We start from the raw sequence: 144179 nt of genomic DNA on the forward strand, positions 1-144179 counted from the left end.
GCCGCAGGTTCTCCTTGTTCACCTGCGAGGAATGAATGGGGAGGCGGCATTCGCCTCATCCCTTCAGTGTTTCGTTTCCTTAAGCGGCTGCTCCCCATAGTGCGGGGCACTTACTCCCCGGTAACGCGGTTATTACTGTTGTTATTTGGGAGCTTGACTTGGAGGCCGGACTCTAATCCTGCTGCTACCCTCGAGTAGGCCCGTTGGAAGCCAAGGGACGTGAGGCGTTCGGGAGTCGAAGCTTCTTGCCCCGTCGGCTTCGGCGGGCCTAATCCCTTAAGCATGAGGGGCTAGATCCAGGCCATGCCTACTCAGAAGTAAGCCCCGCTAAATCCTGCGGGGCTTGCTCATAGGTAAATGGTCGTTGATCCAAAGCACCCCGCTCCACATTGGGCAACACAAAAGATTTTTCAAAAAATAAATTAAAGCGGTATAGAAATCACATCAAATCACAAATTATCCTCCGCGTTTCCTACAAGGATACACACGGGGAAAAACAAAAACAAAATGAATGCCGTTGCGTCCAATTGCAAAGGCAGGTTTTGCTTATTTCTGCACAATTATTTGCACATCTGTTCAGAAAATGAGATTAAAATCCCGGGATTGTACACCCTAATTTGCAAAAGTCTGGCTACATATACACTGTTTTTTTAAAAAAATCACATATTGTACCCTCCTCTGAACCATAACACATTTAAATACGACTTTTGTTTTGCTTAATTGCTTTAAGTATTAAAAAAAATGGGTTTCGTTTTGCTAGTTTGGGCTGGCCCTGAATCTCTGGGAATAAAGCCAAGAACAGATCAAACTCTTTAGAGAGTTTTGAAATATTAAGTGGTATACAGTATAAACGCTTCTAAATAAATATATGCATTACCATTTATATTTACATTTTGTTACTTTAAAATGTTAAACTTCTGGAAGAGGCAAGTGTTCCACATTGGGGAAATGTTCCTTAAACTAAATTCTTTTCTCTTAAGTATCTCCAAAAGAAATCACCTTTCCCCTCAGGTATTCCTAGCCTAACTTTACAGTTCTTGCAAAAATAAAAGAAAGGTTAATGAATATATAGAAAGCACAATTTCCTCTAAGGACTTCCATGTACAGTATTATAGAATATATTACTGACATAATGCTGTCGGCTGCATCAAATTCTTTTGCTGGCTAACTCACTGGGCTGTTTTGAAGATTTTTTTATCTTCTGGATTTTTGTGGCTTCTGCAAGTATGTGGATAGCTCCGCTGTTTCTCGGTGACTCCATTTGGGCGACAGTCCTCTCCATACTTTACCACCAAAGTTTGCTATAGCGATGTCTGGGTGGAAAGGTAAGTTCTAGCTAGCTGCAGTGTCGCAAGACCTAATACAGTACTTGACAATTTGCAGGTGAATATGTGAATTGCTACTATTAAAATGTATTTGCGATACTTTCAGCTGCTACAATGTCCTGGTGCATTCAAACTGTGATGGCTACCGGGCAGGAAATTTGCCACTCAATGCTTTAAAAAGGTAAAGGGTCCCCTGACCATTAGGTCCAGTCATGACCGACTCTAGGGTTGCGGTGCTCATCTCGCGTTATTGGCCGAGCGAGCCGGAGTACAGCTTCCAGGTCATGTGGCCAGCATGACTAAGCTGCTTCTGGTGAAACCAGAGCAGCGCGCGGAAATGCCATTTACCTTCCCGCTGTAGCGGTACCTATTTATCTACTTGCACTTTGACGTGCTTTCGAACTGCTAAGTTGGCAGGAGCTGGGACCGAGCAACAGGATCCATCGCAGGGATTTGAACAGCAAGCCCTAGGCTCCGTGGTTTAACCCACAGCGCCACCTGCATCCCAATGCTTTACTGAGTGATAAATAAATGTATGTGAAACAGCTCTGCTGCCTGTTTTAATCCTACATTCCCCTTCTACTAAATAAGAGTTAGCCAATTCCTGCAAGTCAGCTATGCTTCATTGCTCTTTTGTGCAAGAAAACAAAATGTTTGAAATCTGTCACAGAAGAACATGCATATCTTACAGGAGTGCCAGCTTGGCCCCGCAACCATGGGTGCAATGTGGTGTGCATGGACCTGGCACCAAAATTTCTGGGTGCTCGGGTACCCAGGAAGTTGGCACCTATGGCATGGGTAGGCAAACTAAGGCCTGGGGGCCGGCCCAATCGCCTTCTAAATCCAGCCCGCGGACAGTCCAGGAATCAGTGTGTTTTACATGAGTAGAATATGCCCTTTTATTTAAAATGCATCTCTGGGTTATTTGTGGGGCATAGGAATTTGTTAATTCCCCCCCTCCAAAATATAGTCCAACCTCCCACAAGGTCTGAAGGACAGAAGACTGGCCCCCTGCTGAAAGTTTGCTGACCCCTGATCTACGAGTATTCGACCATGCCATTTTTTTCCAGCCACTCCCATCTCCTTTTTCCTCCCACTTATTTTCAATTTTCCCCCCAACAGCCTATTGGCATTCTACATACTCTGCCACTTTGCACAGCTGTTGTTCTGGCTGCATAAATGGGGGTGCTCAGATTTGGAGTAAAAATACAGGATGAATTGTTTGAAGCGTTTAGCCTCCTTTATTACTGCAGCAGTTCTGAGCAGACTTTAGGGTCTCTTGAAACCCCTGAATTTTTTTAGTTTGCATTCTGTAATCAAAGTTCCATATCATATGCCAGTGTGTCCCACCTTTCCTCTAAAAACTAAGTATTATTGGCAGGCAGTGGTGCACCTCCTTCACTTCCCAGCTCAATTTAACCATGTGCTGAGATATTCAGAGCAATATTCCATAGGGTTTGGCTTACTCTGTGCTGGAATACTGGAATCTAGATTTTTGTGTGCCAAGATTTGACTCACAAAAGTAAACTCCCCATTTTCACACACACCCCAGTAATAAAGGAAGGGCACCCCTTTAGCTTCTGCACTGAACATGTACATTCAAGGGACAGGGTGAGTGGTATATTCCCATTCCCTTCAACATAAATTCAGCCTAAACTTGGAGCTCTGCATATAGCTCATGTGTGTACCAAATTTCAGTTACTGTTAATGTACAAGTACAATGGTCATGGGGGAGGGGTACATTTCATAGAATCATAGAGTTGGAAGAGACCACAAGGGCGATCCAGTCCAACCCCCTGCCAAGCAGGAAACACCATCAAAGCATTCCTGACATATGCCTGTCAAGCCTCTGCTTAAGAACCTCCAAAGGAGGAGACTCCACCACTCCTTGGCAGCAAATTCCACTGTCGAACAGCTCTTACTGTCAGGAGGTTCTTCCTAATGTTTAGGTGGAATCTTCTTTCTTGTAGCTTGAATCCACTGCTCCGTGTCCGCTTCTCTGGAGCAGCAGAAAACAACCTTTCTCCCTCCTCTATATGACATCCTTTTATATATTTGAACATGGCTATCATATCACCCCTTAACCTTCTCTTCTCCAGGCTAAACATACCCAGTTCCCTAAGCCATTCCTCATAAGGCATAGTTTCCAGGCCTTTTACCATTTTGGTTGCCCTCTTCTGGACACGTTCCAGCTTGTCAGTATCCTTCTTGAACTGTGGTGCCCAGAACTGGACACAGTACTCCAGGTGAGGTCTAACCAGAGCAGAATACAGTGGTACTATTACTTCCCTTGATCTAGATGCTATACTCCTATTGATGCAGCCCAGAATTGCATTGGCTTTTTTGGCTGCTGCATCACACACACACACACACACACACACACACACACACACACACACACACACACACACTTCACACACACCCTTTCAATAATAGGTTTACAAATGCCAGCCATCCCCCAGGTCAGGCTTTCCTAGTACAGTATCTGTTTTGTGAGTGTTTGAAGTACCTTGGTCAAATATTCTTTATGGCTACAGTTTTGTAGAGAAACAACATCTTTTCAATAAAGAGCACTGGGGGTTGTATCAATTGCTGCAGGAGTGCAAGGGAAGACCTGGGTTCAGTGTAGTACTGAGAGGCATGACTGCTATACTGACATGCAGATAGAGCACTGAGCATCTTATCACAGGACTGTTTGGCCAACAGCCAACCAAATGACCATACTTTTTTGTTGTTGTTAAACTATTTGAGTGACGTATTCCTCGTTTTATTAAGTGATCTCTGGCTGAAGAGCTCATCTAGTGGTTGCAAAGGCTACCCATTCCTCTTGCATCTTCTCAAAATAGAGATACCCTGTTCTGGAATCAACGATCCAAAGAAACTGAAACATTAGAGTAGTGTATTTGGATTAATGTGGCAGATTCTGCTATCAGTTCCTATGAAAATTTTGATACAATGGCTTTCTTTAGATGTTTATTTGACTTACAGTAACAAAAACCTATGAAGTTCCACATTTAATGTACAGTGATATATTCTGAAATATAAAATACAATTTACAGAAACCCCTGTCAAGTAAACCTAAACAAACACTTGATTTTGCATATTTTCATATATGTCTAAGTTAGAAACATTTTGAATAGAAAAATTACATCATAGTAGATATTTATGTTCTACAATACCTCTTACTTTTTAATATTTTTGCAAAAGAGTTTTGCATACAGGTCATTGTTTAAATCAGTTTGTCCTTGATGTTTAAAGTGTAAGATGTATCAATATAAAGTGTAAATCTGTAGTGATTTATTTATGGGAGTAGTGTACTTGAAATGCAGATCTGAACAATGTTACGAATCTATTTTTACATTTGCAAAATGTTTATAAAAATATCAAAGTAACTGCTCAACTGTAAGTGCATAATCCAGTTAAACTAGTAGGATTTCCTCCCCTATGCATTCTTTAGAATTATGAACTTGAAAGATACAGGAAAAATAATAGTTTACTGCATTATTTCACAGTGAAAAGCTCTCCTCTTTAAAGCAGATTTGTTAGTACCAGTTTTACTACTCCATTTTTTACACAAATATTTATTTCCAATGTTATCAAGATAGCCACGAATGTGGCAAGAACAGGACTGAGGATGTATTCTAGCCTAATTTAAGCACTTTTAAGCTCCACATATTTCAATGGGGCAATTATTATATACTAAAATGTCTCCCATTGTAATTAGTAAGACTCAAAGGTACTTAACACAACTTGTCCGGATATTTTACTTTGAGCACTGGGAAAGTCAAACTGCTTAAATTATCCATATTCATTTTGCACAAAGATCTGCAAACTACTCTCTCTTCAGTCATTTGAACCATTTATAAAATGTTTTCCATTAAGTATGTTTTAAAAGCTTAGTTGCTTTGTATAGAGGTGTCATTAATTTTTAATCAATTACACTTTTTGTACAAATTCAACATTAAAAACCTTTAACTAAATAGGAAATATGGTTACTTACTCAGGCATTCATTTTTTTTGTCTTAGTTGAAATCTGTAACTCAAAATGCCCTCATGTAAAAAGGAAGATAATGAACCTAGAAGCTTAATGTTTATTATTCAAATACTCTGCCAGCTGCTAGAAATACTGCTCCCCAGCAATCTTTCTTTAAATACACAAAACCCTGCCATAATTAATTAGCTCAGGACAGAAATGTTGGGCTCTCTTGAATGTAGGAACCACTGTACTGAAACACCAAAATACTATATATTAAAGATGTAATGGTATGGCTTGTAAGATATTGTTTAAATTTTCATAAAATTACATTTCAAGTTAGTGGAAAACATAACTTTATATCCATAAAAAGCAATGTGCTCATTGAAGAGAGTTCCCATTTTTGCTTCTGTAAATGGAAATTTAAAGACAAAATAAGTAGGAAAAAAGCAACATTTTAGAACTGTAATGCTACAGGCATTAGTTTTTCTGTGTGGATGGAACATTGGATCCCCTGGTCCCAGGCCCCTGGTCTAGCAGACAGTGCAATGGTCCAAGGCTGGGGGGGGGGGGGAGGCGAACAAAATGTAGCAAGTTCAGCATGTACCTGCTTAATATATGAATATATGCATTTACAATCCAAAATCTCATTTGTGAAACAGGTTTTACCAAACTATGCCTAACAATCAGAATATACAATATGTACAAGTAATAAAGAGTCATGTTTTTCTTCCTCATGTGGCTCATTATTGAAGAATAATTATGTTTCTATGTCTGCTTAGCGGAAGAAGCTTCTGCATGTGATGCCCTTTGGCCACCAGTTTGTTTTTCTTGCTTAGAGTCCTTATCACACTCCTTACTTTTACTCCGGTCCTTGCGATCTCTTGCTCTGTCTTTGTCACGGTCTCTGTCCCTTTCTCTATCCCTTTCTCTGTCTCTACTTCGAGCTCCTTCTCTGTCCCTGAATCTGTCATAATCACGGTCTCTGCTTCTTGATCTGTCTCGTCTTCGGTAAGTATCTCCATCTCTGGTTCTGGCTCTGTCTCTGGTTCTTTCCCAGTCTTTCCCCCGTTCTGAATCTCTATCCCTGTCTTTGTTATAGTTTCTCTCTCTGTTTTTATCCCAGTCTTTTTCTTTATGTCTCTCCCATTCCCTTTCTCTCCCCCTATTCCAGTTTCTGCCACGGTCCCTTTCCCAAGCCCAGTTGTGGTCACGATCTCGTCGTCTATCATCCGTTACTCTATTTGATCGATTATCTGACTGATCAGACTGCTCTATTTTTTCCTTATTACCTCCCTCAAATCTCTCTCTTTGTCTCCCTTCAAAAGTCTGAGCTCTATAGTCATTACTTCGGCCATCTCGAAAATCAGATGCTGACCACTGTGCTTCTGTCTCAGAACCCTGCCCTGAAGTATTAGGATGAGAGGCAGGTGGTCCAGTTTCATCCCACATCTCTTTCCTGTGCTGAGGTGGATGACTTGGAAGATCCAAGAGTGGTCTGGGGCTTGGTTTCATACCTTGCTGAGATTGTCCTGGAAAGTTATGTCTATTTGGGGGAGGTTCATTTTTTTCTGGAAATGGACCAGGTGCAGGTCCCCTTGGTCCTCCAAACTGATGTGGTGCTGGACCTCTCTGATTTGGAAATCTGGGTGGTGGGCTCCCTCTCCGTTCTTCAAATGGTGGTGGCAGAAGTCCTCTTGGTCCTGGCATGTGACTTGGAGCAGGTCCTCTTTGTCCTTCAAACTGATTTGGAGGAGGACCCCTTGAACCACCAAAATGATTAGGTGATGGACCTCTTGGCCCTCCAAACTGAGGTGACGGGCCTCCTCTTTGACCTTTAAATTGATTTGGAGGCGGCCTTCTTGGGTTCCCGAAAGGAAAGGGTGAAGGTCCTCTATTTCCCATATACTGCGGAGGCTCAGGTCCTTCAAATTGTCCAGGACCACCACTCATCTCATGATATTGGGGGTCTGCATGTTGGGAATCCCTGTGTTCCATGTGAGGTTCCCTATGATCTTCAAATTGAGAAGGTGCAATTTCTCTTGGCCCATCAGGAAATGGTGATGGACCCCTATTATCACCAAAATGTGGTGGTGGTGGTGGTCCATGCTGTGCAGAAAATAAGGAAGGGATGGGTGCTCTTGGGGCTCCAAACCTGTTGGGTGGAGGCCCTCTTTGTCCATCATTATTTGGTGGAGGATTATGCCCTTCAGTAAACTGTTGTGATAGACCCCTCTGTCCATGGAAATCTGGAGCACCACTCATTAATGGAGGACCGCTTTTGTGTCCAAGAGAAGAAAATGGGGGCCCACCTCTTTCTTCATCAGTTTTAATTTTGGGTGACTCCATTTGTTCATAAAAGTGGCAAGGTTGTGGATTTCTTTGGTCTTCATAATGTGATGGACCTCTTTCTGTTTCAAAATGACCAGGAGCTTTCTCCTGAGATGTGAACACTGGGCTTGGAAAAGTGTCCCTTGCTATCCCTGGAGCATTTTTCTCCTGCGATTCATTTGACCAAGCTACAGTCTGAACACTGTTAGGTGAAGAGAAAGTAGGGAGGAAACATGGATTGACAGGGGTGGGTAGCAGTACTTTACGAACAGGTGCAGTTGTAGATGTTTCAATAGAAGCTGGTTTATTTACAGTTTCCTGGTAAACCTGTGGGGTATTTTCAGGGTTGATAGTGGGCACATCTTGTTCAGACATAACAGAAACTTTTTCACTAGTAACCCATGTATCTTTATGACTAGGATGAGGGACAGAAATCAATGTTTTATCTGCTTTGTCAAGTGCAGTTTGCAATGGAGCTGCATAGCTGGGTGGAGGAATTTGTACTGTAGGCGATTCTATAACATGCTGCTTTACATTACAGTCAGTACTTTCATTAAACTCTGTTAGAATCCTTCTAGCTTGTCTGGGATCTCTACTTTGTCTAGGATCACTTCCCTGATTTAACAATTGAGTTTGACTTGTGGATGTAGGCAATTCAGATTTTTCAGTAGTTTGTTTTTCATGTTGGAATAGCTCATTTTTTGCTAGAGATGATTTCGGAGGTGGTGACATCAAAGCATCAGAAACTGAAAAATGAGCCATTGATACACCAACAGCTGCTCGTTGTTGCCTGAGGGCTTCTTCTTGTTCTTCCAGTTGTCTTTTCTGTTCTTCTATTTGTTTGTTTAATTCTTCTAACATTTTCTGTTGCTCTACCAAAGATGGTGGAGCAGATATATCGGGCACAAATGGAGTAGATGCTGTCAAGGAGTGGCTTTTAGATTCCGAAAACATTTTATTAGGCAAATCATCAACAGTAACTGTTGCCTCTTCTAAGATAGTTTCATCTTCTGGATCATAGGCTTCATCTTCTTGCTCTGAAGTTTCAAAACTTTTTTGAAGACCACTTTCACAACTTTGCATTTCAAAAGCTTTCTGTGGAGCATACTCTTCCTCAGGATCATAAGGCCTGTCATCTTCCTCTTCTTCTATAGCTTTATCTTTTGACATTTGCCCAAATTGCTGCACAATGGGATCAAGTATGGGAGCTGTTGGTAGTCCTTCCTCAACAACAGTTTGCATTTCAGTCTGAGCACCTTCAGAATCCTTGGAAACAGGATCAAAAGATTTCTTTTTCCCAAAAAGAGTTTGCAGGATGTGATCAAGTGGTGTGGCTGATTTTGAAGATAAGGAAGCAGTAGAAGATGCAGTAGCTGTGTTAATTCCCAACACAGAAGCACTTGATTGTGCAACAGTGGCTGAGCTTCCAGCTTTAATTGATGACAATATTTTTAACACAGAAGGTGGCTCTGGGGGTGGAGGTGGTGGAGATCCAGGTGGTGTTGTACTGACAATTGTTTCTCCAGTATAGAGAGAGAATTTTGAAGGTTTTTTCTCTTGCTGAGAAGCCATATTGCCTTTAGGGTACGCAGATACTTCAGTTTCTTCCTGCAACTGAATCCTGCTTTTCTTTTCTTCCATCTTTTCAGTTTCCAGTACAGCTGCAGGTCGCTTAGTTTTCTGACAAATTACTAATCCAAGAATTAAGTTTGGACGTGCTGATTCAAGGCCTGTAAGACAAAACAAGATTTCATGTAAGAAATGTTTTGTTTTGTTTTTAATTTAAATTTGAAGTCAGTCATTGCTAAGATTTGTAACAAACAATGCGAAAAATGTTACAGAACACTATGCATACTCTATTAATGAATGTAATAATCATAACTTAGTGGAAAACAGCACATTAAAGTAACTATCAGACTGTAACTAAGTCAAAAACTGTATTTTCTTATCAATATTACTGAGAAACCAATATATGCTTTTATGTTGTAAAACTGGTAATTGTCACTTGATGATGATGATGATGTTGTTATCACCATCCTAACTTTCCCCCAGCCAGATACTCAAGACTGCTTGCAGATAAGCACAACCCTAGCAGTACAATCCTATCCCTACCCACAAGTAAGTCCCATTAAGTCCAATGGTACTTACTCCCAGGTGAGCGTGCATTATTAATTTGTTTATCATCCATCCCACAAGGTCACATGGCAGGTTACAGCAATGTAATGCACAATATTAATATCAGTTTAAAACAAATACAATCAAAATAACAGGGACCCAAAAATATACTTCTAGTTACAGGTAGGTAGCCGTGTTGGTCTGAGTCGAAGCAAAATAAAAAAAGTAAAAATTTTTTTAAGGTGCTACTGAAGGAATTTTTTTATTTTGCCAAAAATATATATCTCAGGTGTCAAAGCCAGGGTTAAAGAGGTGTGTCTTCAGCATGCACCAGAAAATACGTTTTAAAAAGGTGCTCCATGCATCTCTGTGCAGAAGGAATTATGTAACTTAGCAGCTGCCGCATAGTGCCCTCTCCCAGGCCATCACCACCCAGGGTGGCGGAACTATCAAGAGGGCCCTCTCTGCTGATCTTAACACCCAAGAGGGTCTGTAGGAAATAAGGTGCTTTAGACACTGGGACTTGTGGTTGAGGGCTTTAAACACTAGCATGAGCACCCTGACTCAGGGTAACATGAGTTCTAAATGGAACCCCAGTAATTTGGCTGCTGTATTTTTTAACCAATTAACCTTTTGGAGACTGATTAGAGCCTTAATAAAGAGTGGCTCTTTATTATTATGTTACTTGTGGAATCCTCAAATTTAGGATTCCATAAGTAACTATATAAATTAACAGAGGGTAATAGAAAATTGTGCATTTTTATAATTTCCAAATAATTAACAAATCAACAGCTAGATGAGTAGGGTATTGTTGTTGTTGTTGTTGTTGTTGTTATTACCACCACCACCACCACCACCACCCATAGCTGCCAAGTTATCCCTTTTTTTAAGGGATTTTCCCTTATGCTGAATAGGCTTCCTCACGAGAAAAGGGAAAACTTGGCAGCTATGCCACCACCACTACTACCACCCGTTTTGCCAGTCCTACTTTCAGCAGACATACAAACATCTGATCTTTCTGTAAGTCATGTTGATGGTTAACAAAGCACTGCATAATGACTTTGGGGGAAAATACAGAATTACTCAAAGGAGAAATGGAACAGAGGTAATTATGGAATAGACTGCTGAGAGAGAAATTCAGCAATTTCCAGTTTAGTTAAATGTTTCAATAGAGATTTAACCTTACAAGGTTAGTATCACTAGGTCAATAGAATATACATACACCTAGGCTTTTACTATTCATACTATTATACAGTATATGGAAAATGAGTAAAATAAAGAATCCCCTGGAAACCACTGTGGTTCTGTTTCATAAGGTTGCACTAAAGTTTTACATTACTATACATACAACAGTGTCTGATAATGCACTGCTTTTTCTTAACTCCAATTTTACTGTTCATTCTGCCCACTTGTGCAAACGTTCAGGAATATAGTTAAGAGTATATGAATATTAAAGGCATAAGAATAGTTAAATGCCATGATAGTTCACACCCTAATGGGTTACAGTAAAACAGATCAAATATTAAGTAGTCTATTTCAATTTATTAGAAGAGTGCTAAGTAGTGAGGATGAAGGATCTCATCTTCTGAGAATAATTTTATTTCCAATTTGCAATAAATGTATTATCATTTGAAGGATAAGGGCAAGTGCAATATTCAACTGATGCATTGTTTCCAAATTTGTAGTCTTTTTATATCTTAGTTCTGCATTATATCCAATACTTTCATCTAGCAATCCCAGTGATGTAGCCCATCAGATGCCTACCACAGTAAATAAAGTACAGCTATAATTACTGGAGTGGCTACTACTGTACATTTTGACAGCCAATGCATTACTTTGATTTTCTTGTTTTAGTTGGTTGTGTTCAATTCTCCTTTGTGTGTGATCTTGAAGTAAAGCTGAAGTACTAATAATGATCTTAACACTGATATGTTTATTAACTTAAGTTGCCCTAAATATATTTAATACGAAAAAACTTCACTTTGTTTCTCTTAAAATGAAGTTGGCATTTCAGTTGAAAAGTATAAATTGTTTGGCTGCTTAAAATGTAGCATGTGCTCAGAAAGTGCTGAATAAGGATAAAAACCAACAACTTAACAAATGTATTGCATGAAATAGGAAATTACTTTTAGAAGACAAAATGTTTTAGAGCAGCAAAGAATAAATGTAGAATGATCATAACTAATAACTCCACATTAAAAAAAACCTGGTTGTGAAAAATGTTTATTCTGACCTTTAAAAAAATTAGTTTGTAATTCTGAAGGAAGCTGTCATTTGCATCCCTTTAATTTATCTTCCAGTCCTTTACGCCATTACCTGGGAGTAATTCCCATTGAACTCATTGGGCATACTTCTGAGTGACCATGCAGAGAATTGTGCCTAATCTCTTTCATGGACAATTTGATCAGCTTTTACCTATTAATCTTACAAAGATCTGTGGTACTCCACATAAACTTTGTTCTCAGAACAATCCACCTACATTTCCGTCAAGCCCTGTTTTCTCCTTCCATCACTTTTTTGATACTCTGAGCAGTTCTACTGTAATGCTGGCATTAAAAAGTGTTGTGTAGTGTTGAGCTAGGCTTACTGGGTTCAACTATATATACTTTTATTGCCCTCAAGGTGGCCAACCCAGTTTAAAACCAAGAGCACTAATGGGGACGTAGGTGAGAAGTTACATGGAAATAAAAATGATTTTGCATTAGTTAACTATAACTTCTTGTGCACAGCTAAGAAGTATTAAATAATGGGTTATAAGTAACTAACCTAGTTAATTTAGAAAGGGTGGGCAGAAATGTTTTATAAACCAGCATACAAACCCTATAAAACTTAAAACCACTACTTAAGAAAGCAGCTTCTGAGTGGCTGTTTAGACCCTGTGGATAATGGAAACATGAAGCAAGTCAGGTTACAAGCAATGACTATTGAGGATAATGTGGCAAAGAGACTATACTCTTTGTGGAGGCATAATGAGTAACCTTGTAAGTCCATTTATTTATTAAAGAATGGCTGCTACATGCCTCAATGGCTCTGTTCTACCTCCAGTCAAGAGGCATTATGGCTCTAAATACCAGTTCCTGGGGATCTAAGGTGGGCACAATGCTGTTGTGTTCATGGTCTAGTTTGCAAACACCCCACAGGCATTTGGTTGGCCCCATTGAGAACATGCTGGTCTAGATGGGCCAATGGCCTGATTCAGCAGGTGCATCTTAGGTTCTTATAAGAGCCTAGTTAAAAAAATGAGTGTACCAACATTTGTTTCTGGAGGAAGGTTAAAAATATTGAGTTTTTAAAAAGCTAGTCCTTTAAAAAAAACTACAGTGGTACCTCGGGTTACAAACGCTTCAGGTTAAAAACTCCGCTAACCCAGAAATAGTACCTCAGGTTAAGAACTTTGCTTCAGGATGAGAACAGAAATTGTGCTCTGGCGGCGCGGCAGCAGCAGAAGCCCCATTAGCTAAAGTGGTGCTTCAGGTTAAGAACAATTTCAGATTAAGAACAGACCTCCAGAACAAATTAAGTTCTTAACCAGAGGTACCACTGTAGTATTGTTTACTGTATATTATATTCCTAGATTGATCTGAATATGAGTATGAGGAAAAAATGTAAACTATATTAAAAATATGACCCCTAAAGGAAACTTAGCAATTCCTGTCTAGTTGCTGCTTCCCATAATATGAATTCAGGTAAGTATATGGAGGTTTACTGTTTCTAAGAAATTAAGACATTCATGTCATCACTCCCATAAACTTTTAAAAAGCCCTGAACGCTTATTTCTTGACATAAAACCAAGAATTTTTATGAAGTAAGATTTCATAAAAGATTTGTCACTGCTGTATGTGCAAACCAGTGCTGCTCATTAAGCAGCTGTAGGGCTACTTCAGTGATATTTTTTTACAGCCTTCTTTACCTGAACCTCAAAAATGTCCCTTATTCATAACTGGAATTGGCAGCAGTACTAAGACTGGTTTACACAATCCCTCAATGTTAGTTGTGCTCAGCCTGACCAACAAGTGCCAGCTATCTAGCAAGCAGTATAATTATTATAGTTGCCTTTGAGGAAAGCAGAAAATGAATTTCAGTTTAAAAAAATAAGGCTGTGGGAAGGGTGTGGTGCCCTGTAAATATTGCTCCTCTTCAGAGTCACCAATCATTTTGGGCCAGTGGGCAATGTGCATATTGGAAAAGTTGTGGGGAATACACACACACAAGAGAGAGAGAGAGAGAGAGAGAGGGAGAGAGAGAGAGCGAGCGCAGCCAAACACGCACAGGAACCTATTCTGTAGACCAGAATTGAATGCTTTCTTCAAGTCTTAATTCCAAAAGCAGGAAAGGCTCTTGTAGGCACATGTGCACCTGAGAGTCCCATGTTGATGATCCGGACTGTACAAAGTATTGTATTATAAATAATGTATCAAAGGTACAAGTGGTGCTTTTTCACAGATCCTCCTTCCAATTACTAAGATACTCAATATTCTTCTTTAAATATTCTTCTAGCTTTGGGCTAGGGAATACCTATTGATTAAAATATTAGAAGAGTTTGGATTTGATATCCCGCTTTATCACTACCCGGAGTCTCAAAGCAGCTAACATTCCTCCCCCACAACAGACACCCTGTGAGGTGGGTGGGGCTGAGAGACTTCAGAGAAGTGTGACTAGCCCAAGGTCACCCAGCAGCTGCATGTGGAGGAGCGGAGACGCGAACCCAGTTCCCCAGATTACGAGTCTACCGCTCTTAACCACTACACCACACTGGCTTTTGCTGAAAGAAACATCAAGCTTCAATAGTGTATGGAGATGAGTTCTGCAGATATCCACTCCCGATTCCACCACTCAATGATTTCATTTGTAGATTGGAGAACATGCTAACTTCCTTGGGGGGAAAGAGACACTGCCAGTGTTTGAAAATATGTAAGTCAAAATGGTCTGTGGAACAAAATAGAAAATCTTCATCAAGTTTCAGGATAGATGTCTGCAAGTGCTGAAAAGGTTTTTAGTGAATAGAACCTGATTCCAAGAAGGCATGCTTGTTGTAATTGTGGCAGCTGGCAAGGGGCCATATACTTGAAGGATCCACCTAGGTTATCCCACCTCCCCTGCCCTGCATTAGTCAGTGTATGAAAAGAATCAGTCAGATAAGAGACCAAGTGCTCCTTGGACATTCTACTGAATCACACACATGGGACTGATGATAGAGATGTGATCATTCATGTAGGTTGGATCAATATCACTGCAGATTTCCTTGCGGGGAGTGGGGGCTGGGACAGCCATTCTGATCCATTCCCCATATTTCCATTCCCCATTACTAATTGAGAAGAAAAAGCAGGTAGCAATGAAGCTTATTTCACCAAACATAGAATGATTTAACTAATTACAACTTTTAACTCCTAAAGTTTAGTGATATTAACATGTTTCCGTTCCAGTACAACTTATGTTTTCTTTTCCTTTCTTGGTTTTGACATCAGCTGAAGTGATTTCTTGTGGAACAGAAGTCTGCCATGCAGCACAGTCCAGGCACAGAAGAGGAATTCACATGATGTACTCCAGCTCTACTATTTATGATCACCACTAAGTATGTCACAACCATTTCACATACAACCTCTGTCTCATAAAATAAAAAGTAAACCAAACTTAGACCTAGGTAAGTCCTATGAAATTTAATAGGATTTACTTCTAAGTAGATATGTAGAGGATTATATTTTCAAGGATATTGTAGTCTCTATCTTAAACATATCAGAGCAAGCTCTACTGAATAACTGATACCAAATAATACCGAAATACTTTAGGATATTTGTTTTGTTAACATATTTTGTCCTAGCCTGGTAAAGCAACAGTCTGAAACCCAGAATTGATCCTGTGATACAGAATATATATGTCTCAACTATGTGTGTGAATAACATTTTTAGCAGCCTAGCAGGTGTCACTATAGAGACTTATTTTACTAACTAGACCGAGTCCAATACATAGTTACAGCCACTAAAACATCTGAATTGAAAGAGACAATGACCACTTTGCACAAAATACATTTTATTAAGATCATGTAATAAGAGCAGTAAATTTCATTAAAATATATGGATAGCAGATTTTATACCTCTCCCCGTACATGTCCGCATATACCGAGAACTGAGACAACTTATCCGAAAAGATTCTAATAGGCTTAATGTATATGACTCACCTCAAAACACACATAGGAAATTATGATTTGGACTGTATCCTCTATTTTTTAAAAATAATAATAATATGTGTATGCTGTCATCAAGGAGGATTATGATGGGGGTGCTTTCAAACAAATTTCACATGCCTTCTGAGTTGTCACAACCCTATTAAAAGACTTTTCTTCCCCTAAACATTTAACTAGGCCTTCAGAATTAAAAGCAAAGTGGAATCTGAAAAAAATGCTTCAGGCAGTCCATATTTTGAAATAGTGGTTCTTTTTTCAGCTTCAAGTTCGTTGTTTATAGGATTTTAGAGTGTGTCCTATGTTAGTAAGGTTTTCAAACTGCACTCTAGGGATGCTTAGGTTTAACAAAAGCTTATGAGGAGTTCCTTAAATGACTGGTACTCTTTCAAGGAAGTTAGTTTGCCATAACCAAGCTTACCCTGAAATGCACAGTTGTGGGAAAGTGCCAGATTTGTTACAATTTCTAAATTGTAATCTCAGTTCCGACAGGCTGACAGCTATGCCTAACAGGCCTGTAAACTGAGGATGTGCCCTAGACTTTTCCTGAGAATCCTCAGCAATATACACAAATGGAAAGGGTTACAGGTAGGTAGCCGTGTTGGTCTGAGTCGAAGCAAAATAAAAAAATTCCTTCAGTAGCACCTTAAAGACCAACTAAGTTTTTATTTTGGTATGAGCTTTCGTGTGCATGCACACAATGGAAAGGGGTTGAAGTTCAGGATTCAAAGTTACAAGAAATACTACTTTAGATAAAAAAGGAGAAAACCTCAATTTTCTCTCCCCTTCCCAGTTGTTTGCCACAAACTATAGAGACTGGATGAAAGTCTTTTTCCCCCCAGTCAAAATGGAAATTTCTTGCGATTTATCCTGGAGCTGAAGAGAATTTCCTTACAAGCATATGTGCAGTATTGTGTGGTTATTTATTCAGAAGGACAACATACATAAATAGCAGGATGACCTCTTAAGAGTGCAGAAGCTCAGGAATATAGTATTGAAATAAACTATACCTTATTTCTAATCAGTTCTGACTAATTAGTATGCAGTATTTGTTTGATTAAAATCTGTTTTAGATAAACAGCATTCCCTCAAGAAGGAGGGAAGACAGAGACTGGTTTTCTTCCCTGGAGCAATCAATCTATCACTGTCAAAACAGCTGATGGAATAGTGTGTAACTACTCCTTATTTATATGTGTGTCTCTTTCAGCTATGAAAGCTTGGGTTCCTTGGGACATTCCTCACACCACTGGGTGAGCTCAGTGCCGAAATCTTGAGATCTTGTGAGTTTTTGATTGCAGGAGTTCAAGCACACCTATAATATAGTCTGCAAATGACAATCTTACCTTTCAACGTCAGTGATGTTCTGTGGGCTTTCTGTGTTTGCTTCTGTTTGAAGATGCTGACCACTTCTGCTCATTTCAATGTCATGTTGCGTACCAATATTTTAAAACTTAACTAACCTCCCTGTGCCTTTTTAAAAGATCAAAGTTCTTGTAGTTATGTCTCCCCGTTTCCCAAACTATGATTTGTATATAGCAGGCACGTCCAACTTCCAATAGACTGCAATCTATTAAAAAATGGCAGTGATCTACCCATTGGAGTGACCAGAGTTGTTGACCTTTTGTTGAGAAAGCATCAAAGTTGTTGAGATTTTTGGGGGGTGGGTGGGTGGGAGGGCATGATCCCATGATCAACCAGGGACACCCCGCGATCGGCCGGTATATAGTACTTTTCCTTTCTACATTTATCCAACTGAAGTGTGTGTTATGAATGATGTCTGGTATGGTATTTATAGTTGTAACATAGAAGGGCAGAAGTAGTTGGGTTTCCTACAATTCATTGCTTACCTGGTCCCTCAAAGGGTAAAAGTTTGGATGGAATAGGATCCTTTGCACTGAGAGGAATCAAATAGAGGTCCTTGACATGTCTGTTGTTATTAGCAACAACACCAAATCGGCCACGACTGCTAAAATAGGAGTACAGAGAAATGTAGGAAGGCACCTCCTCTTCTGTTGCAGGATGGAAGCGGATCAAACATAGTTCCTATAATACAAAAATATAAAGGAAAAATACCAACCTATTGCTAAATACGTAAATAGCAAGTGAGGGCAACATGGCATCCATGCACTTCACTTTTGAAGTAATAATTTCAGAATTATTCTTATTCAATTTCTATACCGTCCTTCATCTAAGGATCACAAGGTAGTTTACAAAATTACATACCATAATAGCAAACGGAAACAATAACACCCCCCTCCCATGCCCCACATACAGTTTAAAAAGCCATAAATTGTATAATTAGCCAAAGGCCTGGGAAGAGTAATGTTTTTGCCTGGCGCTTAAAGATATGTAATGAAGGCACCAGGCTAGCCTTCCTGAGGATAGCATTCCACAAATAGGGAGCCACTGCAGAAAAGGGCCCGCTCTTGTGTGGCCACTATCTGGACCTCTCTTGGAGGAGCACATGAAGAAGGGCCTCAGACATTGATTGCAGGGTCTGTGGCAGTAAATATGGACTTAAGTTGGTGATCCGAAAGATGGTGCAGCTTTAAAAAACGCCTTATTTCACTGCCATCAAATAAGCAAAGATTATGTAAAATTAATTATCAATATAATTTTACTTTACATTATTTAAGGTGGCTGAATTTTTCATTATTAAAACACTTTTAGGGTTAGATCTAGTAAGGATTCTTACTATGATGGTTCATATATTAAGTCAATGATAATTTATGCTGTGCTGGAAATTGAAATGTCACTAATACAGAACCTGTTGGGGTGGGGAAGAAGTGGTGAGAATATATGGAAGGGAAGTAATAGCCAGCAAAAAAAGCCATTATAGTATTTTGCCTGTCTTAAAGAATTTCAGGTACAAATTACTGACAAGAATCCAAACTGCTGCTGGGGTGCAGGTGGGTAGGAGCAAGTTTAACTTTTTATTTTGACAAATAGGCCTGTATGCCATGTTTAAAAAAGAAGTCCCCTCCACATTTCAAAAGAGACGTGTGAAAACATTAGGAGTTGCTGCTGTATCATTAATTCAAGCCAGCAGTGTCCTCCTCCCTTAGGTAGAAGAACTTAGTTGTATAGTTCACTGGATCCCATCCAATATTATTATTTCAAATATAGTTCAATTATTTCACCATTACCACACAGGATTTTTAAAAAGTACCTTTGACACAGATGATTTCAGTTTGCCAATATAATCCCATACTGTCTTCGGCGAGATCCTCCCTCCAATATGAATTGTATCAGGTAAATCCTGGATAAGAAGCATTACATAATGTGAGAAGAGGGCAGTTTGAGGGCAAAATATATTGCCCTACATTTCCCAGTAAATAGAATTATACCAACAGAATGTAAATAGAAGCTATATTGTGATTTTACTATAGCTAGTGCCATTATGTTCACAATTCTGTTTATCCTTCCACTTCCATTTTCAAACTGCTAGCAGAAAACATAGTCCCTTTCTAATTTCACAAACCACAGCTCATTTTGAGGTTGTTCAAATGTTCCTTTCTGAATCTGGTATGAGAGGGAGCACATCTCACACTTGGGTACCCCTACTATAGTTTCTTATCTGGGAATGGAGAATAATGTCTGACACTGTAGTACGAAGTTGCTTTTATTTACTTGTTCTGCCACAAGATCTTGGGAACTGATGAATGCAGTATTTGTATGGTTCAAACATGACTTTTTGTACAAGGAAAATGAGCTGGAAAGGCTGGCTATTGGTGTGCTAAGACCCTGAGGCTCACTCACTCCCATATTAGGCTCAGACAGTAACATCTGAGCACTGTGAGAGATAGCTTTTACATAAAGAAGTAATACTTTTGCACATTAAAGCTACAAAAAGTTATTAAAAATATAATTATTTTGAAAATTGTGACAAAACATTCCTAGCCTATTTTCATAGAGTAAAAATTTAATTGTCACTAAAACATGCTGTTGAGACACAATGTGTTTATATTTATAAAGCTGTCTTATCTATAGATCTATAGGGGCAAACATATTTCTATTTATTTACATTAACCACAGTCTGTCTCAGAATTCAGCATTAAACATTGCTACAATATCATATTCATGGCCCACTGAGCCTAAGATCATAACGTACTAGTTTTCCAACTAGGAGGAAAAGGGTTATTCTTACACCCATAAGTTTAGGAGTCTTCCTATCCCTGCTTCAAAACACAGGAAGAAAGATAACACTAATTCCACTGACAGAATTTGTTGGTGCACAGGAATCAAAATTCCAAGCACCCTGTTCATATTGACCATAAAAGGCGAGGCTAAAAAAAAAGAGTTGAATACACTGAAGTATCTTCCTCCTCTAAGGCAGGAAAGATATACAGCTGCTTCAGCTACTGTTCTACTCCCCACCCTACCAACAGTTCTTACACAAACAATGCAGAGCAATACGTGAAGTCTCTTGGAATGTATGCAAGAACCAAGGTGGCTTTTCCTCAAATAATGGAATTTATGAACAGTTTGCAGTTATTGGTTTGACACTTGATAATCAACTACACTGAACTTCCTTCCTATGTTTCTTTTTTGGGTTTAATACAGGAAACTGGGAGCTCACTGACTATGGCAGTCATCCCATGACAGTGGCAATCATCACTTATCATTTATTACAGATCACTGCTTCTCACCATCAGACCAAAATGAAAATAAAGAGTGTGATTAACAGAAAATGATAAAGAGTTCTTTATCAGTTAGTGATATGAAGTGATAATACTAAAAATGGAATATCCAGCATGCCATTTCAGTGCTACTATTTTCCCCTTACAGTGGTACCTCTGGTTACGAACTTAATTCGTTCTGGAGCTCCGTTCGCAACTGGAAACTGCTCGTAACATGAGGCGCGCTTTCGCTAATGGCACCTCCCACTGCTGCCGCACCGCCGGAGTGTGACTTCCGCGCACATCCCGGGGGAAAGTTTGCAACAAGGGGCATCTAGTTCTGGGTTAGTGGAGCGGATAACCCAAAGCTTTCATAAGGGAGACGGTACGTGACACGAGGTACCACTGTCCTTACAGATCACCAGTACTATTTTATTATTTTTGGAATAAATTGCTGTTCTATACAATACAGCAGTGACCATTTTAGGTGCATCCAATTGATGCACGATCACTGATGCATGGTCTTTTGGGACCCAGAAGACAGAATGGGGACATAATGGGGCAGGGGGTGCTTATCTGCGTTCCACACACGTAGGAGCTGGGAACAGAAGCCCTGCATGAAATGGTTGCCACCTGTACTCAAGTAAATGTACACATTATCTATGTCCCATTTCTTATGCTACAGACACAGTCCACTGTCTCAACAGTGAGTTATTAAAACTCAGACCTAAATGAAATTTGAAAATGTTAATAAGTCAATTTGCTTAGCTTTCAAGCTATCACGTTGAGTAAACATGATAATATATTACGTGTATAGCTAACCTCTTACCACAAAGCAAATGTAGTTAGAAATATAATTTTAGATAGTTTATACAGAAAGCACAAGCACTTCAAAGTCGCACCTCACTGAGGTAGTCAAAGGATCCAGAGACAGGGTAAGCTTTGGTGACAAACTTGGCCACACTTTGCATGTTGATAAAGCCTTTCCATATGGTGTTAAGGCGAGAGAGAAAGACGGACGTATCTCCTTCTTGAGGGGACTGTATCTCTGACATACTGCAAAACAGAAAACCCAGGAGAATTGTGTCAAGTGTGGCTCTACAAATTGTATCTCTACAAATGCCCCTTCATCCCCAGCATATTTCAAATTCCACATCAAATGATCCTAAATCTTATGAAATATACTTTTACTGAATTAAATTAATGGGCTAGAATTCAATTTTTAAGACTTCCAGTGCATTCAGTGGAAGGCTAGTGATCACAAAATACGGACCATTAATTTGCTAACCCATGAATAGAATCCCTGTTATTATTAGGGATTGAGTTGATATTGTAAGACTTGTGACGGATTCTCTTTTGCATGAAAGAGTGGGTCAAGCATGGAGAGACACTGAAGTTCATGAGCCTGCCTTGAGTAAAGGCAATGTGTGTTCCCCAGTTCTTACAAACACTGGCTCCTCCTGTGCATCAATGCTACTAGAGGTTAAACAGTGTGCTACATGAGAAAATATGACTTGGCAAATCTTCAAAGTATATAGAAGTAGTAAAAAAATCCTCCTGTTCATGGGTTTGCTGTCCTTTCCTCCTAGTGGCTCCTGAGATATTAGCACAAGGTATCCCTCCTTCACATCTTGAGGAGAGGCAAAGAAAGGTCCCTCACTGTCAGTTAACATCAGAGTACTTGCAGAGCAATGGCAGCAAGGGTGTTTGGTCTGAACTGTTCTCCTCCTTGCACAATTGGGGGACAGCAAGGAGCCACCCGTGGGGGGGGCACCTATCTATGCCCATTAACTTGCCCACCCACCCTTTTACCCACTCTGAGAAGCTTCCTTCCTTAGAAGGAATTTGAAGGCTCCCCTTGCACCTACACACACACCATTGGGTTGCATGGTCCCCTTTGCACAATACCACACGCCTCTTGCAGACTGACACACACATACCTAACATTTAGGGACGATTGAGCTGCCAAGTATCTTGGGTCCGATGATGATGATGGCTTTGTTAATATTGATTTTGGAGCTGGTACAGTATTTCTTGATATTTCCGGTTTACTTTCCCCTACAGAACCTTTGTCAGATGCCGGGATGGGATGCAATGCAGAAGACACAGTAGAAGCAGAGGTTGACAAAGTGCTCATGGCTGTTCTGGGATCCTTCCCAGAGACTGTCACAGTAGTGATAACACCGCCAGCATAAGATGTGGGGTAGAGAGAGCTCTCATTGGGTAGAGAAGATTCTGGATTGCTTTGTCCTTGTGTTAAAGGAATGTAAGTTTTTTCTATGCTTGGCTGAGGAACTACTTCAGCTACAGATTCTACAGGTTCTGCAGCATTCTCCATTTCCTCTTCTTTTGCAGCCTCCACTTCATCTGCTGATGTCGAGCTTTCAAATTTTGACTTCATTTCTGACTTTGGTTCCGCCTTCTTAAAAGATGACGATTTTAGTTTCTTTGAAGCTGGTTCATCATCAGATGCTGACATCTGACCTAAATGGTAAAAAAAAAACCATAACATGTAACATTGTGAGTCTGTGTCTTTTCATGGACATGGTGCTATATTTCCCTTGGAGACAGGGAAATCACTTCTTGCTTGTTGCCGTTTTAATTTATAGAAACAAAAAGTTTATTTTACTGCAAGAAGGAAGTTTGGCCATTTATATAATTGAGGCTCCAGCCAGATTTGGGTTTACTCGGAACAAAATTGATACAGTAATTTAAATTTCTGCTTTGCATTTCTACCACGTGGGTGTTCACACAGCTTTGGTAATCCATGTGCATACCTGTACAGATTTTGCAGTTCAGGTCAAAAAGATGGGCTCGGTGTTGACTTGTTGTGTCCTGTAACATACTGCTGAAAACATCAAGAATTGGAGCACTGCTTTTCTCAGGAGCTGCTCGATCTGCCTCTTGCTGCTCCTAAAAAGGAATTGAGGCAATGGTATGATTTGCTGGTATCCGGCTCATTTCAACTATACACATGCAAATTCCTGTGGATATGCAGATTTGAAACCAAACATCCACAGCTCCAAAAAATAAAGCAATTGATACTACTAAAATCTAGACATAACTTGACCTTTCAACAAGTGCAAGCTCATATGCAGAAAGAGAGCCTTATAAGGTTTGTGTAGATTCATTACTGGCACCACAGGTTTCGGCAGCACCCCAAGAGGGGAAACAGAAAGTGTGCTGTTCCCCTGTTCTGGGCAAATTAATTAATGTGCGCGCAACAACCGATTGTCATTCACACACGTGTGCATCGTGGTGACCCAGAAGTGGCAGGAAAAGGGGGTGGGAACAAGCTTATGCGTGCTCTGCCCTCACACACAATGGCCCAAAACACAGCCACGCGCAAATCAGGGGTTGCCTGTTCATCATTGGTCTCTTTGCAATAGGAACCATGCCAAAGCAACAGTCCAGGTAATAGCCAATGTACTACAGTGTACAGTGGTGGGTGGGTTATTGGTTTTGTTTGTTCTTGTTTTCATCATATTCGTTGTAGTTTTATTCTGTATTTTATCCTGTGAATCACCCTGAGATCTTTGGATGAATGGCAGTACAGTGGTGCCTCGCTAGACGAAATTAATTCGTTCCACGGGTCTTTTCTTATAGCGAAAAATTTGTCTAGCGAATCCCATAGGAATGCACTGAATTTTTTTAAACTTTTTTTTGCCCATAGGAACGCATTAATTGAATTTCAATGCATTCCTATGGGAAACCGCGATTTGCTAGACGAATTTTTTGTAAAACGCATTCGTCTAGCGAGGCAAGCTCCGCTCGAAAAATCCTTTCGTTAAGCGGAAATTTCATTAAGCAGGGCATTCGTTAAGCGAGGCACCACTGTATACAAATTTAATAAATAAATAAGAATAAACAATAATACTGTGTACATGTACCCCAAAATAAGTACAGTGGTACCTCTACTTACGAATTTAATGCGTTCCGAACGCACATTCGTAAGTCGAAAAAATTTGTAAGTCGAATCCCATAGAAATGCATTGGAAGAAAAAATTCGTAAGTAGAAGCAACCCTATCTAAAAATTCATAAGTAGAAAAAAATCCTATCTAAACCGCATCCAAGATGGCGGACGGAGCTCCATTCGTAAGTGGAAACATTTGTAGAGGTACCACTGTACAGACTCCTGCGGGAATTGTGCAGTGCATGTATAAGCTGCTTCAGAGCATTACTGGATTGTGCCCTCTAAAATAAAAAAGCAAGCAAGCAGATAAACTAGAGATCATAAAACATGACATTTTAAATTATACAATATCTTCATGTAAAGAATTGAATTTTGGTGAATGGTCTATGTAATTAATTATAAATCAGTGCCTTAAGTGGTTTATACTTACATCTGAATCAGACACTGGTGGAGAATCTTCCATGTTAGCATCTGGGATGGGTTCTTGTTTTACAGCAGATTTCTTGTTTTCAAAAGTTTTACGTTTAGCTGCCATTACCTATGAAAACAATGTTATTTGTATACACACACAAAGTCAGTGAACTAGACTTTAATCATTACTCTGTAGTCAATTACCACATCAGCTGGAATTGCTCATCAACCATCCTTACATAATAAACACCACAAAATTTTATTGCTTACTGCTTTGGCTGGCCTTTCTTTCCATGTAGATAGCTCTTTGGATAAGAGTTCTTCTGGCTTCATTCTTACTAGCCTTGACAAAGGAAGGTCTTCCCTAAGAACACGATGGAAAAGTCCCTAAAGAGAGAGGAGCGATTCGAGGTGAGCAGTAACTACTTACACAACTAGCAAATGAGAATCTTCCAATAGGCAAGTAAATGCTGTCATCCAGTTCATTAATTCCTTCTAAAAGGTCTTAAGCAGGGGTAGGCAACCTAATGCCCAGGGGACGATCCAGGAATCAGGGTGTTTTTACACGAGTAGAATGTGTCCTTTTATTGAAAATGCATCTCTGGGTTATTTCTGGGGCATAGGAATTCATTCATATTTTATTTTTCCAAAATATAGTCCAGCCCACCACATGGTCTGAGGGACAGTGGACCGGCACACTGCTGAAAAAGGTTGCTGACCCCTGGTCTTAAGTGTAAATAGAATGAAAATTTTAAAATACATTTTAAAAAAAATTGCTAGGTTAGCAAAAAATTAAGAGTATATAACATAATTTGAAGCATGTCTGTATCAGGAATGGGATTGAGAGTTCCACAGGCATTTTCTCCACATGCATAATTTTATATCACATTCCCTTGCCTCTTTTCTAAACCAAAAAGCCCCAAGCTTGTTAGTTTTAGCCATTCATGCTTCCAAAGCTCCCAATAAAAGTTACAGTCCTCTTGATTGTAAAGAAAACTCAAAGCAGTTTACAAAAAGAGCTATAAAACAATAAATGATGCAGTCAGATCAAAGGCTGTCTGCTTTTTTTTTTTTAAAAAGGCTGTTGATTCACTTTAATACAAACCTGATTTTTAGGGTCCTTGAGATTGAACATAATGCTGCGATATTTACTCTTATACCGATTATCTGTAGCCTGGAATAAATTAAACATCTCCTTTTCAATGTTCAGTGCAATCTTTCCCACCTCACTCTCTGTCATAGCCAGATCATCACTATCATTTACTCTGCCAAAAGAAAAGAGTTAGGAAATAAAGAAAAGGGAGTCAAAAATGACAGTACTGCTAAGTAGCTTGATCTACCCATGTGCAGGAAGAATCTTCTATGACTTAAGTCTCAAAAATGGCCTACTTAATTCAAGGATGAATTTTCCTTCTTTGATTCCTACTATTCACTGCTTCAACATCCTCTGAATATCATGTACTCAGCAGTATTGTTGTGCTGCTTAAAGTACTGATGATAGTTTGGGAAAACTGGTGATAAGCACACGTATTTATATTGGACACGGCTTATCTGTTTTGCAAATACCACGTTTTTTAAAATCTAGTTTCCTTCTCAGTCAAAAAGTCACAAATACAGTGGAACCTCAGTTTATGAACACCTCGGTTTACGAATTTTCGGTTTACGAACGCCGCGGACCCATCTGGAACGGATTAATTCACTTTCCATTACTTTCAATGGGAAAGTTCGCTTCAGTTTATGAACGCTTCAGTTTATGAACAGACTTCTGGAACCAATTACACCCATGCTTCGGGTTAAGTACGCTTCAGGTTGAGTACTCCGTGGACCCGTCTGGAACGGATTAATCCACTTTCCATGACTTTCAATGGGAAAGTTCGCTTCAGTTTATGTACTCCGCGGACCGCCTGGAATAGATTAATCCACTTTCCATTACTTTCAATGGGAAAGTTCGCTTCAGTTAATGACAGATGTCCGGAACCAATTGTGTTCATAAACCGAGGTACCACTTGTATTTTAGCACTAAACTTATTTCAGATACATTATATCTAAAGTGCTGTGAAAGGTGAGAAGAGATGGATATCACTGTTCACTCAGCATTATAACTAATCATTATCCTAAACTATACAGTTTATTTGCACAGAGCAAGTATACTTAGTTCCTACCTTTTCCACAATATCTCCTTAAGGGATCTCCGTATATTTTGGCGAATTTGAGAGTTAGGCTGTGATTGACTAGCACTTGCAGATTTTGCTTGTGTAGCTGAGGAAGTTGTTGAAGAAGCAGAGGACACCATGGGCTTCCTGAGTCCTCCACCAAAGTTTGAAGAGGAAATTGTTTTTTTAGAAACTGAGGATGTACCATAGGACAAAGGTGAAGGCTTTGGTAATGACACATTGCTTGATGTAGGTGGACCAGTTGAAGACTTCTTAGGTATCACCCCTTTGAAACCTGCAGCAGAGTATTTAATTGGATGCTTAGAACTAGTAAATGTAGAGGGTTTCTTTAAGGGTAGATTTCTGCTTTGGGCAGACACTGCAGAAGCGGGTTGAGACGCTGCAGTAGTTGACACAACCATTTTCTTTGATGCTACTGAAGATTCAGCTGGCTTATCCTCATTCTTACGTTCCTCTTTCTGTGCTGTTAACAGGAACAAAACACAACAAATTATATTTTTTCAACAGGTGCTGCAAAGATTCAACAACAGACATGATTCAGCAAGCCAAACATGTGCTTAATTCTTTTAATGAAAATAAAGAGATGAAAGAAGATCAATTTAGGCTAGATTAAGGATAAACAACATTTCTTGTTTAAAGCTATCTTAGAGAAGTGATAGAAACTTATATTGGTTTTATGAAGAAGGTGCCTTATTTTTATACAAATTGATTTGACACAATAAACTTGCAAGACACAGGGAGAGATGGGCTGTGCCCATGATGCAAATGAATCATGCCCAAAGTTTACCAACAGGAAAGGGTACAATCTCATAAGGAGAGAAAACATATAAAAAAGAAAGCTACTTCAAATACTGTACGTGTTTTTCACACTTTTAAAACCAAAGTAGATCCATCTTCAAAGATTGCACACATGAGCTAACGTTAAGCTAACACATATACAAAACAGCAAGTATAAGGCTCAGGCATACAAGCTGGGTTTTTTAAAGAAAAGAAAGAATATGCACTTTCTAAACCATGCAAACAATTCTAACATTTATTATACATGTATCAGATATGCTGAATTATCAGTGGGAAGTAATGGCCACAACACCACAGTACATCAAACCAAATATTTAAGCTGAACGTTTCAGAAGAGCACTCATTAGAATAGCATCTGACTAAACAAAGATGATTTTATTGCATCTCTCCCCTAGCATTTCACCTGAAACACTTTAGAATTCTGCTTGTAACATCAGCTTTCATTCCTACCTGTATATGTGTGGCCACAACTTTCCTAGCATTTCAACACATGCTCATTAAGAAACTTGTAGGATTATAACGTATTATGATATTCACAAGTGTTTTCTGTAAACAAGTGCCTCCCTTGAAAACAAACACTTGCCTTAAAATGAAATTGCAAGGTTTAGTTCTATTTATACTATAGAAACTAAGGAATCTAGCTCTATAGATGCACGTGCAAAAACTCACATTCAAAAGAAAAATAACCTGTATTAACAATGGAATAGATCTGGACAATGGCTGGAATGAGGAACAGTATAACACTCGTTAACAAGAGGAATGTAGTGTGAACTGTTCGTTATTACGCAGTTTTCAGTAATCATTTTTAAAGTAGCATCTTAAAATATAGGCCATAATTTTGGTAGCTGAAACCCATACTTGCTAAAAATTTCTAAACAGACATCTAAAACCTATTCTCATTAGATGTATTTAAATATGATCTCTGAAGTAATATTTTGCATGAGAGATCTGCTCTTCTAGAAATTCATGAGGTATCATGTACTCACATTTAGTGTGTTCTTTCTGTAACGCAGCATACAGCAATGTGCTTTGGTTATTCCAAGATAAACAATCTTTGTGGCTTTTGTTGCTGCTGCCTCTGCAGGCAGCAAAGTGCTGCTATCTTGAGCAAATGAGTTCATTTAAACTACTACAGTAGGAGTTGCATTCATTAATGATTTGCATACTGGATGGGATTAGAGTCCAACCACATAAGATGATTCAAAATACCCATGGAGAGCTAATGTTCTGTCCACTTGATCTAGTTGGTGTGTCTATATGTATGATAGCACTGTGAATGGCATGGCACTTATTGCCAGATTGAGAAAAGACCTGGAAATGAAGAGCCTGGAAATGTTTGCATTCGCGATTAGGCTATTTCAAGTGGTTTAGTTGAAATAAGTGAATAAATACTCCTGTTGAAGAGAGTACTGTGCCCTTACTATAAATAGTTCTTTATAGAGGTTCAAGAGCAGTAGGAGATAAGCACAATAATCTTGATGTTTATACTATAATGTTTATACTTCTGGAAAATTATACAGAACTTGCTTTTCAGAAAGGAATATTTAACCACAGAAAAGTTTTGTAATCTAAGATTGTTACCTTGCCTTTCTTTAGCAGTAAAAGCTTTTGTGTAAGGACAGCAACTGGATACAACCCATAGAGTTACACACACAACTATGTGTGTTCCAAGGTTGACTTGTGGCAGCAGCACAGCACAAACCTTTAACACTGAGTTAGCACTCTGACCATGGCATCCCATACTAAATACCCACATGGCAGAACAGTGGTCCAATAAAACCAGATTGCTAGAAAGACAAATTCTAATGCCTGTGGTTCCATGTTAAAAGTCAAATCTTTAGCATTTAAATAATTTTAATTTAGAGTTTCAAAACTTGCAAGTTACGTTTCATATGGAGACAATAAAAATCTGTACTTCATTATACTATAATGGTGACTTTTTACACCTATTAAAGTTTAGTTTCGCACAATATTTTTGATTTAGCACACCAATAGATTCAGAAACAGATAACTTGTTCACTCTTTGCAATTAGGCTTCTTAAGATTGGAGATGCAACATCTGATGTGTTCATCCCAGTTACTCAAGTTTTCCTTTCCTTACTTGTGCATAATTTGCTCTTCCCAAATCCCTGTCCCCTCCATGCTTCAAAGCCAATTGTAGCTGCCACGTTCGAACTCCTAGTAGTCTCTTTTCCTAATCTACACAAATCACTTAAGTATTCACCTTATCCCCAGGGATACTCCTCCACGAGGATTCCTTTGAGGAATCTGATCACCCTGCTTTTTATCACTAGTTTTTGCAATAAATTAGAATCTGGCAATAGCATAGAGCAAACACAGGACTCTATGTACTTACAAATTCTGGAAAGCTCAGAATTTAACATTTGGCATAAACTGCAGCATTCTGAAAAGCCCAGCTCTTTTTATTTTTAAATCAAGTTTTATGTACCTTATTGTTGATACACCTTAAATCATGTGGACAATGCACTCCTGACAAAAAATGTCTTGCATTTTTATAATTGAGTAATACAGGGAGTCACTTTGGACAGCTTACTGTGGGAAAGTAGCATATAAACTAGACACCTCTGATGTCTGGTGTGGGAGAAGTAGATGTTTGGCATAGGGTCTCATTGAAACATAACTCTGCTCTTACGCAAACTGGTTTGAAGAATGGCACAATGGCTCAGTGTGTCTGACTGTTAACCAGAAGATTGGTGGTTTGAGCCAACTGAGGGACAGCTATGATCAGAATTACTGCATTGCAGGGGGTTGGACTAGATGACCCTTGAGGTCCCTTCCAACTCTGCAGCTCTGTGATTCCAAGTTATAAAACATATACAGAAAATGTTAGGTATACCATATACAGTATAGGAAAAATAGATCACCTTCAGGAACTGCTTTTGAGCTTGCCTTCTTATAAACAAAAGATCCTGAGATGCTCTTTTGTATATAACGGGTGTTCTCTATAGAAGAGGCACAGAGCCTCCCAAGGGCTGCAGTAAATTCTCTCTGGAAATGCAGGATTAAGACTTTATTTTTTTCAAATGGCTATGGTAATTTTTTGCTACTGAAACCTGCCTTTAGTTTAAGTGGTCGGTTTTACATCTGAAAAGTTAACAGGATCTAACCTCTTATTTTTTTTTTCCATTTTAGCAGTTGAACACTGACAGCTTGAAAAATACTGGCATATCTGCAATAGCTGCTATGCAAATGATTAGACACAACAGGAGGCATTTGCCGCACAGTAGCAAGCTTTCTGTTTGCTTCAGCTGTAACATTAACAAATCTACCAAAGCAATTGGGAGTTGAAGTAACTAAGAACTTAGTTTTTCATCATGGGATTCTCACTCATTCATTTTAACCTCCAGGTAACTGACCATGCCAGCAAGATCCCTTCTGGCTGTGAAGGGTGGAAGAGTTGTGAGGAATTTCACAGAGTGACAACACACTATGGGCTTCCCCGCTTATGCATACAAAGTGAGGTATTAATTCAATTTCTTGCCTGCCTTTCTTCATAAGGTCCCGAGGGTTATTTGGCATTAACAATTCTGAACCACATGTATTTCATCATAAAAAACCACCCACCCAGCCCATGGATACAAGGGCTCGTACTAGTTTACTGTGTTTTTATGTAGTATCAAACCCTTCTTCTCATGAAAGTAACTCAAATGTTACATTTTAAGAATGAGGGCTGCAGTGGGTGGTCTGGAATCACCTGATGCAGAATTGCTGAAGTGAAGATGATGTAGACCTTTTTAGTCTCTTGACTAGGAGACCACTGAAGACCCCATATAAGGGAAGTGCAAGAAAAACACTACTGGAGGCAGGGATCCAGCTTTAGGGAGATAAAATCGCCTAAGAACCCAAGAGCAACAGAGGAGCAAATACTGAGAAGAGAGACATGATTCTAGAGCAGCCTATAGACAGCCAAACATAAAATCCCAACATCCTGTGTACTTGGCTTGATTTTTCTGCCCTCTTTTCTCCTGTTACTGCCCATACTTGTACATTGTCACAGCAACGTACACATATTACGGGATAATAGCGGAACAGAGAAAAACAAACAAGCTGTATCCTCAGGCACCACACACGAGAAAAACACACCAGAACAGATGGGGTCTCAAATTGCCTGCAGGCTTGTTGTGCTCCCATTCGTGAAATGGGGGCTGGGGGCTTTGAAAACAAGTATAATTGCAGAGCTGCGGTCCAGGGCAGGTGCGCAGAGAGAGCGGCTGCAGCAGATGTCAGCCCTGATCTGTTATTTGTGGGCAGGAAGCTTTGAGGCCTTGAAGGTGAAGACGGAAAATCAACAGCGATAGCACCGTAGCTGCATGTCAATTGTATTGGTAGCTCCCCAAGTGCCCAACTAAGCAGCTACCTGGAGACACAGCTAGCTGCTACTGTTAAGGGGGACTCCATCCTATCCTAGCCAGTGTCCACATACCAACTAAACAGCTCCATCCAGACATTTTGGGGCAAAGTAGTTTACAGTGCCTGCAAATGTTCAAAGGCTGGCAATCACTGTATGCAGAATTATGGGAATTATATTCACAAATTCCAATAACTGTTAGTTGCAGCTGCTCTAGTAAAATCACTTACTTCTGCTGACATGAGATTTTAGTTGTCTTTGTAAGTTTAATACTAAGTGGTGACCATTCTGTTGGGCAGGTATGCCACAAATCAAGTCAAAAGTACGAAAAAATGTCATTCAGGTGCACATTACACCAAGCAGGGATCTGCTATGGAGTTTACTGAACTGGGCAGTAGGAAGGAGTGCAGGACTGTCCTTTTCCATAGCCACCAACCCAAATAAAATTGTCTTAGGTTCAAATTGTAGCAAATCTTAATATAGAAGGCTATTACACCAGACTAACACAAATCTAGACAATTACTTATATTAACTGTACAATTCACATTCCACTCCACAAGTCTGCAGAGATTACTCTGGTCCATAATCTGGGACAGAGTGTTCCAACCTTCCAAAGTGTGCGACAGGAGTACTTTGACACAGAAACCAGAGGCTGCACACTGAATTAATTTTTTATATTCTTAAGTATTTGCCATATAGCTAATATTATTTAATATACTCCATTAGTATATTTAAGGATAAGCATAATGGGACCTACGCCTGAGTTAGTATGTGCTGAATGAGGGTGCTAGGCTGTGATCTGCAAAATAGGATTGTAACTCCATGCGCGGTGAAAATGCACTGCAAGACTTATGTGTGTTTACTCATAAGCAAATCCTGTTAAGTTCACTGAGCCTTAAATATATATGTAGAGGTACCCAGTTGTTCATTATCAGTGTGGGGAAAATACCTCTCTCACATTAATATATTATCTTGTTGTCTCTTATATATACACAGAGCAATCCTGGGCAAGGTTAGAGGATGCAGCGGGGGAGAGCTGGCCCATTTGGCCTCGCAGGGGATGAGAGAAACAAGCGCCTTTGCCGTTTGTTTTCTTGTGCGCCTCATGTCAACAAGAAAAAAAAAGCCAGCTACTTGAGCCACTTTAAGAAGTCCTGAACACTGCCAAAGGCTGTCAAAAAATGGCCTTGAGGGCTGCATGTGACCCCCGGACTGCATGTTGGATCACCCTCATACAGGAAATCAAAATTGTTTGCGCATCTGTTAAACATCCATCTGAGGGGAAGTGGAGGTAACTGACAAATGGTATGACTTGGGAGTCAGGGAATTCTTCATGGGTCTAGCCTCAGCAACCTACACATGGCCATGATTGCATGAATACAGTCAAAAACTAGGCTCATATTGAGTAGACTATCTTTATACGTGTCATTTGTTGTAAAAAGCACTGATGCAGCTGAAGGCATAGCCTAGGGGGAAGTGACCAGTAACTTTAATTAGCTGATATCAAAGACAGAATTCAATTTCACCTAAAACTGAAAGCCATCCCATTGTGGCTGTAAATGCATAAAATCAAAGAGGAGAGTTTAAGCCGTCTTGGACACAGCACTCATTTGCAGTGCCATTTAGTGACCTGCATTTGTTCAGATCTGTGTGATGGTATTCCGACATAGCAGAATCCCTCATAAAAACAGCTCACTGTCTAGACCAGGTGTCAGAACCTTTGGCTCTCCAGATGTTGCTGAACTACAACTCCCATCATCTTTGGCCTTTGGCTGTGCTTGCTGGATTTGTAGTTCAGCAACGTCTGGAGGGTCAAAGGTTCCCCACACCTAGTCTAGAACATTTGAGCTTAAACTTTTTTTCCCCCTAGAAAGGCAGGAAGTACTTTCCTGTTTTGTTTTTTACTGTTTTGTTCTACTTTCTACTTTCCCCAAAGGCGGCAAATGTATATTACAGTTCAACCAGAAAGCCACTAACAGCTCATGCATGTATAGTGGTACCTCAGGTTACAAACGCTTCAGGTTACAGACTCCGCTAACCCAGAAATAGTACCTCGGGTTAAGAACTTTGCTTCAGGATGAGAACAGAAATCGTGCTCTGGCAGCACGGCGGCAGCAGGAGCCCCCATTAGCTAAAGTGGTGTCTCAGGTTAAGAACAGTTTCAGGTTAAGAACGGACCTCCGGAATGAATTAAGTTCTTAACCAGAGGTACCACTGTGTTATTCAGGAATGTGGTGGTGGTAGGAAATGCACAGAATTTCTAAAGTCAAATAGGAAAGGGAAGTGATTGCATTCTACTCATAGCTATTGCACCAGGCATGCACTCACCACCACCAGTTCTGTAGGCAGTAGCTAGCTTTTGGCTTAATACTGAAGACTGCAGCTGGATGGGAATCTTAAATGTCGCAGAAGTTTTATACAGCTTATCAAAATATATGACTTGATTATGCAGTAAAAACAATCTCTTAAAAGTAGTAGCACCTGTTATATACATAAAAGGCATAGGTAAGAGAGGTCTGCCTACTTGCTAGAGCATCGGGTGTTTATAGGGTTGAAGCTTACAGGAATGCCTATGCACAGGATTCTCACTATTTCAATTCAACAAATATTAAGATGCAGAAATCATAGCACATTAGATATAAAAATAACCAATTTAAATATGCCATTTAATATTTTTAGATCAGCTTTGTCATTCTTGCTGTTTTCTGAAAAAATCCCTGTATGTTGTTGACTTCAATTTGTTGACATGCACATGCTCACTGGAAAAATGGGACACCCAAGTTATGTTTAGATGTCCTGTAAATTAGGTAAGGCAACAAGAAGGAAGGCAAAGGAGGCTTTAAGAGAAACCTGTTCAGCCCATCCATTGTAGATTTACTGATGGGATATGAAGTTTAGACTTGCTGATCAAGTTGCATTTGGATAGGGAAATCTGCTCCTTCCCAATGAAATCTGGATTAGCATTAGAATTTGATGTGTGCAACTACAGGTTCTAACTTGCTTCCATCAGTTGCAAGAGGGAGTTCAATAGAAAATGACTTTCAATTCCTTACAGTGTGCAGGCAGACCCTAGATGGGGGCATATGCATACAGGTTTAACAAACTCCCCACCTAGCCATAATTGGTACTGCAGTTCTGATACCCCTATTGGTCGTTTGCAGTTCTCATTTGATGAAATCATAATATGTTGGAAAGTCCAGCCATAAAATTAGTCTACGTTGGTCATTCTGTTGAAAGGAGTAAACTGACAGTAGGCTCTCTGCCATCCTTCCTTGGAATCTTGTTTGTTCAGGGCCCATATTAGGATATTCATGTAATTTGGATTTAGGCGGCAGAGAAGAAAGTTCTCCCATAAGCTAACAATTCTACACTAAGCTCATGCTGACAATACCGAGACATTGGGAAGTGATTCAATACTCCCCAGGGGGATCTTCTTTCACTTTAGAAGGAGTGATGGAACTAATCACAAATGAATCTAAAGTCCTATGGTTAGCAACTGAACAGTGTATTCCATTAATGAATGCAACATTACATACTCCAATATTGGAACTGCCAGTTTTGGCTGCTCAGCAATTACCATCCAATTACCTAAAATATCAAAACATCCCTAGCAGTTTCATTGGTAGACTGGCAACTTCCATGAGGGAAAAAGAACACACCACCTTTCCTTAAATGTTGAGGGTGCCAAGCACATCTGTGTAGGCACATGTGGTACACGTTTAAGCCTTTGTTTGCAAGCCCATATACAGTCAGGTTCTGTATACCATCATCACAAAGCATATATATCTTTTGTATGTGAATACCACAAAAATATGAGCCAGTAAACAGAGATTTTAAAACATTATATGGAAGGCTGACCGGGAAGGGGGGGAGGGGCGCAGAAAGGTCATATAATTTAAATCCTCATCATATATGGCTTCAAAAAGTATTCACTTTAGATATGATAGTAACAATCACATTAAATGTGCTTTCTAGGTTTGCCCAGTGACACTAGTTCACTACAAGGATGAAAATCACAAAATCACACCCAGCTTATTTTTCAGATTTCTAGAAATTTCAGCTTAATCAAGTTTCTAGTCCTCATGAAATGTCTGCTGTAGTATGCATATGGAGCTGCTTCACATATATCACCTCAGAGCTCACCTACCAGTCCACACATGACTCCCCATCTTGTCTTCTACTGCACAATTCTCTAATGATGTCAGAAAAGCTAACCTTTTCCAAGTAGTAGTTTTGAGTGAACTACCACTGTTGCAGATTCAGATCAGAGTGCCTACATTTGGCTTAGAAATTTTACTTTGCTTACAAAGAAAATAACCAAATCTTTGAAATGGCTAATTTAATAATCTGCATCAGATGAAAGAAACCAGGAGCACTTTATTAAAAAAAACCTTATCTAAAACAAAGGCATGAATCTAATTTTCTCCTTGTGAAATGGCAATCATGTTCTTGCCAAACTGGGGGAAATTACTGTATGTGCGCTAAGAATACCCTACCTGATATACCAATTTGAAACCATTTCAGCAAAACACAGGCGGTTAGTAGTTCTGTTGAGATGATTATGCATCACACCTGCACATGACTGCTTCTCATTGCTGCCCATATGATTTGGATACCATGCAACAATGCAAAATTTCAGTAATAAAGCTATTTCAGTAATAAATTTCAGTAATAAATGCTTTGGTAACCACTGCAGCAGTAGCTTGTTATTTCACGGCTGCCTCAGTAACTGGTTGAAATAGGGCAAATCAACCCCATGATCCAGTTATACACTTAGTATCACACGAAATGTAAACTGCAGTAAAAGGGCTCAGGTGGCATCTTCTGGCAAGAAGCAAGATTTAGTATCATGTGTGGGATAGTTGGTAAGCATCTTGAGGATTGTAAATGCAAGCTCTGCTTAGGTTGATTTGAGAATTGAGTACATGGATTGTGCTAGTTTTGTTTGCTGTAGCTAAAATGTACAAAACACCCAAATACATTTTATTGCAGATTTCTGAGAAAGCAGTTTCTGCCAAGTCTGAGTGTGGCACAGTTTGCAATTTAATGATTCCCAGCGAGTGGGTTACGAGAATCTTGCGTGCTGTTCTTGGGTTGCTGATTTGTGCAAGGCTAAAACTAGATAGGAACTTCTGCAGGCCTTATTGGTCTCAAGAAACCAGATGGTCAGAATGCGGAAAAGTTTGCTCTCATTCCAACTCCCCTAAAGCCAAGGTGGCTTTTTACTGAATTTACTACGTTTCCCCTTTGCTGAACAGGGAAACTGAAATAGAAGGCTAAGCTAGTAATTCACAACTGCTGACACAGCTATTAGAGTGTGTTCAAGATCTTAGTAACTGTCTTATCAGTGGGCCAAACTTGAGGTAATTTTCATATGCTGCTAATCACATATGCCTAATCAATTCCAGTATTTATTGTATTTCCCTTTTTATTATACACTGACAATATTTAAATGCAGCCCTATTGCAGAATTGTGCTATGGAGTGTGTAATGTTCTCTTTAACAGAGAACATCCAGTCCTCTTAAGACAATGGAAGTGGAATGTTCTTGTAGGAATGACCAATCCCCAGGTAAATAAAGAACCACCCAAGCCCCCATTCACAGTGCAAAAGATGGGTGTGAAGGCTTGTAAGAGGGGTATTTTAAACCCCCCAAAAGCAAAACCCATTCCAAGCACTTCCATAATATTGAAGGATAGTATAAATGGCAAAGATAAGCAGGTGCTGCAGCCATTCCACAATATTACTTACCACAAACTGTAACTCAAGTGTTGCCTCTGCATGTTCACTGTTGGGAGATGAACACAACACTTCAGAGCATCAGCAGCTCGTAGAGCCATGCTTGAAAGACACTCAAGCATCCTAATGTAGCCCTGAATCTTTGGTTCCTAGATGTGTCACCAAAATCTGCCTCAAATCCTCCTGTCTGCGATTGGAGGAAGATAGTTCCTGTTATGCATTTAAATCTGTAAAGGTAAAGGGACCCCTGACCGTTAAGTCCAGTCACAAACGACTCTGGGGTTGCAGCGCTCATCTCGCCTTACTGGCTGAGGGAGCAGACGTTTGTCCGCAGTTTTTCCGGTCATGTGGCTAGCATGACTAAGCCGCTTCTGGTGAAACCAGAGCAGCATATGGAAACGCCGTTTACCTTCCCGCCAGAGTGGTACCTATTTATCTACTTGCACTTTGATGTGCTTTTGAACTGCTAAGTTGGCAGGAGCTGGGACTGAGCAACGGGAGCTCACCCTGTTGCGGGGATTCGAACCGCTGACCTTCCGATCGGCAAGCCCTAGGGCTCAGTGGTTTAGACCACAGTGCCACCCGCATTATGTATCAATTATTTTTTGTTCCTGGTTCTCCTTCTGGACCCACTAAGCACCTTCTAAAGTGCATCTAAAGGGACCCCTGACCATTAGGTCCAGTCATGACCGACTCTGGGCATGCGGCGCTCGTCTCGCGTTATTGGCCGAGGGAGCTGGCGTTCAGCTTCCACGTCATGTGGCCAGCATGACTAAGCCGCTTCTGGCGAACCAGAGCAGTGCTTGGAAACGCTGTTTACCTTCCCGCTTGTAGCGGTACCTATTTATCTACTTGCACTTTGACGTGCTTTCAAACTGCTAGGTTGGCAGGAGCTGGGACCGAGCAACGGGAGCTCACCCCATCGTGGGGATTCGAACCGCCGGCCTTCTGATCGGCAAGCCCTAGGCTCTGTGGTTTAATCCACAGCGCTGTTTACCTTCCCGCTGTAGCTGTACCCATTTATCTACTTGCACTTTGACATGCTTTCGAACTGCTAGGTTGGCAGGAGCTGGGACCGAGCAATGAGACCTCACCCCGTCGTGGGGATTCGAACCGCCGACCTTCTGAGCGGCAAGCCCTAGGCTCTGTGGTTGAACCCACAGCGCCACCCGCATCCCAAAGTGCATCTACCCCCCTCCCCCAATCTCAAAACACGCTGCATTGCCCACCCCTCTCAAGGGTCATCAAATCAGGCTTGAAAGCAATGCTTGCTTTAAACCCAGATTCTGGACTCCAAGTGTTAGAACAGGCTGTTCATCTGTGTCAGGATTTCCTCGTAATAGTTAGACAAGTCTATGAGCATTTCCCCAATTCAAGTCACCCATGACTGCTTGTTGGTTCAATCTATTTTCAGTTGTACTACTCCCCACTTGGAACAAATGTAAACTGCAACTGTTTGCTGCTGCCTACAATCAGCTTTCGAACTTGTAGAACTTGATTAAGGCAGCTTCTCTGCATTTCAACCATGATCATATTCTAGATATGGGTGAATTAGCTTTCTCCAGCCTTACAAAAGGGAAACTGAAGGAAAATGAATGCTGTCTATACACAGTGCTGTACAGAAAATAAATATAAGGCATTGCTTCATGTGTGTTTGATATAGCCTTTTAGAAATGATTAGTGATGAACCTGTTTTCAACTTAGCTGGGCAATTGTGACGTGCTGTGTGATGAACTTTAAACAGCCTTATCAGTAGTGATCTACTATAGGCAGGGAAGGATAGCCGCTTTTCAGGACGGTTTTCTTCCTCTGAATCATCCAAGGTGGCACCAATTGCAAATGGGACATTGAACTGGCAAGCCCTGGTGCTGAAGGTTTATGGAAACCTATCATGGCAAGGTCTAGCATGCCTTCCTTGGACATCTAGAGTCTCACCAGTTGGCCTGTGGGACAAGAAAAATCTCCACACACTCCCAAACCCAACTCAGGTAAGTGGATGTTTCTGCAGCTTATACACCTCCCCTGCAATATGTGGTGCAGCCCACCGCTTAAGTCTTCTTGCATAGATCTTGAAGATGTAGCTCCACGGAGGGCATCTTCAGCTCCCATTCACTGCTTTCAGGCACAGGCAGAAGCCACGCAGCAGTCCAGATCTGCTCCTTTGTCTGTAATACTGGAAGTATGAGACATCAGCACGGAGAACCCCTTTTATTTGGAGGGGAGGAGGAAGAGTTCCAATTAGTTACTCAGCCAGTTTAAGGTAATGATGATTAAAAACACAAAACATATATAGTAGGAAGGAGCCTTACATTCCCTTTATATTTGATTAACCAAGAAAGAATTGAAGAGGTAGACACATGACAGCCCCAAACTTGCCCCGATTCTGCACACTACCCTTACTTCTATATAATCATCTTTTTAATTCCAGGCTAGTATGTAGCGTCTTACACCTACCCAGGATGGAACATTTCGCAAATGCTCTAGGGCACAATATGGCACAATAGGGCACAAAATATGACTTGCTCTGATCAGAACAAATGCTCAAGTGATTAGAACACTCATATTTAAGCACTTGTCTGGCGCCTCTGGCGATCACGAATACCAGATAGGCAAGGGCACAAAATTCCCTCAAGACCAATTTGTTGCAATTTATTAGCTTCTACCCTGGCTGTGGGAAAAGGAAAGCCCCTTCCTCCTTTGCCAGCACAAACGTGCAGCAGAATACCCAGAGAGCAGGCCTTTTTATTGCTTACACAGGAGGCAGTCCCTTCTTGTGCACCTAGCATATAAATCAACCAGGCTGTCAGTGTTGGAAGGCTGTCAACAAATATCTCCTCTGTCAGCCTCCTACACTTTTACTAGCCTTTTTACTCATAAAAGGAAACCCTCTCATGAGTAAGTATTTTTTGCAGATCAGTCACTAATTAACAAGGCTGGATTTTTAGAGTACTCGTAGTCTTTCTATTCCCATAAATACTACCCTCTGGTTTTCAACAATTCTCATCTGAAAAAGCTCTACAATGAGAAAACATTGAACTTCAAGGTGTTCTGCTGTTCTTGAAGAAAAATTAGTGATATGCTTCCTCTACTGTTAAGTCGCGAGAGTTCTTAATGATTTCTCCACATACGTTTAGAATATCTTGGCTGCAATTTTGAGATGTTGCCAGCCCCTTCCTCTTCTCACCAGAATGCTAATTACTTCTATTTAAACACTTTTAATTGATTAATGGAGTTTACAACAGCACTCTGACACTACTCTTGACCTCAGTATAGATCAATGTGATGTTAAAGCATCCTAGCACTTTAAAACTAACTTAAATACTCCTCTCAGCCCTTCCTTTCCATTAAAGACTAGTCCTGACTTCTTATTAGAAAAAAGTAGCTTAAAGCAGGACCAGTAACTATATACTACTGTAATTTAACCCTTTCATTGCTAGAATTTCTTTTTGAATTCCTCTTTTGCTTATGGACCCAGCCACCCAGAGTGGCTGGTGCAACCCAGTCAGATAGGTGGTGTGTTAGTAATAAGTTATTTTTATAAGGGCTTGTCATATATACTTCCCCTAATTTCATTGTTGCTGCTTTTTCTTTCACAGCTTTCCACTGTCAAAACATTTTCATCCCCCAGTGACTCTCAATATTCTAGTTTTTACAGAGAGAAATAAAAGCTACAAGGAAATTTTTGAAGTCAGAAGTACATTAAAGCTTTCATTGTGGCCAGTAAATCTATCAATTTCGTTTTTCTCAACTGCAAAGGAAAAGCAGATGGTATGTTGAAATGAGATGTTAGTTTTAAATCCTATCATCAATGTTCTAATTCTAGACAGTTAGAATCAACTGAGGATAACAAAAATTAAGAAACTTTATCTCTCTCCTGCCCAGTAGGTGGCAGAAGGTTCATCCATCAGATTTCTGGATTGGTTTTGTAATAAGTTTCTTACCAGCACTTGAAATACTCTGTCCCATTATTTGGATTTTAATTCCACATTCTTTGTTTGTGACTACATTTGTCCTGCAGCCATCTCAAGACTGCATGACAATGTATGACACCATCATACTTTCAGAATGACAGAGTAAGTGAATTCCCTACTGACCTGCATTAAAATACATCAAAAATGCTATTGCAATAGACACATATACATAATTATGGCAAAACAGATTTGGTTTTATAGCTGTGTGTTTAATGTTGAAGTTGTGTACTGAAAAGCATGTTTAAGTAATCTGAAATTCTCCTTTCCATCCTACTCTCATAAAGCAGGGTATGATTGTATATTGTTTGCTGTTAAGAAACAAATAAATTCAAGCATAGTCAAATAGCAGAACTTTTTGAATCTAATGTGGGGAACTCAGGTTCAAAACCTTGTTCAATTAGAACATTCACCAGGAAGTCACTATCTCTCAGCCTGACTTGCCTTACAAGGCTGTTGTCAGGGTAAAATGGGGTAGCCCACAATAAATTTCTCTAATAAGACTGAAAGAAAACCCCACTCTTTTTCTGAGTAACAGAAATTTTTCTTCCAGTGGCTGAGTACCTGTAAACAGTGACAAAGGTGTGATAGGAATGTTAGGGTACAGAACATTGCTTCCTTTCCTCAGTACTAGAACAGTTTCATTGAATTCAAGATAGTGACTCAATAGCCATGGACTATAAGTCCAAATTGAGAACTTGATCTGCTAATTCCCAACCCTCTCCCTACGAGCATATTTGTTTTATTTTTTAAAATATAATCATGGGTAAGGGACATTTGATGTTATAGTAAGATACCCGTCACAGTAATAGGATATATAATACTGAAGCTACTCCCTCGCCTCCCCACAGTCCACTATCAGCCTACATGGTATACTGGCACATTAGGGAATCCTTTTCCTCCCTACAGTGTTATTGTTTTGCCCAGAGCAATATGCATGGAATCTCCTTCATTCTTTCCATCTGAAGTTCCTCAGAACAGCAGTATCATGTGTTTGCTTAATGTGTAGTAGGGTCCCACAAGGTGCTGGGTGCAGTATTGAGCAGAACTCTGAAAAGGACCTAACTGTACAAAATTACTCTAGAGCAGGCATGTCAAACCTGCGGCCCTCCAGATGTTTTGGCCTACAACTCCCATGATCCCTAGCTAGCAGGACCAGTGATTGGGGAAGATGGGAATTGTAGTCCAAAACATCTGGAGGGCCGCAGGTTTGACATGCCTGCTCTAGAGCAACATTTCCCCAAATTCCTCCCCCCCCCCCCACAGACACAAACCACCTGAAAATTACTGAGGGTCTTGGAGAACTACTTAATGATTTTTCTTGTTTGTTGTAGTGACTGTGATGCACTGTGCTAGACTGTATTGTTGGAGAAATGTCATGGACCACTTGAATGAAGCCTGCAGACTAGTTTGGGAACCTCTGCTCTAGAGTAACGTATGGCTATTATAAAAGAAAACAAGTGCAGTTAACTAAGAAGTTCCCTTTACTAACATCTTATTTAAGAGTGTGATGAGGTTTTTAGGGTCATTTTTCAGGAAAATGAACACTCACAACCAGGCACTACAGTGCAGCGAGCATCCAATCAGCATGGGGTCATAAGTACCCTCCTTAGGTACAGAGCAGAGAGGCGCCATGTTACTTTAGATACGTCTGAGGAGTGCAAAGACATGCAAGAGTAGATGGAGCACAGTAGGGTGCCATGTCTCTAATGCTGTAGAGCTTACTGCTCTCTGCCATATTAGTGTGTTTTTCAGAGATCAGAAAGGAGATGAATGAAGTTTCATGTAATGTACGTGAGATCCAGATCTACTCCATCAGGTGATGATCAATAAGACTTCTGTACATGCCCAACCCCACAGAGTGGCAGGACTAATCAGTCTACAGATAAAAATCTTGTATAACACTGCCTCCCAAGAAAGGGGGAGGAGTAACCACTCCTGGATAACCTCCACCACTGAAGGAGAAAGGAGTCGTTTCAATGAATGAATTTATATTTGGTAGTTTAGCAGTGATACAAATAACTCGAAGACATTCATAGAACTTACCTTGAAGTGGGAGCACCTTCTAGAGATGGTGAAAGCTCTTCACTAAATGCAAACTAAACGAATATGTCCATTTTCAAGCATAACAGCAACAAAAAAAGATAGTTCCAACTCTAAATTTCCCTGCGAGTTATGGGATTTCACAAAAATGCTCACATTTTGATAATGTACCAGTTAATTGATATAGACATTGCTAAGATTAGGCTTCTCAATAGTCACTTGCCTGGCAAAGTAGCCTTGGAGTGACTAGGTAAGGAAGCTTTAGTAAGCTGGAAGATAACTGGCTCCTTCAGACTGTTGTGCCAGAAGTGACTCATAGGGCTATGTTCAGGCAGGCGGACTGGAAAGCTTCGTAGATTTCGTTGAAAGGCTGGGCTGGGTTAATGAAAGTGAAAGGAGAAACAAACCTATGGGAGGTTTTAAATAAAGGTGTTTGGATCCTACATGCCTTAGATACAAAGTCCTCCTGCTCTTGGCTGCCACTGACAAGCAAAAGGCATTACTTTATGGGTCAAACCCCCCAAAATGAAAGCAGGCCAAAACGAAAGGTGGCTTCTCCTCAAGCCCTGGAACTCCACTCTTTCAGGGTTTCACCAAAGCCATCTTCCAGTGGTAATCAAGCAAACATTTAGAGACTGTTATCTTAGTAGCAGACCTAAGAGTTTTGTCTTTTTCTACTGTTACTGATGCAGAGCCTTATATCGGGGATTACAAATATGTCTGACACATTTGCGCATTAAGTCCTTTACCTTTTGCCATGCAATTAAAAAAAAACTGCAACACTGTTTAAATGAAGTAAAACAGGCCTAAGAGAACAATAATTTTTACATTGCAAAGTGCTAGCTTACTTACCTTTATAAGCTAAATGTTGCCAAAAATGTTTTTCAAATACTTTCAAGTTGTGACATTCAAGGTGAGAACTCTCTTCCTATTGTTCTACCTTGATGAAAGCCTCTGACACATAACTTTCATAGATAAAAATCCCTATGGTTTAAGATGGGCCTGGACATGATTTCACGTAAGTCACGTTCTTGGAAGGAGGATCAGCCCCTCCCAAAATTAATACCTAAAAGTTGTGTGGTTGTGTATGCATGTAAATTATCCATTTGAATCATTCAGAAACCATGTAGACCTGACATTCCCAAGTCATAATGCAAAGGCAGATAGGGACTTAAATGAAAGTGAACAAAACAGTTACTCTGTACATTATATAAACTTAGGAAACAAATAAATGTTTACCATTACCTACCTTCTATTAGAACATACCTATCATCTATGAAAAATAATAGGTTTGTTAACCTGCAAGTATACGCCATTTTATACAACCTGAGGGAAACCCCCAAGCTGTCGTTTCTATATATGAGCCTTGAAACTCTCCCTGAGAGGTATGTGTGCAAATCTTTGAAGATGGGGAAAGACCGTAATTAAAACCCCTTTCTAATTTAACAGGGTCAAAAGTTGAAAGGTACTCAAGGAAAGTGTAATGATTGCAGAGGTATATCCCTGTGAAATACATACATTTGAACAACAGTGATGATGAAATGGCAGGAGTCTTTTCTGGCTTTACTGCATTATAATTATGATCGCTTGCCCAGGATGGTGTGCTGCTTTCTGAAGCTGGCTCTTTAGTAACTGTCTGAGTATTTACTTCGGTCTTTACGGGTGCTGCCACAGTTTTCTTCATGATAATCTCTCTTTTTTCAGGAGCTGGTCTCTTCTGTGTGGAGAGAGGTTTGATACCGGCCTGTGTAACCAGCAGAACCTTAATCACTAAGTATTACAATAATACAGTCATAATAACACAGGAGTAGAGGTCAGTTCATTATGTATTAGAGAACTTACAAACATCTCATACAACAAAATTCCGTATTATATTTCTCTGCATGCCACCTCAAGAAACTATAACCATGGCTTGGGATCAATAGTATGCACAATACACAACTATAGCAAAGTGAATGCAGATCATATAGGGTGGCTGAGCACCTGTTTGTAGCTGATGTTCAGCCAACCCATGGATTAACATGGGTGCAAAGGATCTGAAACAAAGAACAACCTGCGCCTAACTGTGGATATAATTTGTTTGGGGAGCCTCCATGAGTACAGGAAGTTCCCCACTTCAGCGGTTTCCACTCCCTGAATTGGTGGATGACTGCAGGGGACAGGGAAGAGATTCAGTTTAATGCACTCATGATCAAGTGACTACACAGGGCAAATGTTTTCAAAATCATTCTCTATTCTGCAATAAATTGTTCTGCTATTCCTATGACCATTAAACATGTAGATCGTTGCCCTCCATGAGTTGGTGTGCAACAGTGAGGCACAGCTTAGTGTGCTGATCCCTGTTCTCAAGTATGTTTTTAGGCAGAAGGCCTTCTCGGTGGTGGCGCCTGCCCTGTGGAACGCCCTCCCAACAGATGTCAAAAAGGAAAACAACTACCAGACTTTTAGGAGACATCTGAAGGCAGCCCTGTTCAGGGAGGCTTTTAATGTTTAATAGATTATTGTGATTTATTTTTCTGTTGGAAGCCGCCCAGAGTGGCTGGGGAGACCCGGCCAGATGGGCGGGGTATAAATAATAAATTATTATTATTATTATTATTATTATTATTAATTATTATTATTATTATTATTATTTTACAAGCAAGAACCTCTGTATGAGGCTATTATGAGAACTGTATCAGCGTAATGAGATCAAATGGGGCACTAATCTTCAATTGTGAACCTGTGTGTGCCAGAAATGTATCAAATGTCTTTTTCAAGGAATGTTACTGGTTTGGAGTTTTGCTTTTTTTGATACCTTCTGGTCTTAATGTGGCTAACAATCTTTGTAGTTGCTTTGTAACTAGTGCTATAAAACAGCATATTCTTGGGAGAGACAGCAGTTCTTTTAATGATTCTGTAAAGCAGACATACAGTGGTACCTCGCTAGACGAATGCCTCGCGCAATGAAAAACTCACAAGACGAAAGAGTTTTGCGTTGCGCGAGGGACTCGCAAGATGGCGAGGTGTTCTATGGCCGCCGCTTTCTCTTGCGAAGTTTCAATGATTAAGTTTTAATGCATTCCTATGGGAAAACGCGACTCGCAAGACAAATCTTTCGTAGGACGAATTGAGTCCTGGAACGAATTAAATTCGTCTTGCGAGGCACCACTGTATATATAATGCTGTTCTCACATCAATGGTGGTGGTGGGATTTAGGATGGGAAATGCAATCCCCCACCCCTTCCTACAACACCAGAAGTTGTGATCATTCAAATTAGCTAAATGGATAGAAGATTCAGGACACACAAAAGGAAATACTTCTTCACACAGTATAAACTCATCAAAGTATGACAATAACCAACATAGACTGCTTTAAATGGGGATTAGTTAAATTCCTTGAGTACAGTGGTACCTCGCTAGACGAACGCCTCGCGCAATGAAAAACTCGCAAGACGAAAACATGTTGCTTTTTTTTTGCAGACTCACAAGACAAAGTTTTCTATGGCCGTGGTATAGAAAACTTTGCAAGACGAAGCAGGGCAGGGGTGCCACGAGGAGGAGAAAGTCCAGGGATGGCCCATCAAGGAGACCGAACCTCCTCCGGGGAGCCCGCCCGCCTCGCGCTTCCGCCGCCATCGCCCGGCTTCCACAGGGACATGGCGATTGGTGGCACCACACCGAAACAGCCGCTGGCAGCCGACCAGCAGCCGGATCCCCCCTCACTCTTGCCTTAAGCCGCCGTGCAGAACCCCGAGGGAGTGGAGCCCCTTCTTGGCTGGGTACACGAGAAAGCTGCACGCGAACGGGAGAGGCTGTCTGTCTGGTTGGGCACAAGAGTCCGACTGCTGGGGAAGGAGGGAAGGAGCCTCTCCCTGGCCCTCCTCCTGCTTCCCCCTCCCCATAGCCTTAAAACCTCCAGAGCGGTCGTGGTGCTTGGGGGCAATGTGGCTGCTGTGGCTGCTCCTGGGCTTGGCGGGTGAGTCAGGGTTTGTGAGCACTGGATTGCGCCTTAAGCTGCTTTGCTATGGAGTCATTTCATTGGAGATCTCTTTTTTTGCCCATAGGAACACATTAATTAAATTTCAATGCATTCCTATGGGAAACAGCGCTTCGCAAGACGAAATTTTCGCAATACTAAATGACTCGTGGAACGAATTAATTTCATCTTGCGAGGTACCACTGTATAAGGTTATCAATAGTTATATACAACAGGAAGAAAATTAGTTACCATACCACTAAGGTACACAACAGTGGAAATGCCCTGCTTGTGCATTTCTCATAAGCCACAGAGGGAACAGGATGGTGGACTAGATAGGCATTTGTTCTGATCCAGCAAAGATATTATGTTCTTAGTTAGATAGACTGATGAGATCTCATCAAGGGAGCACACAAAATAACTTCATGAAAAATCTGGATCTTTTACCATGCAAATGCATTTTTTTCTATTTTACAAAATGTCTGTCTCTCCAAGATCTCTCTGTGTGTGGTTTGGTAAGGGCTATTTGCTTCAAAAACAATTCAGACTTACCATAGGCTGAGGTTTTACGGCAACAGCTCGTTCAACTTTTGGTTTGGTCTTCTCTTTTGGCTTTTGCTCTTTACCTTCACTTAGAAACTTCATGGTGGCTGCAGCATGTTTGAGAATGCATTCATGTCCACAGTACACAGAACCTGACTGAGCGACATTAGAACACCCTGGGCCAATGCAACTGGCTGCTTCAGGCTCTTCAACTACCTGAACAACAGCACAAGAAATTAAAAGAGAAAAGAAAAAATATTTAACCACTTTATCACTGGCAAGATTTTGACACAACAATGCTAAAAACCAAGCTGTCTTACATGCACTTTGACAAAGTTCAGATATATTTTAAAGAATTGCTTTTCTTAATGGTGGTTTGCCCTTCCATTTTTCACCTGTTTCTATCTTTTTCATATGTGTTCATGTGCTAAAGACTGTCTGCATTTTGCGATCTATAGGTGTTTTTCTTACTTTTCTGCATGTATGTTTGGATGTACATTCTAAAAAGATTTGTAGAACTTGGGTTTTTGTTTTCTTAGAAATAGCCAAGTCTACTTGACTACTTAGTCTACTTGACTAAGAAGGGTAATGTTAAGTTCTAACACAGTGACAACTTCTATGAGCAAGGCCAGTGGGGATGCGGAATCTACTTTTGCCTTCTGGGAGGATTCCTCCCACATAAAGGTGAACTAATCAGTATGAATCCATAAGTGAATGAAAGGAGTTCACAGAAAGAATGTTTTCCACCCTTTCTCCCCCTGCCCCCTCCCCAAAGCCTCCCTGGAAGAATGGGGCCCTCTCCTGAACCACATCAGAATGAGTGTAGGGAAAGTAAATAAATCATCTGAAATGCAGACATCTCATTTGATTTGGGACATTTCCCCTTCCCTTTGCACCCCACCCCCCGGTACTCCATTCCTCACTTTCTAAACACTCTATGGGTGGTCTCCCATCTCTCAAATCTGTTCTGTTTCCTCCACCCCAATTACTGGTATGTTCCACACTTTGATAATCTATTCCAGAATAGATGTGTCTTAAATTATGCCTTTACTAGAAACTAGGGATTAGCAAATTCCTTATTAGTTCATGGTAAGTTTTACTCATGGAGTTATATATCACATATAGTATAAGATTAAGTGAAATTTGCATAATTTGTCTACTATAATAATGTGCCTCCAGAATCTGGTTTATCATCAAATGTGTGGAGGAAGGATCTGCTTTAATAATTCATCTCCCAACAGTTATGCTGATTATTTTTATAAATTTTATTTTATAAAGTGAAAGTAGATTTGGGACTTTTCAGGGAAGACCAATTGCAAAAGGATTTAGATTATGGCACATTCCAATAAAAATGCCAGGACTCTCTAGTAACATCTAATAAACTCTACACCAAAATTAACAACAGAAATTGAAATCACATATAGCCATGATAGGTGGGGAGCTTGATCCTCCAAATGTTCTTGGACTCCAACTTCCATCAAACCTAGCCAAAATGACCAATAGTTAGGGATGATGGGAATTGTAGACTAACATTTGCAGGGTCAAAGACTTCCTATCCCTGATATAGAAACCTAGGAAGCAATTAGCAACTTCTGAGATTCAGAAATGAACAGAGGCTTTCATAATAATCTGTTCCCTATTCTTAAAATAACTGAAGCACAATACAAAAAGAAATTATGGTTATGGATAGCTCATCCATATCTTAAATGGATATTTATGCAGCAGGGTGTGCCTACTATGACTATTCCATATGAATATGTTGCTCCCTCACCCCACCTTTCCTTTTTAGTATACACAGGATAAATAGGACAATTATGGAAGGAGATACTTAGGGGATAGGAAATAGAGCAAAAAGAGAAAGCATTTTGTTAATGTAATGTCTAAGAAACTTGGTAACATTTAAACAAACATCAAATTATAGCCCTATAGCAAGAGAGAACTAAGATAGGATGACAGAACAGCATGCAGATGCAACCAAGGTAGCTAAGAATGAGCAATACTTCGCCTATTTCCTCTTCTAAAATATATTAGTATTCTGATGCACTAAGTATAATGAATTACCTAAGTAGTGTATTTGCTTAATATGATAACTAACACACCGTACTAAAAATAAAAAATTAATTATACCTAGGGTGACTTTTTCTTTCACTTCAATTCTGAACCAGAACAGTTGCACTAGACACTTAGCCTCATGCCACTACAAATTAAATACTCACTGGTTGAAATATTTTGAGCTTTTTCTTTCCACTGGGATTTGCAGCCTTTTCAATCCGTCCCTTGATTCCTTGGTCTTCAATGGACTTTTGCTCAACAGTTCCTATGCTTGTAAGCTCTGTGCCATCACCTGTTACCTGTCCCAACATGGTTTGTTGTTGGTCTGCGTCCATAACTGTCTCATCATGCACCTGCAGAATGGTGCAATTTGGGCAGATATAGTCCTCCCCGTTCCTTTCCAAGAGTCGTCCACGAGCCTCTGAAATCCCTACGCAGTTCCCATGAAACCATTCCTCACATCTATCACAACAAATCATAAACCTAAAAAAGGAAAGGGTTGGCAAAAATGTGAAATACTTCAGTTTTACAAAATCTGTCTGATTACAATCAAATACAGCCAATAAGTTTAGTTATATCACCACCACAACAGTAAATAAAAAATATCCCACATCTACAGTGGTACCTCGACTTACGAAGACGATCCGTTCCGCTGCCGTCTTCGTAAGTCGAAGTCTTCGGATGTCGAAGCGCTGCTTCTGCACATGTGTGAAGCGCGATTTCGCGCTTCTGCTCATGCGCCGACCGTGCGCACCGCTTTGCGCAGGCGTCGACCGCGCGCACGGGGAAAATACTTCCGTGGTTGTCGACTTTGGAAGTCGAAACCTTCGGAAGTCAAATCGTTTGGTTGTCGAGGTACCACTGTATATGAAATCAGACAAAAGCTTATTTCATTATCCCATTTAACTCTTTTCTTTACATAATTAAATGCCCAAATATCTCAGTAAATGCTGCAATTTAACACCACCTTCACCCCTACATATGACTCCCACTGCTTTGCCAAACCCATATACAATTGTCTTTCTTTGTCACCTTTGCATTCCTACAGACTACTCAGGAACAACAATGGCTTCAAGTTACAAGAAAGGAGATTCTGACTAAACTTATGGAAAAGCTTTCTGATGTTAAGAGCTGTTCAGACTCCCTCGGGAGGTTGTGGACTCTCCTTCCTTGGAGATTTTTAAGCAGAGGTTGGATGGTTATCTGTAATGGTTGCTTTATCTGAGATTCCTGCACCGCAGGGGGTTGGACCACATGACTCCCGGGGTCCCTTCCAACTCTACAATTCCATGATCCTCTAACAAACCTTCCCAAAACTGCATTTTCCCTTCCTGAAAATTCAGAGTACTACTTCCCTCTTGACAGATTAAACCATATGAACGCTTCCACCCTAAATTAGAACTTCTGTACCTCAGACTACTGGGACTGAACAATAGTGGTAGATGTATGTGAAGGGCCATGTGGTAGCACAGCAGATGCATTTAAATTGTGCATTCATAGCAACACAAAATTAAATTGTTGTTTGAAAGTTCCATATGCATGCTCTCTCAACTGTATTCAACAACTACCCCTCTATCCCTCAAAACCAGGCATTCCCAAACTTTGGCCCTCCAGATGCTTTGGACTACAATTCCCATCATCCCTGACCATTGGTCCTCTTAGGTAGGGATCATGGGTGTTGTAGGCCAAAACATCTGGAGGGCCGCATTTTGGGGATGCCTGCTCAAAACTGTACAAAACTTTCAAACCTTTATAAAAAGTACTTGTACATAATAGACGGTCTCTTAGAGCAGAAATTTCAAAATTGTCTATTTTATGTTTAATCAATGAGTACACATCAACACTTCAACTCTCAAGCTTCTGTAAGAACCCAACTTCCTGAATAAAGATTTTATCCGACTACTATACAGTGGTACCTCGGGTTACAAACACCTCGGGCTACAAACACTTCGGGTTACAGACTCCGCTAACCCGGAAGTAGTATCTCGGGTTAAGAACTTTACCTCAGGATGAGAACAGAAATCACGTGCTGGCGGTGCAGCGGCAGCAGGAGGCCCCATTAGCTAAAGTGGTACCTTAGGTTAATAATGGTTTCAGGTTAAGAATGGAGCTCTGGAACGAATTAAGTTCATAACCAGAGGTACCACTGTAGCTATTTTAGAAGCTATTGTGGAAAAAAAAGTTTTTGAAAAACTATTTTAACTTCTGTATATGGCCATGAATTTTTCTTGATTTTACTAATTTATCTTTTGTAAACCGCTTTGAGGGTTTTTTTTACAATCAAGCGGTGTATAAATTTTATGAAATAAATAAGTAAATAGGTAATACCTGTTGTTGTGAGGCTGCTGACAGATACAGTACAGAGTACTAGGATCATAAACTTCAGACTCTGATTTGCTCTTTTTGGATTCTTCAGGTTCATCCCCAGTATGTGCAGGAGATCTTACTTCTTTCTTAACCTGAACTGCTTCAGTCATTTCTTTGGGAATTGTTCCTTGATCTCCAGCCTTGGTATTGCCTATACTTTCTGGTTCTTGCTTTACAGCAATTTCGGGCTTAATTTGGTTGCCTGCTTGAACATCAACTGTCTCTGTAGGATTTTGTTCTTGATGTTTTTTCCTGAGACGATTCTGTAACTCTTTCAGAGTTAGTTCTGTAGGTTTCTGCTCGACACATTTCTTTCTCAGACGGTTCTGTAGCTCTTTCAGTGTTAACCCATCACTATCACTGTCAGATGTATCATCCTCCCTTTCCTCATAGTCATGTTCTTTAGTGGTTCTCCCTTTCCCAGCTGGCTGGCCCTTAATGCCCTTTGAGTGACACTTCTGAGACATGCCTTTTACATCTGACATGCTTTCTACACTGCCTTCAGAAGCAGTTTCAATGTCTGTAACATGGCAGGATGCTGGCTCACTCAAGTCCTCAAGAGCTGTGGGAAGATTCTTTCTTCCTCTGCGCCTTACAGTTGTAAGAAATTCTTCTACCCGTTCAGTGCGTTTGGGCTGTCGCCCACTACGCCTAAGAGCCAGACTTTGCTGCTGTGGAGATGGCTGTTCGGTGATGTCCATTTCAGCATCCCCTAAACCTTCACGCTTTGCAATTGTCGTTCTCCGAAACCCCCAAGTTTTCTTGAACTCCTTACTTGTGGGTTTAATTGTTTTTTGTTCATCGTCATTGCTTTGCTCACTTTTGTCATCCAAAGCTGATGTTGAAGAGAAATGATACAAAGGATTGCATATTTTAAACATGGATTTTAAAATTTCCTTCCCATAAACAGTAACATGTTTTACACTTCTTCCTGTGTATGTTTCATTTTTGAACTTTTGAGCAAAAACATACTTCCTCTTGAAATTCCAACTAAACAGAATGCAAAGTTATAGTAGAAACAGGGCATAGTGTTAAGTTTCTCTGTCCATTACACCTTGTTTTTCCACACCTCTTCCCTTTCATGCTTAATCAACGAAGGACTGTCAGCTTACCAATATGGCAGCTACCTATCCTGGCAATGGGTAGGTGGAGACTATGACCAAGATGAATGGACATCGTATTACTCAGCCTATTATATAAAAGTCTGATCAGGGCTATGAATTCACAAGTGCAACTAGCCACTTGTCTATTGGCTTGGATCCATCTTCCCCAACCTGGTAACCTACAAATGCTTTAGGTTATAACTCCCACCAGCCCTGGATAGTATGATGAGAACTGCAGCCTAACACATTGGAATACATCAAGTTGGGGAATGCTGACCTATAACGAAAGACCAAGACGTGTCCTGTAGCAGCATATGAGAATGAAGTAACTGAAAAGTTTTACTTATTTATTTACAAAAATATCTATATACCGCTATTATTATAAAAATATCAAAGCAGTTTACATCTATCTTCTATCTATATATAATAAAGAATTAAGTCAGAGACCAATAACTATTAAAACTATTATCTTCCATTACAAATCAATGCAGACTCTGATCAGTATTATTACAGTGGTACCTTGGTACTCAAATGGCTTGGCTCCCAAACAAATTGGCTTTTGAATGCTGCAAAGTAGGTGTTCCAGTTTGTGAATGTTTTTTGGAAGCCGAACATCCAATGTGACTTCCACTTGAGTGCAGGAAGCTCCTGCAGCCAATCAGAAGCTGCACCTTGGTTTTTGAATGGTTTTGGGAGTCAAATGGACTCCCAGAACGGATTAAGCTTGAGAATCAAGGTGCCACTATATAGGCAATTGGAACCGTTAACAAAAGGTTTCAGTGTCAGGTGTTTGAGGTTCCAGCTATTTCATTTGCCTTTCCCCAGCAATCAGCATTCTGTGACCAGTGTTCATGCTAAGTCCTCACTGGGCTGTTCCCTGTTACTTATTTTGTTTAAAAATAGTTTTGTACTTCTGAGAAGCTTGGGGGTCACCACCAAACCTTCCAATATATATCTCTTGTGAATGGGTGGTGCAGTTTTGGCTACATAAGCAATAGCACTCACAGCCTAATAATCAGAATTGGAAGCAATTACAATTAGAAACCAAATAAAAAAATTCCTTCAGTAGCACCTTAAAGACCAACTAAGTTTTTATTTTGGTATGAGCTTTCGTGTGCATGCACACTTTGTCAGATAATTAGAAACCGTTATTCAGGTTAGACAAAATAATTTACCAAGAGAACGGGTTTCCATATTAGATTCAGAATCCAGTGCCAGAGATTCCAGATTCTCTTCTTCCATACCAGTGATAACACTATTCCCAAATGTCACCCCTGAAAAAGAACAGACACAAAAGGTTTTTAACACTGATTTACTTTCAAACTGATAAACATGGAAAAGCAAATTAGCTATTTCATTAAAATATTTAGATTGGGATGGGGCACCTTTTTCAGCCTGAAGCAACATTCCCTTCTGAGGATCACAGAGACAAATAGTGGGTACAGCAACTAATGTAGGTTTGTTTTTGGAGTAGACTACTTTCTATAGACACATACACACACCCTCTATTATCCATCCAGGCAAGCAGCTAGAGGACACATTGCAGCTAGGCATAAACACTCTGGGTGTGAAGCAGGGCCACTGAGGGGTGAGGCCTGGAAAGAGTCGCGAAGGGATTTAGACAGCTGATGACTTAAAAAAGCAGAACATCACTAGTTTTGTAATGGCCCTACAGTTATAGCATACAGTATTTTGAACATAGCACACATATTGTCTAAAGGGTCAATCTTCAAGGTAGAGCTGGGAAATGCTTCTGTCTGAAACTGTGGACAGCTCCTACCAGTCAATATCGACAATACCAAGCTAGATGCGCCAACAGCCTGACTCTGCATAAGGCCGCTTCCTACCCTATTGTGTTTATTTTAGCATGTGTGGAATCCAAAGTATGTTGTCTGTTACATTAATTATAGCTTGAAGGGAATAGGTTATACAATTAAAGCATGCACTTGCTGAAACATGTTCCCACACTTCCCTTCTTCCCAACTCCACAATCGCTGTCTGCCAGAAACAAATCTAGCAGTACTCTAGGTGTGCTGCAGCATAATACAAGGTACTTCCAGTTGCTCCCCTGCCCACCCCAGAGATTCTGGCTTAGTGCACATTGCCTGCACACAGACACCAAGCATATAGCTTCCAGTGTCCCTTTTACCTATAACTTCAGTTATGCTACTCTGAATAGAGCCACTGTTACCATACACATCAGCGGCACTATGGGCTCCCACTCCAGTGACTGCTCATAATCCAAGAATGGTGCCTGAATAAGAAGCATGTTCTGTAGATCACAAACTGGTCTATAAGTCTGCCTTCCTACATTTTCCATGCCCACTGGGACCTTGTCAATTTTCACCAGTCATCCCATACAATATTAGTACAATATTAGAGACAGCACATTCCATTAAAGGACTTCCTGAGATACTGAATCTAGGCAAGACTCGTTCACAAGATACTGGAAAAATCTTCTGGATTGGGGTCCATGCTTTTTGTCCTATGGAACAGCAGGGAAATGAGTCCAACACCCCTACACAATCTTTGTACTGGGTGTGCCATAGCACTCTTTCCATAATTTATTCTGTTTACAGCAAGCCTACTCAAGTTGGACTCCCATCTTTTCAGAACTGAATTTCTTCAGACAACTGTCCCCTGCCTAATTATCAACAAAGCCTCCAGCTTTGAGCCGCAAAACTCCACAAACATGTTATCTGACACAATGTCACACAGCAATGTGGACAGAGCTAGAAGGACTTGCTTTCACAATTATTGTATTTTTCCATGTATAAGATTTCCCCATGTATAAGATGACTCCTATTTTTTTTGAACCCAAAATTAAGAAATCAAATCAAACAGAACACTTTGATATTTTATTCAATATTCAAAGCACTGGCAATGGTGTAGCACCCCCACTGGCGTCTGGGGCAGCGCGGGGGGGGGGATGTGCGAGCAGCAGCAGGGCATGCCCCACCAACACCCAAGATCGCCCAAAGCTGAGCTTTTGGGGGAGATCGCCCAAGCCAGGCACCCAGGAGGGACAGTTTAATCCCTCTGTATTCTCCATCCATGTATAAGACTCTCCTTAATTTTTGTCTTTTTTTTAGCAAACAAAATTGTCTTCTACACAGAAAAATACACTACAATAGAATTCTGAAGAGACTGCAATACAACAGAACACAGTATATAATTAAGATCTTAATATATAAGTTTACTTTGAATAGTAAATAAAGGTTATGAAATAAGGTGGATCCCAATTTCCAGAAAAAGCAGATGAAATAGAATAGGCTCCAATATCCTCTAAATGCTTTTACCTGACATAGCATTAGAGGATGCCAGTTTTTTTTCTCCCTCTTGACTTAAACCAAAGGAAGAATCACTGGAGGGCAGAAGCAAGTCACTCAGCATAAGCCCTACAGTGCAGGCTGTTCTGGGGAAGTCAGAAGCACAAAGTTCATCTTGATGCCATCCTGTTGACTCCGAAACCAGCAATGCTGCACTTGGTTTGGCTGCCTGTTACAAAAAATGTATTTAGATCATTGTTCACTTGCATTACCACTTCTTACCCGTTTGAGATCCTGCTCACACTAACTAAATTATTAGAACTTGCACCAACTTATTTTTAAAGGGGATAATTTCATTACATTATATACAGGACAAAACCCATTTGTGAATGCTACACTTGACCACAACTTTCAAAGTTTTGCCTCTATCAGTATTTTACAGGAATGGAATTGGGCACAGGTATTTTTTATAAATCAAAGAGTACTAAGGTAATTTATAGCTTCAAATTATTGTGAAGTCATAGAATGAATACTTGCAAAAGAAAAATCTTCATCCTACTATAAAATATGGGTATTCCTGCTTAGGGGATGATTTGAAGAACAAGTTGCATGTTAAGGTTTTTGAAATGATCTTCAGTATTAAAACATCCCCTTGTTTCAATTTCTTACTTTTGAGTTTTTCTTTCTAGAGCTTCTGCTGCCAGTTCTCTCTCTCTCCATCACTAACCCATACAGGGATTTGCCCAACCGACAAATCCCAACCACCAGAAATCAAAAGCTTGAAAATTCTACCCCATCTCATTTAAAGGGGCAGCACTTTAAATACTTTGTCAATACCATTTGTTCAGCGCAGAAGAAAAAAAGAGAGATTGGGGGGGTTGAATTAAATATGGCCAAAGCTGTTAAAAGTACCACCTTCAGACAAAACTAGGATCCAACAACCACACAAAAAATGCTATAGAAAAATCTAATGCAATTTTATTCTCTCCATTTATTTATGTTCTCAGATATTTTGCCATACGCAAAAGGATAATTCTTCCCTAAAACTGCATTTTAAGACAGGGCTTATTATTTGGTTACCTCAGGGGAAATTATGTTAGCATAGCCCAGGCATCCCCAAACTTCAGCCCTCCAGATGTTTTGGACTACAATTCCCATCTTCCCCAACAACTGGTCCTGTTAGCTAGGGATCATGGGAGTTGTAGGCCAAAACATCTGGAGGGCCAGAGTTTGGGGATGCCTGGCATAGCCTTTTGAAATGTATCTTTCTCAAATAAACAGGGCATAAGTATTCCTCCTTGAACTGTGTCAACCTTTAAGCAACATTATAATTCAACACGATTTACAGATAATGCAGGCCAACATATATCCTGGATGGCTTTATAAATACTATGCAAATAAAGTCTACTATGACAGGACAAGTTATCATGTGAGCCCTGTAACAACAATAAGGTATTTGATACCTTTACTAAACTGCCTTGTGTTTCACTGCTTGAAGCAGTGGCTACATCCGAGGAATCAGAGCTTGACGGCTGAAGAGATTCTGAGTTTAAAGAGCTTCCTTCCACGATGCTGCTTTGTAATAACCTCCCAATCTCCCTGTTAAGAATCTCCAACTCATCACACATCATGCAATTTTAAAAGATCTGCCAGAAGGAAGAGGGGAAAAGTTGGCTAATCATTTCTTGTTCAATTTTTTTTAAAAAATAAAAGTATCTCTTTAATTCTAAAGCAAAACTAAAAGCCTAATCATCAGCTTATACTTTAATAATACTAAAAGTCATATCCCATCAGTTAGATGACAGAATAATTGGCCATTATGCAAAAAACACATATTATACACTAAACCCCTAATGTGTTTAATTTGGAAAAAAAGTAATTAGACATTACTTTAGCATAAAGAGCAGTTGGCATACAATTTGTTCACTTCCTTCTGCTGGAAATTGTCCACTGCATTGGAGAATACATTGCAATTTTACTCTACCCTGGAGCAAGGGGATAATATTATATGTTAAACACAATAAGCTCAAGCTGGCTGAGCAAGGGTCAGCTACCGCATGTAGATGACTCCCACAAGACTTCAGAGGACCCCTTTTCTCAAACTCCCCCAAACCAAGAGCATGGGCAGCATACAAAAAGCGCTGCAGGGAACAGGTCTATTTATAAACAGCTTTCAAAAGGTAATTAGACAAATTCATGGAGGATAAGGTACTTCCAGGATTAGAGGCAGCAGAAATCTGAATATCAGTTACTGAGAAACAAAAGCAGGAGAGCGCTACTGAGTTTATTGTCCTATTCTGGGCATCACAATTTAAGAAGCATATTGGCAAGCTGGAACGTGCACACCAAGATGATCAAGGGTCTGGAAACTAAGCCTTATGAGGAAGTTGGTATGGTTAGCCTGGAAAAGAAAAGGCTGAGAGGAGAGATGATAGCCGTCTTCAAATATGGAAGATGGAGCGAGCTTGTTTTTTCATGCTCTGGACAGTAGGACTCAGACAAATGGATTCAAGTTACAAGAACGGAGATTCCGACTAGACTAAACGCCAGAAAGAACTTTATGATGCTAAGAGCAATCTGACAGTGGAACGACTACCTCAGAAGGTGGTGGACTCTCCTTCCTTGCAGGTTTTTAAGTGGAGATTGGCTGGCCATCTGCCATGGATGCTTTGAGGGGGCTGGACTGGATAACCCTAGGGTCCCTTCCAATTCTACAATTATATGATAATAATGCGAATAAGAATACACACACACACACACACACACACCTCTACAATTCTATGATTTGTGTCCTGCCTATGGGCTTCCCATAGGCATCTAACAGAATGTGGAACTACATTCTTATGCTCTTATATAAATGTCAGCAGTATCCCAATCCAGCACTTTCTCCAGGTGCCATTAAGTTACTCACTCTAATAACATCTGTAACTCTCATGAGGAAGAGTCTAAAGACTGGATGCAAAGGGAGGACGGATATGCACAGGTTTTCTATCCCCTGCAATACCCCTTCACATTGCTTGCACCTGCATTGCTGGAAAAAATGGGTAAGAGGCCTGCAGAACCCATTTGCAATACTGTACATACAGGCACCCAATTTATTGTGTCAGTGAATCAAGCCCAGAAAATTTATTAAACGTAACATGCCAATTAGACAGGTTTTAGTTTTAAATATTGGTAACTTTAAAAAATAACTAAACTCACTTGTAGAGTTAATAATCCCATCTCTGAAACTGTAGACAAGAGACCGACAGTCAATTGTTCTGGATTGACAAAAACAATGATTTGCAATATGGGCAAAACTCTACCACCAAGTAGTTAACATATTACAAAGGAGAATATATATAGTATATTTGTACTACTGTACTGTCTAACCATATTTTGGGGCAGAGATCTATTTTGTGTACATAGCTACCAATTTGTAATAATCTAAACAATGAATGGGCAAAACTGTATCTAATATAGTGAATCTATGTTTCATTCAAAATGTATATAATCAAAGCAGCAATGCTTGAGTAGCATTTTGTTCTGAAATCATATCTGAGTTATGTGAACATAAACCTTGTATTCCTTGTTCTGATTGTGGGTGTTATTAATCAATGCAGGGTAGCTAAAAGTTCAGCCACTCATGGTACAATCTACAGAGGAGGGGGGAACTGTCTCTGTGAAATATAAACCTCACTGACTTATCAGCAGTAAGGTTTACTGATTTTGCAAGGGCACATACACACATACACACACACACACACACACACACACACACACACACGAGGGTGGACACAAGCACAAAGGTGTCATTAGAGTGAAAATAAGTGCTGTCACATGATCGGTGATTGGGCTGGATGATGTCTTTGTCAAGTTAATGGGGCTGACCAAGTCATCCATTTTTATGTCTAAAGAATAGTTAAAGTACAGATGTATTGTCATAGAAACAACTAGCTAGTGTTGTTTCCAGAAGGAGGAGGTAGGTCTTCATGCCTCATCAGGCTGGAGATCAAGGCACCATAGCAGTAGAAGAATAAGAGAATAAGAAGTCAGGGTCTAGCTTTTGCCTCGTGTCCACTGGAGCTGGGAAGACACAGAGCCCTGACTTGCTTTTTGTGATTAAACCAACGCTATGGCTTTCAGGACCCTCCCTAGAAATCCAATGGAAGAGCAAGATCTGATGGGACTCAATGCTGTAAGCCCTTCAAACTTATTGCTCTGGTTGTATATGTGTGTAAATTAAATTCACACAACATGGAGACACTACAGACTCCAGTGACTTTTATCCTAAGGAAATCAAACCCAGGATAACCACTTGAAGTCTCTCACCACTTGGAAATTGGGATGGGTGTTACAGTATTTATGCCACAGCAGAACTCTTAACAAAAGACAGGCTTCAATTCCAGCACTGCTAGGCCTGCCTACAGATGTTAACTTTTAAATGCCAAAGCAGGAGGATCCTATTCCAGGCTCCAATGATACACTGCATGCTTAAGGAAACCTACATATAATCAATCATTCAGGTTTCAGTCACATCTCCAGTCTGCTTCTAATCATCTGGTAGAAACTGTTCACTAACTTGAAAATATTTTCTATTTCTTTCTTCTAACATTATCAAGTAACAGTTAGCAACCTAAGTTTTGTGTAGATTTGTGCGCAATCCGTGCACACACTTGCATGTAAAGCCATTTGCCTTTTCTGAATGCAGCTTCTGAAAATCCCTAAAGTTCTGGTGGAGCCACAGTCAAAATGGAGCTACACTCTAAAGCAGGGGTAGGCAACCTAAGGCCCGTGGGCCGGATGTGGCCCAATCGTCTTCTCAATCCAGCCCACAGGCGGTCTGGGAATCGGCGTGTTTTTACATGAGTAGAATGTGTCCTTTTATTTAAAATGCATCTCTGGGTTATTTGTGGTGCCTGCCTGGCATTTTAACATGAGTAGAATGTGTCCTTTTATTTAAAATGCATCTCTGGGTTATTTGTGAGGCACAGGAATTCATTCACCTCCCCCCCCAAAAAAATATAGTCTGGCCCACCATATGGTCTGAGGGATGGTGGACTGGCCCCGGTTAAAAAAAGGTTGCTGACCCCTGCTCTAAAGAGATTCCCGAACTCTTGCTCTAACAAACGAGTAATTTCCCCATCTGGCATGTTGGATACTGACCTGCATATACATTGTCTATGGTGTTAGGATTTGCAAGCTTCAAGTAACTATTAACCAATTACATCAAATGGGGATGGGATTATTTTAAGTTTTAAAACCAGCACTGGAGATTGTAATGTCTGCAATACTAGATGTTATTAATCAGTAAATCCATAATGCGAAGGGGTCACTAAGAGCAAGCTGCGGCAGAAGAACCAGAAATGGAGTAGCAGCCCTGGCCAACTCACATTGCCCTTCCCAGCTCAGCCCCTCCACAGCAGCTGACAAACAAGGGTGATTTAAAATGACTGATCTAAATCATTTAGGGAGGCTTTTAATGTTTAATCGATTATTTTATTTTATTTTTCTGTTGGAAGCCGCCCAGAGTGGCTGGGGAAACCCAGCCAGATAGGCGGAGTATAAATAAATTCTTCTTCTTCTTAGGAATACCAATGTGACCTTACTGATTCTCGTGGCTTTCCATTTAAAACAGCCATTTTTCCTAAACATAAATACAATTTCCTTCCTTACTATGCTATCAGTATTCTGATAGATTCCAAGGTTTTTATAACACTAATGTGTTGGGTTGCAATATATTTCAGAACCTTTGATCACAGAAATATATCTACATTTGTACTGGAATAGTGTTTTTTTTATGTGAGAGGAAGGGTGGGATATAAATTCAATAAATGAAATATATGCATTGAGACTAGGGATGGCGAAATATGTGAATAATTATTTTTGTTTATCTCCGTACATATGCAACTACTTTAGGATCGCTTACTGGAAAACTTAATTGTTCAGAACTTTTCAAAAGCAAGAGTTTATGTTAGTTGGACCAAACGTGTTTTCCTAACATAAATTTGGGAAACAAGACACTGCTGTGAGCTCAGAGAGTGAGATAATATAGAGTACAAGATCACACAGTATGGCTTAGCAGTCACCCATCTGAGTACAGGATGAGACTCCCTGGATCCTAGCACATATGATGACTCACAATCCATGCCAGTAGGAATTATAATAAACATACTTATCAGCTGTAACATCTGCTTACTCTGCCAAAGCTCTTTTTTGGATTAAAAAATCAGGCAACACACACACACACAGTTTTATAAATGGCAATGGAATAGAATTAAAAAATACATTGTAGGGTTTAGAACATTTGTATTATATGTTGATTTTGTTTTAAGGTTATTTAAGAAATGAGTATTTCTTAGAAGAAATAGCTTAAAAGATTCCACATGTCTAACAGAATTTTATCTGTTAGCAGAATCCATCTCATATCCGCCAATCTGCATCTGAAGCATCCCTCAGTTTCAACAGTGCCACAACTATTAGCAATATGACCTGTTAACATCTGGTTGTTAACTTGAAAGTAATGTGACAGAAACACTAGACTGTGCATCATGACCATTAAATCAATCTATGTAGAAAGGAAGAAAGGAGAATCCTATCAATCAACCTAATAGTGTCTACAAACTAGATGTTGCCACCACCAAAACATCTCATTGTTATAGTACTGTATAATTATAATCATGCACAGTATTAACAAAATAAAATGACTCATTTACAGCACATAATTAGAAACCTACCAAATAGGATTCTGCTCTAGCTCAGCTTCACAACATAAAGACAAACACCCTAACATCTTCACAACCTTATTGCTTTTTGTGGTTTGCAACAAAAAAACACTCACAGAAGTAAACCAGGTATTTCAACATATTACAAGAGCCATCACAGCTATAAAACTATATTAAGCAATGAGATGTTAGTTTTCACTTAGTATGACTTGTGGGAATTACCAACACAGCATTTGTGTACTGTATAGATGTCTATTTCACAACCAAAATCACATGGAATACCAAGTACTGTATTTGATTTCTCTTTTCCATAGCCACTCAAAAGCGTTATTTCTTCATTGTCGCTATTATAATAACATAACCAGACTTTGTCATCCCAGTTAGCAGCTTATTTGAAATACATCAATCTTTTCATTCTAGCCAAGATCTTGGAACAGCACAGTTAAAAGAAAAAACATGAAAATAAACAGCCGAGTTACGCAGTCTTCATTCCTTTGCTGTTGCTGTATATTATTTTCACCAACAAAACTGAGCAGTGGATCTCTGAAGATAAAGACTCTTAAGTTGTCAACCTTTTCACAATTAGCTGAATGTGTCCACAGCCGATCTGATCTTTTACATTATATCTCTCTCCCCATTTCACCAACAGTGTAACCCAAAGATCAACAAACATTTCAAAATTTTCATTGTTAGGAAATAGCTAAAAATGCTTATGAGAATTTAAATAAATATAATGCATGGAGGTGGAAAGTAAAAGGTAGACCCTATGTAAACAAAGTAAAAATACATTCTAGCAAGACTGGTGGAAGAGAAAGTACAATAGTAGGAATAGCTGCAAAGAGGTGTTCATCACTTCTTAAAATCTTTTCACAGAGTACCATACATAGGAAAAACCATTGATCATCAAGAGCTATTCTATTTAACAAAAAAAGCCTAATTTAAGAGGGGGCAGAAATGAGCAATCAAAGCATTTTAATCCAATATTTCATTATGTAAGCTATTATAACATCCTCTCCTGGACATTACAATAGGACAGACATCACCAATGATCCACCATACTTCAAGGAGTTTCTCTAAGGATGTCACAAAAAATGTATCAGAAATGCCTGTAATGTTTTTATGTCTCATGAATAATGAATTTCCCTAGTGTATAAAACTCTATTACTACAATATATAAAACTATACACAAAGCCATATAAAAATATGTGTCGGTGTTCAGCAGGGCCTATACACACAGCAGAGAGCTCACCCTAAACAAGGCTTTCTGGAGCATGCAGCTTGCACAGAGCCAAGTCAACATGCCCACTCCAGCTCGAAGCTAGATGAGGCAAGAAGCAGTCTACATACCACCACTCCCTCCACTCTGTCCACATCAAAGATGGATGTGGGGGGCAGGGGGATACTACTCAGCCAACCTGCCATGCCTCCATCTTAGAAGTTGAAGGGGGAAAGAGAGTATGTGCTTCTGTAAGAAAGTATGGCAAGGGCTTGCCAATTTGGCCGTGCACAAGCAGGGTTTATCTCTCAGCTTAGTCAGATGCTGCTCTGACAAAGGATTGCTATTTTTTTGCACGCTGAAATGTGCATGAATGGTGAGTAGTCAGTCCACAAATTCCACATATAAGGTTATTTATTTTGTTCCTCCTATCAACAACCTATACAGACTTTAGCGGCGTTTACAATGACATTCTGCTTCTTGTAACATGCTAATAGAATAACGCTAGTGGAACCCTTCCAAAAGCAGCTGTCATGATTACAGTACAATGTACTCAAAAATCTAACGGAGAAAAAGCTGAGCTAAAAGCAAAAACCAAAACTTTCCACAAATGGTACTTGGTACAACGGTGGGTTCACATGATTAGCCTGTTAATGGGGTATATCACAGAACCCTGTTTCTGTATGTACTAATGCTTCAGAAGAAGGGAGGTGGTGAGCAAAATAAAGCAACGACAAATTCTGCAACTTGCTATGTCTTTTGTAATGCTCAAAGCTCCCAGTCAAGAGGGCTCTACCACCACAATCTATAGTCCTGGCCTCCAACATCACCCTCCCTCACACACACACACTTCCTTAACTCTTTGTTACTCTAGTGGAGTACTCCAGAGAAAACAGATGTTGCCAAAACAATAGAGATAGTTACACCCGGGTATGATGGAATGCTGCAGACTGCTGCCAAAGGCGGCTAAGAGCCAGAACTGTGCAAAGCTGCGGCAGATGTCTTTTGACCAAAGCTGCAGGCTATGGATAGAGTCAACTGCTGAAAACATCCTTAGTTCACAGTGACATTCAACAATTCCAGAAAGAAAATTTGGCCTAGATATTAATTTCCCAATAACCCTTATGAAACATGGAACTATCAGCATCCACCTCATACAGAGTGACATCAGTAAGCCAACTCAGTTCTGCTACATCTGACTGGCAGAAAACCACAATAAACTCTTGTCTCCAACATCTTAGACAGGGACTGACTCTAACATGAACATTCTCTAACTGAAGGCTGGCAGGGATTATATCTAGGATTTATACAATCAAATAAGTGGAAGATACAAAAAAAATAAGATGGCTCTTGTACACAATTTCGCACTATGCTGCAGTACCATTCTCATACTAACTACTGCCATCTGCCATCTACATCACAGCAATATATAAAGGCCAGTGACCTGTACACAGAATGTGTACACTTTACAAAGGGAAACCTAGGTTGTAAACAGAAAAACATAGCACAAAGCAAGTTGCTGTTCCTTCCTACAGTTCATTTGTGCATGAATCCTGCAGCTTATGCAATTCCTATAAATTTTGCAGCTGATCCTCCAATATCCTGTCAAAAAGCCAGTTCAATTATTTTGTTCATACACTTCCATACACTTTAGTTCAATATATGAAGGGTGCACCTAGTATACTGCTTTAATTGGGTTGTTGTTGTTGTTTGCAAAACTTTCAGTGCATATTTTGTTCAAGGTGTCACCTCCCTAGGACATTGCTGCTAAACTATGTAAGTACTTTTAATCACAACCAGCATGCTAGCAAGCATTTTGAGACGAAATTATACCACCCTATTGATTTAAATTAACTTATTTTTCCCTATATCCTCATGTATCATTTTGACAACAGCCAACATGCTAGTGGAAATGCAAAGGAACATACCGTACATATCATACTACACTTGCTATTTTATTCTAGTCCATTTCATTTGCAGTTTTTGGGTTGGTTGTTTTGCATACATGTAATTCCTCAAAGGCAACACAAATATCCTTTCAGTAAGCTAAAGAAATAATTGGCTAAATAGGCAAAATGAGACATTTTTGTGAATGTTCAAGATCAGAGAAAACATTGTCCACACTTAGCACAATCCATCTGGAAGGTCGCTTTCACCAAGCACTCTGAGCTGAACAAACCCATGTATAATTTGCAAGTATTTCATTAAAATGGCGGAGTAGGCCTTTGTACAACCAGCTACGCGAGTAAGCACTATCCTGCTTTTCGGGTTGTCTAACGTAACGGCATAATGCAAATATCAAATTCTATTTGTCTGACATTAACCTGGAAGTAACCTGCATGGGTGGCTTAGTTTTTATCAAAAGTATCTCTTACAGCGATGAATGGCAGGAAGAAACTCCAATGAAAATCCTCATTATTACATATTTTTACATGGCTGTTTATTTGTATATATTTTAAATTTATATACATGGATGTTTTATGATGGCCTATATTGGTAATGCCTAACACAGGTTTGGCAAAGTAAGTACAGTAGGCCTTTGCCAGTGAATTGTGACACTTCTTTGATTTCCTATAATAAAGTTATATTCAGATTCCACTCATATAAACAGGATAGCAAGTTTAAACACTAAATTAAAAATTAGTGTTTTAAGGTACTTTAATCTCTGGAATTATTTGAGGGGAAAGGAGTACTTTCAGTTTAAGTACTCCGCGGACCCGTCTGGAACGGATTAATCCACTTTCCATTACTTTCAATGGGAAAGTTCGCTTCAGGTTAAGTATGCTTCAAGTTAAGTACAGACTTCCAGAACCAATTGTATACTTAAACTGAGGTACCACTGTAGTTTGAATATTCCAGACACTCCCCCCCCCCTATTTTTCCAGGGGGGAAAACGCTTTGGGGGGGAATGGGGAGAAACTTGGTTTTCCCCAATTTTTCTGGGGTTTTTTCCAGGCCTTCCCATCTAACTATAATTTGTGGCAATGTTTAGCCTATTGATGAGAACAATGTGCATTCTTTACACATATCTTATTCCTGCTTTTGTTCTTCCATATCTACTGCCTTTGTGGTGGCTGCAGAAATCTGCTGTGGATTTTGAGAAATAATTATTTGCTTCGCCCCCAAAGTGTTGTTATTAATTACCCACCCTTCTCCCTAAGGTTGCAGGATGGGTTCTACCAGCACGAGGCCCAATCAGGTAACAGAAGCCTAAAATCTAGCACTTTGAGTAGTATTCAAGGTGTTAGGGCAAAATTCTGGGTGCGAGAATGCTCAGCCACCCAGCTCATCAGGCAAGGGCCTGTGGTCGTTGCGGAGTATAAAAGGAAGGAGTCCAGCCACGATCCGGAGCAAACAGCAAGGTTTATTACTGCGCAGCAGGTTCAATGCCAGACTGAACACCGTGAACAGGGCTGCAAGAACTTTTAAAACTTCCCACCACCATCCCATAATGCACATCGAAAGCATCATACATACATCACTTGTGACAGGGTAAAACGTCAGAAAAGGGGAAGGTGCAAGGGGCATTAGCATACAGGTAAACAGGAGGTAAGCAGGATTAGCATACGGTAACAATGCACGATGTCCCAGGACATTGTTAAGCAAGTACCAGTAAGTATCTGGGAGGGGATCCTTGAGTACCTGGTGGGGAAAAACAATGGGTCCAGGTGTGAGTATTGCCTCTGGCTTCGGAGGGTTGGGAATGGCAGGAGATGGTACCTGAATGGATTATGGATATGCAGAGGAGCACCACCCTGGCTACCTGACCTCTTGCTTAAGGGATTATGGCTGTTCCCTGCATCCCTGAGAGCCCTTGGCCATAGTAGAAAAAGGGGGTTTCATTTAGAAATAAAGATACACTGTATTCATTCATAAAGAAATATGGTTACATAGAGTCTCAGGCAACAGAGAAAGGGTAGGAAAGGGAGCCTTTATTACTCAGGGCTTGATCTTGAGGGGGTTCGTGTTGGTGCGATACTAGAGTGGTGTTGTAGGATCAAATGGGGTCCCCTTGAGGGCATTAGTGCCAATCTTGATTCCCAAATGAAGCCTCGTTTGGGTGCCCCCCCCTATAAAATTCCCTAACACAAGGGAAACATCCACTGACCAAAAAAAATCTGTCAGCAGAACAGGGAGGAAGGTTTTCAGTGATACCTCCCTCATTTTATCTTTTGTCTCCCAAGCTATTTCAGACTTGACAGTATGTACTATTAACTCAAACATTAACTCTCCTGTGATTTTATTGCTTTCCTCCAACATAATTCTACTTCCAATTGCTCCAGCCCAAACTTAAATCTCTTAGTGTGTACTTAAACGCTAAAACTAAGCTGACTACTCGTAGGTAAGTGTCACTGAATCAAATTTACTTAAAGTAAATTCTCTCATTATTGGGGTTCTAGTTTAGTTGTGCTGAGAAAACACAAAGCCCATAAAGTCTCTCTGGGTTCAATGATTACAGTGGTGTTTCTTTCTGTAATCACCTGATAAGCCCTTTACAGTAATACCTCGGGTTACGAACGCGATCCGTTACGGATCGCAGTTCGTAACCCGAATAGTTCGTAAACCGAACGCAATGGGCAGCGCCATTTTGCGCACGCGCGCGCCGCTTCTACCAAAATGGGGGCAGAGGACAGTTATTTTGGCTGAGGAAAGTTTTCTGGAGAGCAAGCAATGGCTTATTAGAAGTTGACTAATGTAGTTAAGTTTGGCACTGCAGGGATTATTCAAGCCAACCATGGGAGAGCTGGCAATTTGGAGACTGGAGGGGAGAGAAAGCAATAAACGAAAGAGTGGTACACTGGAATTGGGTACTTCGGATTTTTAAAAAAAATTCCCCAGGTTCTACCATTTTAAAATTTTATTTTGTGGCTCCATGGCATCTGCTGGCTGGATAATTTGGTCATCCAATGCATCTGAGATTGATGACTCTGTCAGAGATCCTATTTTCAAACCAGCTGCAAAAATCATCTCACCTTCTAGCTCTCAGAGCTACTTTTTACTGCTCACACACATTCCTTCATCTCTTTCTTCCTACAGTCCCACAAATCTGCTGCGGAGGATTAAGAAATCCTCCAAAGCAGATTTTTTGGGGGCATACAGCTACCGGTAACTCTTGGGTGAGAAGAGTTAACTAGACGTCCTGTTGCTCAAGTTGATTTCTTTAATGCAGGCCCTTCATGTGTTATTGGACTTCAACTCCCATTACCCCCAGGCAGAATGGCCAATAGTCAGGAATGATAGGAGATGTAATCCAGCAATCTGGGAGGCCACATGTTCCCCAGCCCTAATTTAGAGGCTTCAGCAGCCAATGCTTTTTGTGTGGTGGTTCAACTGTGAGAGCTGAACCAACAATTTACAATTAGCACACCCAATGCTTAAATTTTACATTACACAACTATTGGCCTAAACTGGAAAATATTTTAAATCCCTATACATCACTATAGAACTCTTCTAACCAAACCTCAAGGCAGCCAAAGGAGTATATTTATTCCAATGCCCCTAGAAAGATATGTAATACCAAGGATTAATTCCACCTGAAAACATATACTTGTAAGCTAGTTCAAAAAATACGAATACTTTTATTTAAAATAACTTATATACTGGTACTGCCTTTCACCAGAATTATTATGAGGCAGTTTACAAAAATAAGGGCAATACAATAAAACAATACAGCTAAAATATACAAAAAATATATCCAGAGGTTGTACTAAGAATTAACAGCTTGAGAATGCCAAGAAAACAGATGTAGCCTAACAACCTCTACATAGAACATTTTTCTCTTCACTTCGGCTGAATTGCAACCCTGAGCACAATCTGAGACCAAGACCCAAAGCCATCATGAGTAATCATATATCAATAAATAAAGTTAAGTAATGTGCACAAATATATATATAAATGTAAACTGGCCATGTGGATGTGTCTCCATTTTCTCCGAAACCGTTTGACCGATTGCATTCAAAGTTTGACACAACGTCCCAAGTGAATATGCAAGAGACCATATACAGTTTGCGTAGACAGATGTCGCATCTGGGCCACATAAAACGCCAAAAACCCTATTTTTCAGAACTTACAACTCAGACGAAAGTACATGCTGGGAAATAGAAGCCAGAAGCTCCGTCTCCAAGGCCAAGCTGAGATCGTGACATCACCAACCGACATGCTATAACCACCACAAAGGCCAGGCGCCGGGATCCTGCCCCTAGCCCCCCACGTCCAACCATCACAGACAGACCACGCCACGCCGACACTGTGCAGAAAAGCGGACCACGCCCCACCGTTCCCTCCCCAACAGCGAATACCTGACATACAGGCCTGGATACGCCGCCACCGCCACCAGGGGGGACACACAGGGAGGGGGGACTGGGAAGTCACAGAGATGAGCAGAGGGGTGGGGAGAGAAGGGGGAGTGCAGGGAGGGGGTGGGGCTGCTCACAGGGATGTGCCGGGAAATGGGGAGAGGGGGGAATAACTCATAGGTCGGGACAGGATGGGGACACTCACAGGGATGAACCGGGGGCTGGGGGAAGGAGGGGGGGAATATCTCAAACAAAATGAAGAGGGACTCTGAAGGTGAGTGGAGTCTGAAGGGGGACCCTGGGGTTCCATTTAACAGGCTGAGCCACAGCAACGCGTGGCATTCAAATGTCAAGGTACCACTGTATGAAACCTGCATTGTTATGAAGTTCATAATGACCTACTATGTCACCATGGTAGGGTTATCATATGATGCCAAGGACAGCAAGGTGGAAAAATATCTTCTGCTCCAGAAGGAACCATAAAGGACAAAGGAAATTACACACAAGGAAAATATGAACTTCTCAGAATAGGAGTTCTGTCAACAGGAATTAATGACCTGAACTGAATTCCACACTTTTCCAAATTCAAGGTTAGGCATCTTATTGGGAAAGTTTAAAGAAAGTAAACATTAGACTTTTACTATCCTTAAAAATAAGTAAGCACAAAACAAAAATTAAATTTAAGCTTTCCATTCCATTACCACAGCAGACTACACACAGTTTAGTATTACGAAGTATAGTAAAGTCAGCTTCAGAAGTTAAAAAGGTAACATATACTGTAAAAAGATTCTAAAGTCACTTGAGTAAAGCATGCAGTAGTAAAAACATGGGTGTAATTGGTTCCGGAAGTCTGCTCATAAACTGAAGCGTTCATAAACTGAAGCGAACTTTCCCATTGAAAGTAATGGAAAGTGAATTAATCCGTTCCAGATGGGTCCACGGCGTTCGTAAACCGAAAATTCGTAAACCGAGGTGTTCGTAAACCGAGGTTCCACTGTATATAAGCTAATTGTCAAATGGCACCTTACACCAAAATTGCAGTCACCACAATGGATTGTTTAGGCGCCACCCCCTGCCCCCGATGGGGGTTATTATTATTATTATTCATTTCATTTCTATAACACTTTATATTTTAAAAAAGGAAATCTCAAAGTGGTTTACAACCCATTAAAACATCAAGTAAAACAATCCAGAATAAAATTAATCAAGTTTCAAGGATCCTTCTCTAAGTGACATTTTGCTTTCCCCCAGTAATAACCTGGCACCCAAAGATCTCTGCATGGTCACAATTGGACCCGCACTAGACGCAAAACGCACATGGTTAATTTCTAACACTGCATGCAAACAATTGCATTTTTATAGCACAATCTTATACTTGACTACGATACAGTAGTTCGATGGAACTTATTCTCAGATAAACAAGTATATGATTGCATGGAACAGAAGATTAGACTCTTCAGTGGTTTTTTTTCTTTAAAAAATGTGAAGCGGTATTCTCGTTTTCCTACTCATATTGAAATACTGCCCCTCAATGAGGCCAAACTTAGATTCACAAAATGTTTAGGGGTATGTATACCCCTGTGTACCCCCAGAAAAATGGACTGCTTCAATCCTATTATTAGGTATTAATCAGTTATTTTTGTCCAGAAGCTTATGAAGGCCTGCCACAACAGACTCAACTGGAATCTAGCTACACACATGTATTAAAAGGTATCCAGTTCTCCCTTTAGAAAGTGTTATGCATAGAAATTGCCCTAACCATTGTTATAAGAATTTTAAGGTCATATATATATATAATAATTGTTCATAAAACATGCACATGAATGTACAGAAACATGTCTGGGGCAGCACAGGAGGACAGGCCTGACTGACACCATTTTGACTCTCTCTCTCTGACCAGGTGTTCCTCTGCAGGGAGGAAGGGGGGTGGGGGGAACCTTCTCATTGTCTCAGGAATTAAAGTGATTCTCCCTGGCATCCTGATACCTGGGTGCCAGACAAAAGGGTGTGATTAACTTGGCTGGGAAACAGGGAAATGTAAATATCTCTCTCTTTTGTTGATTAGGTTTTGGGGGCAGGGGGCAGGGTTCAGGATGCTCAGATTACTGCCACCAGACCTCCCCTTTCATGATGTACCTATGATGAATCTAGGGAGAGGGGTCTTGGGCTACACCCCTTCTGTGACTGAATTTCAAATTTCTTTTTAAGGGCAGGACACCTTTGTTTGGGGTTCTTTCCTTGTTCTCCTGCGTGAGAGGAAGGACCCTGTTGCAACAGCGAAAATAAAGGCTTTGCTTCTCAAACTTCTCTGGTTGGCCTCTGTTATATTCTCCAACCGATGGAGAACCCAATAAGGGAATAAGGGCAGATTTTTGCCTATATCACCATGCTATTATTGAAACACCTCATTTATATATTATTCAGTGTTTTACCCTTTGCCAACTTCTAAGGCTAAGCACACAAAACAGTAACACATGAAAATCATTTATACTGGACAGGAGAGACTGATTACACTTAAAAGAGGCAGCTTCACTGCTGGGCAGGAACAGCCTTCCAGACAAAAATAAAACCCACACTACCAAACAGGCAGGAGGTCATAAACCTCCACTTTGAACTATTAACTTTGCAATTCTATGCCTATTCAGTAGTAAACACCATTGAATTCAATGAGATTAACTCCCAGGTAAGTATGTACAGGATTCTAGTCCTAGGCTACAATTACTTACACACTTACCTATGAATTAAGTTCTGCTGAAGTCAACAGGGCTTACGTTTATGATGACATATATACACACATACATACATACACACATATATGGTGATCACGTTCAAGGTGTATGTGTGTACAGTATACACCTGGAACGTGATCACCGTGTGTGTGGGGGGGGGGGAGAGAGATACATAGATACACACCTGGAACGTGATCACCTTAACTAAAACATATGCAAGCGAAAGGAAAGGCGGCGACTGCCGGCGAAATAAAATGATGATAAAGATTGCGGCATAAGCAGCCAGAGGAAGAATCAGATATTCTTAATCCAAAACCAGAGGAAGGTGTGGCCAGACTCGCCACCGAAAAACAGGTCGGCAAGCTCAAATAAGGTCTCTCAGATTCTAAAGAGGGGAAGGGTGGGGAGAGATGATGCCCCCCCACAACGACGAATTGCAGGGTTTAGCACGGCGGGGGCCGGAGTCTACTTACTACTGCACTGCTAACACGCCAAGCGGATCCTGAAACAATTACTCGGAAGGCCTGTAATTAAAAAGGTGGGGGAAACACCGCAAACTCGCCTTCCTCCGTTTCTCTCTCTCTCTCTCTCTCTCTCTCTGGTGGCCACGTTATCACACCCCGGGCAAGGAGCGATTTCTTCCCCAAAACAACCCCCAAACCCTCCCACGTTCAAGGGGGGGCCTTTTACCGGGTGCCCCGGGGGCGTCACGAAGCCCTCCGACGTCACCCGATTGTGGTCTCACACCGCGGGGTTTGCACGAGCGACGGTTTTAAAGGCCCTGATCCCGACTTAACCCCGGGGGAGGGGGAAAAGAGAAAAGGCTAGATAGGGCGAGGTCGCTCCTCCCGCCGCCCCCCACCCTCCGCCCGCGCTGACTGCCGCCTTCTTCCTCCTCCTCCTCCTCCATTTTCCAGCCAGGCCCGAAGCGGCTGCCCCTCACTCACCGTAGAGGAGGGAAAATGGGGGCTCGAAGAAAAATAAGGGGGGCAGAGAGACTCGGGGGTGGGGGAGAAAGCGAGCGCGTTCCCGCCTCGGTGCCGGCGCCTCTCCTCCTCGCTGGGCCTCAGCCGAGACGGGCGGCGGCGGCGGCGGCCGCCATTTCCATTCCCTCCGCCTCCTTCTCTCCTTCCCTCACGGATCCCTTCAGACTTGTTGCTCCGCCCGCGCCGAGGCTGAGAGGAAGCCGTCGCCAAAATGGCCGCCCGAGGTGGCTGCGCGCGAAGCGGTGCGCGTTGGGCTGGGGGGCGGGGCGGAGGAGGACGCTCTGCCTCCTCGCGCGCAGTGGCGGTTGGGAAGGCGCCGAGAGGGAATCCGGGCGCGGAAAGAACCACAGAGAGAACGGGAACTTAGAGTGTCTCTCTCTCTCTCTCTGGTGGGGAGAGCGGCGCAGAGCGGCAAAGAAAGGTATCGGGCGCCTCCTCTGGACGGGAGGAAGAAGTGGCGCAGCGTTCTTAATCTTATGCTGGTCTGTGACCGAAATAAGTTTGATACAGTACTGTACTGTACTGATACTGATGAATATCAGTGTAATTAAAATAAACTTAAAATAAACCACCAATCAGTGGTGGAAGAACTTGTGAAACTAGTTTGGTGCACAGGGTGGAGACACAACCACAGATAAAAGCAATTTTGTTGCCAGAATTGCTAATAGGATTCTACTGGATTGCACTTCTAAACATTTTGGGATTCTTCTTAGGGACCTGCACTTCCTCATTGTGCAACCCAATAACATCTACTCAGTTTGCAGAGGACATTTCCAGCCCTACCTAGAGATCCTGGAACTGAATCTCCAACCTTCTGCATGCAAGTCACTAGTTCTAACACTGAGCTATGTCCTTCCCACAAGAAGGACGTCTTTTCACCCAAGCTTTAACTCTTCCATCAGATTCTATAATGCTGTTTTACTGTTTTTACTAAACAGTTTTGTCGTTTCGTTTTTGTATGTCGCTCAAGAATTTTTTTTAAAAAAAATATTAGAACTTAACAGCTTCATCCGGGAGCGCATTAGGCTCTCAATCACGGGGTCGTGGGTTCGAGTTCCACGCCTCCTAACGCTACGATTTTGTAGGCCTTTCTAGGATGCCCCTTCTTTATAGACCGTCCCTCCCTCTTCCCCCCCCCCGAGTGCCGATCCCCTCTCTCCGTCTCCCTCGTCTCTATGATCCACGCGACCTTTCTGAAGGGATTGGCTGAGGGCGGCTCGGCGGAGCTCTCGCGAGAGGCGCGGCCTGCGAGAGGCCGGCGGCGGGGGTGTGCGGGGGGGGGAGCGAGAGCGGCGCAGGGAGGCGGGGGGCGGAGCAGGTGACGGGGCCTGGCGTTGAAGGCCCGGCGGAGGCAGCGGCGAGCTCGGTCGGTGAGTAAAATGGCGGCGCCGGTGGAGAGAAGGATCACCTGTGGATGGGGGGAAAGGCGGCGGGGGCGGCAACCCGTGAGGGGCATGGGGGCCTCCTCCGTGGCGGGATGCGGCGGCGCCTGAGGGGGAAGCAGCCATTTTGGGGCGGCGTGAGGCCTGCCTGGTGGTGCCGAGGGGTCCGCCCCCGCCTGGGCCTGCTCTCGGCGGGAGAGAGGAAGGAAGCCCAGAGACGCGGCCGGGAGGAGCGGGGGCTTATGTCGCGGGAAACTCTGCCGCCGCCGCTTCTTCCTCTTCTTCCTTCCTGGGTTTTTTTTTCTTCTTTTCTTCCCCCCCCCCCAAATTGACACGACGCGGCCTCCCCGCCGCTTCGCGCCTGTCTCGGACCGGCCTGCGGGGACAGGGCCAATCTTCGGGGTTTCGCTTCTTTTACTGTTACTATTTATACACTGTTTCCCCCGACACGCTCGTTTTTATTTCAAGGAAATGCAAGTTATCTTGGAGCACTTTTTAAAAAAATATAAAATGGGGAGGGGAGGAAAGGGAGAAACTGGATCCGATTCCAACGTTGTGCGAAACAGATTGGAGCGCCTCTTCTTTTCCGCAAGCTTTAAAACGGCGCTTCTCGTTCTGAACGACCTTTTTGTTGTTTTGGTGGGGGGAGGAGGAGGGGAAAGGCTTTCTCTCTTTACGTTTATGTTTCGTTTTTACCCAGAAACACACACGTGGTTCATATTCGGCGTGACTTTTGTTTTTGTTTTATCGGAAACCGGAGCTTTCGGCACGCGGTACACATGGAAACCTATATACAGTACCGTGCAAGCAAAAAAAAAAAAAAAAAGGACCGACCTGTTCTCTACCCGTGAACTTCGTAGCCGTCCTCGCGTGTTACGTGTCTTAATTGGGGACGTCTTGATTTTTAACTGAGCTTTTGAAAGAGAAAAGCGGCTTCAGTTCTGGATGGAGCTGTGTCAAAGGGATGCTTCTATCCTAATAGATTCCGCAGCAGTTCCGTTTAGGTGCTTATTATGACACATTGCTTGAGCTTTATCTTTAAAGGGCTTCAGGTGAGCTCATCACTGGAGACTCCTACGAGGGGTATATTTCACAACACAGTCCTCAGCAGTTTTTTTCAATTCAGCCTGTGCTATTCTTGAAGGCCTAATGAGACTCTACAGAGGTGGTAGTGTTACCAGTGAGTGATAAATTGGCTAAACCTAAAATTTTGTCAAGGAATCATTCTAGACTGAGTAAGATACGTTTCATGGCAGCAAGACACCAGCTTTCAGTCTGGTGTTCAGCTTTCGTGCACCCAAAAAGGGTGGGATTTAAACATACAGCTTAATAGCAATTCCAAGATTATTTACCTGTCCTTCCAACAAATACAGTAAACATGGGACTTAGTTCTTTTATTTTACAAACAGGAAGCTTAGTGTTTGAGGGAGTGATTGCTCAGGGCCCCATTATTAACAGTGAGACTAATAGCATACCGGTATGTATGTTTAGTTGCTGCAAGGTCTCACTGAAACTTAATCCCAAGATTGCGTTCTGACTTGTTTTGAATGTGGTAGTCTGACTACAGTTGCTTTGTGTGCTACACCCAATTAAATATTTCACTTCTTTAATGCATCATTGGAACCCTAGTGCTTTGCATATTTTGTTCATTTTTAAGCTGCAGTTCAATGCAAACAAGTTGAAAGAAAGGCACTTCGAATAATTTTTGATATGTATTGAATATTATATTTCTGTGCTGACTGCCCATTATTAAGAGCAATTCTACGGTGACTTATCTATAAATAAGAATGTGCTACGTGTAAGAACTTACACTAGATCTTGTTAAGATGTGTAAGCAGTAAGCATTTTATTTGTAAATTCTTTCTATCATAATAAACTATAATTTGTGTAGCTGGATCAGACCATTGTCTTTCTAGCTTGGTGTTTCTAAAATTGACCCACTGGGCTGGTATGTGTAGGGGAAAACCTTCATCTGCAACCAGAGGCATGCTGACCAACTTCTTTTTTCTGTCATTTTTAAATGTGGAAGCACCTGTCCCCCATTAGAAAAGCTGTGAATAAGACCCTGCCACAAACATTGCATTGTGCAATGCTTCTGTTCGGGGTTCAAACCATTCCATTATTGTGCCTGCCCCCAGTTCTCCCCACCTCTGCAGTGTTTGATAGTTTGAAAAGTGCTTTTGGATCATGGCAAAGTTAAGAGAGAACAGCAAGAACAGCTAGGTGTGGAAGCAGATCTGAGATGCCTTCATATTTGTGCCATGGCCATTTGCTCTAATTAGTAATGTGTCATCAGAAGATGAGCTATGAACCAGAAAATCAAATCTCAGCTCTGTCAATGTGTGTCAATATGCAAGCCAACAATATGCAAGCCAACATTTCCTCAGCCTTTGTTCTGTAACACAGGGGTTTAAACACGCTTGTCTAGTTTGTAGGATTGTTGTGAGAATTACTGTGAGGATATATATATAAACTCCTTTGTGCACTCATGTATAAATGCTAATAATGATCAGGTGCTTGCCACTGCATGTCACGATAGCACTACTACTACTACTACCACTACTATTTATTTATTTATACCCTGCCTTTTTCACTTATGGGACTCAAGGTGGCTTACAGATAAAAACAAGCACAAAATATATAAACAATTATTAAAAACAACAAACACTGATAGAATTAAAACTGTACTTATCAAAATTGTTTATAACATACAAATAAGATGCAGTGCTGTTTTTATTGTAATTAACAGTGCATGTACTGTGATGAGCATTTGATAAGATGTATTGACCATTCTATAATGCTACATTTTAGGGTAGAACTGCTCATTAAATATGTGACCCCTGCATATAACAAGTGGGTTTGATTTCCCCCTTCTCCCTCTTTAATATCTGGGACAGTTCACCTATATCCTGACTTCATGATTTCTGCTTCCTAGTTCTTTTTACTCACTCTCTCTCTCTCTCTCTCTCTCTCTCTCACACACACACACACACACACACACCCTGCCAGCTGATCTATGCAGAGAAAGTTTGCTTATGCCAAGACTGATTACTGGACTATCTAGACCAGAATTGTCTCCTCTGATTGATAGTGACTGTTCTGTGTCCCACCCAGAACCCTTGTTTATCTGAGAAGGTTTTAACTGGCAGGGGAATAGAACCTGGGATGTTCTGCATACAGAACATTTGTGCTCTAAACTGAGCTGTTGTCCTGATGGAGTACAAGCTGTGAAATCAGGACGTGCATAAGTTTACTGTCTCTGGTTGCTGTTTTTTTTTTAACAGAGTGAACGGTAAAAGCTATCTCGGAAAAGTAGCGAGGTATTCTCTTGTATATGCTCACTCACAGTAATTTATCTTGCCTCTGGTTTTTTTCTCTCCCTTCCTAGTGAGGGACAAGAATGAGTTATGCCGAAAAACCCGATGAAATCACAAAAGACGAGTGGATGGAAAAACTTAATAATTTGCACATCCAGAGAGCTGACATGAACCGCTTGATCATGAACTACCTTGTTACAGGTAATCAGTCAGCTGGTTTAGAAAATAAAATTACCACCATAACCATGTATTCATTTGGGGCATCCTGGCAGTATTTGTGTATTGCTAGAACTTACCGGTACTAACCTTTCCCCTGCACACTGTTCTGGAGGTTCTCCTGACAGCACACCTGACCAATGGGGGTGCGTGTGGAGAGCAAGTAGAAGCCCTTCATCAATTCATTAGTTGAATCCTGTTTTAAGAAACTGGATTTATGGAAATATTGAGTGTACTACTGTTCCAATTAAGCCATTTATGTAGAAATTGTTCGATTTGGTTTTGCACTTTTTGATGTTTTATTTATTGTTTATGACTATTTTTGCTATGTTTCTAATTATGTGATTTGTAATGTTGTAAGCTGCCTTAACTTTGGAAAGGTGACATACAATATGATTGATTAAACCGATTTCCATTTTCTGCAAGCAGTTTCTTTTTGCATTTCAGAAGGCTTCAAAGAGGCAGCAGAAAAGTTTCGGATGGAGTCTGGAATTGAGCCCAGTGTTGATTTAGAGACCCTGGATGAAAGAATAAAAATTCGAGAGATGATCCTCAAAGGCCAGATTCAGGAAGCCATTGCACTAATCAACAGCCTTCACCCGGAATTGTTAGATACGAACCGGTACCTTTACTTCCACTTACAGGTAAGATTCGCATTGAAACTGACATTGATTACATTTTAAACTAATTGACAGTGGTGAGGGAAGGTTGCTATATTCAGAAAACCTTTTCTTCTTCTGTTTTGGTATCCTGCATGTATAGTGTGCATTCTTAACACACTTTGGCCTGGTGTAGATAGGAGTAGGCAGCATAATTGTATGCCCGCTTCCTTCTCCTGGGGGCTTTAACCGTTGTTTAGCATTATATCTGCAATGTTGTTAACCACTGTCTTAGTCAAGCAGTTTCCATCTTAACCTGAGGTTCAAATTAGGAATTGAAGAAAATTGTAGCGCCTGTTTTAAGAGGGAAACTAGTTACCATTAACCCTGTTAGTGCTGATTCAGGCATATTATTAAACCATAGTTAAAATGGGGAACCAAGGGGAAATTCATGCTAGCAAATATAACCTGATTTCTCTGACTGCTGCTTTTAACACACTTTTCAGTAGCTAGTTCCCAACTTCTAATTTAAAGGCTTCACTTGAATGCTCAGCTAACATATTTTTAGAAGAACATTGATCAAGTGAAAGAAACTGAATGAACTGTATTCTTTTTTTCTGTACGGTCTACCTATCTTTTTTCTTTTTTTGGTTGGCTGGTGCAGCAACAGCATTTAATTGAGTTGATTCGGCAGCGTGAAACAGAAGCTGCTCTGGAGTTTGCTCAGACGCAGCTAGCGGAACAAGGCGAGGAGAGCCGGGAATGCCTGACTGAGATGGAGCGCACTCTTGCCCTGCTTGCTTTCGATAACCCAGAAGAATCACCTTTTGGAGACTTGCTCAACATGATGCAGAGACAGAAGGTAATTGCGCTTAATCCCTTGTAACTAAAATTAGATGCTGCATGCCTCTTAAAAGGGCAATTTTAAGATTTGCCCTTTATTACATTATAAAGAAAAGCTGGCTGTACAGGTTTTCACTTTCCATCATCTTTTGTAATAAATCACGTGGCTTTTTTTCTGAAAGTTTGTGGGTGGCTTTCGGTTAGCTTATTTAGATTTTTAGTTCATCTTATGCCCCAAAGTTTGAGGATCAGTAGCATTTTTTAAATGTTCTGTGAAAAAGCAAGCTTGAACCAGTTTAATCTCTGGGTTGATCAAATGACATTTTACAGCACAATGTGTCTACGCAGAAGGAAGTCCTATTGAATTAAATGGGTCTGAGTCCCAGGTAAGGGGGGTTAGAATTGCAGCTTTAGCTGGTCAGTTGCTGGGAGCAACTTTTACTTGGTGAGCATTAGAACACCAAGTTACTTTTGTTCTGTTTTATTCTAACAGGATGAAAAAGGAAAATATTATAGACGACCTTTACCACTCCAGTAGGCTTTCTAAGTTACCACTTCCTTTATCTCAAAAAGACACACACTGATGTTTTGATAAGGAGCTTTATTTTTTATCAGAGGAGCACTCTTCAATCGGTTTACAAGCCTTCATGTGTAATTAAATACTGATGTTTTTGTGGAATTTGATACGAACGTCTGAGCTTTTGATTACGGACTTTGTTGAAAGGAAGTTACAGGGCTGGGAAATAGCCACTGAGAGCCTCTTGGCATGACCTCGTTCTTTAGAAATTGCAAAAGACGATTACTTTTTAAAATATTTCTATTTTGCAAAGTGCTCTGCAATATCCTGCAGCTCTATAGTTCCTATTTTACAGAGGGGGGCTTGAGACTGATATTTAGTCGCTTGCACAAGGCCATGGTACCTGCAGAGGAATTTAGTCCTTCAGGTCAAAAACTGTTGGTGGATCACGTTGACTCTGTGACATGCATATACTGTGCTAAACTGAGTTGCTCATCTCTCTCTAGGTTTGGAGCGAAGTTAACCAAGCTGTTCTAGACTATGAAAATCGTGAGTCGACACCCAAGCTGGCGAAATTACTGAAATTACTACTGTGGGCTCAGAACGAGCTGGACCAGAAGAAAGTAAAATATCCCAAAATGACAGACCTCAGCAAGGGGACAATTGAGGAGCCCAAGTAAAATGTGCAGGTGGACATTTAACACTCGGAACTGCACAGTTATATACATTTTTAATCAGTCTGTGACTGAAATATTTTTACTACAGTTCAGGACTTTGCAATTTGGTTGTGTGTGGGTTTTTTTGTTTTTCTTGGCAAGCATACTTAAAGGGAGATGGGTCCCTTTTTAAAATGCAGCAGATCAGCATTGAGAAGCATTGTATCACTTTGACCATCTGACTTAGGCTATGCACTGTCATACATTTTAAGCAAAAAACCAAGTCTTTCTTTTATATATATATATATATATACCGTGCTGAAGGTTTGTAATGTCTGGCTACTGAAACACATTTCGGTGGCCAGTGAATTAATGTTGAAGCTCCTGGCAACTCTCCAGTTAACCTGTCTCTCACTTGAATATTGACTATTTTCTGTGTTAATTTATAGCCAAATATGCATTCCCTATTTATAAACTAGCAACTGGTTGAAGTGATCATTTTGTAAACCTCATGGCAATGTTGTTTTTCTGCATAGAGTATAGCATAGGAAGCTTGTACGCTGTAATTGGACATAATTCCCTTGCTTTTAACACCTTGGTGACTTATTTATATGGGGCTGAATGTTATATTCATGATGGGCCTAGTTCTCTTCAAAGTATTGCTGACAATAAAAGCTTTTTATTTTATAGTTTTCAAGAATGACAAAAATATGCCTCTGAAACAAGATGAAATCACTTGGTAATTAGATTTTCTTTCATTGGGGCTTTATTTTTTCCTTTTTTTAAAAAAAAGCTGTAGTATTGGTGTGGGCGATAGCTACATCCTTAATGCCAACAGTGTGTCTCGGGGGGTGGGTATAAAATACTCAGCTTTGTTGTTAAGGCTGGGGCCATTTCCAGTTAGAATAAACGTCTGATGTAATGCTGATTCACTGAAATAGCATGGAAGTTCTTGGGCTGTAATTTATAATAATGGTGGTGGGGTTTTTATCAACAGTTTCCTGCCTTGGGTAAAGAGAACTGTGATTTTACAAATCTTCCATCTTGGAATTCCCATCTGGTATTGTGATCATGGTGATAGAGCTTATTTCTACACCAGCTAAAGGCCCTGTAATTCCACAAAGTCCCTCTTATTTGGTTGCTGCCTTGTAATTTTCGCTAAGGTGCGGGATGCTGCATCGCATGCATGACTGTATTAAAGGAATGTTCACTTGTTCCGCTGTTTAGTATTAAGCACTAACCCTTGCTATCTCAAAGATGGTGATACAAAACACCCATTCAGTTAAGTTGCCAGCAGGGCTGTTGAGGAAACGGCAGAATTCAGTAGAAAAGCTGTTAATAATGCTGCTTATAGTCCTGTGACTATTTGGCCACTGTAGATTCAATTCCGACACATGCACAAGCCTCCCATGCAAATCTTACATGAAAGTAGCTTCCTACCGGTTTGCGCAATCAACTCAGTAATGTTTTAGACGATTCATTGAAGACCTAAGCTTAGTGGGTAGACGATAAACCTAAAATGATTTGGCTTCTAGCATGCTTAGCTAGTCACTGGGACTCGCTAGAACAATAAATCACGTACTTTGAATCTCTTCCATGCAAACCTCATAGAAATATATGGAAAATGTTTGGGAGAGGTTCCTGGGGAAATGTTTCCCATAGTTGCTGATGGCTACTGTGAAAACTTGTTGGCATTTGTATGAAGCTTGGCTCTAGAGAAGGCAAGTCTAGTTGAATATAGTCCGTCTTCACCAACTGAAGCCACACAGTTTTAAGCTGTTGTGAAACCAACCACCTGATGTTGGATACCCGCGACTTTCAGTGTCATGGGGCTAGCTTTTTGTTCCTGACAGATGTTTCCTGTTAAATGACCTGTAGCTGAATTTAACCAACTGAAAACAGTTGTCTCAAAGTTTTGAGAGTTGCAATTTGTGTGGATAAAGATCTTTTGTTTTAAGGACAATGTGAAACAGTGAGAGTGAAATGGCTCTAAACCTTTCCTCAACTATGACTAGCTTTTCTTCCTGTTCTTGGCTGTTGGATGCAAAAGTGCAGGTTTGGAAAATATTTGGAGTTTCAGCTTTCAGCGCAAAGTTGAACAGGTCACTGCACCAGAAATACTGCACTGTAACCCTGCTTAAGAAGATTCCTGTGTGTTTAGAGCACAAGGTTTCTTCCAAGAGCGCACAGATAACTGGAACTTCCATTAGCTTGCTTAATTCATTTAATTTCAGAGCCAAATATGTGAATTTTCCCTAAGATGTTTAAATATGACAGTTGAGATTTATTTCCTTTGGGTTTTGTTAAAATATCACACACTGAAGCAGCTTTAATCTGTAAAGTTTTTTGGGTAACTTGAGAGAAAATATTTAAAATGGTATGAAAGAAAGCTATGCATTTTACAGAAAGTTCAAGGGTGTCATCCCAACGGTACTTTTAGGGATCTTTATATTCATGTGTATATAAAATAGTTTGCATATACAAAATATAATATAATCAGTTTGAATTATTCTCAAAAGGGGGAGGCTGTGAACCATAACTTATGAAATATTGTACACAGGAATCAGCCCTCACTACGTAAATGGATTTGTCATATGCATGAGAAATGTCTTATCCTGGTGGCTATGGATGAATGGTTGCAATTTTGTTAGCTCCATAATGTTAGATCGCCACTCTTAACTGCTTAGCATTAAATACCACTTTGAACAATACGTTTTACATTTGTGTTTTTGAAATGCTGTCATAAAAAGTATGTGTGGAAAATAAGTTTGAATGCCTCCCACTCCTTCACACTTAGTAACTACTAACAGCCACTGTAGAGGAGGCAGGTCTGTGTGTACCCTTGAAATAATATTCCTCAACCAGGTTCAGATTTCACATCAAGACAATTTTCGTTTCTGAGACCTTTATATATCAGGTTGTGGTGATTTGCATAATGATTTTGTGTGTGGCAATGTTTAGTTTAATCAAGTGATATTTTTAATGACCTAAAAAGTGGAGTAAATTTAATTTTTTTAAAAAGCAAAAACTAAAATGTCTGGTGAGCACTATCTTAAAAGGCAAACTTGTGCATAACTGGTTATGAGAACTTTTTTTACTAATACAAAAATTTAATTGATTGTACGAGTTTTATAGTCTTAAAGGTAAAGGGACCCCTGACCATTAGGTCCAGTCGTGACCGACTCTGGGGTTGCGCGCTCATCTCGCATTATTGGCCGAGGGAGCCGGCATACAGCTTCCAGGTCATGTGGTCAGCATGACAAAGCCGCTTCTGGCAAACCAGAGCAGCACATGGAAACGCCGTTTACCTTCCCGCTGGAGCGGTTCCTATTTATCTACTTGCATTTTGACGTGCTTTTGAACTGCTAGGTTGGCAGGAGCTGGGACCAAGCAATGTGAGCTCACCCCATCACAGGAATTCAAACCGCCGACCTTCTGATCAGCAAGCCCTAGGCTCAGTGGTTTAACCCACAGCGCCACCTGGGTCCCCTTTTTTATAGTCTTAAGACATATTTAATTGGATTATAGACCTACTTCTCCCCATTGCTCTGGAACAGAACTTGAGGGCAGTGCAGCATGCTGCAGTGGGAAGGAGGAAGAGGTGGAGTTGTGCTGCACAAACAAAAATACATTCTGCTTGCAATGCAGTGTTGGACGCAACCTGTGGCGTTTATGAGGAATAGGTTCCGTTGTTAAGAAGTTGCTGGCTTCCACCTGTTTCGAGAGACAACAAAGTGCACTTCTGGGGGCAAAGTCAAACCCCTGCGTTAGGAGCACCAAAGTGACCCTCCATGGTGTGCAAGCCTGAGCAGTGTGTATGGGGGTCCTCTGCTGCCCAGACGACAAGGCAGCCTTCTCAGCCTCTGACGCGTTCCAAAGGAAAGCCGAGTAATATGTTCGGCACCAGTTTGGCTGCAGGAGTTGCCGGAAGGAGGTGTACAAGACGCAATCCAACCATCTTAGGGACTCCACTCTTGATTTTTGTAGGGTTTACTCCTTAGCCCTTTCTTCTCCCAAAGATACCACACAAGGAAGCAGAGGTTTAGGATCAGAGTTTTCCTTCTTCCTTCCCAGGTTGATGAGTCCCATCTGCCCCTCACATCCCTCTACAGCACAGGCAGGCAGAAACAGTCTTTTTGACCACTGGACCCACTATTGGCCTCATCCGCTCAATCTGCTGGAGCCTATCTTCACATGCAGGGGAGTCCCAAACTCACCTAGGATTTGAGACCCATTGGCTATCCTCGCCTGGTTTAGCTGGCCAGTCGAAGCTGCTCCCGGGGTGTGGCTGCTGTTGCATGCTGACAACTTCTAGGAGCCACAAGTGAGAGCTGAGTGCAGGGTGGGGACCACAGGAGGTCAAACTACCCCAGAAGGTCCCCCCCCCAACTCCCCATACATTGCTCTAAACTGACAATCCCCTTAAATTCCCATAAAAAACAACATTCCTAGCATAGATTTCTTGGCTCAATGAAGACCACATTCATGGAATATTTTAAAAGACAGAAAAAGAATAAACCCATACCTAGCTTTGAGCTGAGGCTGCGGGTAAGTCCTCAATGTTCTTTCCTTTTAATGAAAGCCATACACTGTTTTTTTTAAAAAAAATCAGCATTTCCAAAGGCACACGGTTCCTATTTTCCTTCTCTCTAGTTATTGTGCTCTTCGATTTATGGTTTAAAAAATCCCCTAAGAAGGCCTTCAACGTGTGATAGAGCCATTTAAAAGAATATACCTGTATAATAAAAGAATGGAATCGAGCAGTAGAAAAGACATGAATGTGATCCGCACAGAATGCTAGAGCTTCCTGAAAGCCAAGGTATTGTGAGGAGGAGGAAGAATTAACACCCAAAGCATGCTGAATTGGAACCCAGGGGTGCCACAGTCCAGAAGCTGCATTTCTGATACTGGCTGAGACTAAACCGGATCTCTATTTCAAAATGTGATTGGGTGGGTGGGCTTCTCTGGGAATAGGTGTTTTAAAGAAGGTACAGATTTTATAGAACATGACAGCTATACATGCTGCATTCATTAAACCTGCGAGAGCTACAATATCCTGGTTCTGCCCTCATTATTTCTCAAGCAGATTAGAACTCTCTTCAACGAGGATGAGATGTTATTATGACAATGGAAGAGTGTGCATACGGAACACTATTATGTAAAACACTTCTTCAATAAGGGTGCAGCATGATCCTTAACTGTAGACTAGACAAATAATTTAATGTCAATGCACTCTTCAGTATGCAAAAGAACTTTGTCCTTTAGGATAACTAATTGAGCAACATTCCTGTGCTGGGACTACTACGTTTTCAAATGTGTAAGAGAATTTGAGTACAGTGGTGCCTCGCTAGACAAATTTAATTCGTTCCATGGGTCAATTCTTATAACGAAAAATTCGTCTAGCGAATCCCATAGGAATGCATTGAATTTTTTTAAAATATTATTTTTGCCCATAGGAACGCATTAATTGAATTTCAATGCATTCCTATGGGAAACCGCGATTCGCTAGACGAATTGTTCGTAAAACAAATTCGTCTAGCGAGGCAACCTCCACTCGAAAAATCCTTTCGTTAAGCGAAAAATTCGTCTTACAGGGCGTTCGTCTGGTGAGCCACCACTGTATAACCTACGTTTTTGTAAGCAGTATGTACATTCGATTTATTCTATTCCAGACTGACATTCCTAAAATCTTAAGAGCTACATGCTCAATAGTGGTTGTCAATTATAATTTTGTCACCTGAACCAAATTAGCAGTCTTAAATATGAAGATAACCTAACCGGTGAGAGTGCCTTGTTTGTTTTTTCTACATGTATTAAGAACGTATGGGCCACATACAGTATAATGCAAAGAAAGCAAAGCTATACCTCTGAGTAAGCCATGTGCACATGGTTCAAGCTGTGCCATAAGAGCTGCTTAAGTTCATGTGTTAAACCCTATAGTGTCCAAAATGACTGAATTACTCGCCTTCATTTCCTAAACACTGAGGATTTGGGATCCTTTGCAACAGTGTACATTTACACTAGACTAGAGAAAATCCAATTGGATTGCTCTCCCATACTATTTTAGACACCTGGTTCATATACAGTATTTAGATGTGTAGGCACTCAGCCAATGCAGATTTTCTGGATGGTAGACTTTGCCTATAAGCCTCCAACTGATGTTCACTCAACTGGGCCCAGAGCTGTCATGGGTTAAATGTGGCAAATTTATAGCCAATCCAATTCTTCATACCAATGGGCAAAACAAGTTTCTACTCGAGGGAATTAGGGCAGTGTCCAGTAACCATGTTTTCACCTGCTTACAATAAATACAGGCGTACTCTCCACTTGCCCAGGGGTTACGTTCCCGGGTACTGCATGAATATGTAAAATTGCATACAGCTTGGAAGACCATCTAAAAAGCTAAATTCCACCACAATCACTCCCTCCAAACCTTTATCAAACTCCCAACTCTCCCAACTCTCCCCAGGCTTCAAAGACTGATGCAAAAGCTCATGGGATTGCTATTTTCCTGCCGTTTTCACAACATTTTTGCAGTTTCCCCACTTTTCTGGTCATTTTTGCCTTTGTGACGCCTTTCTGCAGTTTATATTGATTTCTTTAATTATATTTGCCAGCACCACACATACGTACGGTTTGGAGTGAATTGAAGATGCGTAAGTGGAGAAACCTCTCAATGAGATCGGAAAACTGGAAAAACAACAACCTCTTACCTAAATTATTGCACGATTTTATTGAACTTGTTATGATGCACCATAACAAATGTTCCAGAGATTTCCTACAAAAGAAAAAACACGATAGTGTTGTAAACCACCTTGAAGCACCTTTACTGAATTGAGGAATAAATATATATGCAACACACAATTATAGTTCACTACTCCTGCCAACCTAGCAGTTCGAAAGCACGTCAAAATGCAAGTAGATAAATAGGAACCGCTACAGCGGGAACGTAAACGGTGTTTCCATGTGCTGCTCTGGTTTGCCAGAAGTGGCTTTGTCATGCTGGCCACATGACCTGGAAGCTATACGCCAGCTCCCTCGGCCAATAATGCGAGATGAGCGTGCAACCCCAGAGTCGGTCACGACTGGACCTAATGGTCAGGGGTCCCTTTACCTTTACCCTGCTCAGCAGCTCCTATTTCCAAAGTGGCAGATTTGGTAAACAAATTGCAACATGCTGTCATTTTTTAAAGAATAGAATAGAATAGTAATTTATTCGCCAAGTACTTACATCTTGTACTTGGAATTTGCTTTGGCTTATTTTACAATGTAAAAGGATTTTTATTTGATTAGCTTTGTGTCTTGCACCCATTCTGGTGGCAAGCGCGTATTTCATTTCCTTTTTTTCAAAAGGGACAGCACTGACTTGAAGCACTCACTAAGTTTGCTCTGGCTTCAGAGAGAACCAGCAAAAGCAGAGGCGCGCGCAGGCACCACCTCTCTTACGCATCTGCCTTCAGTTTTCTGTTTGCGAGTGGAAGACCTTGGCAATTTCCACCCTCCGTCGATCCCTCCAGCGGATTCCGTTTGTAAACATGGCGAACAGGATCAAAAGGTGCTGCTGGAGAGAGAACGGAGACGTCAATCTCAGAGCGCAAAGTTCTAGGGACGGAAAAGCAGACGCTGCTTCGCGCGCTCAGCAACAGATTTTGCAAAAGAACGAGAGAGCAAACCGCGCGTGCGATCTCCAAATCGCCCAGCAACAACGCATCTTGTTTCGTATCTTGGAAAGCATCATCCTGACCTGAGCAGAGCTGCTTCTTGAAATATCTCCGCCTCCGGCGAGACCGTGGCCTTTTCTGACTTCTGCATCCGTCTGCAAACGCGTCTCTCCCGGGCTCCTCCTTTTGCAAGCATCGCCCCCGAGCAGCCTCGACCTTCTGCGGCGAGACTTCCTGCAGAAATCCCCACACAGGAAGAGCAGACGCTGAAAAAGTGACACGTGGACTTGGTGCTCATTGCAGGAGGGCGAAATAAAAACTCCCCTCCGGATCCCAAACGCGCTGCGCGCAGGTTTTAGCTTCCTCTGCCAGCAAACTGTCAAGGCGAATGGATTCACTTGGCCGAGGGGCCGGTGGCTGGGTTTCCGCTCCCGCTTTTAAATTAAATCAGCATGCCCAATAAACGAGTCATTAAATCATAAAAAATAATAGCAAAAGCATCGCTGCTTTTCTTTTTGACCCCCCCATTCCCCAGGGGCGGGTGTCACCATCTGTTCGCTGGCATCTAGTTGCTTCGTAGATTTAGGCAGCAGCGACAAGCCGTTGTGCGAGAGGACTTCTGGCTTCTACTGATTATTTTTAAAATAATAATAAAAAAAAGTTGAATGGCCCTGAGTGTCAGTGAAAATGGAGCACAGGTGTGCGGGGCTGATCTCTCTCTCCATCACCTCAAGCAGCAGCTGAAGTCCACAGAGGAGGGCATGAAAAAGGATGGCGCTGATTCTTATTGGTCCAGGTAAGTTCCAGCCTCTAACTTTGGGGAGCCACCCTGTGCCAGACCTGGAGCAAACTGCAGAAGGAAAACTTTCAGAAATGGTGTTTTCCAGCGGCATCTTTCTCTCTCTCTCTTTTTCTCTCTCTGGCTACTTCCACATGGCAGTTTAGTGTGCATTTAGGCTTGTGCACATACCATACATTTAAAGCACACACACCCCTCCAAAAAAAAAAAGAGTATTGGGAACTGTAATTTATACTACAACTTCCGGCACCCTTAACAAAGATGCATTTCCCAGGATTCAGGGTGGGGGAAAATGTGCTTTGAATTAATGTAAGCTTTATATAGCACTCTTAATGCATGCAAGGTTTGTGCAAGGACTATCCGCCCCAAAATGCCATCCCGTTTCCTATTTAATCTGGATTTAACCTTTTCTGCAGAAAATCCTATAAATGAGGGGAGGGAGGAGGGCCCATGAAAATGCTAAATCTGGATGGTGATGATGATGATGATGATGATGATGATGATAATAATAATAATATATTTTAATACCCCACCCATCTGGCTGTGTTTCACCAGCCACTGTGGGTGGCTCCCATCAGAATAATAATAATAAGCAATCAAACATCAAACATTAAAAAGCTTCCCCATACAGGGCTGCCTTCAGATGTCTTCTAAAAGTCAGATAGTTGTTTTTCTCTTTGACATCTGATGGGCGGGTGCCACTACCGAGAAGGCCCTCTGCCTGGTTCCCTGTAACCTCACTTCTTGCAGGGAGGGAACCGCCAGAAGGCCCTCAGAGCTGGACCTCAGTGTCTGGGCTGAACGGTGGGGGTGGAGACGCTCCTTCAGGTATACTGGGCCAAGGCCGATTGGAGGGGGAAAGAACCAGGGTGTCATTTTGATGATGATGGGAACGTGGGTGCAGCGAAAAACTTGGCTTCCTGAGCCAACACTGAGTCCCGAGTCCCCATAATAAACTGTTGTGTGGAAGTCTTCTTATCTCCTTTCTGTTACAGTTCCTGTTTGTGGATTTATGAGCACTGTATTCCCCAAACTCACATTTTCCTCCCTGTGGTGTGTGGTTAGTTATTCCCTGTACTATGACAGAACATTCAGCTCTGGGACTAATTTGTACTGTGAAGAAGTACATAAATAACTCGCACATAAATTATGGAATGCTTTGATTCTGAAGCTGCCCACATATTCCCATTTCTTTATTGTCAGATGTGATTCAAAGCTATTTTGTTAGGATTTGCCCAAAGCTTATTATTCCACTCTCAATTCCCTTTTTTGCAATGGTCACGTGGAGTCATTGTATATTATTTACAAATGCCATGCAAAACAGCGGGTTCGATTCAAAAAAACAACTATTGGGGACGCTGAAGAAGTATTGTAGATAAGCACATTGGAGCTTCTTCTTTGGAGTTGGGTGGCTGTCGGTCAAGAATTCTTCAGCTGTTATCCCTGCATTGCAAAGGGTTGGGCGACATGACCTATTTTGGTGGAAGCCACCCAGAGTGGCTGGGGAAACCCAGCCAGATGGGCAGGGTATAAATAAATTATTATCATTATCATTATCATTATCATTATCATTATTAATTAGGCTACCCCCCAATGAACTGCATTGCTTCCATGCATTTATTTTGTAAACATGGCATTATTCACTTTTAGTTAATCATTTCCCATTTCTTACGCATCAAAGTTGCATTTGCTTCAGAGAAATGCAAATGTTAGTCTTTATTTTATTTTTTTATTTTTGTAAGCTTAGAATTAAAAAGAATTATGATTTGGCCCTCTTGAATGTACTAAGAGCTAAGGCTGAAATCCTGACCTTGCCTCTCTGTGTAAACAGCCCTGGGACTTGGGCTGCAAGAAGCTTAGCTTGTACCTGTGAAAAGTACAGCGCTTTCTTTCAAACCATTTTATCCACTTCTCATTTATTTGGGCCATTTCCACAGCGCTGGGTTTGTTTTGGCAAGGATTTGCTAGCCTGGCAAATGTCGGCCTCCGACTCAAGCCTAACCAGCTAAAGTGTTGTTGTTCTGGATTGTGACCTGTGTATAGAGAGAAAGGGTTCATTATGTAGGCTATGAACCACTCCTTCAAGTCATCATGGAATGCCTTCTAGTGAGATTAGGAAACAGCTTCCAAGACAATGGAAAATTAGACAATGGAAATTGGAACTGCAGAGCTTATGGCACTTGACAGATCAATTAAAAAGGTGTCCCTGATTAGCCAGCCTGAGATCCTTTAATTTTCTTTTTTAACCTATCTTTAATACAGTACAATCCTGGGAACTCTTAGTTTGTTAAGGGTGCCAGGGGTTATTCAGAGACCCCTATTCTGTTGGGGCATGTGCAGAGTGCCCAAAGAACAGAAAAACACTTGAACAGTTCTAGGAAGCTTCACTTTAGGTTTACCCAGTGCTTTTTTTCTGGGGGTACGCAGGGGTACGCACACCCCTAAACATTTTGTGAATCTTTGTAGTTTTGTCCATTTACTGTTGTTGTAAGAATTTAAGGTCTCAAATACATAAACTAGATGTTCATAAATTTACAAGGCAAACCCATACATAAGTATGTAAACCACGTGTCTGAAATAGTACAGGAAAACAATCCTGAAACCATTTTGACTCTCCCAAGTTGACTTCAAATGTTTCTCAGCAAGGAGGAAGGAAATGGGAAAGCCTCTCCATTGTCGTTTGCTTACCTGTCTTAAGGGCGTATTTGTGTATGAATCCTGTGACCTGGATTCAGGAACTGACGTATGAACCATCACAAAAGAATGGCCAGACTGCCCAGGTGGTAATGCAGCCAGTGACCATTATCAGGTATCCTGGCAGACAGGATTTCTGTTGTAGACTGCCTCCTTCTGTGATCCCTTTCCCTTATGGGGTATTCCTGAGCCCGTATCGAGTCCTTAAGTGGGTTCCCTATCGGTAGGAGAAAATAACAGAGGCAACCAGAGTATACTGAGAAGCAAAGCAGCTAGTAAGCCTGATCTTTATTCAAGGAAATGTTGCAACAGGGTCCCCACTCACCACACGCAGGAGGGAGGAAACTCTGAACAATGGTGCACAAGCCCTTATATAGACTTTTGAAATTGCCCACCCTGTAGCCCAATACCATCCCCCAAAACATCATACATACATCACAGAAGGAGGCGGTCACTGATTACATTACCTGGGCAGTCTGGCCATTCTTTTGGGATGGTTCATACTTTAGTTCCTGAATCCAGGTCACAGGCTCACCCTATTCATACACAAATGCGCCCTTAAGAGAGGATTTGCAAGCAAAAGGACAATTAGAAGGCTTTCCCCATTTGCCTCCCTTACTGCAGAGGAATATTTGAGGTCAATTGGCAAGTCTAAATGGCTTCAGGATTGCTTTCCCATACTACGTCAGACACATGGTTCATATATTTAGATATGTGTGCATATATGAATATTCTATATTTGAGAATTTAAAATTCTTATAACCAGTGCTATTTTTCCCTTGGGGACGCAGGGGTACGCATGCCCCAAAACATTTTGTGAATCTTTGTACTTATTTACTCTATTTATTTTTCCTGATTTGAGCTATACAGTGGTTCTCTTGAGTCAAAATGAGAGTACCCCTAAACATTTTTTTTAGGAAAAAAGCACTGCTTATAACACTAAATAAATAACACTAAATAACAAGCAGAACTAGTTGGCTCCTTTGCCTCTGTTGTAGCCGTGGACTGAGCCTGAATGAAAGCATGCGTGGCCAAGGCTTGGTTAATCATTCTCCAGAACATAAATATACGAGGCTGGTTAGTTAATTGTTGCATAATGGTGGGAAGAAGTTATGACAAACAGGGAAGGAGGCTGTTTGTCAAAGGCTTACAGCTCCAGAGTTCTCTGCACGCAGATGACTCTAGCTTCGTCTCCTGTCCCTTCCAGTCCCTGCCTCTCAAAATCATAGAGTCATACAGTTGGAAGAGACCACAAGGGCCATCCAGTCCAACCCCCTGCCAAGTAGGAAACACCATCAAAGCACTCTTGACATATGCCTGTCAAGCCTCTGCTTAAAGACTTCCAAAGGAGGAGACTCCACCACACTCCTTGGCAGCAAATTCCACTGCCGAAGAGCTCTTACTGTCAGGAACTTTTTCTTAATGTTTAGGTGGAATCTTCTTTCTTGTAGTTTGAATCCATTGCTCCGTGTCCGCTTCTCTGGAGCAGCAGAAAACAACCTTTCTCCCTCCTCTATATGACATCCTTTTATATATTTGAACATGGCTATCATATCACCCCTTAACCTTCTCTTCTCCAGGCTAAACATACCCAGCTTCCTAAGCCGTTCCTCATAAGGCATCGTTTCCAGGCCTTTGACCATTTTGGTTGCCCTCTTCTGGACACGTTCCAGCTTGTCTGTATCCTTCTTGAACTGTGGTGCCCAGAACTGGACACAGTACTCCAGGTGAGGTCTGACCAGAGTGGAATACAGTGGTACTATTACTTCCCTTGATCTAGATGCTATACTCCTATCGATGCAGCCCAGAATTGCATTGGCTTTTTTAGCTGCTGCATCACACTGCTGACTCATGTTATTTTCTGGAGGTTTGGGAGACCCTCCCAGAGCAGATTTGCAAGGGGGTCCTGGGGAGTAGAAGTGGAAAAGGAAGTCCTCTTGCACCAGCGGAATCCTTCATTCAACCCCAGCAGTGTTAGAAACCCAAGATATATGCTAGGCCCCAAATGGCTCCTTAAACCATTTTTACAGTCACTAAAACGGAATGTCTAGTTGCTATTTGCACCTGGCAAATTTTGAACTCTGAACCCAAGTGACTTGTAACCTGGAATTTGGGAGCAAAGGACTTTTATGAAATGACTTTCTTAATACACAACTGTATTGGTCCATGGGGAGGCGGGATCTAAAATGGACGGTAAAGCTGTACATTTACCCATGAAGTGTGCTCAGTGATCTTTTAGCCACAGCGGGTGGCAGTGTGGGTTAAACCACAGAGCCTAGGGCTTGCCAATCAGAAGGTCGGTGGTTCGAATCCCCTTGACGGGGTGAGCTTCCGTTGTTCAGTCCCTGCTCCTGCCAACCTAGCAGTTCAAAAGCACCTCAAAGTGCAAGTAGATAAATAGGTACTGCTCTGGCGGAAAGGTAAACGGCATTTCCGTGCGCTGCTCTGGTTTAGCAGAAGTGGCTTAGCCATGCTGGCCACATGACCTGGAAGCTGTACGCCGGGTCCCTTGGCCAGTAAAGCGAGATGAGCGCCGCAACCCCAGAGTCATCCACAACTGGACCTAATGGTCAGGGGTCCCTTTACCTTTACCTCTCTGCCCACCTTGCAGGGTTGGTTGTTAAGAGGATAAAATGGGGGTTGGCAAAAGGCCATGTTCGAAAGTTCTGAGCTACTCGGAGGAAAGGCAGGGTGCAAATGTATGACAGGAGGACCAACCAAAACGCCAGAGTTCTTTTGTGAGCAAACATTCGAGTTCTGCAAAGCCCTTCATCGCACTGGATGTTAAGCAAAAGCCACAATGTCCACAGACTGTCAACAGACCCAAGAGGCCTTGGTCTCCTAAGCCAGGAAGGCCAAGATCCTATTACACAAGCAAAGAGTTTGGAAAAACGAGATAGTGATCTAGAAAGCCTTTTGCATTTCCTCCTTTCCCTCCTGTAAAATGTGTGCAAGGGTTCAAGCTGGTGTTTGCAATTCGAACGGAGAGTTCTGTCGTAATTGCCCACTTTCACTGTGATCTTTCCGTCCTTCACCCAGCGCACAGGTCTTCCTCTGTCCCTCTTTCTCAAAATGCAGAACTGTACTGCTTCTCTTGCACATTCTGCCCTTTGGACCCCATCCTTGCAGGTGGGTGAGCTTATTCAGGGAACATCTAGAGCCAGAACAGGAAGGTTAAAGTTCTTTTGTCAAAAAAAAACCCCCAGACACCCATTCTGAGACATTTTGGGACAAGCCGCCATGATGGACGTGGTAATCAGATAGCAAACTCCCACTAATGCCTCCATGATGCCGTCAGGGGAATCTCATCACATGCCTGCATGGACCCTAAAAAATAAGGGTGGGGGGAAGAGAATTGTTTCTGCTGAGAGTGGAATTGACCCTTCTTTTCTTGTTGGAAAAATATTTGTCCTGTTTGTTCCTGGTTGTGAAACATTATAAATGGGCTTCGCTGCTCGCTTTCATGTTTATTTAACAGAATGTGTATACTGCTTATTGTAAAAACATTCCAACATCTAAGCAGTCTGCATAAAACTTAAAAACATACGTTAAAACGATCATTGCAAAGCCAGGAGCTAAAAGCAGGAAGTCCTGGGGGGGGGGGGGGAGAATCAAAATATAAATAAATCCAGCAATTTAAAAATGTACATTGCATAGAAGTAAAAATAAATGCACACCGTTTTTACATGGCTTAATGGTGATCATAATTGTCAATTGCACACGGTATTTTGCCTGTGATGTATGCTATATGCATTCAGTAATTCTTGATGATGATGATGATGATGATGATGAGAGTTAAATATTTTCATGAGAACTGGGACAAGTGACCTGGGTTAGTTGCATTCCCCATTTAGATGGGTCTTATTCAGCAGAGCAAAGCAAAGAAGCAGGTGTCCAGCTCTTAAATTCTGCCTTTCTCCCTCAATGGGAAACACAGGGTATTAAAGGAAATCTACAGTGCTTAAAAAATAAAAATAAAAAAAATCCGGATCTGTATTCCATTTGGAACTAACTGGCTAGCAGGTTTGCTAATGTATTATATATAAATTTTGTTCGGTCAAAACTGCTGTGGAGTTGGAGCAGCTTGCCAAGAACTGTGTTCGCGGAAGGGAGGAGCGAGCGCTTTCTCTTTTTGCCCTCCCGCAAAGGATTTGGGCGCCGTGCCAAGTTACCGTCAGGATTGCTAATCCACTGCTGGGGCCGCCGTGCCAGCTCAGTTCAGGATGACAGGTGAGTGGCAGGTCTTTTGAAGGCCTGTGACAACGTGAGGAGCCGCTACAGGAAGGGAGACCAGTCGGACTTGCCGAGGCCCCGAAGGGAACCTGCCTTGCCTGCGCTATGTGATCTGAATCAGATTGAGTGTAACAGGCATGGATGGTGATGGGGAAGTGACAGCCACAACAGGGTAAGGGCCAGGGTTGGAGGGGGGGGGCAAGCAACCAGGCTGAAAGTCAGGAAGTCCCCACTTCAAATCTTGCCTCTGCTGAGAAGCCAATCTCTCATCCTCGGCTGTGCAGGAAAATTATTAAATTGCCTTCCATGCACATGTCTCATAGGTGCCCCTGACCATTAGGTCCAATCACGGATGACTCTGGGGTTGCGCCACTCATCTTGCTTTACTAGCCGAGGGAGCCGGTGTACAGCTTCCAGGTCATGACTAAGCCACTTCTGGCAAACCAGAGCAGCACACGGAAACGCCGTTTACCTTCCCGCCGGAGCGGTACCTATTTATCTACTTGCACTTTGACGTGCTTTCGAACTGCTAGGTTGGCAGGAGCTGGGACCGAGCAACGGGAGCTCGCCCCGTCGCGGGGATTCGAACCGCCGACCTTCTGATCGGCAAGTCCTAGGCTCAGTGGTTTAGACCACAGTGCCACCCGCATCCCGCACATGTCTCATGGCGAGGCTCAAAATGCAGTAAAGACAGTTGCAAACAGCACAGAAGTAAAAGCCGACGCGTTTAAAAGCACTGCCAAGTCTTCTTTTCTTCTTCTTTGGCAATCACTGGTAGCCAAGTAAGATTGTGCTGCTCAGTCATGGATACAGCTGCCGAGCTGCTCAACTGCCTCGTTCCTTGAGTCCACCACCCATGTGCCACCACCCACCTCGTTCCACCACCCATGTGCCGGTTCATGACTAGGGGCTTCCAGGTTTCATGGTCCTGCGTCCGTTACCATTTGCCAGTCGCCATGGGATTTGGGGGGTTTGGATTTGGGATGGGTTTTTGGAAGATGCCTTGGATGTAATTTTTAATGTGTGTAGATCAGTGCACGCTGACCAACACACAGTCTTTGCAGTAAGGCTCTATTCCAACGGCATGAGTATCACGACGACCGGTAGATTCTTATCTGCTGCAGCCTTCATCCGCCTTCACAGCCGTTGTAACATACCGCTTGTTATCTCCCTCCTGTTCTGCCGTTGAGGACTCCTTGGATCATTCTTTGTCCAGTTCCTCTCCTTTGACCTTACCGCAGGTCTGTGCTTACAGGGGTAAGGTTACAGGGAAGCAGGCAGAGGGCCTTCTCGGTAGTGGCACCCGCCCTGTGGAATGCTCTTCCACCAGATGTCTTCTAAAAGTCAGATAGTTGGCTATTTCTTTGACATCTGGGCAGGCCTGCTTAGGGAAGCTTTTAATATTTGATGAATTGTTGTATTTTAATATTTTGCTGGAAGCCGCCCAGAGTGGCTGGGGAAACCCAGCCTGATGGGCGGGGTATAAGTAATAAATAATTATTATTATTCCAGAAGAGGATTACAGAAGAGGAGGGCAAGAGTTCGGCAAAAGTTGGACTGGGACAGACTAGGGGTGGGTTGAGGAAGTTTTGGATTGTCTGGTATTGTTTGATGTAATATGGTCTGACCTTGGAATGTATTAAGGATTGTATTAAGGAACTGGCTGATGCATCTGGAGACACCGACTTCAGGGAAAAGGGGGTGGGAACTTGCTGTGAGGGTGGGAATAAATGGGTAAAAGATTTGGATGTTAAGTTTAAATATTTTTGGGTAAGGGATAGAGATTAGTAGTTAGATACCGTGTTTCTCATATTATAAGACATGTCTTATATTTATTTTTTCCTCAAAAAAACACACTATGACTTATTTTCAAGGGATGTCTTATTTTTTTCCTCCTCCTCCTGCCGCGGCCGGCATTGCTGCTGTGCCTATCACTATGTCTTATTTTCGGGGTATGGCTTATATTCCTTGAATGCTTAAAATCTTGCTATGGCTTATTTTATGGGTATGTCTTAAAATATGAGAAACAGGGTAATAGCAATTTTGGAGAGAGGAGGTTAGTAATAAAGAAGTTAAAGTATAAAAAGAATGACTAATAGTAATGAAGAAGTTAAAATTTAGACAAAAGAATGTGATGTTAGATTTGGGAACTGCGAGACTTATTTTTAATAATTAGAACTCAAGAAGGGGAAATGGGGAAGTCAGAAAGGATTAGTTTAGAAGTTTGAGAATGATGTTATTGTATTTTTATTTTTCTTCTTATTGTTGTATTTTCTTTTTTTAGTCTTTTTTATTTTTAATTGTCTTTGAAATGTGAAGAATTTGGGGGAATAAGAATGGACAAATTGGTTTTGCATTCTTTTTCTTCTTTTTCTGTATTGTTAAAATCCAATAAAATATTTAAAAAATTATTATTATTATTATTATTAGCATTTTTTTTTAAAAAAGGAGCACTCCTTTCTCTTCATGTTTGCAGGCCTGAATCTCGAATATGGACCATAGCGTTGCTACTTGGGACCTGCCTGCTCTACTGCACGAGGGTCGCCCTGCCCATCTCTGTCGCTGCCATGAGCGCTCACTTCGACTGGGACAAGAGGCAGTCGGGCATTGTTCTGAGCAGCTTCTTCTGGGGCTACTGCCTGACCCAAATCGCCGGAGGCCACCTGAGTGATCGGTATGACTTGTCTCGCACTGCGCCCCTTCTAGAGCCAAAGGGAAGAACCACACTTTTTTTGACATCCGCTAGAACTTTTTATTTTGCCATTTGGATTCTGAGTGGCAGTTGTCTGTGGCTACTAACCCTGAAGGCGGGGTGGATTTGATTTAAATCAAATCGATCTAAATCACGATTTAAATCACTAGTCAGTAAGACTTGATTTAAATCATTTTTTTTTCACAGAAAGACTCATTCTTGCTGGTATCATCTTAATATTTACAACCAGATGAAGGTTTCATTTTTGGAATAATAAATTTTCAGAGTAGTTTTTTTTGCAGTTATATCAAAAATTACCGATTTGATTATACTATTAGAAATACATAGACAGATAATTATGAAATTACGGTGAGGTTTAATAAGTTAACTGTTTATATTTGGACAACTTTTCTGCTGTACTTTATTGGAAGGGGAAAAACAATAATTTCCTTAAAAACAATTTAAACAACTTATTCAACTAAAACAATAGCTTCATAGCATATATATACATGTTTGTTAACTGATGTGGTTAAACAATTTTTTTTAAAAAAACAAACAAACTGAGCCTGAGTTTTAGCACACATGGAAAAACTTAAAACAAATCCTTATTTACTGATGAATAGCCTTTGGACTATAATGTAACTTAAATAGAAAAGTATCTTTAGAAAGATTTTTCCTCCAAAAGCATTTTATTTATAAATCTGATTTAAATAAATAAATATATTGATTTAAATTTTTTTAAATCATACATATATATATATATATATATATATATATATATATATATATATATACAGTATATATATATATATATATACAGTATATATATATATATATATATATATATATATATATATATATATATATAATTGATTTTTATCCACCCTGCCTATCCTCCCTCCATTGTTGGAGGCAGCATGCTTCTGAATATCAGTTGTGGCACTTAGTTTCTGCTTGCAGGCTTTGAATAGGCGTAAGGTTGGGAACTTTGGACCTGAAGTGCAGAAAGCACCTTTGGGGCCGGTACCCTGACTCTTTCCTGCCTTCTAGGATAGGAGGAGAGAAAGTCATCCTTCTCTCTGCATCCGTCTGGGGCTCCATCACGGCCATCACCCCTCTGCTCACCTATGTCGGCTCCGCTCAGCTGGTTCTCATCGCTTTCTCCCGGTTCCTTATGGGTTTGCTGCAAGGTGAGATGACCTGCTTCCAAGACTGTCCCAAAATTCCCAAGAAACAGGGACCGGGTGAGCTCAGCCAATTCATGATCCAAAAGGAAGGAAGGAAATGAATGAATGAATTTGCTTAGGTGCACTCACAAAAAAGTGCAGCATAACTAAAATGTTTTTCCTGTTCTCTCCTTCACCTGGACAACTCGTACCTCGTTCCAGGCTTTTCCTGGTACCCCCAAAACCTTTGAGCAGTTGGGTTGTTGTGATCATCCCATGACCATTTGCCAAAAGGGCTTGCAGGCAGCATGCACACTGCAACGTGGGAATGTTCAGGGAGGCAGGAGAGGATATATTGTTTATTAATATCCTTCCTAACTTACGCTAGCAAGTTCCTTTACTTAGCAGTAGGGCAGTTCATTATTTTTTATTTTTTTAAAAAAATGCCTGCTTCAAAGGTCTTATCTTACTACACTAGGGATTACATAGCTATATCTGAAATTTCATGCATATCAGTTAATATCTTGACCCTGATATCTTGACCTTGAATTGAAATTTCAGCCTTCACGACATAGGAAGACGGCCAAGTAAAGAGCTATTTTCGTGGAGGAGGGTCAAGATATTAACTCATGTGTGTGAAATTTCAGATATAGCTATATAATCCCTAATGTAGTAAGATAAGACCTTTGGGGCAGGCTTTTTTTTTAAAAAAAAGCTTTTTATGAACCGCCCTACTTAGCAGAGCTTCACATTCCCCTTTTAAACGCACAGTGGGTAGCTGGTTGCAGGCTTGTATACGCCTCTCACGATTAGGTTCCTGGTAAGTTTCCTTATATCCCTCTTAAAAGAATAAACATGCCACAATCTTGTGTAAAGTAAGTAAAAGTAGTTTACTCACATTCAGTTCACAGCTGGATTCCTGAATGCAGACTTAGTTACAAAGTACAGTATATACATGTGGAGCTATCCTAGTGTTGGCTGGAAGCCAACAGAGCATCTCTAGCTAAAAAGCTGCTCCAACAACGGAGGAAATAAAAAAGAGAGAGATGTGCTGCGTGCCTTGTCCTTTTGTTATCTGGACAGGTAAGGTCACACCCACCTTTAGTAGTCACATGCAAAGGAAGTATGCCCCAGCCAGGAGGAAACAGGAAGTTTTGACTGGCTGGACCAAACATTCCCCTGCATGTCCACTCTAGGAATACAAGGAATGTTGTACTTGACTGCTACTTATGTATCACATCCCACACAGCATGTGTCAACCTTTATCCGGAGACTCATGTGGTAAAAAAGGCCCTGCATAACCCTCCTGGCAAACGTTTGGATATGCAGTGCCCACAATATCCAAGGTTTGGGAGGGAAAGGTGCCAGCAAAATAATGTTGACAAACAGCGCCATTACCCTGTTGGGTGTGGAATTAAAAAAAGAGAGAGGAATTTCTTAGACAATCGGTGGCAAAGAGGAGCTGTGTAGCGTTCGCAGGACCTACATCAAACCTGTTGCTGATTATAATGGAATTTCCTCCCCCTCAACCTTTTTTTTAGGGGTTTACTTTCCTGCCTTGGCAAGCCTGTTTTCCCGGAAAGTGCGGGAGAACGAAAGGGCATTCACATACAGCACGGTTGGGACAGGATCTCAGTTTGGGTAAGTTACAAGATAAATTCTACTGGTAGAGTCGTAGAGTGGGAAAGGGGCCCCTGAGGGTCATCTAGTCCAACCCCCTGCTGTGCATGAATCTTTTGCCCAATGTGGGTCTTGAACCTACGACCCCGAGACTGAGAGTCTCATACTCTACTGACTGAGCGCAGCCGCAACAAAAGTCATATTATAATAAATAATAATAATAAGAATATGTTATTTATACCCCGCCTATCTGGTTGGGTTTCCCCAGCCACTCTGGGTGGCTCCCAACAGAATATTAAAAACACAATAAAACTGGCAAAGCATTCCAGCACTCATGATCCACGAAACAATATTATTAACAACATTAATGAACAAACAGCCCAAAACAAACAGCATTGCTGAATTTGCAAAATTCACTCTCCCCACCTCCATGACTCTCGCAGAAGAAACAGCTTCCTTTTGAAGGCCGGAGGGTGGGGTCAGGCAGGTGGGAAAAGACCTTGCCTGGTTAGCAGAAACTCCCATTGCCCCTCCTGTCATCCTAATTCTCCCTTCCCCCTCCAGGACGCTGGTGATGGGGGCTGCTGGGTCCCTGCTCCTCGACTGGTATGGCTGGAAGAGCGTCTTCTACTTCTCGGGGGCCCTGACGTTGCTGTGGGTTTACTGCATGTGCAAATACCTAATGAATGGAAAGGGTAAAGGACAATTTCCCCTCTCATTGCAAGCCCGCCCTCCCTCCCAGCTGATCATCGGAAACCTGAAGTGTGCTTTTGTGGACCCCCTTGCGGGCTAAAGTGGTATTTGGCGCAGGGATTGTGAATAAGGGATTGAGCAAAATACAAAAGGAAGCTTTGCACTTGCCAGAAAATGTTTTGAAAGAAGCCAGCACTATGACAGCGCAGGTTTGAAATAGGTTCTTGTTAAAAGATAGTTCTCTGTTAATGCTAATAAGATAGGGAGAACGTTTAGATATTATATACGGTACAGTACCTCAGTTTCAGCCCCTGCATGCATTGATTCTGGATATTATTAATCCCTGGGTTTAAATATGTCTTCTTTGCTTGACGTAGAACTCATCATCCCTTTGGAAGGCTTAGCAAAGGGCCTCTCCTTACGCAAACAGACCAAAGTGCCTTGGAAACAGATATTCAAAAAGGCCCCTGTATGGTAAGTCGCTGTCCTGTATTCATCCGTCCAGTTCTTTGTCAGCCTGGGACCCACAAATGTTTTGCACCATGGCTGCTATCAGCCCCAGCCATAAAGACCAACCTCTCCTGATACAGCTATATGTGCAGGGGGCCTTCATGTAAGTAGGGTTCCTGACCGCGCGAAGAGTTCTCCAGATATGCTAGCACAGATGCAGAACTCAAGTGGAGTAGAGCAGGCACCCCCCAACCTTTGGCCCACCAGATGTTTTGGACTACAATTCCCACCATCCCTGACCACTGGTCCTGTTAGCTAGGGATCATGGGAGTTGTAGGCCAAAACATCTGGAGGGCCGCAGGTTGGGGATGCCTGGAGCAGAGTCAGCTGGTGCCTCCATGCTTTGAGATATGTGAACAGGGCTTATATTTGCACTGCTTCCACCTACAAATCATTTTTACTTCTTTTTCCATTCTGGCCGTGACTGGTGGTCAGCTGGCTCTGCTTTCAATTTCTTTAAAAGTAAGTTTCTAGCCCTCATGGTAGCTTGCTGTTTGTCCGTCTCCCTCTGCTTTCCCCAATAAACCCCACATCCACCCCATAGTTCACAATACAGCAGCAGCTGCCTTATACCGAGGGATGTAAAAAGATGTTGTTACCCTTTCCATCCTGCATTTGTCGCATGTGGCACCCTTTCCCTTCCACTTCAGTTCATCTCCTGCCAAATACCGTTATTTGTCTCGCTTTCCGCTATGATGAAATTACATACTTAATTACAGTGGAACCTTGGTTCTCAAACGACTTTGTTGACAAACAAATCAGCTCCCGAACACCGAAAGTGTTCCGGTTTTCGAACGTTTTTCAGAAGCCGAATATCCAATGCGGCTGTCAGCTATTGTTTCTGGGGCGATGGTGCCAGTTGGAAGCCGCACCTTGGTTTTCCAACGTTTCGGGAGTCAGACGGACTTCCAGAACGGATTAAGTTCGAGAATCAAGATTCCCCTGTACTCAAATTACACTGTCATTATGTTACTCCACCCCATTGATTCCAGTGCAAATGAAACGTAATTCAAACGGTTGGGGAGGGGAACAATCAATTGCATATTGTTTGTGGACCGAAGGCACCAACAGCAGTGAATATCAATCATGTTTGCCAATTTGATTTCCTTTCTGGACACAGAACAAAGAAGCGGACATCTTATTCCTGCCCTTGTTTTCGTCAGACTTCTCCAACATCCCTGCTTATATCCCATCTCGCTGTTTGTCCTAGCAAATCCCATGTAATCTACTTTGGCTGGCAGTAAATCTCCAGGGTCTCAGGGAGAGGTCTTCCCCTGTACCTGAGTCTTCTTCAAGTGGAGATACCAGGGACTAAACCCGGGACCTTCTAAATCAGGGCTGGAGAGCCTTGGACCTTCCAGGTATTGTTGGACTCCACCTCCCAAGAGCCTCAGCCCCACGTGGCCAGTGGTCAGGGGTGTTGGAAGTTGTCCAGCAACAGCCAGAGGGCCAAAATTTCCCCATTACTGTTCTGCACATGCTCTGTGCCTGAGCTGCCAGTTATAGTACTTGCTCAGTTTCCTTGAAAACATGTGTGTGTGTGTGTGTGTGTGTGTGTGTGTGTGTGTGTTTTGTGCGTACCCTAATGACCCACCATATCTAACGACGACGTCTCCTGTATATCTCCCCCCAGGGCAGTGATCACAGCTCAGCTGTGTGCGGCTGGCTCCTTTTTCACCCTCCTCTCCTGGCTGCCGACTTTCTTCAAGGAGACTTTTCCCGATTCCAAAGTAAGCTGGCGTTGTGGATAAGAAGGAAAGAGAATGACATTCGAGGGGGTTGCGAATGGCTCCCAGAAGTATAAACGGAGCTTCCAGCTCTCAGTAGGATTCCCAAGTTGGCAACTCTTGCCTGCCCCTTTAAAAGCAGGATTGGAAAAATCTTGTGGCCCTCCAGATATGGTTGAACTCAACTCCCACCAATCCCAGCTGATGCCCAGAGGTCGGGGATGATGGGAGTTGTAGTCCAGAAAGGTCTGGAAGAGCACAGTTTCCCCATCACTGTTGCATTAAGGCAACCTTTGTCTCAAGGCCTTGATTTTTCATTTAGTAATTACATCAGAGAAATGTTGGTGATTGGCAGGGGTGGCTACTCCCCCGCCCCCACATTGAGGGGGCCTGGCCATGTGGCATGTCATATGATGCCGTCCAGAGTGTGCTGGGCAGGGGGGGGGGGAATCACAGAGGTTGATCTTTGCCCTCGCTTGTCCCAGTCGCTGCCCAGCTCCTGGGCTCCAGGGGAACAGCTGGTCCAAACATAAAAGCAAATTTCAAGGGACACACATGACCTTTCGGGCCAAGAGATTTGTCCTTAGTAGCAATTGAAAGAGTTTCCCCTACGCTAACTGTAGGTCGCTTCGAGACACTTTATGTGGGAAGCAACCAATTCTCTGAATTAATAATAATTCCTATTTTCTGCAAAATCTCTGAGGTGTTGTTCTTTTTGCTTATGCGTCTTACTTATTTATCCATTTATTTATTTAAAAAAAACCCTGCATACACCCATGGGAAAAAAAATCAAAGCCATTTATAACAGTAGAAACTACTTATTTTTTTTCCTTTCTTGCTCTCTTTTTGTGCTTTTGTTTTTATATGGATTTGCTGTCAGGCCTGGCTCGCCCATTGACTCTAGTGGCGTGTTGCGCCTGGGCGATCAGGGGGCGCTGAGGGGCGCCCCAGCAAGTGGGGGAGCTGCCCGGCGGCCTCCCTTTTCCCAGGCGCGGCGGGAGAGCAGGGAGGTAAGCGAGTGAAACAGGGGCACTAGGATCCTGTTCCGCTCTGCAGCGCCAGGGTCATCCCTCAGCCGGGCGCTGCGTTTCATTGGTAGAGGCGACGCCACATGGCAGCACCTCTACCAATGAAACACAGCGCCCTGTTGGCGGGAAGGAAACAGCCGTGGACCCAGCGAGCGCTGGAGTTGCGGGAGACGGCCAGGAAGGGCGCGGCGCGGCCTGCCCAGGCACCCCGGCCCGCTGTGAGAAGGGAGGAAGGCAGCGCGGAGCAGTGGCGCCCCTCCCCCACTCAATCCGGCATCGGGCAGGCGGGCGGCCTCTGGCACAGCGCGGCCCCGCTGTGAGGTGCAGGGGCCGCTGTGAGGCTCCCCCCACCGCCTAGCACGCCAGGTAAGAGCTTTCCTTTTTTTAAAAGAGGGGGGGAGGCCCGAGGGATCCCTGCACCAGGGCGCCCGATGACCTTAAGACGGCCCTGTTTGCTATCTTCTTGTATCATTTTTAAAAAAGCTTTAATTAAAAAATTAGGCCAAAAAAGTAAAACAGATCAACTATTACAGGACGTGTTTAAGCAGAATTGTCTGTGTATTTGGTGGCACGGAAAAGTTTTCAGCAAATGTCTAAAGCTCCGTGTAGAGACGTTCCCTGCTGAATCTATTGGAAAGCTCTTGTCATATGAGCCTTACCAACTAAGGGTTCAGGTGGTCTCTAAAGCTGCGCTGCAAGAAGAGGAGGTTTGCATCTTTTAAAATAACTGCAAACCACATGTTCTTACGGTTGCGCTAGTGCACACATGGCGCTTTCAAAGAAGCGTCCAAAATTGGATAAGTGCACATCACACTAGGCTCATGCTCACAAAGCACTCTGGCAAGCATTAGTTCCAAATGTTCTGTTGTCTGCACTCTGCTGTGACTTAATAGTTGCGTAATTAGGGCTGCCGTGTGTCCAGAATTTCCTGGACATAGCCGGAATATGGCAGTCAGAAACGGCATTGCTTCAATGTCCATGAAAATCGGGACATACGTCCAGATTTTGGTGATTTTCCCCCAAAAAAGATTTTGCAAAAAACCCCCAAAAAAACCACCTCAACAACCTTTTTGTCCTGATTTTCACTTTTTGAAATACGGCAACCCTATTGTCTTAATACAGGGGCTGTAATCCTCTGTAGGAAGACTCAGTGTGGTAAAATTGCACCACCTTCTGTTCAAATGTGCACACAACAAATGAATTCTTCCTATAAACAAGTGCATAATCAATCAGCAATGATTTTAAAAAAAACAGGGTTGGCTGAAGATATTTTTCTGCCTGAGATGAAGGTCCAGGAACTCTTTGGCGGCTGAGCTGAGAGTCTGTTTGGACCCTGGCTCAGAACCTGGAGACTGAGAGGGAGGGTGTGTCAGAAAGGAAAGTGAATTGACCCTGGTTTTTATATATTGCTCCCTTCGTAGTAATGTGACAAATTTATATGTAGCTGTGTATTCATATAATACTTTCGTTTATGCTTTTTGTTGTTGCTTCCGCTTTTCTGTACACGCATATTTTTAAAAATACATTAAGCGGTATAGAAGCTAAATTAATTTTTATAAAAGATGGGACATTCTTCAACCTCGGGTCCCCTGATATTGTTGGGCTTCAACTCCCATCATCCCTGACCAACGGCTAAACTGGGGAAGATGGGAGTTGTAGTCCACCACCCTATGGGAGCCCAAGGTTGAAGGACATGAGACAGTGCTGAACCAAATAGTCAAAGAAATTGACTTGGTCTGAGGCTGTTTGCTTGTTTGCCAGCACCACACCACCCCAAGAGGCTTCTGATACAGTGGCCATTCAGGATCCTAACTACAAGAAAGAAGATTCCACCTAAACATTAGGAAGAACTTCCTGACAGTAAGAGCTGTTCGGCAGTGGAATTTGCTACCAAGGAGTGTGGTGGAGTCTCCTTCTTTGGAGGTCTTTAAGCAGAGGCTTGACAGGCATATGTCAAGAATGCTTTGATGGTATTTCCTGCTCAGCAGGGGGTTGGACTGGATGGCCCTTGTGGTCTCTTCCAACTCTATGATTCTATGATCAGGCCATGTTCTTGTAAACATTCAAAGATGCCTGATTCAGGGCCAGATCTTGCTCCATATTCTCTTGCACTGTCAAGGCCTCTGTTGGTGGACTGGCCCTTTTTGTGTGTGTGCTCACTTTTCCCTTATCTCTCCTTTCAGGGGTGGGTATTTAACGTTGTGCCGTGGCTGGTGGCAATTCCGACTAGCTTGTTCAGCGGATTCCTTTCCGACCAGTTTATCAATCAAGGTGACTTAATCCCTTGGGGTGTTTTCCCTCTTCCATCTCTCCACACTGGCGGTTGGGCAGGGGCTTGGGTGAACATCCAAATGGTGTAGCTTTTAATTCCAAAGCATCACCTGCAGAACTTCTGCATGTCATGGGCTTGCGTGCCTCTTAAAAAGCATAGGACTCTTGCCAGGAAGAATATAACTCATCTCCAGAGATGGGGTGTCATAGGAAAGGCAAGTAGGAACCTATAATCACTTTTTCATTGTCTGTCACAATTGTATTGCTCTTTTAGGGTGTTTTGGTTTTATAATAAGCGAAGGCAAGTCTTGAAACTTCTACTCCAGTTTTCACCACGGGCATGTGCCCCCCCCCCAAAATTGCTAATAATAATAATAATAATAATAGTAATAATAATTTTCTTATTTATACCACGTCCATCAGGCTGGGTTTCCCCAGCCACTCTGAATGGCTCCCAACAGAACACTAAAAACAGAATAAAACTTCAAACATTAAAAACTTCCCTAAACAGGGCTGCCTTCAGATGTCTTCTAAAAGTCAGGTAGATGTTTATTTCCTTGACATCTGGTGAGAGGGCGTTCCACAGGGCGGGCGCCACCACCGAGAAGGCCCTCTGCCTGGTTCCCTGTAACCTCCCTTCTCGCACTGAGGGAACCGCCAGAAGGCCCTCGCCACTGGACCTCAGTGTCCGGGCTGAACGATACAATGCGGCCCCCAGACTGCAGAAACTGTTCTGTGTAACAGCCCTTTGGATATTTAAGGACAGCTGCCGTGCTCGACTCTTTAAGCTGCTCCAGACTTTCTGACACTCTTTTTCTCTCCCTTCTAGGATATAAAGCAATCACTGTCCGTAAGTTCATGCAGGTGAGAGAAAAAGCCCTGAATCTGCAAGCAGGTTGGCATGACAGGAACACATTTCCTTGTGTGAGCAGATCTGCGAGATCTGTTCTTTGCGTTAGAGTCAAGGTGGTACAGAAGACAGAGGAATTCAGCATTGCACTGGTACAAACGTTCCTGCTTGCCTAGCGGGATGATCTCCCCTCTCCTCCCCCTGTTGTCTGGCTCTTCTGGGCGGTTCTCTCCTGACCCCTACCTCCCCAAGAGCCAATTGAGGGGGCACAGGAGGAAGCAGAAGGCCCTTGTGTTGGTGGAAGTCATTGTGTGGGCTTCTGCTAGCAGGGAATAGGCCCTAAACGGCCACAGTCCAGTATACCTGAAGGAGTGTCTCCACCTCCATCGCTCTGCCTGGACACTGAAGTCTAGTGCCGAGGGTCTTCTGGCGGTTCCCTCACTGCGAGAAGCCAAGTTACAGGGAACTAGGCAGAGGGCCTTCTCGGTAGTGGCACCCGCCCTGTGGAACGCCATCCCACCAGATGTCAAAAAGAAAAACAACTACAGTACCAGACTTTTAGAGGACATCTGAAGGCAGCCCTGTTTAGGGAAGCTTTTAATCTTTAAGAAATTAGTGTAGTTTAATATTTCTGTTGGAAGCCGCCCAGAGTGGCGGAGGAAACCCAGCCAGATGGGCAGGGTATAAATAATATATTATTATTATTATTATTATTATTATTATTATTATTATTATTATTATAGTTGACTTTGACCAGGGAGACACAGGATTGAAGCCCACAAAACTGTTCCTGCGGAACAACTTCTGCTCCAGAAATGAAACTTCCGCTTCCTTTCCTGCCTTCCCCAAGTGCTCCTTGCACCCTCCGCAAATGCTTGGTGGAACCCTCCCAGAGCAGATTTTTGGGTGTAGAAATTGTAGAGTTGGAAGGGGGACCACGGGGGCCAACTAGTCCAACCCCCTGCAATGCAGGAATCGTTCGCCCAGTGTGGGGCTCGAACCCACAACCCTGAGATTAAGAGTCTCGGGCTCAGCCGGCTGAGCTATCCCTTGGTGTGGGTGTGCAGAGAAGGAGAGATAAAGTTCTGATGGCCGAGTGGAAGATAGGCTTGCGCAGTGATGTCATTGGGTAGAAATCCCTGCCCAGCCATGTAACTTACTGTGTTACCTGGGGCTGATCATTTATCTCTTCGTCTGGCCTCCCTTAGAGGGTGTTTCTTGTGCTGTCAAAAGCAAGGACGTAGGAGAGAATAGTTTATAGTGCCCTGAACTTCTTGCTTGCCGTTCTCAGGACACATGAGGTCTAAGTACGCCACTTCCAATCGTGATTTTTAAAGAAGTAATTACAGGAATGCAGAAGGGAGTTGATTTTGGCACGTTAATTGCTCCCACCAGCCCATAACTGCAGCATGGGGAGGGGGATTTTTGCTGCAATGGGTCAGGGAGGGGAGGATTATATCTCCCTGCCCCATGTACTGCTTTCGCAGTTAAAATCACAATTCCCATTTTAATTAAATGGTTGGAAGCGATACAATGAGCTACATATGGAATTGGGCCTTTACTGGGTAGTAAGTTAAATGTGTGGGGGGGGGGGGGAGCTGCTGCCAGTCAGAGTAGGCAACATTGGCCTAGGTTGACAAACTTCCTATGTCCCATTGAACCCCGTGGAACTTTGTTCCGAGTAAACCTTCGCAGGAGTAGCCAGCTGGCTTCCCCCATCGTTCAGAATTTGTCTTGAATGATACAGATAGTGGCTTGTTGGCCCCGATGGTGGTTGGGAAACACTGGTCAGGTAACGATAGCTGAAGCTGCTGTCGCCCCCATCTGCTAAATTCAGCACCAGCTAAATTTGGTATTTTGACTTTCTTCTTCTTTGAGGTCATTGGCTCAGGGGTTTCCAGCATTTTTGCCGTGTGCATTGGTCACACCAACAGTTTCGGTCGCGCGGTTGTGTTTGCGTCGGCCTGCGTGGGACTACAGACCTTCAACCACAGGTAATAGTAGAAGACCTTCTCAGCCCAGAACCGGTCTTGGGGACCCCAAAGGGTAGCCATTGTGGTGGGATTGGGTTGGGGAGACCTGGCTGGACCTCAGCCTGGCCTGCTTCGCAAGGCAGTTGTGAGGTTCTGTTGCCGTATTTATGATCGAGGTGCTATAAAGTTCGTTAGTGGGTCGTAAAACACGGACCCACGCTGCCAACCTTTAATGGCGCCCAGCACGCTCCCAGCTGTGCCTGTTAAAATTCTTCTTCTTCTCGGACCCAGCAGAGTTACTGCTCAACTGGAAATCGGATAGCAGTCGTCTTCAAGAAATCAAGCACACCGTAACTTCTAAACTAACTTAAACTTTATTTACAGACTAGTCTCATTCAGCCCGTTAAGAAAGGCCGCGGGCTTCCCTCCCTTTCTGCGCTCGGCCGCGGGGCGCGCCAGGACCGCAATTAAACAAAGCGCTCTCCCGTCGTGTCCCACGGCCGAGCACAGAGAGGGAGGGAAGGCCATGGCCCTGCCGCTCCTCCCACGGGCCAGGTAGGGTTGTCAGGAGGAGGCGGCGGCGGACCAAGATGGCGGTATCGGGCTCCGGGGCCGTCGCGGCCCCGGAGCCCGATGCCACCATCTTGGTCCACCACCGCAGGGGAACGGGAGGCAGAGGGTTGAGGGGGGGAGAGAGAGAGCGCATGTGTACGTCCCGCCTCTTCGTCCAGTCCCTGTGTCCGTGGGGCACATGCGCATTAGCGCGGACACAGGGACACAGGGACTGGACGCAGAGACACACGGACTTTATTATATAGGATACTTAACATAATACAGTGGTGCCTCGCTTAACGAATGCCCTGTAAGACGAATTTTTCGCTAGATGAATGGATTTTGCGATCGGAGGTTGCCTCATAAGACGACGAGGTTTTCTATGTCTGCCGCTTCGTCTTACGAAGCCGGGTCATAGAAAAAATGAACCTCCGACTGCAAAGTCTACTGTGTAGCGAGAAATTGCCAGGGCTTTTTGCTGCCTGCCTTCCCCTTGGCAAAACGCCCCCACACTGCCGCACTTTGGCTCCGGGACGGTCATAGCTTCTGTTACCCAGCCTTGGTCTCAATTCCTATTCTTTCCTCTTCTTTCCCTCCCCCTGAACAGTGGCATCTCAGTCAATATACAAGACCTGGCTCCTTCGTGTGCTGGCCTGCTGTTTGGTGAGGATAGATTATAAATTTTATATCCGACAAGGAAAACAAAATGCATATCACATTTTAATATTGCAAAGGTATCAGAGGCCAGGGGAAGTGAACCAGTTTCTGTGGTATTTCTTGGCATTCCTGTATTAGATAGGGATGGATAGGAATTTTGGTGTCTATCAGCTTCTCCACATTTCTGCACAAGACGAAAAATTGGTCAGCTGCGGAGTGCTCCTGTTCCACTCATGAAAAACGGGACTTTAAAAATTGTTTTTACAGTGGTATCTCAGGTTAAGAACTTACAGTAATTTGTTCCAGAGGTCAGTTCTTAACCTGAGGCACACTTTCGCTATGGGGCCTCCTGCGGTGCGTGATTTCCGTTCTTATCCTTTTTAACCTGGAGCAACCAATTCCTGGTTAGCGGAGTTTGTAACCCGAAGCATCTGTAACCCGAGCTCTCACCGTATTTTAAGATTTTCTTGGGTTGCCATAAACGAAACGAAACAAAAAATGACCCAGACGTTTGGCCAAGTCTTTAAAATCTGCCTTGACAGAAAGTTTGATCCTGAAAAAGAGGGCATATCCAGGGGAAAGAGGACATGTGGCAACCTGGCCTGAAAGAGAGGACATGTCCTGGAAAAAGAGGACCTATGGCAACCCTAATTTTTGCAAACAAGCATTTAGATGCCAAATTGTGAGCACCACCAGTTTTGTGGATCATGGAGTGGCCGCGGAGGTTCTGGCAGAGGGGAGCCAAAGTAAGTTAGGGAAGGCTTTGTTAGAGCTGCTTGAAAAGTGACATGGGGGAGATGTAGCCTGAGAGATCAAGAGGGAAAGGGGGACGTAGGGATAGGGGGATGAGCTTGTACAGATCACTTGTCAGCAATATGAGCTGCATGAACCAGTGGAAATGGGTCAGTGGGGCACAGGATTCAACCACAGTTGGGGGGACCTGTGCCCCCCCCCAGTTAAGAAAACTTAAAAGGTTCAGCCTTAACTACTGTTAGTATTCCAGTAATTGATAAGCAAAGACAATCCATTAATAAACCTCAGGTCTTCATTTCTTAAGTGACTTCCTGAGACCTGGGGTGTCCTGGGGCTGCAGATTTTGATATACAGTCTTCGTAAGTCGAGGTTTTCGGATGTTGAAGCGCCGCTTGTGCGCATGCACGGAGCGTGATTTTGCGCTTCTGCGCATGCGCAGACCGTCGGGCGTGTGCGGCAAAAAGACTTCCGTGGTTGTCGGCTTCGGATGTTGAGGTTTGACTGTATATATGTGTGTGTGTGTGTGTATTATATATATATATATATATATATATATATATATATATATATATATATACTGTATATATATATAGTTTTTTACACTGAGTGGCAGTGGGTCTCCAGAGCTTCAGATGTGCTCTACCTCTTCCCATGGAAAGCTGCCTTTGGTCCATATATATATATGTGTGTGTGTGTGTGTGTGTGTGTGTGTGTGTACACACACACACACACACGTAAGCAATTCAACAGCATTTCAAGTTTAGCAATCAATCACTCCATCTGCATCTTCCCCTCCCTCCATGGTTCCCCCAATATTTCAATTCAGATTTTGTGTAAAACATTCAAAAATTGATGGGATTTGTGACGTTTTTCCACGCCCAGCAGTGCAGACTGATGCGCTTGCAAGTAAAAGGACACCCCTTGTTTTAAGTGAAATGACAACCCAGACAAAGGGGTTAGAGAAAGGAACCGCACACCCTTTCCCAACCTGGTGCTCTCCAGGTAATTGGACTACAACTCCCATCATCCCTGATCATTGGCCATGCTTGCTGGGGTAGTTGGAGTTTGAGAGTCTACAACATCTAGAAAGCTTCAGGGTTCTCCAACGCTGGATTAAATACATTGTGCATTTTTTCAAAGCCATGCCTCAGTTTCCTTTCTTTCTCTCCACAGGGGTGGCAAATACTGGTGGGGCTTTATTAGGTAAGTGATTGCTCAGGAATTTGCTCCATTAAGTCTTACATCAAGTCTGTCCACACGAAGGACTGGTTTGTTAAGCACAATGAACCCTGGGGATTTTGGCCCTCTGAGGATGGCCAGGGAGCCCTGACAAATAATTCATGTACAGTGGTACCTTGGTTCTCAAAGTTAATCCGTTCCGGAAGTCCATTCCAAAACCAAAGCATTCCAACCCAAGGCACGCTTTCCCATAGAAAGTAATGCAAAATGGATTAATCTGTTCAGACTTTTAAAAACAACCCCTAAAACAGCAATTTAACATGAATTTTACTATCTAACGAGACCATTGATCCATAAAATGAAAGCAATAAACAATGTACAGCAGTCACACAATCAATCAATCAATCAATCAGTAACTGAACTGGGTCACACACAAAAAGCTACAAAAATGCAAAATTAATAGCAAAAACAGACAGACCTCAGTGTAACACTCAAAACGGAAGCGTGGCACTCAAAACGGTGCACGTTTGGCTTCCAGAGAAAGTTCACAAACTGGAACACTTACTTCTGGGTTTACAGTGTTTGAGTTCCAAGTTGTTTGACTACCAAGGCGTTTGAGAACCAAGGTACCACTGTAATTGAATTAAAGGGAGCCCCAGACTCCTTAGTTTTACATACCACTCGATTCGCAAAAACCTTCCAAGCGGTTTGCAAGAAACAGTATATTGATTAAAAACGCTGATAAAAATGAACATTAAAAACAAAACAAAATGTAAATATACATCACATCAGCGGTTTTCAAACAAATCTTCATAATAACGTTACATATGAAAATTGCAGTCCTTGTTCTGCAGGTCAAAGCAGTTGAGTGGGTTCAGGAGATCTTTCAAGGAAACTGATGTAATCAAATAAAAAAAACACCAAGAGAGTAATTGTATGGAATTTTTTTAAATTGCCAATCTGTTCCCTTTCTTTCTGCACGTAGGTGTTGTTTGTGTGTACCTAGCTGGACATCTGATCGAAATCACCGGTTCATGGGTATCTGTTTTCAATCTCGTGGCAGCAGTAAACGCCTTTGGACTTTGTACTTTCCTCATCTTTGGGAAAGCCCACAGAGTGGACACAGACTCTGCCTTTGTAGAACTGTAGGGACCAAGATTTAGACAGGACGCGAAGTCTGGGATGGGAGGACACAGAATTGAAACTGGACACTGAGATAGTTTTTATGAATGAAGAAATGGATGAAGAAATTGACAAATGGATATCCAGTGGCTTACTGATATCCTTAGTTCCATTGATGTGCATTGGCCCCTTTTGCAGCTGTCTGGAGTGATCGTGATACTGACAAGCTTGCTTGTTGCTACCGTACTGCAAGCTGCTTCTCTTTCTACTGGAAACGTTGTTCAAATTGCAAACAAGCACCCACAAAAGTTCATCGCAATAGAGTTGTGGCTACTTAACATTGTCCCAGGAGGAGCAGAGTCCAGGCGCGTAGCAAGGGAGGGGCGATGAGGGAGGGGTGTCCCGGGCTCCACTCTGGCAGGGGGCAGCACCCCGGCCCCTCCCCACCCTCCACCGACGACGGCCGACGATGTTGCGCTCCGTAGCATGCTCTGCTTCTTCCTTCTCGGGCAGAAGCGAGGGGTGGGTGGCCGCTGACGCTCCTCCTTGGCCCGCCCCTCGCCTCCTCTGGGGCTCTCTGAGGCTTGCGGGTTGTCTGCGGGTTCAACCTCGTGGTCTCGCTGGGACCGCGGGGACTCTTTCCCCCCGTCTCCCTCTCTCGCACTTGGCGCTTGTGCGGTCCCAGGAGGAGCCTCTGCGCTCTTCCTAGAGCTGCCACCGGGACTGCTGCACACTCGCCCGGGCAGTGGCGCGGTGGAGCTGGAGCCAACGAGGCACACGGAGATCGCGGCGGCTGATCCGCAGAGATCGTGCCTGCTTTGCCATGAGTTTCCCTCGGCCCTTGCGCCGATCCGTCAGCCTGAGCTCTGCATGGACCCTGAGGCTCATGGTGCTGGGACAGGGCCCCGTGGGTAAAACAGGTATACCATCCCGTCCACTCCCGTGGATGCGGGTGTCCTTAAGCACATGGGGCACCGGGGACATTTCGCCACTCGAGCACCGATCCTTCCCTCTCCACGTGGAGGGCCAGCTAGCAGCGCTCCCTTTCCAATCCGTCGAAATCGTCCCCTGCCTGGACGGACTGCACATGCACCGTTCGTCCTGGCGCGTGCGTTGTGACGTCAGGAACTTATCTGCCCGTTAAAAAGAGAACTTGTTTTCTGCAGCCTTAACCTTGGTCCTCCAGGTCTCAGCTGATGTGTGTGTGAAACCTGCAGTTTTTCTGTACCATTTTGATGTTCTGTTCCAGAGACCCTCGTTGGTGGGTCTCCTATCAAAAACGACCCAACGCAGTTTGAGTTTTCTCAGCCATTAATCACGAGACTTTCCAGATAATGGCTTTGTGTGAGAGCGTGGATGTGAGCAATAATGGCTTAGTTGTTTTTCTTTCTTCTCAGATGACATCCTGACAGCTTTCTCCAGAGAGAAGTTGCTGTTGTTGGGAGGCAGGGATATATTTCCTGCACACACCAGTTTGTTTGTTTTTAATCTCAGTCGGCATTATAACTGGTTTGACTAGTAAAACCGTGTCCTCTCAGAAAACAAGGACTGGGCTCTGAAAAGTCAGTAAACTCTGGCTTGTGTCAGACTCGGCCCATAAACCTGCCAGATTCCATCTCCTCCCACTGGTATTTTTGTCTAGGTCAGGGTTTCCCAAACTTGGGTCTCCAGCTGTTTTTGGACTACAGTTCCCATCATTCTTAGCTAGTAGGACCAGTGGTCAGGGATGATGGGAATTGTAGTCCAAAACCAGCTAGAGACCCAAGTTTGGGAAATCCTGGTCTAGGTTGAAGTGCTCTGGTGGAATTGGCTAGTACCTGTAACATCACTAGAGATAGGCATCAATTTCCCCCCTTTGTTCCAGAACCATTCCATTTTGCTTATTATTATTATTATTATTATTATTATTATTATTATTATGTGGGGGGAGGTATTTGTATTTTAATAGGATGTGGGGATTTTGGTGCGTTGTAGGTTGTGTGCTGTATTACATAAGCAAAGAAATGAGGACATAGCCCCTAGTGGAGAGCTTGCTAGTGGTTCGCACAAAGGATAAAATGCAGTTGCAAGATTGTTTTATAGATAATGCACAGTGAGGCCATTTAGATTTCCTGCTAGCTCTCACTTTCTTCCAAGGTCTGTGGGGCAGTAGCCTCAGGAATTTGAAAGAGGAATGTGGATCCATAGAGTGTCTTATTAGAGTCCCTTTAACCAGAGGAGCATGAAAGCTCTGAGCCTTCAGCATAAAATAGTGTCCTGGGCTTCTTGGGAGGGAGCCGTTTGACACTTCTCCCCCAGTCCAGATCAAGGTTCAGTTGGAAAACGTGTTGGGGTAGGATTTTGTAAAATCCTGAGTTCTCTACCTTTTCTCTCTACAGGATTGCCTGTTTATATATTTCACTGGTGTTTACATGAACTGAGAATGTTGAAAGAACTGAATGTTAGTCCTTAACTCACCTCTTTGTGCCTTAAGTCTGCAATTGTTGGAAGGAGCAAAAATCTGGGCATCCTGGAGGTCAGCCTCAGGGATGGCTTCGGCCCATGTTTCTGACACCAGCGGTGGCAAGAATTCTGCAGGCAGCGCTCCGTCTGAAAAACTTAATATGGGGGTGCCCTTCTGCAGCCTGGGTGGCATTTGCTCAGAGTGAACCCCCTGAAATAACTAAGCTAGGCCCATTAATTTTATTAGGCCTTCTCTGAGTAAAACTTGGTGGAATACTACCCTGTGAGGCTGATCCCAAGACTCCTCTTTGAATGTTGCAGGAGCTAGCAGGCAAGCAAAGTTTGAATTTCTCAGAGATCTCTGTGTAGCTGTTAAATGCCAAAGTTAATGTTATGGTTAATGCCGCCCATTTCTTAGTAACATCTGGTGCAGGTGTGGGGAGCCTTTGGTCCTTGAGATGTTGATTAACTACAAGTCCCATCATCCCCAATGGCCAGAGGTGTCAGGAGTTGTAGTTCAGCAACATCTAATACATCTTACTGTGTCCTGAAACCCTGACATCTCATATCTTCTATTCCTTACCACCAGCAGACAACGGTGTGGGAAAATTCAGCATGCCCATGCATCAGGACTTGTGGCTAGGACAGGTTGTACTATAGGCATAGAGGGTGAGAAGCAGCTGTTTGTTCCTTGCAATCTCCTGTGTATTTTCACGTTGCAATACTTGAAAGGTTCCCCCTTCCCGTTACACTCAATGGCAGCTACCAGTTGTGTTCAAGTGACCTCATTTGTTTTCCTTTTGTAAATGTAGCATTTATTTACATGGATGCGATCTATGCAGGTGTTTCTTCATACGCTCTGCACCTTTCGAGAGAGCGCTCCTTTGGTCCCTGGGTGGTTTTTGAAAGAGAACCACCACCAGGCTTGGGGTGTTGTTGTTTTTTTGCTGAATCTCACCAGTCCAAAATAAAGGAGACGAAACCAGGCCATCCGCCGTCTTATTGAAATGAGCAAGGTCTGTGTTGCTCTGCCAATAATAAAGCAGAAATCCAATTAAGCGGTATTTGAATCACATACGAAATCCGGACGCCCATAATGAGCCGCTTTTGTTTCTTTGATACTTCATTATAACTGTGGCTCAGGAGTGCGGGATCTTTTTCAGGGCCACATAACCCTGCTAAGCAGCCTCCCAGGGGCCACTTGGCAGTGATGGGCGGGGCCAGAAGCAAAAGTGGGAGTAGCAATGAATGCACATTTTACCTTGGCTGGCTTCTGTCCAGACTCGCACAGCTCCTTCTGTCCTCAACTCAGGAAGGAAGCGTCACTGTCAGAGCTCTGCCCATTACACAGTGAACCGTAATGCCAAGGAGTGAGAGACCAGACAAATTAGACCCTTCGGGGCTCATTGCCGCTACACATACTTAGGGGGAATGTTCTTAAGAACAAGGACAACTGTGTTGCAACTTGAACTGGCATGGCACCGTGTCTATCCCAGGGTTGAGGAACAGGTGGCTGTCCTGAGGAGGATGGACTACAAATCCCATCTTTGAACATCATGCTGCCTGAGGCTGACGGGATCAGTGTTTGGAGGGCTGCCGTTTCCCCATCCCTCACCTGTACTTTTGAATAAAAGTAGACACAAAAAAACATGCCTTTCTCAAGCTGTGTGCCGCCGATGCCTCCTGGTGAGTAAATTTACCTGTGTGCAAAGCGCAGCAGAAGGCTGGTTTGAAGGACTGGGAAACTGCCGGAATAGCTACAATGCGAACCGTTATTGGTTTTAAAGCAGTGTAAGGGCCATTGGTTCACTCCCCCCCCCCAAAAAAAAGCTTTGTGGCACTGATCTTTTTCATTTGGAGATCTCCCGAGAAAGTTGCAATGCCCAGGGTTCCCTGTGGAAATGGAATTATTAAAGCAGTTTTAAGTGTGTGGCTATGCAAATGTGCCTCACAATGAAAATCTTTTGTACAACTCTCACTGCAATTAAATGGGAGTTCCGCCTCTTTAGATTCAGGCTGGCATTTCCTAGTTGGCTCTGTGTCTGATACTGTATTTTGGCTTCAATCTCTCTCTGTGTGTGGGATATGAAGCCTGTTTTTCCCCTTCCACTTCTTGAGGTTTTGAATGCTATTATTTTCTTCATTTCTACTGTAACTGTAACGACACAGACATATATAGGATGCACACAGGGGGATTACTTTTCCATGCATTTCGGAGAAACAGCTACATGCAGAGTCCAACAGAGGGAGCTGCAAGAACTGGGATCTGGATCAAGCCAAGTCTAGATTTCAAGACTCCTGTTGAATTCCCTTCTGAAAGGCTGTAAAAAGCAGCAACATCACAGAGTCAAACTGGCTGCTTAAGGCCAAGTCTGCATTGCAGATGATCTCCATTGAGCTGGTGACTTGAGCTGATAATTGCTTAGAACGGCCTTTGCTAGCTGGATTACTTTCATACGTTTTGGACTATAATTCCCATCAGCCCCAGCAAGCCCAACCTGCCTGGGGCTGATGGGAGTTGTAGTTGACAACCTCTGGAGGGAACCAGATTGGCATAGGACACTGTGACCAAACATCTCATAGTTCCTTCTTTGGTCCTGTTTTCCTCCCTGTGGAGTAACAAAAGCTCATTTTCTATGGGCTTGGAGTAGACAACAGAAATTCCCAGAATGCTTTTCAGAAGGTTTGGAGGGGGGCGGGGGACAAAGCTAACTTTTTAAGCCATGCTATAATTTATTGCTATTTATTTATTGCATTTATATCCCACTTTTCCTCCATGAAGCTCAAGGTGGTGTACCTAGTTCTCCCCACTTTATCCTCACAACAACCTAGTGAATCAATCACAACACCTTTATTGGCATTTAACAACCTAGTGAAGTAGGTTAGGCTGAGAGTGAGCGATTGGCCCAAGGTCGATGAGTGGGGATTTGAACCCTGGTCTCCCAGGTCCTGGTCTGACACTCTAACCACAGAGCCAGTGTGGTGTAGTGGTTAAGAGCGGTATACTAGTAATCTGGGGAACTGGGTTTGCGTCTCCGCTCCTCCCCTTGCAGCTGCTGGGTGACCTTGGGCTAGTCACACTTCTCTGAAGTCTCTCAGCCCCACTCACCTCACAGAATGTTTGTTGTGGGGGAGGAAGGGAAAGGAGAATGTTAGCCGCTTTGAGACTCCTTAGGGTAGTGATAAAGTGGGATATCAAATCCAAACTCTTCTTCTTCTACACCAAACTGGCTCTTAGTTTTTAATTTGTTGCAGAAAGGCTGGTGGGATGCCAACTGCTGGGTGGTAAAAAGAAGCTACTTGGGCATATTTGCATAAAGGGAATTTTCCTGCACCAATGGCATTCCTTTTCGTTTCCTTCTGTGTGGGATGACGGTGCTTGTAAAATGTGTCCATACATCCTTGGACTATCTAATGCAACAGTTCTCAAACTTTTACCCCTGTGGAGCACCTGAAAAGAGCATGGGGGTGGGAATCTCTGCAGATGTGATTTCTGGTTACACAAGGTATATAACTCCTATTTTTAAGAACTGTAGTCTTACAGTTTTATTTATTTAATCAGCTTATAGACTGCTCAATACGAAATGTCTCTTAAGTGGTTTGCGCAAAGTGAAAACCATCAAGGCTCAAGCACAAATAAAATGGAAAGATATACCACCAATAAGATTCAGAAAACAATTATCAGTACAATCAAAACTACCAGGAAACTAAATATTGACATGCAGTTGTAATTATTTTTACTAGAACCCATGGAAGGGATGGGGGAAAGTCAGGAGATTCTAAGTAATCTCAGTTTTTGGATTTTGAAATGATGTTTGTTGTGTGTTCATATTTTTTTAAATCAAAAAATTTTTTTTATCAAAACAAGAAACTACCAGGAAATGCCTGAAGCAAACTTATTATTAATAGTTGTCTAAAGCACACCACAGTGTATTCCTCGTCTAGGATTTCACCCATGCAATCTCCAAATCTACCACAATGCAATGTGGTAGCAAAACCCTGAGATTACCAAAGCATGAACAGCTAGGGCCAGGTTAGTTTGTGAAAGGGTCTATGTACCACTTTTAGCATCCTTGGGAAGCCAAATCAATCAAATCAAAGTTCACCCCCCTCCAAACTGCAAGCTTACTATATAGGTATATTCCTGTTAATTTGATTTTTATAATGCTCTTCCACCCAACTGGAAGCCCAGAATGGTGCAATGACTATGATCATCATAAACTATATTTGTAATAATAATAATAACAACAACAACAACAACAACAATTTTATTTGCATCCCGTCCTCCCTGGCCGAGGCTGGGCTCAGAGCAGCTAACATAAAAACAACACAATAGGCATCAGTTATTTAAAATACATCTTAAAATTAATTCAGACAAGTTAAAATCTGGGCAGGTGGCAATTATCAGGTTGGGGTTGAGAGTGGTCAATACTTGCCAGGACCAACTGTTTCCACTGATCATACCAAGGACCAGTGAGCGGGTTGGGGGCCTCCTTTGGGCTTGTTTTGTACAAAGGGAATTAGGTCAAACTGCATCCTACAGCACCATTTCAGACCACACTTCAAAGGGAACGCAACTCCGCCTACAGCAGGTTGCGCACTACCTCCCTATGCAGCCATACAACCCACCAACTGCACCCCCATTGCGCTGAGATTGAATCTGGGTTTATTGCCCCTCACCCAATTCATTCGTGAAGCCAGACATCAATTCAGCACTTTCAGCAAATGAGAACTTACACGTAGGTTGGGGGAAGTGAAAAGGATCATTGTGTTAACTACCCAGCCACAGCTAGGCATGTTCAAGTCCCACGGTTCAAGCTGGAGAAGGAAATAAATGCTTGTTTTCTGTCTGAAGTCTGCAGCCATGGGAGAAACGAGACCCTCTTGGGGTGCCAATGCTGTTGGCCCCTCCGTTGTAGGCTCAGGTTATCTACTTGTGTGAAGAATCCACATATCATAAAGACACCACAGTCTCCACCTTACCTCATTTCCAAAGGAAACACAAAACTTGGATGAGTGCCTGGACCCATTAGGAGATCGGGGTGGTGTGCCACAGCATCCTATATAATAAAGTCCCTGTGTCTCTGCGTCCAGATTCCGTGTGTCCCTGGGTTACTGCACATGTGCCCCAGGGACACAGGGATTGGAGGCAGAGCCAACCGCCGCTCCGCCAACCACCGCTCTGAAGCCCCGTCTCATGCTGGAGGTGCGCTGCGAGGCGGCGGGGGAGAGAAGCGCTCCCCCCCGCCGCCTTGCCATGCACCGCCGGCATGGGACAGCGCTTCCTCGGCGAAGGCAAGCAGGCAAACTGTCTGCCTGCTTGCCGTAGCCGAGGAAGTCGAAGCGGCAGCGGGCAATTCGGCTGGGGGACTGGCTTGGAGGTGGCGGGGAAAAGGGGAGGAATTCATCCCCTTCTTCCCGCCACCGCCAAGCCAGTCCCGGAGCTGAAGTATGGCGCGGCGGGGGTTTTCGCCGTTTGCCTCCCCCTGGGGGGAAGGCAAACGGCGAAAAGCCCCTGCTGCGGGGTTGCCGGCTCTGTCGGGTGGGGGGGAGGGAGAAGCAGAAGATCCGATCAGTCTTCGGCTTCTCCCTCCCCCCACCCGACAGAGCCGGCAACCCCGGGATCTGTGCTTTCTGTCGGCGGTGGGGGGGGGGAGGAACGAACGGAGAGAAAGGGCTGCTTTCTCTCCGTTCGTTCCTCTCCCCTCACCGCCGACAGAAAGGGCTGTCGGCGGCGGGGGGAGAGGAAGGAAGGAGGAGAAAGGGCTGCTTTCTCCTGCTTTGTTCCTGTCCCCCTGCCACCGACAGCAAGGACAGTTCCCAGGGTTCGGAGAAGCGCTGCGCAAGCGCTTCTCCGAACCCCGGGATGTTCTAGCGCCTGTTATTGAACGGGCTGAAATACACTAGTTATTAATAATTGGACAAACAGCGCATTATAATTTGTGCTAAATGCTAAAGCTTTGCAACACTGCATACATTTTGCAAGAGCGTTGAGCACATCTGCAGTGGTTTCCTATGCCTTCTAGTGTCATAACGACATAAGAAATACCTGCTGGATCAGGCCAGTGGCCCATCTAGTCCCAACATCCTGTTCTCACAGGGGCTAACCAGGTGCCTGTGGCAAACCCGCCCCCCCAGCAGGATTCGAACACAAGAGCCCTCTCCCCTCCTGTGCCTTCCAGCAACTGGTATTCAGAACCATCGCTGCCTCTGACCGTGGGTTTAATTTTAGAGAAGACCCTGATGCAAGTCTTACGGCACCTTAAAGACTGTCGAGGGCATTTTGTTACAAGGACGCATCTCCTAAGTCAATAAAACCGAGGAAGCCTAAAGCATTTTGCACACTCCGAAGTCATATGGAGGTTACGAATGGTGATCACAGCACAAATTTACCAGGACTTGCACAGTCAACTCAAGATCTTGAGTAGCACATTACTGCATTGTCGTTAACCATTCCCCAACAAATTGCTGTTAATTCGAGGTCTGATGGAAAGGGGGGGGGGGGAGAGAATTAAAATCACAGGAGACGTCGGCAAGGTACATGTGTAGCAATTATCTGTGTTATGACTTTCTATACAAAGAATTATAAAGCTACCAGGAACCTGTCCTGAATCCTCATTAATGGAAAAGAGGCTGCCATTGACAGGGGACTTTCCATTGTTGCCTTTCAGGCTCATTGCAGCTGTTCACTTCCTTTCATGTTGTTTCCCCGCGCCCCCACCTCCCCATCACTTCTCCTATAAAAACGTTAATTTATCACCTTTCCAGTCCATGGCTGTGATCAGAGGGAGGGGGAAGCGCTGTCCATGAAAGGATCTTCAGGTCTTTTTGAAGTCTCAGTTGTGGCCCTCCTCTTGGGGCAGCCTTCCAAGCAAGCAAAGCGCACCTGGGGGGCAGGCAGGAGTGGCACGTTTCCCCCGAGAACGTCCCAGCGCAGACGCTTCACAGCAATCAAGCGCCGGCAACTTGGCTCTGCCCAGTGAATGGCTGGCATACAACAGATGCTACAGCAGGGGTGGCCAACACAGTGCCCTCGAAAGGATGCTGGGCTCCACCTGCCATCCTCCGACCCTAGCCAGCACGGCCCAAGGGTTATGTGGATGGGTTATGTAGTCTAGGGACGCCTGGAGGCTGCAATGCCAGCGCCCCCCTGTGTTCTATTGTGGAACGGATCCATTGTTGAATGGATTGAGGTTGAATCCCAACAAGACAAAAGTACTGTTTCTGGGGGACAGGGGGCAGGTGTGGGAGACTCCCTGGTCCTGAATGGGGTAACTGTTCCACTAAATTTTGGACTCCCATCTGTCCATGGAGGCGCAGGTCAATTCTGTATCCAGGGCAGCTGTCTACCAGCTCCATCTGGTATGATAATGTTTATGATTTTATTATTTATACCCCACGCATCTGGCTGGGTTTCCCCAGCCACTCTAGGCTGAGACTCTAGTTCTGGTTATCTCAAACTTTGACTACTGCAATGTGTGGGGCTACCTTTGAAGGTGACTTGGAAACTGCAACTAATCCAGATTGTGGCAGCTAGACTGCTGACTGGGAGCAGCCACTGGGCAGGGCCAGTGCTAGGGTTTTTTGCGCCCTAGGCGAGATCACCTTCTGGCGCCCCCCCCCCCAATTTCCCAGAGTTGTTGACCTTTTTTTAGAAAAAATAAAAGTGGAATAAAAAATAAAAAAATAAATAAAAATAGAAAATAGAAAAAATAAAAATAGAAAATAGAAAAATAGAAAAAATAAAAAATAAAAATAGAAAATAGAAAAAATAAAAATAGAAAATAGAAAAAATAAAAAATAAAAAGAGAGATCCTTGGTTGTTGGTGAGGGGAAGGGGTAAAAAGCAGTCTCTTTACCTTGTCAGCTAGCGGCCTTCCCTGTTTCTGGTGCGGCCTTCCCCTGCTTCCTCTGGAGCCCGATCTCGGCGTGCTAGCTGCTGGAGGGGTAGGCCCAGCTTGAGCGAGCGAGCGGAGAGGGTGCCTCCAGGGCCGTTCCTAGGCCCGGGCTCGGTGGCGCAAGGCGCCAGGGCGCCTGGCCATCAGGGGTGCGGAAGGGGCGTGGAACTCAGCGATTTCAGGCAGCTCTCTGGAGGTGCGCAAGGAGCGCAGGCCTGGGGCCACCTCCGCTGAACAGCTGAGAGGCGTAGCGCGGCGGTCCCAGTCCCAGGGTCTCCAGAGCTTCAGATGTGGATGTGCTCTATCTCTTCCCATGGAAAGCTGCCTTTGGTCCATCTAGCTCCGTCTTGTTGACACTGGCTGGCAGTAGCTTTCCAGGTTTCAAACAGAAGGCTTCCCCCCCACACCCCAGTATTACCTGGAGGTGCACCTGGAGCAGACACTAACATGAGCAGGGATGAGGACCCCCTCACCTGTCACTTCTACTCTCTCATAGATCCAAGTCTGGTTTCAAATGTCTGGTTTGGCCTTTAGATTAATGTACACACTATCCTGTGGCACAGAAGGGCATTTACAGCAGAATCCGCTATAAATATTGCACTAAACTATGACCCACACCAACAAAGAAATTAGATTGTTTCCACGCATAAGATTAAGGTTTTTTCCTCCTTGTTGTTTTTAAAAACAACCAACCAGTCAGACATATTAGATTAACTGCAAATCATTTTGCATTGCACAATTGCTTTCCTTCATAGCCCATTTAATAACAGTGAAATGTTCCAATTGAAAGCTACCTTTAATACCAGATTTGCCAAGCCGACCCTCTCCTGCCCCCTCTCAATAATACCCAAGCACAGACAACTCAAGGCAGTGAAAATACATTTAAGGATCAGAAGAGATGATAAGGCTATGGGAAACCAAGACGGACATTAGCTACTTACACTGTAAGTCTTGCAGGCAGTTGATTGATTGCTTTTCTGCACTCTCGATATGCATTTTTGTATCTTTTGATTAAGGTGCAAGTTTGGCTTTAAAAGGGATGACTGTCTTGCAGGTTTATCTTTTGTTTATGAGGCTTACTGATGTCTTCGGATCAAACCTTTGTATAAGCAACCCAGGGAGGCTCGCCTGGCACCTTCGTTACATATTTTTAGGTGCCAGGCAAATACAATCCTCTTCTCCCAGGCTAATTCAACAATCTATGACTTTTTAAACTGTGTGTGTGTGTGTGTTATTATTTTTATTTGTTACTATATCGTGTATTTTTGAGAGCCAGTGTGGTGTATTGGTTAAGAGCGGTAGACTCATAATCTGGTGAATCGGGTTCGCGTCTCCACTCCTCCAGATGCAGCTGCTGGGTGACCTTGGGCTAGTCACACTTCTCTGAAATCTCTCAGCCCCACTCACGTCACAGAGTGTTTGTTGTGGGGGAGGAAGGGAAAGGAGAATGTTAGCCGCTTTGAGACTCCTTAGGGTAGTGATAAAGCAGGATATCAAATCCAAACTCCCCCTCTTCTTCTTCTTCTTCTTCTTCTTCTTCTTCTTCTTCTTCTTCTTCTTCTTCTTCTTCTTCTTCTTCTTCCTCTTCCTCTTCCTCTTCCTCTTCCTCTTCCTCTTCCTCTTCTTTATAAAGTGGTACCTTGGTTTGGGATGCGGGTGGCGCTGTGGTGTAAGCCACTGAGATGAGTGCTGCAACCCCAGAGTCGTCCGCGACTGGACCTAACGGTCAGGGGTACCTATACCCAGCGCCATCTTAAGCATATCCGGCGCCGTGGTGCAAAGATCCCTCCGGCGCCCCCCCCCTTTCTCAGAGTCTGTTCCAGGTTTCCATTCTTAAACCAAAGCGTTCTTCAAACAAGGTGTGCTTTCCCATAGCAGTGGGGGACTCAATTTACAAATGGAACACACTCAACAGGAAGTGGAACATGTTCTAATTCCAACGCAAATTTCACAAACCAAAACACCAAGTTCTGGGTTTGCAGCGTTCTTAATCAAAGTTGTTCATAAACTAAGCTGTTCTTAAACCAAGGTACCACTGTATTGTGAACCACCCTCTGATCCTTGGATGAAAGGTGGTATAGAAATCTAATAATAATAATAATAATAATAACAATAATAATAATGGAATTGACTATTCTTTCTGTCTTTTCCCCCACTTTTTTAAAAAAAATTTTTACATTTGGATCCTACCTTCCCTTCACGATAACAGATCTAATCTGCACTTCCAAAAACAACACATGAACCGAAATATACCCAAAATGTTGCAGTGCGGTCCTCCAGTCAGGTAATGAGTACAAAAATTGCATGTATTACAGTAAAGTGTGCATAAAAATGCGTATATTAGTGGAAGATAACATACAAAAATTCATTAGGTGTGTGCGGGGAAGATGTGTGTATTAGGCAAAATGGCATACAACATGAGGAGAAGGTTGCACTTAAATCCTGATGAATTTCCAGGAGAACTTTAAAAACATGCGCCCACACCCACAAGTTGACTTGGAAATGTGGAGAACTGAACTTATGAGACACTGAGAGAAATGGAAATTGATATAGTCACCCTTTCTTAAGTGGTGACATACCCAAATGACGGTAAGTGACCATAATGAAACAGGCTCTGATAATTTGACTGTTGAGTGTTCTATCTTTTGGAGAACTAGGAACTATAAGAACGGCTTAACTCAGGCTCAGAATTCCTTATATGAGCTTCTCCACTGGAGTTAGGATGTTCAGTGATGTGCAGCTGGTATAGAGTTAAGGAGGGAAGGTTGTCTGAATTCGTCCACATCAACAAGGGGAAACTGGGGAGTTTGCATCGTGGAATGGGTTCATTTTGGAGAGGAGAAAACATTTCCCATACTGTATTTTTTTCCCTGGGTTGCAATAAACCCAAGGGTTGGGGAGAGGGTCTGGTTTAAAATGAAAACCGGGAACTGGAAAGATAATTTGCCTGATCAATCAGGGCGCTATAAGGGCTCATTGCATCACAAGAGCAATGTGGGAAACCTTTGACTCTGAAAGAAGCACCTGAGGTTAACGGCAAGGTGTAACTAAATCTGCTTTCCCCTGAGCTTTTATTTTGCGCATGATAAAATTGCCCCCTATAATTGATCGGAACAGGCAAAATATATCCCAGGAGAGATTAAGCCAAAGCCTCACCTAATTGAGACCTTGGAGACCAACAGGGCAGGGGAAGAGGAACAGAATTAGCTTAATCTTCGCTTAGACTTGGCCACATTTGAGGCCAAGGCTTCTCCGAGATTGGATAACCCACAGCAGAAAAAACAGATGCTACTTTAAGTCTGCTAGGCCAGGGACAGAGAGGAAACTAGAAGACCACATTGCTCCTGAGTGTGTGTGTCTGAGCCACTGGTATGGTAACCAGTATATGTGGGGCATTCAGCTGAGCAGACAAAGGCACATATTTATTTCATAAAAAATATACAGTCATACCTTGGTTGTCGAACGCCTTGGTATTCGTACGTTTTGGCTCCCGAGCGATCAAAATCTGGAAGTGAGTGTTCTGGTTTTCAAACGTTTTTTTCTTAGAATCCAAACGTCCAATGCGGCTTCTGCTATTGTTTCCGGTGCGCCTGTGCAATCGGAAGCCAATTGGTTTCTGAAAGTTTTGGAAGTTGAACAGACTTCCGGAACGCATCCTGTTCGAAAACCAAGGTACGACTGTATACTGCTTAATTGGAATAATAAAACAGAACCTCAAAATTGGTTTACAAAAAAAGAAGAAAGCAATAAATTTATTGCTAAAATTTTTACAACCATAACTTAAATCATACAGAAAATTCAAAAACCAGTGTTTCTCAAACTTGGGTCTCCAGCTGTTGTTGGACTACAACTACCACCATCCCTGACCACCGGTCCTGCTAGCTAGGGACGATGGGAGTTGTAGTCCAACAACAGCTGGAGACCCACGTTTGAGGAAAAAAATCACAGCGGACAAGTCTATAAAAGGCCATGGTGGCTATGTTCTGCCTACACAACTGGAGGAAGTAGTACTTCTGAAAAACAGTTTCTGGAAGCCGCTGAGAGGAGAGGGTTGTTGTGCTCGAATCCTGCTTGCGAGTTTTCCACAGGTGTTTGGTTGGCCACTGTGAGAACAGGATGCTGGTCTACATGGGCCATTGGTCTGGCCCAGCAAGCTTTTCAGATGTTCTGATGAAGCCTGGCATAAGGTAAAAGAAAAACAAGGCGACTTGGTGTTGTTGTTGTTTTTAAGTGCATCTCCATACAAACCAAACACAATCTCTGTGTGGCAGCTCAGTGTGTTTGCCACTCCGCCTGAGGTGCCAAAGGGGGTGAAGAAATAGCCCCCCTTCTTTTCTTCTAGTTATTTTTGAAAAGCCGGGGGAAAGCCGTCGAAAGAGAAGTCAGAGTGGTGTTGCAGGAGGGGCGGGGAGCTGACACATGTTTGATATACACTTTTGACGGAGATTTTACTTTATCATGTTTAATTGAAAACTGTTAAAGCCCTCTGACATGAATATTCAACAGAGGCCTTTTGGTGATGTTCCAGGAGTTATGATTGTCTGTGATTCTGCCACGGCTTCGCAGCACGGAGGCCTGTCAAAGCGAGAGTGACAGTGGGGAAGCTATTAATTGAAATAGCTTCATTAATTAGTAATTAACAGCGGGGTAATGACTATGTCACCCATCGTATTTCAATGAATGCCCTTCATGTGTTATGGGGCCTTTAATTACGGAATATGCATTTTAATTAAAAGGCAAACTTCGGCCCTTTGGCCTTTCGGAATACAAAAGATGTTTCCAACTTTCGAGAAGCAAAAGGAAGACGAGGAGGAGGAAAGGTTAGGGTCTTTAAAGAGAGAGAGCAGGGAGGGAGGGGGGTTTCGAAGTGAGGCTCTGCCAGCCGCGATTGCTGGGATGATCTACCGCCGCTCGGTGTGGAGGCAGCGATTTGGAAAGCGTTCGTCACAACCCATCATTCTGCTTCTCATCCCGTGCAAAGCCAAAGAACTATCTCAACTCTCATTCCTTTGGTTGGTAAGACAGCTACTACAGTGGTTCCTGGAGAGAGATAGCTTGGCCACAGTTGTCCATGTACATGGCTAGACTACTGCAATGTGCTTTATGTGGGGCTGCCCTTGGGATTGGTCCAGAAGCTGCAACTGATAAGAATGCCCAGCACCCAGTGCAACAAAACCGGTCGCGCTGACCTAAATCTGCCTCTGCGATAGTGGAGGTAGAACATAGCCAACAGGCCTAAGCCATTGACAGTGTCCAGATCAAGGGAATTAATAGTCCCTGCTCTATTCTGCCTTGGTCAGACCACATCTGGAATACTGTGTCCGGTTCTGGGCACCACATTTTAGGAAGGATGTTGAAAAGCTGGAACATGTGCAGAGGAGGGCAACCAAGATGATCAAGGGTCTGGAAATGAAGCCTTATGAGGAACGGTGGAAGGAGCTGGGTATGTTTAGCCTGGAAAAGAAGAGACTGAGAGGAGACATGATAGCCATCTTCAAATATCCCAAGGGTTGTCCGATAGAAGAGGGAACAAGCTTGTTTTCTCCTGCTCTGGAGGAGAGGACTCGAACCAATGGGTTCAAGTTTCAAGAAAGGAGATTCCGACTAAACATCAGGAAGAACTTACTGACAGTAAGAGCTGTTCAACAGTGGAACGGACTTCCTTGGGAGGTGGTGGACTCTCCTTCCTTGGAGGTTTTTAAGCAGAGGTTGGATGGCCATCTGCCATGGATGCTTTAGTTGAGATTCCTGCATTGCAAGGTGTTGGACTAGATGACCCTTGGGGTCCCTTCCACCTCTATGATTCTAGTCTTACCCTTCATGAATTTGTCTAATCTGATAGCCATCACTGACTGTTGTAGGAGTGAAATCAATAGTTTCACTATTGGTTGTACAAAACAGTATTTTCCTTCAGCCGTTCTGAATCTCCGAACATTCATTAGGTGCCCTTGAGCTTTAGTGGGTTCTAGGATTTCTAGGGGGGAAAAATTTTCTACCCACTTTCTCCATATCATTTCTACTTAGAGACTGCGTGGGAGGGGGGAGGGAGGGAGGGAGAGAGGTGCAATTTTATGTCCCTCCCCAAAGCATCAACACATCACCACCTGAGTTTGCTATTAGAGGGAATGAGTGCCACATTTGTTGGTAGCAACATTCAAATAATATCCTGCGTTCCATCTCACATGCATATTGACCACATATATATTTAAAACAAAACAGAAATTCAAAATAGTATAGAGTATGCAAAATCCTAAAGGGGAGCATTGGTTTTTTTTGCAAGCAATCAACAAACCATCTAATTGTTTTGAAATTGTACTCTATTCTCTCTCTCTCTCTCTCTCTCTCTCTCTCTCTCTCTCTCTCTCTCTCTCTCTCTCTCTCTCTCTCAGATCTTATTTGTTTGTTTAAACAAACGAACTGCTTCAAGCCCACCATGCCCTCTTTCTGTTTTGATTTTAAGCCTTACTCCCCTGGCGTCCTTGATGGGAGGGCATGAAAAAGGAAGCTGCATTCCAAATGGGAGTTGGACTAAATGAATGAAGTGCTTCATCTGAAAGGGAAAACAGCAGATCAAGTGAGAGACAAGCGCGGCAAGCTGAAATCTTTGCCCAGGGGACTTCTGACTTTGGAGCAACGGGAGCTGGACAAGGTGGAGGCAGCAGCTGCTGCTGTTTTCTGTGGCAGGGGATGCAAATAAGAGAGCTGCCTTATACCAGGCCAGAGTATTCGTCCATCTGGCCTTGTATTGTCAACTCTGACTGGCAGCAGGTATCCAGCATCTCATGTCAAGAATCCTTCATCTCACCTGCTACCTAACCCTTTTAACTGGAAATGTCAGGGATTGAAACGGGGACTTTTTGCATGCAAAGAGATACAATAGGCAAGATTACACAAAAAGACCTCCAATCTTTCCCAGTGACGCACAGGCAGAGCAGAACATGGGGTGCGTTCTTGCTTGTGCTCCCTGTTTTTGTAACACGATGGAGAGAGCCAAAGATGCCTGGCAATGCTCAGATGTTAGCCCAGTGTGAGCAACCCAGAAGTGGGCTGGCTTCAGTCATTTCCTGCCACATTTTAAAACTTCCCTCCCCCACAAGCAATGCTGTGGTCCATCAACGTCTCTTAAATTTGCAAAGCAACTGTGCAGGGCCAACTGTGGGTTAAAAGACACCCCCCCTCAAGGTTCCTCCCCCCCCCATGGGCTTACTTGCTGGTGACAACAGATGCCAGTCAATGTTGTCTGTTACTGTCTAAGACAACAAGGCAAGGAAAAAAGAAGGAAAGAGCTCTTCATTTAAAGCTTAAACTTTGCTGCAGAAGTTGAGGGGGGAGGTGTGTGTGTGTGTGCGCGCGCACGCACACACAGAGGCATGAATCACTCACAGTATCCATCAATGGCAATCAGCGTTAATAACACTAAATAATTTTAGTCGACAGGCAATATTTTAAGTTGTAATTCCTTGGCATTTTTACTGGTGTTGCAATGGGTTTCTCCTTGTGTAAAAAAAGGCCATTTCAGATGCTACCGGCGGCATTTAACATGAAGGATAACGTCGGGTGGTTGGGAGCGAAGAATTGGGAAGAGCACAAGATAATAGTATTTAAGTCCTCCTGATTCCAATGGGTGAAAGCTGAGGTGCTGTGGACCTGTGAGTTGTGGTTCACAACACCCGTAGGGCCCCATGTTTGCTATGTCTGTCTTGCATAACATCTCTCCACACTTAGCCAAAAGGCCGAGAAGCAATTGCTTGCATAGCATCTCTCAACCCACCAGACATTTCCTGCTGGTGGGCTCTGTGCATGGATAGCACCGCAAGCTGTTTGGGAGAGTGCCATAGCTGAGGGATTCTGCAGCAGGGTGCAGATGGCCTCTCAAAATTCATCACTTTATTTGGAGCCCAAGAAACTTGAGGAGACCCTGTCACCAGAATCGTCCAGAGGGAGAAGAAATTCTCAGGTAGTTTATTGGGGTGAGGCTATCTTTTACCAGAGGCAAAAGCAAAGCTTCTTTATTCCCTCCCCCACCCCAAAGATCGTTTCATTGCTGCTGCACGCTGCCCAACATTTCCTGCCCCAGCTGTGAATCCTGCATTGCCAGGGGTTGGACTAAATGACCCTTGGGAACACTCCCAACTCTACAGAACAGTGATTCTATACACAAAGCACCAGATCTAGTATCACACAACCTTTGCAACTTGCTCTTATTTTTCTAGAGGGTGAGAAAAAGAGAAATATGAGGAACCCTTCCCCCCCCCTATATATACATACTATGCAACTGTCCCAGAAAACCCAGGACATCCTGTTTTTCCTCATGAGAGAACAACGGCCATTTGGGATGCTGTGACCTTCACAATTTTGTGATTTCCCCCAGAAAAGTGCTTTTTTCAGGGGGGGAATCGCAGTGTGAAATCGTGTGATATCACAGTGTTCAAAATGGTCGCCGGTCTCTCAAGAGAAAAAAAACAAGAAGATGAAATCCGGGAAGGCAGTGTCCCAGATTTTGCCGCGAGGCATTGGAGGGTATGAAAATATCTTTTGGGAAATTTCAGCTCAGCTCTTAAGTAGAACATCCCCTGATTTGCACATGGAAGCTCCCGGGTATTATCGCCATCTTCAATCCTGCAGTTGGAGGAGACAACGCTTTCGGGTGCTCTGATAGTTTGGTTCAGCAGAATGCAGCTTCCTCCTTCTGTATTGGGAAGGGTCTTTGCTCAGCAGTAGAGCGCACCTCCTTTGCATGGAGAAGGTCTCAGGTTTAATCCCTGGCATCTCCAGGTACGACTGGGAATGTCCCCTGCCTGAAACCCTTGGAGGCACCACGGCCAGTCAGTGTAGACCTTCTGAGCTAGATGGACCCATGCTCTGGCTCAGGAGAAAGTAGCTTCCTGTGTTCAGTTGACCATAGAGACTGAGGTGCGCCAGAGAGAAGAAGGGGAACCATAGAGATCTGAAGGGTCATTTTTTAAAACGTATTTTTAATTAAAGATTTTTTGATATACAAAAGTATGTGCAATGTCTCTTTTTCAAGTTACATTTTCTACAGATCAGTTTCATTTGTTGACACATTAGGAAGAAAAGGGGGATAGAGGTGGAGGGGGGCATCTTGAGTGGGGGTGGAGTCGGGCAGCAATGTTTCTATTTTACTTAATGCATGTGTGGGGTTTTGTGTCAGCGTCGCTTGTGCATGTTCTCGTTGCTATTCGCTTGTGTTCCTTTGGTGGTGAGAGAGGTTGGGGTTGGCCTAGGGCAGGGGTAGGCAACCTAAGGCCCGTGGGACGGATGCGGCCAAATCGCTTTCTCAATCCGGCCCACGGACGGTCCGGGAATCAGCGTGTTTTTACATGAGTAGAATGTGTCCTTTTATGTAAAATACATATCTGAGTTATTTGTGGGGCCTGCCTGGTGTTTCTACATGAGTAGAATGTGTGCTTTTATTTAAAATGCATCTCTGGGTTATTTGTGGGGCATAGGAATTTGTTCATTCCCCCCCCCCCCAATATAGTCTGGCCCACCACATGGTCTGAGGGACGGTGGACTGGCCCACAGCTGAAAAAGGTTGCTGACCCCTGGCCTAGGGTGTTGTTTGTTTGTGGTGAACTTTGTTCTCATGTGTGAGTGGTGTGGGTGGGCATTTTTGAATCAGGTTATCCAGATTGATTCATATCCTGTTGGCGGATTCTTGTCGTTGTCTTGTTGGGCTATGTATGTGATAAAGGGGAGCCATACTGGGGTGAAGGCGTCTTCTTCCATTTGTGCCCGTGTCAGTTTCAGTTTACAGTCATACCTCAGTTTAAGTATGCCTCAGTTTGAGTATTTTCAGTTTAAGTACTCCGCGGACCTGTCTGGAACAGATTAATCCACTTTCCATGACTTTCAATGGGAAAGTTCGCTTCAGGTTAAGTATGCTTCAGGTTAAATACTCCACAGACCCATCTGGAACGGATTAATCAACTTCCCATTACTTTCAATGGGAAAGTTTGCTTCAGGTTAAGTACGCTTCAGGTTAAGTACTCCGTAGACCTGTCTGGAACGGATTAATCCACTTTCCATTACTTTCAATGGGAAAGTTTGCTTCAGGTTAAGTATGCTTCAGGTTAAATACTCCGCGGACCCGTCTGGAACGGATTAATCAACTTCCCATTACTTTCAATGGGAAAGTTCGCTTCAGGTTAAGTACGCTTCAAGTTAAATACTCCGCGGACCCGTCTGGAACAGATTAATCCACTTTCCATTATTGTTGATGTGAAAGTTTGCTTCAGGTTAAGTACGCTTCAGGTTAAGTACAGACTTCCGGAACCAATTATGTACTTAAACCGAGGTACCACTGTATTGGCTAATTTTTCTAATAAGGCTGTTTCCCATACTATTTGTTGCCATTGGTCCATGCTTACTCCTGACAGGTCTCTCCAATGTCTGGCCATGATGTTTCTGGCTGCTGAGATTAGGTGGGTTATCTGAAGGGTCATTTATCGTTTGACATGTTAGCTTCCTGGCTGGTCCATACCAAAACATCCTGCCAAGGTCTGACCTTGTTCTTTCCTTCTGTTTATGAAATTCTGGGGAGGGATGTCACCGCTTCCCTTTCATCGGGTATTTGTTGTGTATTGCAGTGTGCCATCAAACATCTTTTTTCCTCTGCGCCGCCTCCTGAAATTAAAATGTGGTAGGTTGCTTTGTTTTGAAGCTCAAGATTAAAAGTTGTTTGAAGACAAATGTTTGCCTAAGTTTTCGCTGACATTCAATTTTAATGGCTTTTTAAAACAAAGTAACTATTTAACTGTGCGTCATTTTATAGTTTCCTGATGTCTGACAGGTGTTTTTGCCCATGTGGGAAACAGATGCTAATAGCATTTCCCCTAATAGCTCATAAATAATAATCATTTAGCATTTTCCTTTGTATACCGCTCTGTCAAATAGCCAATTTACTTTTCAGAAGCTGCTACGTTTTCCTGTCAATCATTTTTAGCCTCCGGCTCTTTTTGGTGATTAGAAGCCCCTTGGAGAGTAAGAACTCCAAATTAGTTTTAAATAAAAAATAAGAGTATTCATGCTGTTGAACATCTAAAGGTAAAACCAAAAAAAGAAGAAGATCTGGGTACATAAATATCACTGGTAGCATATTAATACTTTATAAAAATAGAGTGACCAGCTGTCCTGGAGAAACAAAGCAGAGATAAATACGACATAAAAAGTACCGGGTGAAAGACAAAAAGAAACTGATTTTGATTAAAGGAAAAGTAAGTAAGTAAGTTTGGCCGTTAGCGATATCTCTCAACACTTGGTGGTTTTCCTTGCTTCTGCACACACAGAATTTGGCAACTGGTGTGGAATCTGGCAGTTCACATGACAACTTTGGGGAATCTTGACTTTTAGCGTTTCTAGCCCTCATTGATCAGGGACCATCCTGTTTACTTAACGCATTCCTTTTACAAAATCAGAATCTTCAAATTGCAGCTCCAGTGACCTGCTGTGCCCATTTTACTAAACTTTCATTGCCACCATAGCTATTATCAATATACCTTTCCAAACTGTGTGTCGCGACACATCAGTGCGTCGGCTGCAGTGTGTAGGTGTGTCGCACGAACGCTCCCCGTGCTCCTTCGGGGGTTGGGAAGGGGTTAGTTTAACCTCTGCTTTGCCAGTGAAAACTGAATTACTGTGTTGTGAAATGGTGCATGTCTAAAAAGTGTGTCACCGACATGAAAAGTTTGGAACGCTCTGCTGCATATAATAAATAACCTATCATTCCCTCTAACAGCAAACCAGTGGTTTAGTGATTAATCTGTTTTGAAGCAACATAGGAAATCACACTGGAGATTCTACAGGCAGAAGTATAGAAGTTTGCAAATGATAAGAAAAAACAATTTTTGGGGGGGGGGCTTCTCAGAAATCTTCCCCAACCGAGCAGAAACTACCTGCAAACTTTCTCTTTGTAAGTTAAAAGGGTTACAGTCTGAATATTCTTTAAGGGGGAGCAGAACCCCAAAACCACCCCCTAAATGCTATAACCCTGGAAACAGTGGTTTGTGTGACTTAACTCGTTTTGCATAAAGGCACTGATGAGGCAAGAGCTGAAAATTGAATATTCAGTTAGGAGCATTCAATCCCAATTCTTCATGCTGCTGCTTAGGAGAAGATTTAATGCTTCACTTAACGTAAATTTGTCATCTCCAATGGGTTGGTTTTTTTTGGGGGGGGGGTTTCCCTCCAGCTGGTCCAACGGCCCAACCTTGTGGTTTAGTTGTTTTTTCTTCCTAAAGCATGGGTGGGTTAAAAGATACACTTTCAAAACACACAAGCTCTGATCTAACCGCAGAGCAGGTAAGTTTTTGGTGGGTTTCTAAAGCCCAGTCCACAGTTCACGGGTTGAAATGACCATTTGTGAAACGTTTTTAAGACCATACAACAAAATAAACTTTTCACCAATGCAGACATGAACATATTAACACACATTGCATTTGAAGTACATGTCCTGCCCCCCGAATCCTGGGAAGTGTAGTTTAACCACCACTGAGCTGCAATTCCCAGGACCCATAACAAACTACAGTTCCCAGAATTCATGTGGGTGCCATGTGCTTTAAATGTGCTTCAAATAGTTCTGTGTGTATGTGATAGCTCCTTCTTCTTCTTCTTCTTCTTCTTCTTCTTCTTCTTCTTCTGTGTGTGTGTGTGTGTGTGTGTGTGTGTGTGTGTGTGTGTATATATATATATATATATATATATATATATATATATATATATATATATATGATTTTTAAAAATATAAACATGCAACAAAAAACAGTTCCCAATCCAAATATCAAGATTCCTCTGACTCTCCTGACTTCCCCCCATCCCTTCCATGGGTTCTAATGATATTATTTACAACTGCATATCAATACTTATCCAATTTTTTTAAAAAATCCTTCTAAATTATGCACACTTTCCAATACTTTGCAAGTGTGGTTGAAATCCTGCTAATGTTTTCACCTGCTTACTGTGATCTCATAAATAAATTATAAACTTCCCCCATTCCTTATTAAAGTTTTTGTCTTCTTGATTTCTAACCTTCCCAGTTAATTTTGCCATTACGGAATAGTCCATCAACTTGGTTTGCCATTCTTCTTGTGGCCATTATAGCTTCAGTACCAAGCCGTATTTCTTCTGTCTCCCCCCCCCCCCCCGGCCATTGAGCTCTGCTTGATACCCAGCCTGATTAAGAGTTCTGGAGGACTCAAAAGCTTGCTCACTGTTTTGTGACATTACGGATGGCCACAGAAAAGAGATCCAAGCGATTCCCCCGCCCCCCCCCCAAAAAAAACGAAAGTGGAAATTTATACCGGTATAAACCCACCTCTCCCTCTGCTTGCTGTTGTTGTTTTTCCCCCCAAGAGAAGCTTATTTCTTTGGCCTGCAATCTTACTTACATATTCTGTTGGGAAATATCAGGTATATACCTTTTTTATATATTCTGTTTTGTATATTCTGCTTTATTTTATTTTACAATGTGGATGCTTTATTTTATTTTACAATTTGTATGCTTTATTTTATTTTACAATGTGTATGCAGGTAGCTCAGTTTTGTTATCATTCATCAGTTGTATGCCTTGTCAGGGGCGTCTTACCCATAGAGGCTAGTGGTGCTGGCGCCAAGTTCTGGAGGGCACCAGGGAAGAGGCAGAGGCTGGACGCGGCGCCTCACGGCATCAGCTCACCACCCTCTCCCTCCTCCGCCATCCCACAGCAAAGCAGTGCTGCACCCAGAGCCTCCGTCTGCCGTGGCCACCACGGCACGAAGCAGCCACCTGAGCTGGGAGGCGCCGCGTCCAGTCTCTGCCTCTTCCCCACCAGAGGAGCCACCCTCCAGCCGTTGCCCACCTCCTCCAGACCCACCGGCAGCACCGTCCTCCCTAAAAAAGGTGGACAACCCTGGGAAACGGGGGCGCCAGGGGGAGCTTTGCACCACGGCGCTGGATATGCTTAAGACGGCCCTGTGCCTTGTATCTTATTTCCAGTTGATGAAGACTATTACGAAACAGTAGTATCATTCCGGAGACACTGTCCTTTTGAGGCTTTTGAGACGTCTTCTGTTGAAGCTTTTGAAAGACTATTGTGAGACTGTCCTTAGCCATGTGTTTTGAACACACAGCTTGACGGTCCTCGCTACCACTCTGTTATATTGTACATATGAACTTTGATTGGCTTATTCCTATAATTTGAATGATATCTTTATTCTATTATATATTCTCTCGAAGCTACCAACATGAGTCTGACCAAACTGCAGGAGGCAGTGGAAGACAGGAGTGCCTGGCGCGTTCTGGTCCATGGGGTCACGAAGAATCGGACATGACTAAAAGACTAAACAACAACATTATATATTCTCTACTAACTATTAGCCTACGTGTTGTGTTTGGATTGTTGTGAGAATTGACAAATAGCATCTCAAAAGAGGACAGCATCATTTTTTGCTGCAAACTAAGCTTTGGCTCTGCCTGTCCCTCTACCACTGCATCTGCAGCCAAAAATTGGGCCGGGGTGGAAGGCAGGAGAAGAAATTATGGATCTGAGGCTAAATTGTAAGCACGGCCAGGAACTTCTGCAAATGTGCTCCCTGAGCAGGAGGTGGCAAATTTTAAGAGGCTAGTTTTGCTTGGCTCAAGAATTCCGTCTCCAGGTTCAGTCTTGTGCCCAAATAGGTTTATGCATCATCCTTGACAGATTAGGGGTCTTGTGATGTTTCTGTTCATAAACTCCGGACGATGCTCAGATATTGATCTCGCCATTGTTTGGGCTGGAGCATATGCCTTGGGGCGCCAGCCGTCCCCAGCGAAAACCCCTGTCACATCTCTAAATATTTTAGCAAATAAAGATTTTCTCCTTCCGCCACCGCCGTTCCCGCTTCCCCCCCCCCAGCACGCGGCCAGATGTCCACACTGACACAGCGCTTAAGGCGTTTGACTGATAAAAAGGCAAGGACCTTGGTAAGTGGGGATTTTCAAAACATGTCCCGAGGCAAAGAGTGTGAAATTAAAAACGTCCTGGGCTCTTTTGTATGGAGATTTGCATACGCCGAGGTTTTAAAAAGGATGTCCATCTGTCACTGAGCATTCTCCCGATTCTACAAAGTGTTGATAAATATTTTGAACCGCGGTCGCTTCTTTTGCGGTGGGCACCGGCAGTGGAATATAATAGCTTCAGCTGGGAAATCTGTGCTTTGTGCCTCAAAAGAGAATCCTCTGCCTCTCTCGGAAGGAGCATTCAGTATTTATGAGGGTGACAGGAGCGTTACAATTAGGGGACCCACAACCTGGTCCTTGGGAAGATTGGTTAGGAAGGGCCTGTCAGTGAAAAGTGAATACTCAAGCTTTTTGGGGAGGGGGGCGAGAGGAAGAGAAGGACTAGACAATCTGAGATAACAACTAGTACAGTACATGAATTATTATTACAGTGGAAACTCGGTTTACGACTACCTCCATTTACGAAAACCTCCGTTTACGAACGCCGCGGACCCGGATGCCTCGGCGAGCGAACGCCTCCGTGGAACGGATTGCGTTCGCAAACCGAGGTACCACTGTAGTCCGAATTCATAGGTTTATTGTTTTAGCCAAAGGCTGTGACCAGCTTGAAGCAAAAGTATTAATAAAATACACCCGTAATATAAGCTGACATTATTATTTATTTCATTGACATCCTCCCATACCCTCCAACATTTATCCGATGAAAACAGGTACGTCCTACCATACAGTCCAATATTCCTCTGATGAAAATAGGGATGTCCTAAGGAAAAGCGAGACATTCTGGGATCAAATCAGAAACCGGGACAGCTTCTGTAATCTGGGGAAACTTGGAGGGTCTGTTTATTGTAGGGGTTCCGAAACTTTTTTGGACCACTGCCTTCTTGGATTGAGGCCCTCCTTCATGTGCCTCCTCCTCAAGAGGTCCGGGGGGTGGCAACACAAGAACGGGCCTTCTCTGCAGTGGTTCTCCATCTATAGAATGCTCTCCCCAGGGAAGTTCGCCTGGCGCCTTCATTATACAGGCAAAAACATTCATTTTTAACCAGCCTTTGGTTGACCTGATGGACATCCTATAACCTTTTAAAATGTGGCTCTATTTTGGGGGAGTGTTATTGGGTTATTGTTCTTATTTTGATTTTCTATATTGTGTTCTGTGAACTGCCCTGAGACCTCCAGGTATAGGGCGGTATATAAATTCTAATAATAATAATAATAATAAGCAACTCATCCCCAGTGCCCCCTAACCTACCCCTTGCCCCCCCCAAAACCCACTAGGTGGCTTAAATAAATCAACTTTCAAGTGAAAAATCATCATCTGGTCACGACACTCTCCAGTTTTGAATTCAACAGCATCTCATTCCCACCCCCACCCACGCCAGCCCCTGAACGGTGCTAGTTTACACCCAACTCTTTAGGGCTTGCGTAGCAGCAACTACTTAATTTGCACAAACCGATCATTACAGCCAAATTAAAACCTACAATTAGCAACCCAGGAGTGCATAGCTCTCATTCTGGCAGATGCAGCACTTAAAAAAAATATTTACATAAAACTGCCAGAGTAAGTACCTGGCTCGCGGCGGTGCAAATAAAACTATTTTTTTAAAGGTATCAAAGGGCCAAATCACATCTTGTGCTAAACATGCTTTTTATTTTTAAACAAGCGGGATTAAATGATCCACTTTTACGGCAAAGCAAAATCAGGCACGGGGCGTGAAAATGGAATCTGCCTCCAGCCTGGATTGGGAACTCCAGTGGCGGAGCTCCATGCTCTGCCACTGGGGGCGGAGAGCAGGTACGCTGCCCCCAGGGCCGTGGCGTGCGTTCTGGGGGTGGGGCGTGACACACGTTTTGGGGTGGGGCGCACCATGCACAGGGGCGGGACACATGTTTTAAGGGCGGGGTGCGCCGTGCGCAGGGGTGGGGCATGAATTTGGGGGCGGATGCGCAGTGCGCAG

The 144179-nt window shown here is 42.7% G+C and overlaps 3 protein-coding genes and 1 long non-coding RNA gene across 13 annotated transcripts; 2 read left to right on the forward strand and 2 right to left on the reverse strand.

The window, feature by feature from the left end:
• Positions 1-4285: 4285 nt before the first annotated feature.
• Positions 4286-75364, reverse strand: DIDO1 (death inducer-obliterator 1). Of its 6 annotated transcripts, none has more exons than XM_035121387.3 (18): positions 75141-75364; positions 58712-58894; positions 57279-57477; positions 55155-55253; positions 52838-53711; positions 50674-50992; positions 48467-48673; positions 45475-45673; positions 27029-27503; positions 25972-26131; positions 25137-25253; positions 24886-24993; positions 23319-23454; positions 22482-23025; positions 21444-21597; positions 19092-19181; positions 17770-17965; positions 4286-9359 (listed from the first exon to the last, which is right to left on the reverse strand). In XM_035121387.3, exons 2-18 carry the CDS (start codon positions 58877-58879, stop codon positions 6067-6069), a joined length of 7338 nt encoding a protein of 2445 aa, XP_034977278.3. In that variant the 5' UTR covers positions 58880-58894; positions 75141-75364; the 3' UTR covers positions 4286-6066. The 6 variants fall into 6 exon arrangements, with proteins under 6 accessions (XP_034977278.3, XP_034977277.3, XP_034977279.3 ...); XM_035121386.3 differs by having other exon boundaries at positions 45475-45700; XM_035121388.3 differs by lacking the exon at positions 58712-58894 and having other exon boundaries at positions 45475-45700.
• A 1113-nt stretch (positions 75365-76477) lies between these two features.
• On the forward strand, positions 76478-85420 carry GID8 (GID complex subunit 8 homolog). 2 transcript variants are annotated; one of them, XM_035123393.3, is made up of 5 exons: positions 76478-76549; positions 79950-80079; positions 80542-80738; positions 81358-81555; positions 82560-85420. In XM_035123393.3, exons 2-5 carry the CDS (start codon positions 79962-79964, stop codon positions 82731-82733), a joined length of 687 nt encoding a protein of 228 aa, XP_034979284.1. In that variant the 5' UTR covers positions 76478-76549; positions 79950-79961; the 3' UTR covers positions 82734-85420. The 2 variants fall into 2 exon arrangements, with proteins under 2 accessions (XP_034979284.1, XP_088530852.1); XM_088674726.1 differs by lacking the exon at positions 76478-76549 and adding an exon at positions 77262-77565.
• Positions 85421-86885: 1465 nt separating this feature from the next.
• Positions 86886-90709, reverse strand: LOC148685175 (uncharacterized). Of its 3 annotated transcripts, none has more exons than XR_015951199.1 (3): positions 90454-90709; positions 89423-89487; positions 86886-87020 (listed from the first exon to the last, which is right to left on the reverse strand). It is a non-coding gene; the product is annotated as an uncharacterized LOC148685175 (long non-coding RNA). The 3 variants fall into 3 exon arrangements; XR_015951200.1 differs by having other exon boundaries at positions 86897-87017; XR_015951198.1 differs by lacking the exon at positions 86886-87020 and adding an exon at positions 90089-90270 and having other exon boundaries at positions 89424-89487; positions 90454-90620.
• Positions 90710-91026: 317 nt separating this feature from the next.
• SLC17A9 (solute carrier family 17 member 9) lies at positions 91027-118766 on the forward strand. 2 transcript variants are annotated; one of them, XM_035122960.3, is made up of 13 exons: positions 91027-91166; positions 100573-100770; positions 101839-101978; positions 103496-103595; positions 104139-104269; positions 104645-104741; positions 106411-106507; positions 109716-109803; positions 110633-110667; positions 112532-112647; positions 113786-113841; positions 115762-115791; positions 116753-118766. In XM_035122960.3, the coding sequence occupies exons 1-13, from the start codon at positions 91036-91038 to the stop codon at positions 116914-116916; spliced, it is 1383 nt and encodes a 460-aa protein (XP_034978851.1). In that variant the 5' UTR covers positions 91027-91035; the 3' UTR covers positions 116917-118766. The 2 variants fall into 2 exon arrangements, with proteins under 2 accessions (XP_034978851.1, XP_088530851.1); XM_088674725.1 differs by having other exon boundaries at positions 110633-110698; positions 116753-117079.
• The last annotated feature ends 25413 nt before the right edge of the window (positions 118767-144179 follow it).

The sequence above is a fragment of the Zootoca vivipara genome, chromosome 7, assembly GCF_965207765.1.
Source record: "Zootoca vivipara chromosome 7, rZooViv2.hap1.1, whole genome shotgun sequence".
NCBI classification, from domain to species: domain Eukaryota; kingdom Metazoa; phylum Chordata; class Lepidosauria; order Squamata; family Lacertidae; genus Zootoca; species Zootoca vivipara.

What these genes read in the sequence shown, in the direction of transcription:
- DIDO1 (XM_035121386.3), bottom strand. Translation starts at nt 58,879, where the DNA reads ATGATGTGTGATGAGTTGGAGATTCTTAACAGGGAGATTGGGAGGTTA. An exon ending in CACAAGGCAGTTTAGTAAAG is followed by an intron (nt 57,478 to 58,711) that starts GTATCAAATACC and finishes TTTTTGTAACAG; the next exon opens with GCAGCCAAACCAAGTGCAGC. An exon ending in TCAAGGACCCTAAAAATCAG is followed by an intron (nt 25,254 to 25,971) that starts GTTTGTATTAAA and finishes CTCTCTCTTTAG; the next exon opens with GGACTTTTCCATCGTGTTCT.
- GID8 (XM_035123393.3), top strand. Translation starts at nt 79,962, where the DNA reads ATGAGTTATGCCGAAAAACCCGATGAAATCACAAAAGACGAGTGGATG. An exon ending in ACCTTTACTTCCACTTACAG is followed by an intron (nt 80,739 to 81,357) that starts GTAAGATTCGCA and finishes TGGCTGGTGCAG; the next exon opens with CAACAGCATTTAATTGAGTT. An exon ending in ACATGATGCAGAGACAGAAG is followed by an intron (nt 81,556 to 82,559) that starts GTAATTGCGCTT and finishes ATCTCTCTCTAG; the next exon opens with GTTTGGAGCGAAGTTAACCA.
- SLC17A9 (XM_088674725.1), top strand. Translation starts at nt 91,036, where the DNA reads ATGGCCCTGAGTGTCAGTGAAAATGGAGCACAGGTGTGCGGGGCTGAT. An exon ending in AGCCCTGAATCTGCAAGCAG is followed by an intron (nt 110,699 to 112,531) that starts GTTGGCATGACA and finishes TTCTTCTTTGAG; the next exon opens with GTCATTGGCTCAGGGGTTTC. An exon ending in GTGTGCTGGCCTGCTGTTTG is followed by an intron (nt 113,842 to 115,761) that starts GTGAGGATAGAT and finishes TTCTCTCCACAG; the next exon opens with GGGTGGCAAATACTGGTGGG.